At 42.2% G+C, this 144,179-nt stretch overlaps 1 protein-coding gene across 1 annotated transcript; it reads left to right on the forward strand.

Moving 5' to 3' along the window:
* Positions 1 to 20,816: 20,816 nt before the first annotated feature.
* Positions 20,817 to 94,780, forward strand: LOC141192604 (death-associated protein kinase 1-like). The gene is made up of 20 exons (XM_073662084.1): positions 20,817 to 20,944; positions 21,090 to 21,159; positions 21,400 to 21,489; positions 31,856 to 31,948; positions 41,201 to 41,317; positions 42,055 to 42,153; positions 42,283 to 42,381; positions 44,919 to 45,017; positions 46,777 to 46,974; positions 51,386 to 51,583; positions 55,121 to 55,219; positions 56,203 to 56,280; positions 65,849 to 65,911; positions 69,036 to 69,258; positions 70,842 to 71,030; positions 71,800 to 71,997; positions 79,009 to 79,144; positions 79,679 to 79,799; positions 89,902 to 90,090; positions 92,328 to 94,780. Exons 1-20 carry the CDS (start codon positions 20,817 to 20,819, stop codon positions 93,558 to 93,560), a joined length of 3,720 nt encoding a protein of 1,239 aa, XP_073518185.1. The 3' UTR covers positions 93,561 to 94,780.
* Positions 94,781 to 144,179: the final 49,399 nt, after the last annotated feature.

Consider the following 144,179-nt stretch of genomic DNA (forward strand, 5'->3'; position numbering starts at 1 on the left):
GCAAGGGCTACCAAAAATTAGGAAACATTCCAATACCACTTTGAACAGACGTAGTGGAGGGCTTCAGTAAAAAATAAAAATCCCACTAATAAGGAGTGGGTCTCTTAGTGTATGGGCATTACCAGTCTAAGTGCATGGGCTGAAAAACATTTACCCCTGGGGGGTATACATAATTTTTTTTTTTATAGAATGTTAGAGGTAGGCCTCTAAAAATAGTTCCTATGGGTAATTTAAAAAAATTAATGGAGGTGTTGCATGATGGTCACCCTGTTGATATGGTGGTGGAGGATGAGAAGGAGGACGACATAAAATAGACTAAATCCTGACGCGCATACCCATGCCTGGGTGTGAAGGGGTGCATGGGAATAGACCAAAAAAACCCCACTGGATTTGAATTTATGTTCCGCTGCTGTCATCCGGTGGTGTTGCGAAGTCTTGGCCAATCCAGCCCTTGTTCATTTTGATAAAAGTAAGCCTGTCCAGCATTTTCAGTAGACAGGCGGATGCACCTATCATATAGCACGAAAAAGCCTGTGCGCAACTTCCTTTAGGTGGTGCCTATATGATGCAAAACCACTATACGGAAAAAAAATTAGCACCAAGGCACACTATAAAGTTCGTGACGACAATTGAATATTTCAATAAATGTTTATTGCCAACAACGTAGGACAGATTTTCAACCAACGTCAACGTTTCGGCTCGCTGAGCCTTTCTCAAGGTTTATCTGTATATAATAAATCAACAAATAGAGTCATCATAGAGGCTACAAGCAAAATTGCTCATACATATAGAGTTTTTTTTATACAATTCTATATGTCCATGGCATGGAACAAACACCAACAGAAATAGAATAGAAGTGAACATAATTTACAGCAATAAAGATGATAATAGTGACATAATGAAGGCCATCAGCTCCACATAGACTTCATTCTGTGAGCACATCGGATGTGTAACTCTGTATACAGACATAAACGTACTATTAATGATAAAACGTATAGAAGAACATCAATTCAAAAAGCTCCTCATGCAGGCCAGATGAAAGGAAGAGGGGAAAAAAGGGAAAAGGAGGCATAGTAAAAGAAAAATTAGTAGAGAAAAAAAGAAGGGAAAAGCCGGAGAGGAAAGAAAAGGGAGGAAAGAAAGAGAAGAGAAACAAGGAAAAGAAAAGAAAAAATTAAAAAATAAGAAAAATTGGAAGAATACAAGAATCTATGGACAGAAAGCAATAGGAAATGGAAGGACAATAGAAATAAACCGTATAATTACCTATCCACTGGTGCTGGAGAAAATGAATTTCTATAGGAAGTGTAGAAATGATAAGTATATTAATTAAGAAAGGAGAAGAAATGGGTAAGAGATGATCCAAAAGGGCATAAGGAAATACCTGGCAAATCCTGCGTGATCCACGTGAGTTTGTAGCCTGGAATGGGCGATGTGTATGCGCTCTCAGTGAGCGCTCGGTTAAATGAGGCCGGGGCGGAAGTGCGTGCCCGGCAGAAATCAGCTGTGCGATGACGTGCGACGGACAGACTGTGCATGCGCAGAAGCGTCAGGGCCGGGGAAAACCGGAAAGAGCCGAAGGCAGAGAGCGAATAAGGCAGATAGGAGAACGGGAGAAAGTAAAGTGCGCGCATCGCAGGGCAGACCACAGAGAGAAAGATTAAGTACATAACAAATAGAGAAGATGCATAACAGATAAAAGAGAAGAGAATGTTAGCAAAGAGGAAGGAAAAATATGAGAAACACAGAGGGAAATAATAATATCTATAAGGGAAGCGATACCTGAGGAGCCCCTAATTGACCTATGAAACATAATAATCAAAAGAAAACCAAATAATTTGTTATGAGTATACAGACATATCAAACATGAACAAAAAAATAAAAATGCAAATAAAAATAATCATGCTACAAGGCATATATAACAGAAACAGATTAAAAATGAAAATAGATGGCTATATAGAAAGAATGGAATCTTAGTAAAATCTCAATAGATTTCAATAAATTTGCAATAAATTTCCATTAACAAGCCTATAGTCGGGGGAAACCTATAAAGCGGCATCCTCTTAAAGAGAGTTAAAGACAAAAGAAAAGTATATTCTGTCAATAAAAAACCTCATATTCCCTATTCAGTCCATATGGTTCCAATGTATTCAGCCTATAGATCCAATAAGCCTCTCTTTCTCTCAACCTAAGGATTCTATTGCCTCCACGTCTGAAGGAAGGGACGTGCTCCAATACCTGAAAGCGAAGCTGAGAGATGTCATGTCCCCTCAAGGCAAAGTGTGCCGGTATAGGTAGCAACGTTCTCTTACACCGTATTGTTGACTTATGTTGAGAGATGCGGTCTCGGATATGTTGGGTAGTCTCTCCAACATATCCGAGACCGCAAGGGCACTTGATGAGATATATGACAAATGACGAGTCACATGTAAAAAATCCACGGACCGGGAATTTCTTACCCGATCGGGGATGTGTGAATGAATCACCCTTAGATACATTCGAACATTGTGGACAATGAAGACAGGGGAATGTTCCCCTTTTAGGTGTAGATAGAAAAGTCTGTATATCTTTAACCGTTTTAGAGCCAAGATGGGCTCTAACGAGTATATCCCGAAGGTTCTGAGATTTCTTATGACAAACTAAAGGTGGATTTTGAAACTCGGATATGTTAGGGTAAGAGTTCCTTAAGAGGGCCCAGTGGGTATGAATAACTGTATGAATGGCATGCATAAAGGGATGGTAAGTATTCACAAATGCCACTCTAGGGCCTACTGTTCTTGGCCCGGGAGTCTTGGGTACAATAGAAAGAGAGGTGTCGGGATAACCCCGTTTGCGAAATTTGTTCTGCATTTCTTTTAGTCGGATATCACGGATGTGACTGTCAGAGACAATACGGTTGACCCTCTGAAACTGTGAGTATGGTAATGCCCTCTTCATGTGTTTAGGGTGACAACTCGAGAAATGCAAAAGACTGTTCTTGTCTGTAGGTTTAATGAAAAGATCTGTAGACAGTGTTCCCTCCTTGTTCAAGATAACATACGTATCTAGAAAACTAATCTTGTGAGGGTGGGAATGTAGAGTGAAAGTAAGCCGTGGGACTGCACGATTAATAGTTTCAAAAAACGTATTAAGAGAAATTTGATCCCCATGCCAAATAAGCAAAATATCATCAATGTACCTCTTCCAGATTAAGGCATGTTTCTGGAAGAGGACATTGGAGTAAATATGGGTGAGTTCAAATTGAGCCATATAAATATTGGCGTACGGAGGCGCCACATTTGAGCCCATCGCTGTACCAGTCATTTGCATAAAAAATTGGTCCTCAAACATGAAGAAATTTTTGGACAGAACCAGCCTAAGTGTTGAAATGCAAAATTCCTTTTGTAAAACGTCAAAATCGGTAAACTCGTCAAGGAATAACGCAACTGCCTGAATCCCTTTTCCATGCTCAATATTTGTATATAAACTGTTTACATCAAGTGTCACAAGTATGCTATCCAATGAGATGGAGGTCAAATCTTTGATGGACGACAAAAAGTGGGAAGTGTCCCTAAGGTATGAGGGTATGTGGCACAATAATGGTGTAAAGATCTTATCTAAGGTAATGGCAAGAAGTGAAAGCAGAGAACACGTAGATGCTACAATTGGTCGCCCTGGGGGGGGGAAGACAGGTTTTTATGAATTTTTGGAAGGGTATAGAAAACCGGAGTAACTGGGTGTTGGCTGATAAGAAAATCACTCAATTTATCATCAATGACCCCTTGGGATTTAAAACTATCGACCAATTGTCGTATGTCTCGGGCTATATCATAAGTTGGATCATGTGGCAATGGTAAGTACACATCCCTATCATTCAATTGCGAATAAATTTCAGAAGTGTAATATCTTCTATCCATAACCACAATGGAACCGCCTTTATCGGCAGGTTTAATCACAATTAGTTTATTGGTTTTAAGATCATTAAGTGCCCGCATTTCCAACTGTGAGAAATTGCGTTGGATCCGTAAATGTCCATGTTGAATGGATTGTAATTTAGCAGTGACATCTCTCTTGACCAAGGATATGTAGGTCTCAACCGGGTGGTAAGATCTAGGTGGACTAAAGTTACTAGCCGTATATAGTTTCAGGCTCTTAAGTGTGAAACGCTGATTAGGGGGAGGTGGATCCACCTCAGTCCGAAAGGAAGGACGTGTTTGACCAGCAATGATAGGATTTTCTTGAAAATGGACTTTTAAAAGTATTGTCCTAAAGAAGCGATGTAGCTCTTGGTCCAAACGAAATTCGTTGAAATTAGGAGTGGGGCAGAAAGAGATACCTTTCTGTAGGATAGAAAGTTCTGCAGGAGTTAAATTGTATGATGAAATGTTGTAAACTATCTGTTCCATAGTACCTGTGATCGAGTCTGCATTCGAGGTATAGTTGTCTGCTGGGTGTCTACTGCCCCTCCTGGTCGGTTTCTTGGACCTCTTCCCCGTCTGCGTTCTAAAAAATAAGGGGTACGTTTAGAACCATCACTGTCGGAACTGGAAGAAAAGGATGAAGCACCATATCTCGGTGTCCTAAAGCCTCTAAACGGGCTAGTATCCCGCCATCTGTAGACTTGGTTACGTTGATAATCCTCCGTATCTCTTAAAAACTTTTGTCTTTTACGTTCCTGTAGAAGGGTACGGAATTCACTAATATTCTTCTCTGTTTTATTCTTAATCTCATTAAATTCTTCTGATGTCAGTGTATTATTCATCTGCGTCTGAATACTGGAAATTTGGGTATCGACCTCCATCAATTCCTTCTGTAAAAATTCGATAGTTAACAACATTATATCCATGGAACACTTATTAAGGATACCCTCAAATTTAGAACAGAATTCTGGTTTCTCAGAAAACAAAGTTGGCCGTAAAGAAACCCTTAGACCCCGAGGGATCCTCTGTGCTCTGTAATATTCTGCCAGTGTAACATAATGAAGTTCATGTGCTGTTCTTTTGCGCAAAGTTTTTTCATAGTCCTTAAGACGTATCTCTTCAGCCGGGGTATGTAGAAATTGACCAGGAATATGAACCTAGCCAATGATGGCTTCAGCTTCTGCTTGATTATACGATAATAAATTAGATGCCATGATATCTGCAATAGGGTGCGCAATCCAAAAGTAGAAACATATAGCACGAAAAAGGCTGTGCGCAACTTCCTTTAGGTGGTGCCTATACGATGCAAAACCACTATACGAAAAAAATTAGCACCAAGGCACACTATAAAGTTCGTGACGACAATTGAATATTTCAATAAATGTTTATTGCCAACAACGTAGGACAGATTTTCAACCAACGTCAACGTTTCGGCTCGCTGAACCTTTCTCAAGGTTTATCTGTATATAATAAATGAACAAATAGAGTCACCATAGAGGCTACAAGCAAAATTGCTCATACATAATAGAGTTTTTTTTATACAATTCTATATGTCCATGGCATGGAACAAACACCAACACAAATAGAAAAGAAGTGACTACCCAACATATCCGAGACCGCATCTCTCAACATAAGTCAACAATACGGTGTAAGAGAACGTTGCTACCTATACCGGTACACTTTGCCTTGAGGGGACATGACATCTCTCAGCTTCGCTTTCAGGCATTGGAGCACGTCCCTTCCTTCAGACGTGGAGGCAATAGAATCCTTAGGTTGAGAGAAAGAGAGGCTTATTGGTTCTATAGGCTGAATACATTGGAACCATATGGACTGAATAGGGAATATGAGGTTTTTTATTGACAGAATATACTTTTCTTTTGTCTTTAACCCTCTTTAAGAGGATGCCGCTTTATAGGTTTCCCCCGACTATGGGCTTGTTATTGGAAATTTATTGCAAATTTATTGAAATCTATTGAGATTTCACTAAGATTCCATTCTTTCTATATAGCCATCTATTTTCATTTTTATTCTGTTTCTGTTATATATGCCTTGTAGCATGATTATTTTTATTTGTATTTTTATTTTTTTGTTCATGTTTGATATGTCTGTATACTCATAACAAATTATTTGGTTTTCTTTTGATTATTATGTTTCATAGGTCAATTAGGGGCTCCTCAGGTATGGCTTCCCTTATAGATATTATTATTTCCCTCTGTGTTTCTCATATTTTTCCTTCCTCTTTGCTAACATTCTCTTCCCTTTTATCTGTTATGCATCTCCTCTATTTGTTATGTACTTAATCTTTCTCTCTGTGGTCTGCCCTGCGATGCGCGCACTTTACTTTCTCCCGTTCCCCTATCTGCCTTATTCGCTCTCTGCCTTCGGCTCTTTCCGGCTTTCCCCGGCCCCGACGCTTCGGCGCATGCGCAGTCTGTCCGTCGCACGTCATCGCACAGCTGATTTCTGCCGGGCACGCACTTCCGCCCCGGCCTCATTTAAACGAGCGCTCACTGAGAGCGCATACACATCGCCCATTCCAGGCTACAAACTCGCGTGGATCACGCAGGATTTGCCAGGTATTTCCTTATGCCCTTTTGGATCATCTCTTACCCATTTCTACTCCTTTCTTCATTAATATACTTATCATTTCTACACTTCCTATAGAAATTCATTTTCTCCAGCACCAGTGGATAGGTAATTATACGGTTTATTTCTATTGTCCTTCCATTTCCTATTGCTTTCTGTCCATAGATTCTTGTATTCTTCCAATTTTTCTTATTTTTTCATTTTTTTTATTTTTTCTTTTCTTTTCCTTGTTTCTCTTCTCTTTCTTTCCTCCCTTTTCTTTCCTCTCCGGCTTTTCCCTTCTTTTTTTCTCTACTAATTTTTCTTTTCCTATGCCTCCTTTTCCCTTTTTTCCCCTCTTCCTTTCATCTGGCCTGCATGAGGAGCTTTTTGAATTGATGTTCTTCTATACGTTTTATCATTAATAGTACGTTTATGTCTGTATACAGAGTTACACATCCGATGTGCTCACAGAATGAAGTCTTTGTGGAGCTGATGGCCTTCATTATGTCACTATTATCATCTTTATTGCTGTAAATTATGTTCACTTCTATTCTCTTTGTGTTGGTGTTTGTTCCATGCCATGGACATATAGAAATGTATAAAAAAAACTCTATTATGTATGAGCAATTTTGCTTGTAGCCTCTATGATGACTCTATTTGTTGATTTATTATATACAGATAAACCTTGAGAAAGGCTCAGCGAGCCGAAACGTTGACGTTGGTTGAAAATCTGTCCTACGTTGTTGGCAATAAACATTTATTGAAATATTCAATTGTCGTCATGAACTTTATAGTGTGCCTTGGTGCTAATTTTTTTCGGATGCACCTATCAGTTATAATACCCCCGGCGGCACTAAAAACCTGCTCCGACAAAACGCTAGCGGCAGAGCAGGCCAGGTGAGACAGTTCATGCCTTGTGTCCAGCTTTGATACCCAATAGTTTTAAGGCACAGAGGAATTACGGAGGACGCTGGTACAGTCGCCAATGCACTCCTTCAGCATCTTCTAAAACGTTACCCTCCCTGTCAGAGTACCCCGTGCATCAGGGCCTGGGTGTTGGGAGGGTCTGAGAAAACTTCCCAGACCTTTGACAGCATTCCCCCTGCCTCTGCTGCATTTGGTGTGTGTCTCCCTTGCCTGTACTCCTTGTTTGTCCAAGAAACTGTTATCTCTGCCTCCATCATTGTCAGATGGGACATTTTTTTAATAATTCTTCAACAAGGGCCTTCTGGTACTGCAACATTTTATTAGACCTCTCCGACACGCGAAGGAGAGATAGAAAGTTCTCCTTGTAGCGTGGGTCTAGAAGTGTGACCAACCAGTAATTACTGTTGCCCAAAATGCATACAACCTTGGGTCACGGGAAAAGCAACGGAACATAAAGTCAGCCATGTGTGCCAGACTGCCAACAGCCAAAACTTTCCTGTCCCCACCAAGTGGACGACTGTCCATGTTCTGCTGCTCACTCTCCTCCTCCTCCTCCTCTCTCTCCTCCCCCTCTTCAGGCCGTCCACGCTGAACAGATGGGATGAATGTGGTGTGAGTAGTACCGTCTGTAAAGCAGGAAACCAGCTCCTGTTTCTCCTCCTCCTCCTCATTATCACCCAATCCGCGTTGAGATAAGATGAGGCTGGGCTGTGTAGCATCACCCTGTATAGTTCCTTGCTCCATCTCATCGTGCTCTGCCTGCACAGCCTCCTCTTTAATTGTGAGCAGCGAGCGTTTCAGTAGACAGAAGTAGGATGGTGACACTAATTATAGTGTCATCGCAGCTCCCCATTTTGGTGGAGTCCTCGAAGTTTTGGAGAACTGCACAGATGTTAGACATCCATGCCCACTCATCAGCTCTTATGTGCAGAAGCTGATCGGAATACCGATGGGCGTGTTGGAGCAAGTACTCAAAAACTGCCCTCTACTGCTCACAAATCCTTCCCAACATATGCAACATTGAGTTCCAATGTGTAGTGACATTGCACACCAGTCGGTGAGCTGGAAGCTAAAAACACTGCTGAAGCACTGCTAGGGCGGCGGAAGCTGTAGCTGACTTTTGGACAAGGGGAAAAAGCGGTGTACTTTCACAAGCAGCTCAGGCAGATCAGGGTGGGTTTTGAGAAACTGCTAAACATCTAAGTTGAGCATATGGGCCAGGCATGATTTGTGTGCTAGTTTGCCAAGCTTCAGAGACATCACCAGGTTCCGGCTATTGACACACACGAGTATGCCTGGTTGTAGGTTCAGGGGGTGAGAGCCACAGATCTGCCTGCTCTGTTACAGCTTTCAACAACTGCAGCGGTGTGCTGTTGTCACATAAGCAGATTAGCTTCAGCAGAGCCTGTTGCAGCTTGACCGAGCGAGGCACTGCTGCAGTGCTTCCAGCTTGCGACTAATGTCATTTCAGAGATGAAGGTTGAAGAGGAGGAGGAGAAGGTGCAGGAACTGCTGTAGAAGGTGTGGGCATCCCTGATTGAACCAGGGCCGCAATCCTCGGCATCGGGAGGACTTGTTCCGTCCCAGGGTCTGACTGGGTCCCAGCTTCCACAATATTCACCCAGTGTGCCGTCAGTGATATGTAGAGTCCCTGGCCACAAGCACTTGTCCACGTGTCTGTGGTTAGGTGGACCTTCCCAGTAACTGCTTTGGTGAGGGCACGGGTAATGTTCTGGGACATGTGCTTGTGTAAGGTGAGGGCGGCCAAGTCTGGATATGTTTTGAATGCACAACTTGCACACTTTAAAAGAAGTATAATGTTTGGCAGCATCCAAAAAATTTCAGGATTATTACCGCTGTAATATTTGACCACCTGAGATGATGGACAAGTTTCTCTGCTTGCACTATACAGCAATGCTATTGAAATCAACCAAGTCAGGCTGTATGTTGTTAACAAGCAAGTGGACCAGTATAAATGGTGTATATAGCTTTTCCCAAAAATTATGAGGATAAAGAGCAAAAAGAATATTATTAGCCCTGATATCTAAGGCTTATGATATGAGTTCCAGCAACAGAAACAAAAAACATGCAATGAACCCTATTCTGTACTATACTAGCTCTCCATAAACTCTGCTTAACCCCTTTACCCCCGAGGGTGGTTTGCACGGGCCAATTTTTACAATTCTGACCACTGTCACTTTATGTGGTAATTACTCTGGAACGCTTGAACGGATCCCCTTAATTCTGAGATAGTTTTTTTTGTGACATATTGCACTTCATGATACTGGTAAAATTTCTTCGATATCACTTGCGTTTATTTGTGAAAAAAACGGAAATTTGCCGAAAATTTTAATTTTTATGCCCTTAAATCAGAGAGATGTGTCACACAAAATAGTTAATAAATAACATTTCCCACGTGTCTACTTTACATCGGCACAATTTTGGAACCAAATTTTTTTTGTAAGGGAGCTATAAGGGTTAAAAGTTGACCAGCGGTTTCTAAATTTTCCAACAAAATTTACAAAACCATTTTTTTAGGGACCACATCACATTTGAAGTCACTTTGAGGGGCCTTTATGACAGAAAATACCCAAATATGACACCATTCTAAAAACTGCAACCCTCAAGGTGCTCAAAACCACATTCAAGAAGTTTATTAACCCTTCAGGTGCTTCACAGGATTTTTTGGAATGTGGAAGAAAAAAATGAACATTTAACTTTTTTCACAAAAATGTTAATTTAGATCCCAATTTTTTTATTTTTGCAAGGGTAACAGGAAAAAATGGACCCCAAAATGTGTTGTGCAATTTCTCCTGAGCATGCCAATACCCATATGTGGAGGCAAACCACTGTTTGGGCACACGGCAGGGCTTGGAAGGAAAGGAGTGCCATTAGACTTTTTGAATGTAAAATTTCCTTGAATAATTAGCGGACACCATGTTGCGTTTGGAGAGCCCCTGATGTGCCTAAACAGTGGAAACCCTCTACAAGTGACCCCATTTTGGAAACTAGCCCCCTCGAGGATTTTATCAAGGGATATGGTATGACACAGAATTTGATAATATTAGGTCATCATATTGAATAAGTTGTCATTAGTCTTGAGCACAAGTGCTCTCTACTTGAGGTTGCATCCTGTACTCAGGTATGCACCATGTATCGCAGGTGCTCAAGTGACATGTTCGAGTTCCCACCCGTATGTTTCACGGTTATTAGACACCCAAAAAAATAACAATATGCAAGGATCGCTCGTGCATGGCAGGCAATCCCCGCAAGGTTTTTCTGGCTGTATAACAGCTGCAAAACATATGTGAAGGAGACTCAAGCATGTCACTCCAGCTCCCGCGATACTCGGTGCATCCCCGAGCACCCGATGCAAACTCAAGTAGCGAGCACTTGGGCTCAACACTAGTCGCCATATCATCGTCATTTTTTTTCTTTACTTTTGAAAAAATCCCAACCCTAGCCCTAGCACAACCCTATCCCTAGTGTTTACTTTTTACGCCGTTCCTCATGCGGTATAAGTAATTAGGCTTTATTCTTCGGGTCGGTGCGATTACAGCGATGCTAGATTCATATCAGGTTTTTATGATTGACTGGTGTCACACACTAAAAGACGCTTTTTTTTGCAAAGACTAGTTTTTGCATCGCCATATTTTGAGAGCTTTCATTTTTCCGTATTTCGGCCAACAGAGTCATGTGACGGCTTGTTTTTGCGGGAAAAGTTGACAATTTTATTGGTACCATTTTTGGGCACGTGACTTTTTTTGATCGCTTTCTATTCCAATTTTTGGGAGGAAGAATAAACAAAAACCAACAATTCCGGAATTGTTTTTTTTTATACCGTTCCGCGTGTGGTAAAATTGATAAGGCAGCGTTATTCGGGTCAGTATGATTACAGCGGTACTACATTTATATTTTTTTTTATGTTTTGGCGCTTTTACACAATAAAAACTATTTTATAAAAAAAATATTTTTTTTGCATCGCTTTATTTTGAGACCTATAACTTTTATTTTTTGGCTGGTGGAGCTGTATTGCAGCTTGTTTTTTGCGGGACAAGATGACGTTTTCAGCGGTACCATTTTTATTTGCATTCGTCTTTTTGATCGCGTTTTATTGCATTTTTTGTTTGGCGGCATGATGATAAAGCATGGTTTTTTTCATTTTTTTTTGTTTTTTTTTTACCATGTTCACTAGTGGGACAGTTTTATAGGACAGTTCATTCCGGATGCGGAGGTACAATATATGGGTACTTTTATTGTTTTTTTGTTTTTTTTTCCACAATAATATTTATTTATGGGTACAATATATGTATTTTTTTGGGATTATTTTTTTCATTTTTTTTTATATTTTTACAAATCCACCCCCCACCCCCCTCATTTAGATTCTTTTTTTACTTTTACACCTTGTCCCACTATGGGACTTTCACATTTTATTTTCAGATCGCCTGTATAGCATAGAGAGCAGCAGCAGCTCCCTGTGCTATACAGGCTGTCACTGCTGCAGAGGGAGAGGATACTTTGGTGATGCACTGAGCAGGACCAAAGTATCTTCCTGCTGTCTGGTGACCCGGATGTTGTCATGACGACATCGGGTCATCATGGCAACATCCGGGAGCCACGGCAGACAGTGCTGGTCGCCGGCAGGAGAGATGAGTGTCGGCGATCACCTCCGCTTGCCCCCCGCAATGCTGCGATCGACTTTGATCACAGCATTGAGGTGGTTAATGTGGAGGGAGCAGTGCAGGACCGCTCCCTGCACATAGTACTGGGTGTCAGCTGTGACAATCAGCTGACACCCGGCGGCGATCGCCCCGCACCGCTTGTGTGTGGGCGTGATCGCCATATGACCTAATAGTACGTCATTGGTCCAATCGGCCCAGGTTACCATGACGTACTATTAGGTCAAACAGCAGAAAGTGGTTAAAGGGCTTTTCCCACGAACAAAAGTCATTTTAAAAATTATCTGTGTCTGACTGTGCAGGAACATGGTCTGATCATACCACAGCTCCTGGACAGGGGAGGAAGCAAAAGAGTATACAGACATTACAGCATGAGATCGCAGAGGATTCATTTTGTGAGGTAAAACATTTCACTGCCTGTTTTTAAACAATATTTTACCTCACAAAATGAATCCTCTGCGATCCCCTGCTGTAATGTCTGTATTGTCTTTTGCTTCCTCCCCTGCCCAGGAGATGTGGTATGTTCCGTACATGGTCAGACACAGACAATTTTTAAAATGGACTTTTGTTTGTGGGAAAACCCCTTTAACTACTACTATCAGCAGTATTAATATTCATCAGAATGAGCCCTTACAAGGACTGTTAGTGTAGATTAATAATAGTGATGTGGAATCCCTGCCTAAAATAAGCGTCAATTCTCCCCTCGCTCAGCAGCACCTCTCCCTACTCTGCCTGTTTGATTGGGTAGACTGTGACGAGCATAGGGGCACCAGGTCTTATATAGACCCAATGAGGCTATGTGGCCAGCCAATCACTGTAGTGCCACAACCAACATGGCTATGGCATTACAGTGAGTGGCAGGCAATCCCTGCATGTTCATTGGCTGCCTAAAGAGCACCAAAAATGTGGGGCTATAATTTTATCTTATTATCAAAAGTGACAATTGGATAATTTGGTCTTAAAGCCTAAATAATTAAAGTATCCAAGAGTAGTGTGTTTTCTGCCACCTTAGGCAAGAAAAAAAAGGTTAATCCATTTGCTTATAATTTAGGAAAGCTCATATTAATTTAATATTCACCTAATGTACTCATCAAGGCTTTGAACTGTTTCGTAATATGGGTATATGTTAAACCTATAATTTGTTCAAAATTTTTCAATACAGGCCACAAAGCAGGGAATGTGTCAAACTCACAAATAGGTAGAATTTACCTAAAATTTCCGTCCGCTAGCAGATTGTTGATATAATGGTCCCGCTGGTCTTTGAAAACTGTTTTGCATGACTTTTGAGCTGACCATACACAGGTTACAGCTACGGCCAATCCCTGGCATTACCAGTGATGATACTATGCTCCATAAATGCATTGGCCATTGACAAGTCATATCTGTCCCGATGGTACTGTTGGGATCTAATTGCCGCAGGCTACTCTAACAAGGACCAGCAGGACAAATGGGCCCGCGGCACTGGAAATTACGTGAAGATTTACAAGGCAAGCAATAATTTTGAGTATTCCCTCCTCTGTGTCCATTTCTTAAAAATCCTAAACAACTTAAAATGTACCTATAATTCATGCACAGAACATCATCACTGCAGGCCACTTAACAAAGGCTGATGGCATTACCGGAGTGGCGGGATTAGAAGCATGGATGATTTATAAGATGAGTAATAATTTTTGGTTCTTCAATACTCTTTGTACATTGATTTTTTTTACAAGTCCTGGAAAACTACTTAAAAATGTACCTAATAACTAGAGATGAGCGAATATGTTCGAAATCCGATTTCAAAAGTTAAATTCGGCACGAATGTGGCACATTCGGATTCGTGATCGGAAAGGCGAGCATTTTTATTTAAATTCGGGAAAAGAGGCACCGTTCGGCGAATAAGTGCGACAACATGATTGCGGGGCAACTACAGCATTTTTAACAGTTAGGCTAGCATAGTGCTTGTGTATGATGAGCGGGGGGACGTGTTAGATGAGTGGAGGGGCTGGTGAGAGCTCAGAAGAGGTCAGAGCAGCAGCGCGCTTATAATTTTTTTTTTACTGTAACTTTAAGTGAGGAAAGTGCAGCTAGCCAACCAGAGCGTATCCACACTGTCCAGACACAAGGGCTTCTGCCATTGGCTGCTGAAATCACATGTCCTCTCTATATAAAGAGCAGCCATGTTATCTCAGAGCCATTTTATGCACGTCACTACCGGTGATAGACGCTGCTGCTGAGTGTGCTCCTGTTTAATGAGAGATATTAGCTAGATAGATGGTTGATTGTTTGGTTGTTTGGAAGTCAGATAGTGTAGATAAGTCCTGTGCTCTGTACCTGTGAAATCAATCTTGCAGCACTTTTTTTTTTCTTATGCAATTACTGAGATTCAGACAGAAACAGCAGGGCCCATGGCATAGAACTGTGTTGTGCACCGGTTGTACTGTGTTGTATGCACCAGTTTCCCTTCAATCTATTTTTTCACTTGCTAACGTAATAAAGCAAGCAAGCCCTTGTAGCCCACCTTTTGATTTTGTGGGGTTGAAATTCAGCTGTATGCAGACTCTGTAGAGCTTCTGAGTGCACAGCACACAAACCTTTGTTTTTCATTTGCTAATGTGATAGTGCAAGCTATAGTAGCTCACTTTGTCATTTTTGTGGGTGAAATTCAGCTGTATGCACAGTAAAAAAAAAAATATTTTTTGTGTTGCTAGCCAGGGTCCACAAAAGATTTTTTTGTGTCGCAAACGTGATATACTCTGCTAAAAGCCACTTACTACTTTAGTGTGGTTGAACTTCAGCTGTTTTCAGAGCAAAAAAACAGATTTTTTCTGTTGCTAGCCAGAGTCCACAAAATATTTTTTTCTCTCACAAATGTGTTACACTCTGCTATAAGCCAGCTAGTACTTTAATGGCGTTGAACTTCAGCTGTTTTCAGAGTAAAAAAATATTTTTTTTCTGTTGCTAGCCAGAGGCCAAAAAATATTTTTTCTCTCACAAATGTGTTACACTCTGCTATAAGCCACCTAGTCCTTTAGTGGCGGTGAAATTCAGCTGTATGCAGTGCTTATGCAGAGTAACAAAATCTATTTCTTGCTGTTCCTAACGTGATACAGCAGGCTAGATCTGAGTTTGAAATATCTTGGAGCATATATTCTATATTATACAGGCCTCATCCACAGTAAAAAAAAATACTTTCTTCTATTCCTAACCTTATACAGCAGGGGATATCTCAGTTTGAAATTGTTCGTAGGATATCTCCTATGTTATACAGGCCTCATCAACATTAAAAAAATACTTTCTTCTGTTACTAATGTGATACAGTAGGGGGCATCTCAGTTTGAAATTGTTCATAGCATATCTCCTATGTCATAAAGGCCTCATCCACACTAAAAAAATACTTTCTTCGATTCCTAACGTTATACAGCTGGGGACATCTCAGTTTGGAGAATATCTCGTATGTTATACAGGCCACATCCACACTAAAAATATACTTTCTTCTGTTAGTAACGTTATACAGCAAGCCATATCTTACCTTGTCATTTAGTGCCTCTGAAATTCAGGTGTGTGCAGAGCTGTTGCAGAGGAAAAATCTAATTTTGTTTTGCTAATAGCGTGCTTTTTACACAGTATCTGAGCAACATGAGCAGGAAAAAGAGAGGTTGTGGTGGAAGGGGGAATAGGCTTGGTGTTCAAGTTATATGTGGGGTAGGTGCTAATGTTAGTGAAAGCACTAGTGAACCAACACCGTCATGTCCTATCCGAAGACAACTGACAACTTCTGTTACTGGACAGGCTACTCCACTCCCTTTCAGGTGCTCCAGTGGATGGCAAGCGCTGCTTCAAGTGGCCACTCATCTTCTTCCTCCACCTCAACATCACGCACAGTACAGTCCACAGAGGTGGCACCCCAATTACCCTTGCTTCTCCCCGCGTCACAACTGTCCAACTGCCCAACTGCCTGTAGCGACTCACAGATGGGCGAGTCTGTAGAGCTGTTCACCCATTCTATACCATGGGCATCTGAAGTGTAACATTCACAGAGTCAAGAAGAGGAGGAAAACATCTGCACCGATGCCCAAAATTTTTTTAGCTTGGATTTGGGGCAGGATGAGGTAGGGTCCAAGCAGGTTCCTGACTCTCGGCACCAGATGTTAACCACTGGGGAAGGAGGTGATCCTGGTGAGACTCCGATACCTTAGGCTCATGCGGACTGTACTGTGCTGTCAGGGCAACAAGAGGAGAAGGGTCACTCTGAGGGCGAGGAATGGAATAACACATTGGATGATGACAAGGTTGAAGATCCCACTTGGTGTGAACCCAGAGTCAAGGAGCCGAGTAGCTCATCTGAGGAGGTGGAGGAGGAAGACGAAGAGGTTACGTTTCGCCCTAGGGCGCAGACACAGAGTGATGCAAGCATGAGGAGCACTGCATTCTTAGCCAAAACTAATCACCTGTTATTGGTAATGGGGGCAGGGGAGCAAACAATATAGCAATTTTAATGTAAGACACTTTGTGGAAACTGACGCATATGAACATCAGGGCTGATAAATATATACATGATCTTGTATAGATAAAGCCCTACCTGCCACATGTTTTAACCTCTTATTTCATGTTCTTCTTTCAGTGGACAGTTTGCGGTGGTGAAGAAATGCCAGGAGAAAACCTCAGGTGTGCAGTATGCTGCAAAATTTATCAAGAAGAGGAGAACCAAATCGAGCCGTCGTGGGGTGACCCGGGAGGATATTGAAAGGGAGGTCAGCATACTGAAAGAAATCCAACATCCTAATGTGATCACGCTGCATGAGGTGTATGAGAACAAAACAGATGTCATTCTCATTCTCGAGCTGTAAGTGCCACAAAGCCCCCTCTACCCGTCACATGCTTGTTTGTGTTTCACTCGTTAAATGGATGATGTAATGAGCTTCCTGTGCACCCACAAGAAACACACAACACCAGCTGAAGCCTGTTATTTCAAGGGCCCTTCATTATTTCTGCTTCAGCATTTTGCTTAGCAAAATGAGTTTGTAGCCAATTTAGCCTGTCTGTGAAGTGCCCAATGAGGAACAGAAAGTGCTGGCAAACACCCATTCAATAAGACGCTGCGGGGTCTGTTCATGACTTGGTTTTAATACCGTCTAATTTGCTTAGATACCGCACATAATTGCTCTTATCCGTTCTTTTCTTTTTTTTTTTAACTAGGAAAGACTAATGAAAGGGCAAAAAAGTAGGAAATACCTGCAATGTAGCTGTTAGATCTGTAGGGGGCTCAACTGATATGCTGGCACCCTCTACAGATTTCGATTGTGACAAAAAGAAGTTGGCAGTCCAGCCTACACACTGCCGCTTCATTCAGTGTCTGAGACTGATGGAAACTGCCAAGTTAAAGGGTTACTCTCAAGTGCTTTCATGGGTAAAATTGCAAACGGCTTGTAAAAAACAAGCAACTTTGTAATTTACTTGTTAAAAATCCTCTCCTATCTCAAGAACAAATGCATCATTAATTCTATAGTTCCCTTCTCGTTTCTCAGCATAATGGCCATCGCTGTAGTCCATCCCATCAGAGGTGGCTGGTTTGATAGACAAGGGGCAGGCACACGCTTTCAAGCTCTCTTTAACAGAGCTTTTAAGCGCTGATCTGAAGCTTGCTGTACTGTTGGATCCAGCCAGCTTCAGTGCAACTGAGCTCCTCTGATGGTGCAGACGCAAGGCTACCTCTGCTTGCAGCATTGAAGAATGCACAGTGAAGCCAGCAGAGCGGCAGTGCATCTGGTCTGAACTGTCAATCATGTCAGGAGCTCACTGACCCCCAGCAGGCACGAAGCTGTGAGGGAAAGAAGAAGTGCGGTATCCACTGTCTTCTTGGCGCTAGTTTTTGCAGTGTTCCTGAAGCAATCTGTAGACAGATTAAGGTCAACATGTAGACAAAAACAACTTGTTTTATTTGAATTGCTATCACAAATAAAAATCATCCTTTTTGAGTCCCAAGCAAGTGCCAAGTCTGATTACTGATTAATGGGATAGGATCCTACTTGAGCGCCAACCCACCGGAAGTGCCGTGGTGTGTCATTCATCAAAAATTATGGAAAAATGCAAGAGCGCAATAGGGTCTTATCCAATAAATGTTACATAAAAGTATTAAAAACTGCTCACCTAGTAGGGTTGTGTGGGACACAACACCTATAAAGCCTGGACTCCAAATGCTGCAGCTTCCTATGGATATGTCAAAGATAGATGCTGAGAAAGGAAGTTGTTTCTGCGCTCTCTGGAGTCACGACAAACCATTAGTATGGATAAAAATGTAGGTTTATTGTCTACACGTTTCAGAGTCCACCGACTCCTTCCTCAGGACAGGGTATGTATGGTTGTCCTTCCTTTCCCAGCATCTATCTCTGATTCATCAAAAATTGTAATTATTGGCTTGCTATAAATTTAACAACAACATTGTCCACAAGCAATTCTCTGAACATTGTACTTTTCAGGCCGGGTTTTCCCGAAAACGAGATTCAAACGTAGTTGATAATATATCTATTTACTGTAATGAGACTGATTTAATGTAAGGGATGTACATTTGAACACTGTTTGAGCTCCTTTCCATCCGCATTTTTATTCTTTTTTTCTTTGGTTACACAAAAGTGCAGTCATAAATAGATATGTCATATTTATGGGAATAATCCCCCCTCATGTAGTGCTCAGCGCAGTGCCCTGTAGAAGTATGTTATAGTCCAACTCCTCCAGTGTAATTAAAAGGCTACTGTTGCTATAATGACCTCCTAAGCAGGCTGTGAACAAGCAGGGACTGACAGATTTGAGTAGAAATGTCTGCAGAATTATTTTGACTGTAGCTCTGAATGAGAATGGGCTTGAAGGTATTTCAAGACTTGGTTCCTTCGAGTGTAAGAAAATGAATCCAATGTGTGTTCAAAGTTGCACAACATTTTATATAAATTATGAATGGGAAATGTGAAAAATGTTACTATCCTTTCCTTCTGACACATTTCTGGGCTTCATGCAGATTTTTTTTTGTTTTTTAACCATCTTTATTCATTTAATAAAATACCTAAACCGTTGCTTAATTTTCCCTATTTAACTGTCCCCAATGCCATATAGGTCATGCAATGTGCATCCCTCACATGTGTCTATAAAGCTAAATGCCCCAGTATAGAAGTAAAAAAACACCATTATATTATATATTGCATAAATGACTGCTTCTATAAAACATCGGGACTTTTTCATAATACTGCTCCAGTGTGGGGCAGTTTCTGATAATAATGTCTATGGACCAGTTTGCCCGCTCACCTGGGAGCGCTCATCTGCTACCTGCCTGTAAGCCTACCTGGAGGCTCCGCCGTCACGTGCTGTGACCACCTGCCAGTCCAGAGACTCTTGCCCGCTCACCTGGGAGCGCTCATCTGCTACCTGCCTGTTAGCCCACCTGGAGGCTCCGCCGTCACGTGCTGTGACCACCTGCCAGTCCAGAGACTCTTGCCCGCTCACCTGGGAGCGCTCATCTGCTACCTGCCTGTTAGCCTACCTGGAGGCTCCGCCGTCACATGCTGTGACCACCTGCTTATCCTGAGACTCTCGCCTGCTCACCTGGGAGCACTCATCTGCCATCTGCCTGCTAGCCTACCTGGAGGCTCAGCCGTCACAGGTCATACCTGCCCGTTTACCCAGAGACTGTCCCAGTCACTTGCTGTGACCTCCTGCCCGTTTACCCAGAGACTGCCCCGGTCACTTGCCGTGACCTCCTGCCCGTTTACCCAGAGACTGTCCCGGTCACTTGCTGTGACCTCCTGCCCGTTTACCCAGAGACTGCCCCGGTCACTTGCCGTGACCTCCTGCCCGTTTACCCAGAGACTGTCCCGGTCACTTGCTGTGACCTCCTGCCCGTTTACCCAGAGACTGTCCCGGTCACTTGCCGTGACCTCCTGCCCGTTTGCCCAGAGACTGTCCCGGTCACCTGCTGTGACTGCCAGCCTGTCTTCCCTGGTCGCCACCCACTTCCTTACAAGGACTGCCCCCTTGTATAAGTTGCTCAGAGGTTCCGCCTCCCAGACCCGTTACAACAAGGTTTTATGAACAGATGGTCACTGACCTAGCATCTAAGGGATCTCAAACTCAAATATAGAGAGGGCCAAAATAAAAAACTTGGACAAAGTCGCAGGCAACCTTGATATCTATTAACAATTCTCCGCACAGTATAATGGGCCCCACATAGTCCTCCATACGGTATAATAGGCCCAACATAATGCTCCATATAGTATAATGGACCCCACATAGTGCTCCATACAGTATAATGGGCCCCACATAGTCCTCCATACAGAATAATGGGCCCCACATAGTCCCCCATAGAGTAAAATGTTCCCACATAGTCCGTCATAGAGTATAATGGGCCCACATAGTCCCCCATAGAGTATAATGGGCCCCACATAGTGCTCCATACAGTGTAATGGGCCACACATAGTCCTCTATATAGTATAATGGGCCCCACATAGTCCTCCATACAGTATAATGGGGGGTCAGTGCCAGCGTCGCGGGTCAAATATAATCACCCTGCGGGTTAGATTTGGCGCGTGGGCCGAGTTTGAGATGAGTGATCTAAGGTATCACACTAAATGGTACCAGTGGAATACAGGCAGTGATGAGCAGCATGGAAAGGTGGTGTGAACAGCCCGCCATGTGGACCATGTCACTTGTGCGCTCTTAGATTGGCCGGACAGCTGACAGGCATTATGTATTGATCTTCCGGAGCTTGTGTGCCATAATGCTTAATGGGAAAACATACTGTATTCCTCATGTATTTGGTGCACATCATCTTGCTGCATGTGGTATTGTGCTTGGCCGTCTCCAGAAGGAGCATTTTCTACTTCACAACAGAGTTAAATTCAATTAGTAGCTGCACATGTAAGTATAGGAAGCTGGAACGCTGTACTAATATTCATTGCACAGGGCACACAGGGAGGGTAAAGCTGGGTATTGTATGAATCCATCTTGTACTGTACGGTGCTGTGTTATTGATGGAGTTAATTTTCCAAAGTGGCAGTGTTCTTTTCACTTCGGTCCTGAGAGAAGCTGAACTCCATCTTACCTTGCAGCTTATTGCGGTGGTAATAACTGGCCTACATTCATGCCCCTGATGTCTCATTGCTGACACAGAGTAGAGAACATAAATCTCTCCTATTCCCGCTCTCAGTCATCTTTTTCAGTTCAGCGCTTTTATTACTTACAAAAACACTGCAGTGTGATTACATCTATTGTGAGGACTTTTATTCTCCAAATGCTTTAAATAAAACCCCCCAATGGGTGGAAAGTCGCAGCTGTTCTGACTCCTTGTTAACTTGTTACAGCCTAAAGATACACAACAAGCATTGAGCAGAAAAGCCTCTGCGGTGAACATGGAGAAATTCAAGAAGTTTGCAGCTCGAAGAAAATGGAAAGTATGTCTTTCTCGCTTTTTCTGTGGGTACATGCCACCAGGGTTTCATCTTTATATGGCATAATTTTATTGTTTCTTCGTGCCTATTTCTTATTTCCTGGAAAACATTATTTGGCTTGTTTCATGCGCACATCTAACAACTACACAGTACAGCTGGTGGGTTATGTCGATGGAGTATATTCACGAGAACATGGCCTATGACAAAGAGCCTGTCAGACTCTTTAGGATGTCACTGCTTATTATCTGGTTGGTAGGCCGCATGCACATTCAGTCCACAAAATCTATCTATCTATATCATAGTTATTTATCTCATAGTTGTCTACAGTACATATAAAAAGTCTACACACCCCTTTTGAAATGGCCATTTTTTTCTCATAAAAAAATCATACGAATATAAATAATTTCAGAACTTTTTCTACCTTTACTCTCACTCCTAATCTGTACAATTCAATTGAAAAATAAACAAATTTTTTTTGGGTGGAAAAATAAAAATAAAGAACTAACATGATGTGGTTGTATAAAAATGCACATGAAAGAGGAAAAGGAAGTCACAAGCTCACCTATGTTTCCCACTTGGGATTTTGGAGAGCCTGGAGCAGAAGCTGTTACAAGGTGTGATGGTTAGTTGGAAAAAAAGAGGTGAGGTTGTCCAGCTCGATACAAATGGGTTAAAGTTAGCACTTTATTTAAATCATTTAAAATTAATAGAAGGGTGGTGAAAGGATAGTGATATTGACGTGTTTCAAACGCTATATGCGTTTTTAATTACAATGAAATACCATGTATTTCATCATCATAAAGAATACATAGTGTTTGAAACGCGTTGATGATCAGTGTCCTTTCACCACTCCTCTATGACTTTTAAATGTTTCAAATCAAGTGCTAATTTTAACCTATTTGGATCAAACTGGACAACCTCACACCTTTTTCTTCAATAAATACGCACACCCTTAAACTCCTATGTTGTTGAAGTACTCTTTGAATTTATGACAGCCTTTGGTCTTTTTTGGTAGGAGTCTATCAACTTGGCACATCTACAAATTGCAATCTTTTCCCACTCTTCCTTGCAGTAGCGCTCCAAATCTATCAGATTGTGAGGGCATGTCCTGTGTACAGCCCTCTTCTGTTCAAACCACAGATTTTCAATTATATTTAGGTCTGGTCTCTGACTTGGCCATTTCAGAACCTTGATCTTCTCCTGTCGAAGCCATTCTCTTGTTGTTTTGGATGTATGCTTAGGGTCGTTGTTGTGCTGTATGGTGAAATTCATCTTCAGCTTTTTAGCAGCGGCCTGAAGTTTTTGATGCAAAATTGACTGATATTTGGAACTGTTCATTATTCCCTCCACTTTGAATAAAGCCCCAGTCCTAGCTATGGAAAAACAGCCCAAAAGCATAATGTCTCCACCATGCTTTACTGTGCTGTAGATATAGTGTTCTTTTGGTGATGCGCAGTGTTGACTTTTTGCCAAACATACCTTTTGGAATTATGGCCATAAAATTCAACCTTGCTCTCATCAGACCATAACACGTTTTCCCACATGCTTTTAGCAGACTTGATGTAGGTTTTGGCAGAACATAGGCGGGCTTGGATGTTTTTCTTTGTAAGAAAAGCCTTCTGTATTGCCACCCTACCCCACAGGCCAGACGTATGAAGAATGTGGGAGATTGTTGTCACATGCAATACACAATTAGTACTTTCTAGAAATTCCTGCAGCTCCTTTAATGTTGCTGTAGATCTCTTTGCTGCCTCCTGGACCAATTTTCTTCAGGTCTTTTCATTAGTTGTTGAAGGACCTCCAGTTTTAGGTAATTGTGGTGCCCCTTGGGGTTCGATCGCCACAGGGATACTGCACCTCTTTAATGGGGTGTGGTATCTCTCCTTCGAGGTAAGGATGGTGCAACTGTCAGGATCCCACCTCTACATCCAACACCACACTTCTCCCACCTGTAGTGGGGCTAATAGGCACCAATGTGCTGCCCCAGCCGGGATAATAGGAGATGGGGGAACCAAAAGATAGGGGGAACCATGTAGTGGGTCAGGGTGGAGGACATACATGTAGGTTACACTTAATAATTCATATTTAATAAACAGCCATCTTGGGCTTAATGTCTTTTGATTGTGATCTTCATCACTGAACGTGGCTTTCTGTGTGAACCTGCAGTTGATGGGGACACGGTCCTCGTACTCTGGCCTTGAGTCGAGGAGTGGGTTTGAGTTAACGGCTGTCTCAACCCGGTCAAGTTCCTTACCCAAGAAGGCCTGGAGCTTAGGAGTCTAGCTCCACAGCAAAAGGATCCCAGGGGGATGCAGACGGAGTGGTATACGCCACCTGTCCTCTCTATTCTAGCTTAGTCAGAGGGATTCCGGCTGCAAGAGGGGTACCAGCCCCTGACACCCGACTTTGCTACTTCACGTCCTAGTCGGGAAAGTCCGGAAGGCTCTGTGGATCCCACCGGGTAATAGACGGAGCGGAGTTGCCACCTGTACCCTTCTTCTGTGCATAGTCCAGAGGGAGACCTGGCCTTTCAACACACACACGGACAGGAGAGGACGCAGTTTGAAGTCTAGGAACACTCTGGTGTGGAGTCCTGACTAAAGCACCTGAACTGCTCGGAGGTTGTTGGACCCCCGGTGCTGGTGGCCACAGAGCCCCGTGAGGAGCAGGGAGAAGCCTTGCAGCTGCATGCTCTACCGTGAGTAAAAACCCTGGAAGTCAACCCCTATGGCCTCCGGTCTCTTTATTTCTGCACCGCACAGCACCAGAGCTCCTCCACTATGACTCCCTCCATCCGCATCTCTGTCCTGAGGCCTTGCTCCGCCTGTGTGGAGTAGTATCAACTCCGGCTGCCACAACATCCTTCCTCAGAGGACTGCAGCAGCGCTGGTGGCCATCACCAGGTTCCACAGGTGGCGTAGTCGATAGCAACCACTCAACCCTGATAGCCCATTAACTTTTATGTGACGGCCCTGGGCACGGAGCGGGTCCTGGCCACGACTGCCTCCCCAACATTTGACCCAGCTCCGAGTACCCCATTTCCCAGGGAGGGCTGTGAGCATCACAACATGTCAAATTTAACCACTTCGCACCAGAGCCTGTTTTTGCCTTCGTGACCAGGCCAATTTTTTCAATTCTGACCACTGTCACTTTATGAAGTAATTACTCTGGAACGCTTCAACGGATTCCCCTGATTCTGAGACTGTTTTCTCATGACATATTGTACTTCTTGACAGTGGTAAAATTTCTTCGATATCACTTGCGTTTATTTGTGAAAAAATCGGAAATTTGGCGAAAATTTTGAAAATTTTGCTATTTTCAAACTTTGAATTTTCATGCCCTTAAATCAGACAGATACAGTACAGACCAAAAGTTTGGACACACCTTCTCATTTAAAGATTTTTCTGTATTTTCATGACTATGAAAATTGTACATTCACACTGAAGGCATCAAAACTATGAATTAACACATGTAGAATTATATACTTAACAAAAAAGTGTGAAACAACTGAAAATATGTCTTATATTCTAGGTTCTTCAAAGTAGCCACGTTTTGCTTTGATGACTGCTTTGCACACTCTTGGCATTCTCTTGATGAGCTTCAAGAGGTAGTCACCGGAAATGGTCTTCCAACAATCTTGAAGGAGTTCCTAGAGATGCTTAGCACTTGTTGGCCCTTTTGACTTCACTCTGCGGTCCAGCTCACCCCAAACCATCTCGATTGGGTTCAGGTCTGGTGACTGTGGAGGCCAGGTCATCTGGCGTAGCACCCCATCACTCTCGTTCTTGGTCAAATAGCCCTTACACAGCCTGGAGGTGTGTTTGGGGTCATTGTCCTGTTGAAAAATAAATGATGGTCCAACTAAACGGAAACCGGATGGAATAGCATGCCGCTGCAAGATGCTCTGGTAGCCATGCTGGTTCAGTATGCCTTCAATTTTGAATAAATCCCCAACAGTGTCACCAGCAAAGCACCCCCACACCATCACACCTCCTCCTCCATGCTTCACGGTGGGAACCAGGTATGTAGAGTCCATCCGTTCACCTTTTCTGCGTCGCACAAAGACATGGTGGTTGGAACCAAAGATCTCAAATTTGGACTCATCAGACCAAAGCACAGATTTCCACTGGTCTAATGTCCATTCCTTGTGTTCTTTAGCCCAAACAAATCTCTTCTGCTTGTTGCCTGTCCTTACCAGTGGTTTCCTAGCAGCTATTTTACTATGAAGGCCTGCTACACAAAGTCTCCTCTTAACAGTTGTTGAAGAGTTGTGTCTGCTGCTAGAACTCTGTGTGGCATTGACCTGGTCTCTAATCTGAGCTGCTGTTAACCTGCGATTTCTGAGGCTGGTGACTCGGATAAACTTATCCTCAGAAGCAGAGGTGACTCTTGGTCTTCCTTTCCTGGGGCGGTCCTCAAGTGAGCCAGTTTCTTTGTAGTGCTTGATGGATTTTGCAACTGCACTTGGTGACACTTTCAAAGTTCTCCCAATTTTTCGGACTGACTGACCATCATTTCTTAAAGTAATGATGGCCACTCGTTTTTCTTTACTTAGCTGCTTTTTTCTTGCCATAATACAAATTCTAACAGTCTATTCAGTAGGACTATCAGCTGTGTATCCACCAGACTTCTGCACAACACAACTGATGGTCCCAACCCCATTTATAAGGCAAGAAATCCCACTTATTAAACCTGACAGGGCACACCTGTGAAGTAAAAACCATTTCCGGTGACTACCTCTTGAAGCTCATCAAGAGAATGCCAAGAGTGTGCAAAGCAGTCATCAAAACAAAAGGTGGCTACTTTGAAGAACCTAGAATATAAGACATATTTTCAGTTGTTTCACACTTTTTTTGTTAAGTATATAATTCTACATGTGTTAATTCATAGTTTTGATGCCTTCAGTGTGAATGTACAATTTTCATAGTCATGAAAATACAGAAATTTCTTTAAATGAGAAGGTGTGTCCAAACTTTTGGTCTGTACTGTATGTCACACAAAATAGTTAATAAATAACATTTCCCACATGTCTACTTTGCATCAGCTCAATTCTGGAACCAAAATGTTTTTTTGTTAGGAAGCTATAAGGGTTAAAAGTTGACCAGCGATTTCTCATTTTTCCAACAAAATTTACAAAATCATTTTTTTAGGGACCACATCACATTTAAAGTCACTTTGAGAGGTCTTTATGACAGAAAATACCCAAAAGTGACACTATTCTAAAAACTGCACCCCTCAAGGTGCTCAAAACCACATTCAAGAACTTTATTAACCCTTCAGGTGCTTCACAGGAATTTTGGGAATGTGGAAGGAAAAAATGAACATTTAACTTTTTTCACACAAATGTTAATTTAGACCCAATTTTTTTTAATTTCGCAGGGGTAACAAGAAAAAATGGACCCCAAAATTTGTTGTGCAATTTCCCCTGGGCACGCAGATACCCCATATGTGGGGATAAACCACTATTTGGGCGCACGGCAGGGCTCGGAAGGGAAGGAGCGCCATTTGACTTTTTGATTGTAAAATTTGCTTGAATAATTAGCGGACGCCATGTTGCGTTTGGAGAGCCCCTGTGTGCCTAAACATTGGAGCTCCCACACAAGTGACCTCATTTTAGAAACTAGACCCCCCAAGGCACCTATCTAGATGCATAGTGAGCACTTGGAACCCCCAGGTGCTTCACAAATTTATATGTAAAAATGAAAAAGTGGAAAAAAAAACACTTTTTTATTTTTACGGATTAATTTGTGAAGCACCTATGGGTTTCAAGTGCTCGCTATGCATCTATATAGGTGCCTTGGGGGGTCTAGTTTCCAAAATGGGGTCACTTGTGGGGGAGCTCCAATGTTTAGGCACACAGGGGCTCTCCAAACGCGACATGGTGTCCGCTAACAAATTGAATGGAAAATCGCTGTGAGGGATCTGTCCCCGGGAAATGCTGGCCCGGTACAATTCGAGGTTCTTCAGTTCCAGAAGTAGTGGGGCCCGCTCCGCCGCCACTGACAAATATCAGGGCCTTGATAACGGTCTCCTGGAAGTGAAGGTACGACGCAGAAGTCTGGCCTGCACATTTTGACAGAAGGAAAGCGTTGTGCATTGCCATCTGAACAATGTGCACGGCCAGCTTCTTATACCATACCTTGGCCTTTCTCAAAGCACTGTACGGCTGGAGGACTTGATCGGAGAGATCAACTCCCTCAATGTACTTGTTGTACCCCTCTACACAGTCTGGTTTGGCGACCTGTGTAGTGGAACCTCTTACAGTGCTGAGGGTGCTGCCATCACCATGTATGGTGGTCAAGAGAAGGACATCCCTCTTGTCCTTGTACTTGACCCCCAATAGGTGGTTGCTACATTGGGCTCTGCTCTCACCCCTTCTGAGCAGCTGCCCAATTAGCGTCTTTGGGAGGCCTTTCTGATTTTTGCGGACAGTACCGCAAGCTGCGGTATGTCGCGCAGAGAGGGACTTGAAGAGCGGGATACTTGTATAAAAGTTATCCACGTACAGGTGATAACCTTTATCCAGCAGTGGGTGCACTAAGTCCCACACAATTTTCCCACTCACTCCCAGAACAGGGGGGCATTCAGGTGGTTCAATCCGGGAGTCCTTCCCTTCATAAACTCTAAACTTGTGAGTGTACCCTGAGGTACTCTCACAAAGTTTATACAGCTTGATCCCGTACCTGGACCTTTTACTGGGCAGGTACTGCCGGAATCCAAGCCGCCCCTTAAAAGAAATTAAGGACTCATCCACGCAGATGTCCCTTTGGGGCATGTACACTTCACCAAACTTGTTGTTGAAGTGCTCGATGACCGGCCGAACTTTGAAAAGACAAATCAAAGTTCGGGTCATCGCGTGCAGGACACCTTGCATTATCTTGGTAATGCAAGAACTTGTGGATGGCCTCAAAACGTGTCCAGGTCATGACCATTCGGAACACTGGAGTGTTATACAAAACGTCAACACTCCAGTATTGCCGAACCTCTGTTTTTTTCAGGATCCCCATATAAAGGACCAGGCCCCAAAACTTCATCATTTCTTCTGCGTCCACAGGAGACCAGTTAGAAAATGATGAAGAGGGGTTTTGTTCCAAAAATTGATGAGCATACAAATTATTTTGGCCCACCATGAGGTTTATAAAATCCTCAGAGAAAAAGACTTTATTTAGAGTGTGTGTGTGTCAGTGTGCTTGGTGTGAACTTTTTTTTTATGAAATAAAAAAGAGAAAAAAAGGAACTACCGTAGGTGGTGCAAACAGCGAGCACGCGTGCGGATCGGTGAACTATGTCACCAATCAACTCTCGGCAGCTGCTGGGTGTGTGCGCGGATTTGGTGCAAAGGTGGGGGGGGGACTTGACAGGGACAAGAAAAAGTCCTGAAAAGCAGCGAGCACGGACGTTGATCAGTGACGTAGACACTGCTCAGCGCTCGGCCGCTGTAGGACGCACGAAAAAAAAAAAAAAAACTGGGGGGGAGGAGGATTGGGGGAAAAGGAGGGGGGGGAAGGAGGGGGAGAGAGGGGTGGATGAGGGGAGAACAGAGATGGACTTACCAAAGTCTTCTCTGTGCTTCTTTCAGCAGGATCAGCAGCAGGTTCTGGAAGAGGCTCTGGAGCAGGATCCGCAGCAGCAGGATAAGGAGCTGGAGACCCAGCAACCTGGAGACAGCAGCAGGATGCTGGAGCAGGAGATCCAGGACCCTGGAGACAACAGCAGGACGCCGGAGCAGGAGATCCAGGACCCTGGAGACAGCAGCAGGACACCGGAGCAGGAGATCCAGGACCCTGGAGACAGCAGCAGGACGCCGGAGCAGGAGATGCAGGACCCTGAAGACGGCAGCAGGACGCCGGAGCAGGAGATGCAGGACCCTGGAGACAGCAGCAGGACGCCGGAGCAGGAGATCCAGGACCCTGGAGACCGCAGCAGGATGCCGGAGCAGCAGCAGCGACAGGAGCAGGTAGGAGAAAGGTCTTGTAGTGTAACAGAAGATTCTGTGGCACTACAAGGCCCAGGACAGTGCAGATCAGAAGTGACCGCTCTGTAGAAATCCTCACCAAGTGTGAGGATCTGCAGGGCGGTCACTGGGGGGTGACAGGGTGGTGACAGGCAGGTCACAGGCCGGTCACCACCCGGTCACCTCCCGGTCATGTACTCTGATTGGTGCGATCGATGATGACATCAATCGCACCAATCAGAGATGGCTGGGGCCTGGGCAACATCACTGGGGGACACAGGGAGGTGACAGGCAGGTCACCTGTGTTCAGGTACTCTGATTGGAGTGATCGATGTCATCATCGATCGCTCCAATCAGAGCTGGCTGGGGTTTCTATTACATCACAGGGGGTCATGGGGAGGTGACAGGCAGGTCACAAGCCGGTCACCGCCCCGCGACCGCCCTGTTAGCACGCGGTCCCGCTGTGATCGGTGCGATCGATTCAATCGGCGATCGCACAGATCCTAGCAGTTTGAGGAGAGGGCTGGGGTTACTAGGCAACAGTCTAGGATCGGTGCTCTTAGGAGCACCGATCCTAGGCTGCACATCACTGTTTCAGGCAATCTGATTGCCGGAAACAGTGAGAAATGCTGTGATTGGCTGTTCAGAATTGAACAGCCAATCACAGCGATCGTGGGTGGGAAGGGGCGGCGACACCCCCCCGAGATGCCGGCGCCATCTACCCTAAGGTAAGATGGCACCGGAATTTTAATGCTGTCACCGCGACTTAGGTCACGGTGCCGCATTAAATATAGGGCGTATTAATACATATCTGGTCCATAAGGCCCAGGGCACAGATACGTACTAATACGTCCTATGTCGTAAAGGGGTTAATTTTTATTTTTCTAATCACTGATCTCATCCAATGTAATAGACATGTTTTTCATTGGATGAGATCTTTGCAGACCGTTTTACACTGTCTGTCTCCTGCTGAACTCAGCTGCAGCCTGAGCTCAGCAGGACACCATATATGGCAGATCTGGAGGCGGTCATGTGACCTCCAACTGCCATAAAAACGGCAGTTCCTGGAAGGCATCAGGGGGCCGTCGGAGAGGTAAGTGGACGACCCCCTCTATTTCTATAGATCGCGGCATATAGAAGATAGCAAAGGGTTAACATAATTGGGACCAATCAGGTCCTGATGATGTCCCCTGTCAGAGCTGTCGCTCTGAACAGCAACCGCAGCACTTGCAGGACACTGGGGGTCCTGAGGGCTGCGGGACCACTGACCGTTATTAAACGTCGGCGCTGCCTGGGCTCTGTTTATGTACAGTGGGCGGTCGGGAAGCGGTTAAGCCACTTCTGGATGTCCGTCTTCAGTGTTCAATGGTATATCTAATGACTTGGAAATGTTTTTGTACTCTTCTCCTGATTGATAACGTTCATCATTGAGATCCATTTGTTGTGTTAGCTGTTTATGGACCATGGTTTCTGTGTAAAATGCCACAAAGAAAATATCAGGAAAATCCTATTAAAACAGCAAAACTTTATATGGGGTTAATCAGAATCACTTTAAATTATGTCAGCTATGTACTGACTACTATTTAAGATGATTTATAAGAGGGTGTTCACACTGATGCAACCACATTATTTTAATTTGGTTATTTTTATTTCTCCCCTCAAAATGATTTGTTTCTCAATAGATTTGTACAGATTAAGGGAGGGCTTTACGGACATGTCCACAAGTATTTACTGCAGACTTTTCTGTAACAAAAACGTGTCTCTTTAAAGGAAAAACGCATAAAATACTCCTGTTTTTGAGTGTGTTTTGATGCATTTTTTACCATTATTTGGAAGGGGTGAGAAACACTGCAAAAACGATGAAAGAATTGACATGCTGCAGATTTTAGACTTCTTCAAATCTGCAGGAAAAAATAGGCAACATATTGATGAGATTTCAGAAATCTCATTCACTTTGCTGGGAAAGTAAAATGCTGCTTTTTTCACAGAATAAAAAAAAACGCAACGTGTGTATGAGATTTCAGAAATCATGTGAATATACCCTGAAGGTGGAAAAAGTTCTGAAATGATTTTTTGGTATGATTTTTTTGATCTACCAGACACCTGGCATTTTAACAGGGGTGTGCAGACTTTTAATATCCACTGTATCTATGCTTGTCATAGACATATATGTACAAACGCCATACAACAGTGCTCTACAAACCATTGTATACATGAATTGTACTATTGCAACACACATGAAAATGCGAGGATCTTTGCACACATTTTGTGATTTATCGGTTTCATGTCCATCTCAAGTCTGTATATCTATTTCATGTTTGTCTATCTTTTTATCTGTTACATTTGTATAAATTACTTGGCATTGAACACTGTTTCTCATGCATTCAGTCCATATCTTTTAATTTTCTTTTCAAGCAATCTGTCCGTTTGATATCCCTGTGCCAAAGACTGTCAAGATCATTCTTGTCAAGAAGCAACATGAGTATAGCTCGAAGCGATGACACTCTCGTAAGTAATCAATCTGTATGAGAAAATCGTTTTAGCCATGTAATATCTCAAAACTTAATAAAAAAAAAATATATACCCTAGCTCCAGCATACTACAGCGACCTCTGGATTCAGCCCTAAACAAGGTCCTGCACACCCAACATTGTAGAAGCAATACTCACATTGTTTTTAGAGCAATATATGGCCGCAAAGCGCCTTTACTAGTTCTAATGCATAAACGACATTATTAACCTTCAGTGAGGTTACAGCCTTCTAACATTTATGGAGACTCGCTGAACAAAACAAGACATTTGGCGCACACAGACTTGACTGTTTTTGACTGATATGCTTTAATATATGCTGAAACTTTTTTTTATTTTTTCTGAGACCTCATGCAAGGGCCAAATCACCTATTGGGGGCCCATTTATTTTCCTGCAAATTAGCAGGACCAAGCCCTTTTAGCTAATCCAAGACAGATCACGTAGCAATAACCTGTTAAATATCATTCTTAGCATTATTAAAAGGGATTTTTCCAATAAGTCATTATTCATATGTCACAAGGATATGCATTCAATTGTTTAGAGGTCATCTGACTACTAGGACCCTTACCAATTGTCAGGATTCAAGGATCCTTTACATTTTATATAGAGAAAGCAGATACAGATATGTATACTATAGGAGCCTATTCTGTTTGACAGATGTTATTTTAATGGGCGTCTGTAAGTAGGATAAAACCCCCACACGAAGCGCATATATTGGCATGAAGATCTCTGAAATGTAACTCTATCAACTCCTTTCTATGTTCTATCTGTTCTTACATTCCTGAATAATTAGTGTTTAATATGCAAATGAGGCATTAAGTGCTCTAGGCGTGACTGGGCACTTTAGGAGCCACCGCCTTCAGAGGTTGTTTCCCACCAAGTATCAGCTTCTTTAGCTTGCTTGATAGCTCATGGTCTGTGCGACATCAGGCACCAAGCAAGAAAGTGAGACACTGAGCTATCAATCAATCAAAAGAAGCTAAGGCTGGGTGAGAAACTGCCTCTGGAGTCAGTGGCTCCTTAAGTGCTCAGTCACGCTTGATAGCACTTAATACCATATTTGCATATTAATTAGGACACTAATTACTCAGGAATGCAGAAATAGATTGAAATGTAAATAGCCCCCGTCACACTACGCGAGATCGCTAGTTTTGTGACGCAACAGCAACCTCAGCAGCGATCTCGCTACGTTTGACACTTAGCAGTGACGTGTCAAAATGGCCTGGACCATTTTTTGATCGTTGAGGTCCCGCTGGGTAGCATGACACCTTACCAACAACCTCGTTGGCGACTCTGAACTGAGACACATAGGCGTGCATTTGCTTTGCATCGTTATACAGGTCGCTACGGGTCGCCGTATCGTTGCTGCATCGTTGGGAAGATCTGACTGTTTGACATCTCACCAGCGACCACATAGCGACGCAGCAACGATCTCTGCCAGGTCGTATCGTTGTGGGGATCGCTGTAGCGTCGCTAAGTGTGACGGTACCTTATCGCCTCCTTTACATCTTCTAAGACCTGTATGCCCATATATGTAGATTGGGAGATGGGTTCATCTTATGGACAGATTTTGTTTTTTAAAGCTATCTGCACACAGCATCTTTTTCTTAGGCAAAGCCGATTTAGGGAATCGCTGACTGTCATTTTCTTGAAGCGGCATTGCCAGTGTTTTTGCTGCACCTTTTACTCTATACTGTGAAGAATGACAATGTCACTTCTTTTAACGCCTTCTGGGTTTCCAAACTGTGAAGCGGTCAAAAGATATGATATAAGATGGGACACATACACTGCAATGTTGTCTTCACATTCTATGCATTATGATCATTTTATGGGGGCGCTTTTTCAGGTGGATTCCTAGTGGAATCTGCCTAAAAAAGATGTTGTGTGCACTTAGCTTAAGGAGTGCTATGCTTTGGACAGTCCCTGCTTGTCAGCATGGTCCTTGATCAGAAGCGGAGTATCAGCCTTCTGGAATCCCAATAGATGTCTGCTGGGAAATCTGGCAATAACTGTTCAGTTTCCTTGCAGTGCCCATTCAAATCAATGATCTATCTGTGTAATGCAGGACAGAGCAAGTCCTACAGATCTTAACATATGACCTTTGTAAAATCTCTTTTCTACCAGAAATCCCTAGTAGAGTACTTTAAAATTGCTCTTCTAAACCAGACAACCCCTTTAATACCAAAAGACGGTTATTTAAATGTAATGTTACTGTCCTTTTTTTTTTTCTTCTTAATTTAAAGTATTGTTCTCATCTTCTTTTCTTCACAAGCGCACTGCTACTTGTCCCCAGCTTTATGCTTAGCAGGTGGCGGTGTTCTCCTGAGGATTTTGGCCGATTGCCACGTCGCTGGCTCATACTGAGTGCCCTTCCATGCAGCTAGCTGAGGCTTCTTTGTATTTGCAGCATGGGAGAAGTGCAGGGAGACTGAGACAATCCAGCCAGCTTCAGAGTAGCACGAGCAGGCTGTAAAGCATAGCCTGCAAGCAGTGCTTGCTCCTTACCTAGGTAGCCGAACCTTCTGCGACTGCAGTGTGGTTAGTAATCTAGCCAATGAACTGTACACCATAGCATTATAAATCCCTCCATTCTTGAAAAAGGAGATGAAATACAGAAGAGACTTGTACATGCTGCGATTTATTTATTTATTTATTCCTATGGACATTCAGTGAAAAAAATAGACCAATTTAATAACATTGTCCGAGTGCTGTCAATTTTTTCCACGGACAACACTTGGACCAAAAGTACGGCTTAGCCTTATAGACAGAAAAAACCCTCTGAAAGCCCTTGATCATCATTGCATGCAATGTCCATGTGCTCAAATAAGAGCGGTTTTATCCCTGCTGTTAGTTGCCACCATGACAGCATTTTCTGAACTGGAGACAGTCTTGCTTTCTAAACCTCCGTATCCTCTAGTCTTGCCGATGTTTCTGGCCCTTCACACTGCAGGGAAGTGAAGAACCATTTGCAGGTGTTAATCCCTGTCCTTTGCTTTCTGCTGTCTTGCTTGGTTTTATCACTCATGCATGAGTTTAGGAAAGTTTTTAGAATTATGACTGGGTGGATTCTGCCAAAAGCGCAGCTTCATTGGACATCAATATATGTTGTAAAACCTATGAATCTAGATACCAAAAAAACAAAATACATAAAAAAATGATAATGAGCAGTTGGTGTATGTATATATGTAAATATATATATATACAGTACAGACCAAAAGTTTGGACACACCTTCTCATTTAAAGATTATTCTGTATTTTCATGACTATGAAAATTGTACATTCACACTGAAGGCATCAAAACTATGAATTAACACATGTGGAATTATATACTTAACAAAAAAGTGTGAAACAACTGAAAATATGTCTTATATTCTAGGTTCTTCAAAGTAGCCACCTTTTGCTTTGATGACTGCTTTGCACACTCTTGGCATTCTTTTGATGAGCTTCAAGAGGTAGTCACCGGAAATGGTCTTCCAACAATCTTGAAGGAGTTCCCAGAGATGCTTAGCACTTGTTGGTCCCTTTGCCTTCACTCTGCGGTCCAGCTCACCCCAAACCATCTCGATTGGGTTCAGGTCTGGTGACTGTGGAGGCCAGGTCATCTAGCGTAGCACCCCATCACTCTCCTTCTTGGTCAAATAGCCCTTACACAGCCCGGAGGTGTGTTTGGGGTCATTGTCCTGTTGAAAAATAAAGGATGGTCCAACTAAATGCAAACCGGATGGAATAGCATGCCACTGCAAGATGCTGTGGTAGACATGCTGGTTCAGTATGCCTTCAATTTTGAATAAATCCCCAACAGTGTCACCAGCAAAGCCCCCCACACCATCATACCTCCTCCTCCATACTTCACAGCGGGAACCAGGCATGTAGAGTCCATCCGTTCACCTTTTCTGCGTCGCACAAAGACATGGTGGTTGGAACCAAAGATCTCAAATTTGGACTCATCAGACCAAAGCACAGATTTCCACTGGTCTAATGTCCATTCTTTGTGTTCTTTAGCCCAAACAAGTCTCTTCTGCTTGTTGCCTGTCCTTAGCAGTGGTTTCCCAGCAGCTATTTTACGATGAAGGCCTGCTGCACAAAGTCTCCTCTTAACAGTTGTTGAAGAGATGTGTCTGCTGCTAGAACTCTGTGTGGCATTGACCTGGTCTCTAATCTGAGCTGCTGTTAACCTGCGATTTCTGAGGCTGGTGACTCTGATAAACTTATCCTCAGAAGCAGAGGTGAGTCTTGGTCTTCCTTTCCTGGGGTGGTCCTCATGTGAGCCAGTTTCTTTGTAGCGCTTGATGGTTTTTGCAACTGCACTTGGGGACACTTTCAAAGTTTGCCCAATTTTTCGCACTGACTGACCTTCATTTCTTAAAGTAATGATGGCCACTCATTTTTCTTTACTTAGAATTTGTATTATGGCAAGAAAAAAGCAGCTAACAGTCTATTCAGTAGGACTATCAGCTGTGCATCCACCAGACTTCTGCACAACACAACTGATGGTCCCAACCCCATTTATAAGGCAAGAAATCCCACTTATTAAACCTGACAGGGCACACCTGTGAAGTGAAAACCATTTCCGGTGACTACCTCTTGAATCTCATCAAGAGAATGCCATGCTAAAAGTGTGCAAAGCAGTCATCAAAGCAAAAGGTGGCTACTTTGAAGAACCTAGAATATAAGACATATTTTCAATTGTTTCACACTTTTTTGTTATGTATATAATTCCACATGTATTAATTCATAGTTTTGATGCCTTCAGTGTGAATGTACAATTTTCATAGTCAAGAAAATACAGAAAAATCTTTAAATGAGAAGGTGTGTCCAAACTTTTGGTCTGTACTGTATATATATATATATATATATATATATATATATATATATATATATATATATATATATGAGATACGATACTTGGAAAGAGGCGAAACAATGGAAGACTTTATCATGAATATTGTATACCTATTAGTAATATACATTTATTGGACAAGATCTGTTTGGAAACAATTGCCAAAACTACCAAGGAAGAAAACCCGAACAAAAAAGATCAATATACGCAAAGTAATAGAATTAAAAAACCTTTAATGAATCAATAGATGAGGGTCAGTGGGTGGCACTGAAGAGACAGGTGCTCACACATTATAAATATACAGCAATTAAAAAAGTATGAAACGGTACAATTCTCGTGGACATGAAATGCATAATAGTGAGAGATCAACACTTATACCATATGGCTATATGGAACATATGTACAGTGCTGGCCAAAAGTATTGGCACCCCTGCAATTCTGTCAGATAATACTCAGTTTCTTCCTGAAAATGATTGCAATCACAAATTCTTTGGTCTTATTATCTTCATTTAATTTGCTTGCAAGGAAAAAACACAAAAGAGAATGAAGCAAAAATCAAATCATTGATCATTTCACACAAAACTCCAAAAAAGGGCTGGACAAAAGTATTGGCACCCTCAGCCTAATACTTGGTTGCACAACCTTTAGCAAAAATTACTGCGAACAACCGCTTCCGGTAACCATCAATGAGTTTCTTACAATGCTCTGCTGGAATTGTAGACCATTCTTCTTTGGCAAACTGCTCCAGGTCCCTGATATTTGAAGGGTGCCTTCTCCAAACTGCCATTTTGAGATCTATCCACAGGTGTTCTATGGGATTCAGGTCTGGACTCATTGCTGGCCACCTTAGAAGTCTCCAGTGCTTTCTCGCAAACAATTTTATAGTGCTTTTGGAAGTGTGTTTTGGGTCAGTGTCCTGCTGGAAGACCCATGACCTCTGAGGGAGATGCAGCTTTCTCACACTGGGCCCTACATTATGCTGCTAAATTTGTTGGTAGTCTTCAGGCTTCATAATGTCATGCACACGGTCAATCAGTCCAGTGCCAGAGGCAGCAAAGCAACCCCAAAACATCAGGGAACCTCCGCCAGGTTTGACTGTAGGGACCGTGTTCTTTTCTTTGAATGCCTCTTTTTTTTCCTGTACACTCTATGTTGATGCTTTTTCCCAAAAAGCTCTACTTTTGTCTCATCTGATCAGAGAACATTCTTCCAAAACGTTTTAGGCTTTCTCAGGTAAGTTTTGGCAAACTCCAGCCTGGCTTTTTTATGTCTCGGGGTAAGAAGTGGGGTCTTCCTGGGTATCCTACCATACAGTCCCTTTTCATTCAGACTCCGACGGATAGTACGGGTTGACACTGTTGTACCCTCGGACTGCAGGGCAGCTTGAACTTGTTTGAATGTTAGTTGAGGTTCTTTATCCACCATCCGCACAATCTTGCGTTGAAATCTCTCGTCAATTTTTCTTTTCCGTCCACATCTAGGGAGGTTAGCCACAGTGACATGGGCTTTAACCCCTTTGCAACCCATGCCGTATTAGTAAGCATGAGTTGCAATCCCCCCGTTCAGTGAGGGCTGCAGCGCTGAGCCCTCACTGAACCGAGCACATGTCAGCTGATTCTTACAGCTGACATGTGCCCGCAACAGCCGCGGGTGGAATCGCGATCCACCCGCGGCTGTTAACATGTTAAATACTGCTGTCAATCTCCGACAGCGGCATTTAACGCGCGCTTCCTGGAAGCGTATCCTGAGCCCCGCCCATCGGCGACCCCCGTCACGTGATCGCGGGTCGCCGATGGGCGGGCATGACAACCCAGGGTCTGCAGCAGACGCCTGTGGTTGTCATGATCTGGTCGCTATGAGCGCCACCTAGTGGTCGGCGCTCATAGCACAGGACCATTTCTGCTGCATGCAGGGGATCTGCTCGTCCCCTGTATGTATCAGAGCCTATCAGACAACTGCTGCTTCTAGTCTCCTATGGAGACTATTGAAGCATGCAGTAAGTGAAAAAAAAGTTTTGAAAAATCTAAAAAAAATTAAAAAAATATAAAAGTTTAAATAACCCCCCTTTCGCCCCATTCAAAATAAAATATATATATATATAAAAAAAAAACCTACATAGAAATATTTGGTATTGCCGCGTTCAGAATTGCCCGATCTATCAATATAAAAAAAGAATTAATCCGATCGGTAAACGGCGTAACGAGAAAAAAATTCTAAACGCCAGAATTACGTTTTTTGGTCGCCGCAAAATTGCAATAAAATTCAATAACGGGCGATCAAAACATTGCATCTACCCCAAAATGTTATCAATAAAAACATCAGCCCGGCGCGCAAAAAATAAGCCCTCACCCAGCCCCAGATCACGAAAAATGGAGACGCTACAGGTCTCGGAAAATGGCGATATTTATTTATTTTTTTTTATACCAAATTTTGGAATTTTTTTTTCACCACTTAAATATAAAAGAACCTATACATGTTTGGTGTCTATGAACTCGTAATGACCTGGAGAATAAAAATGGCAGGTCAGATTTAGCATTCAGTGAACGTGGTTAAAAAAATAAATAAAAAACATCTGTGGTATTGCACTTTTTTTGCAATTTTACCGCACTTGGAATTTTTTTCCCGTTTTCCCGTACATGATATGGTAAGACTAGTAATGGCGTTGAAAAGTACAACTTGTCCCGCAAAAAATAAGCCCTCACATGGCCATATTGACCAAAAATAAAAATGCTATGGCTCTGGGAACAAGGGGAGCAAAAAACGAAAAAGCAAAAATGGAAAAAGCTCCGGTCCTTAAGAGGTTAAACTTCTTGATGACACTGTGCACGGAAGACACAGGAACATTCAGGTCTTTGGAGATGGACTTGTAGCCTTGAGATTGCTCATGCTTCCTCACAATTTGGTTTCTGAAGTCCTCAGACAGTTCTTTGGTCTTCTTTCTTTTCTCCATGCTCAATGTGGTACACACAAGGACACAGGACAGAGGTTGAGTCAACTTTAATCCATGTTAACTGGCTGCAAGTGTGATTTAGTTATTGCCAACACCTGTTAGGTGCCACAGGTAAGTTACAGGTGCTGTTAATTACACGAATTAGAGAAGCATCACATGATTTTTCAAAGGGTGCCAATACTTTTGTCCACCCCCTTTCTTAGGTTTGGTGTGGAATTATATCCAATTTGGCTTTAGGACAATTCTTTTTGTGTTTTTTTTCATTGAAGACAAATTAAATGAAGAGAATAATACCAAAGAATTTGTGATTGCAATCATTTTCAGGAAGAAACTGAGTATTATCTGACAGAATTGCAGAGAATGCCAAGACTGCCCTTTTCCTGCAGAATCCTCTTGAATTGATCAAATTGTATGACGGACCATAGTTTCTGTTCTTCTGTTTCTTTGCTTATATTCATAGAGGATTCTGGTATATATCTTTATAGTTTCCATCAACTGAAATGTAACCACATTAAAGGGTTTGTCCAGGGTTTGGAAAAAATGGCTGCTTTCTTTCAGAAACATGGTTTTGTCTGGTATTTTAATTCGTCCCTTTTTGAAGTGAATGGAACTGAGCTGTAATACCACACACAACCCACGTTCATGGGTGATGGCCTGACTGAAAGACAGCAGCACTGCTTTTCTAATCCTGGACAGTCCCTCTAAATGTCTGCCACACCTGATTAGGGGCAAGCTATTGTATTGTATTCCTTAATCTTTAAACACATTTAATGAAAAAAAAAAGTGTGAAAGTAGCCTCATCTTTAGATGACTTTTATGGGATATAAATGTGTATGTCACTTTGAATTATTGGGCTGAGTGAGTAAGGAAGAAATAACGGACAGATGGAAGGCAGCATGATGTAAGGATCAGACTACGCTGGGTTTGTTTGTAGTCTGTTACCATGGAGACAGATAGTTCTGCATAATAGGGGACGAGACAAAACTATAGGATAGTTGTAACTAACAATATTTTCAATGATTCTTTACTTTAGTAATTCATTGTAGAATAATAATGGTTTGCTAACCCACGATCCAGAGCATATGAAACATTTAATACATGGTATAGCATTAGACTGGTTCACAGGTCATTCAAGGAATGTGCATACATTGATCAAACAAAGCTTCAGGTTTTTGTTATTCCAAGGGACACATCCTTTCATGTACGTGCATAGCCAGAACCGTCAACTTTAACCCTCCCCACTCTGTCTGATAGGTCTCTGCCTATGGTCAAACATGTGAGCGACCTGTCAGTCAACTGGAGGGAGCAGAGAGAAGTCACCTGGGGGCCGCATCAAACTAGTCTGGACTCTCTAGTTCCCGGCCAGCTTTTCAAACTATGTCTTTTCTGAAACAGCACGGCTATGGGTAATACTCAATCTAACCTTGTTACTATCATTGCAGGATGAAGAGGATTCCTTTGTGATGAAAGCCATCATCCATGCCATAAACGATGACAATGTTCCAGGTTTACAGCATCTTGGTTCTTTGGCAAACTATGATTTAAACCAGCCAAACAAGGTACTGTGTTCACCTTTAGTGATGAACGAGCGTGCTCGTTTAACCGAGCATGCTTGGGTGTTATCTGAGTATCTTCGGTGTGCTCGTATATTATGTTCGAGTTCCTGCTTTTGCATGATTTACGGCTGTTAGACAGCCTCACCACATGCAGGGATTGCCTGTTTGTTAGGGAATCCTCACATGTGTTGAGGCTGGCTTACAGCTGTAAATCATGCAGACGCAGGGATTTGAATATAATACACGAGCACGCCGAAGATACTGGGTAAGCATCCGAGCATGCTCGGTTAAAGGGTTAAACGAGCATGCTCGCCCATCACTATTCACCTCCCATAGATTACTATAATGCCCAAATAATGTAAATGTAATGCTAAACCGCTTCAAAGCAATCAATAGGAAAAGGGCTGCCACCTATATTGCCGCGTACTTATTATTTAACAAAACATAGCTACTTTTTACCAGTTTTTGATAGGAACTTCAATTGCAGTATTGTTTGGGCTCGTTTTACATCACATTTTAGTATATTTTGAAAGCTACACATTTTATATTTTAAACAAAGAAACTGATCAAACCTATGTTTTTTTATATTACAAATGGATATGCCAAGTACATCTCAAAAATGTGCTGTGAAGCATGCCTTCATAATGCTGAGGCAGTTTTCAGAAAATAGCAGGATTTTGCAATAGTTAAATGCAACACTTTATTTCTTTTTGTGACCATTCTGCATCCCTATGTTTCAGCATGGTACCCCTCCACTATTAATAGCCGCTGGCTGTGGAAACATTCAGATGCTGGAATTGCTAATTAAGCGTGGAGCACATGTTGATGTGCAGGATAAGGTCTGTGTGTTTTAATTTTCTTATTTATTACACATATTATATATGTATTTTTAGCAGATCTGAAAGGTATATGTAGATTCCTGCATCACTAAAGCTAGTGCTTATGTTAATGTTTTCTAATTCATTTACGCTGGATCCAATGCACTTTACTGGGCCTCCCGGCATGGCCATGTAGAGACATTAAAATTCCTTCATCAGAACAAATGTCCACTGGATATTAAGGATAAGGTGAGGTTTTTGCTTAAAATTGTACAACAAATTTCCAAATCTGCAGCTGCCCATACTGTTGTGGAATTGTCACATATTACCCCAGCGGATTCTTTCCTTTGCACAGGTGAAATCTGTTGCAAACCCACATGCAGGGCCGGCTCCAGGTTTTTCTGGACCCCGGGCGAAAGAGTCTCAGTGGGCCCCTTTAATACATACCACGATTCATGATGCACAGATACCGCAGAGAAATATATATATATATAGTACAATGCAAAGATTTCACTTCTTACATTACATGAGTGATATCTATTGTTAATTCCACAATAGCTCAGAAACCGGCGAATCGCTCCACACAGAATACTGGCCCCCATATAAGGCCCCATACGGAATACTGGCCCCCATATAAGACCCCATACGGAATACTGGCCCCCATATAAGGCCCCATACGGAATACTGGTCCCCATATAAGGCTCCATACGGAATACTGGCCCCCATATAAGGCTCCAGACGGAATTCTGGCCCCCATATAAGGCTCCATACAGGATACTGGTCCCCTTATAAAGCTCCATACAGGATACTGGTCCCCTTATAAAGCTCCATACAGGATACTGGCCCCCATATAACGCTCCATACAGGATACTGGTCCCTTTATAAAGCTCCATACAGGATACTGGCCCCCATATAACGCTCCTTACAGGATACTGGTCCCCTTATAACGCTCCATACAGGATACTGGCCCCCATATAATGCTGCATGCAGGCTGTTACCCCCCACATAATGCCCCATACAGGCTGTCCCCCCCCTTATAATGCTTCATGCTGGCTGTTCCCCCCACATAATGCACTATGCAGGCTGTCCCCCCCCTTATAATGCCCCGTGCAGGCTGTTCCCCCCTTTATAATGCCCCATGCAGGCTGTCACCCCCTCTCTCTATAATGCCCCATGCAGGATGTCACCCCCTCTCTCTATAATGCCCCATGCAGGATGTCACCCCCCCCCCCCATATTATACCCCATGCCTCCATACATTAAAAAAAAAAAATCAAATACTCACCTCCCTCCTCCTCACCTGCTGCAGCTGCTCGGGTCCAGACTCCAGCGCTGTCGGCGTCTTCCCGCTCTGCGCTGCCTGTGACGGCTTAGGGGAGCGCGCGGTGGAAAGACGTCACCGCGCCCTCTGACCTGAGACGTCACAGGGAGCGCAGAGCAGGAAGACAGCTGATCTGCGGAGGCACGGGGAGAGGTAAGTATCCGGCTGCCGGGGCCCTGAGCAAGCGCGAGAGAAGGGCGGGCGCTGACACCGCTCTCCTCCGCACATAGCCCGGCGGGGTGCGCGACCGCCAGTGGGCCCCTCTGCCTGCTCAGGGCCCCGGCACTTGCCCGGGTGCGCCGGGTGCTGACGCCGGCCCTACCCACATGCACCATCTCAACTATCTTATTTGTTTACACAGAGGTTAAAATCTTATGGGTAAAATTGCAAAGAACTTCTAAAATCATATTTGTAATTAACTTGTTCTTAAAACTCCTCTCTGTGCTCAAGATTGAAGCAATTTTTAATGTTATTGTTAATGGCTCATTGGCTTGGTTGGCCAGTCTGAACATGCTCTTTCCAATAAGCACTGCTCTAAAGCACTGCTGCATCGCTGAAATGCATTAACTCCTGATCCCGGCCAGCATCAGTGCAACTGTGCTCCGTCAGTGCTGCAGAGGTAACATTGCCTCATATAGCAGAATGGCAGGTACAAACCTTCAAGCAGGAAGCTAGGAGGCTGGAGAGTGGAGCGCTCCTGTCAGAGATCATGGGAATAACCCTTTAAGAAAAATATCTACCAGTGTAAGCATTTACTTTGTGTGTATTAATGCAGAATGAGTTGTATAGGTCAGTCTATGTTTACTTATATAAAGCGCTATTGCCATATTAATAGATATATTGTCTGATAGTAATTGTAAAAAGAAGTATGAACACTTTTGTTTACAGCTTGTTGCCTAGGAGACCGACCACTGTTGCAGTTTAGTTTGTAAACACTGTGCTGAAGCAGGTCAGGATTAGGAGGTAACTGCAGGGATTCTGACCAGTTTTAAAACATTGCTTATAAGCTCAGAAGAAAAAGAGCTTGTAAGCACTGTGCATGTTCTACTGTCCTGCACCAGGGGTTGGTCTCCAAAGTAGTGAGCTGTAAACCAAAGAAAACTGTTACTATCTCAAGAATGACTGAAAATTGTAATAAGTTGTAAATGGCAAAATTGCTTGTATTTAAAAGTACTATCTGACAATACCCATTTATGAAAATGGGAATAACACTTTAGCCATTTCTTATTGACCGATTAAATCCTATGTTTGGAAATGATTGAAGGTCCTACCAAATATTTATTGTGCGTGTTAGTGTTAAAAAGCACTACCTTTTCTTCTTCTACATAGTTTACATGATATAAAAGGTGCCTCATAAGTGGCTATTACAGTAGCTTGAATGGATCGTTGGTCTTGGCAGTCCTACACTGCACCTGCATCCTTTCTTCCCCACCTCCACTTATTTAGACTTTTTGTCTCCTTATAAGTCAGGAGAAACAGCCCTTCATGTGGCAGCTCGATATGGACATGTAGAAGTTATACAGTACCTGTGCAGCGTTGGATCAAATCCAGATATTCAGGATAAGGTAAATATGTCTAGAAGGCATCTAAGATGCATTCATTTATTCCACTGATCCCACTGCTCTGCTACAATGATCAGCTCATTGACTATGCCTACTAGTAAGACAGGTCTGGCATTTTATATTTCGACAACTTTTTTTCTGAAGACTTGTACCCAATAGATCAATAGGTAGGATAGGTCTACTGAACAAACCGATAAAATGATTGAGACCTCCCAACTCCCACCAACTGTTAATGGCGTGAGAAAGAAGGATCGAGCATGTTAAATTTCAACATTGAATCTAAGTCATAGCCAGAAGGGACTTTCATGTGTTTGGAGAGATAGCTGTGGGCCGAACAAGTGTTATTATTAAATGTTTATAGCCATGTCAAAATGTCCCTGTTCTTTGTGAATCATTTTTGGCTTTATGTTTTTTTTTGTGGTTCCTGCAACTCGCAAATCCAGAAATATAGCTCCGTCTTCCTTTTTGGAGAGTTGGTAAATCTAGTTTTAATGGTTATGGTGACATGTCCCCCAAGAATAATGCCCATGGTGAAGAGCTGAGGACCATGTCTCTTTGGCTAACAAGTCTAGATTTACATACGAGGAAAAAGGGGCCATATCTCAGGGGATGAGATGTCCAGGAACAACAAAAAAGCCAGATTCAAGGGAACAGCAGCATTAAAACCAGGTGTAAGATATTTTTTAAAAGTTCTTTTATATAAAAGAGAATCTGGTTGGATCCTATACTAGGGATCATCCTGTATCTGCTGCTGTGTCAGCTCCATTTTGTGTCTATTCAACAGAGATATTCTCACCTAGAAGCAGTGTCTTTAGAGAAGAATTTCTTTGTAAATACGACATCTGAGAGAACATGCCACAAAAATTATGGAATCTAATGGAAGAACACCTCTGTATGCCTTCTTATTAAATTAAAGGCGTAACAGAGGTACAATTAGGGACTATACACCCCAACTCGGAGGTTGTACATCGCTTTAGTAGACCACAAGGCTGGAGCAATGTAATAGAAGTTTTTTCTTTTGCCTTGCTTTCTAGCTAATAAATCATGACCATATAATATAAAGGGGGTCCTGAAGAGTGCTGGTACTGATATTTATGTGCCTGGAACAACAGCAATAGTGTACCACGTTAGTATACATCCTGCCAGAAGAAGAGTTAATGTTAATGTATGTGAGCAATTTTCCTCCCACACCTCCTTGCCTTTTTACAGTGAAGCTGTCACTGATTATTTAATTTAATGTCTACAAGATCAAATTGCCCCTTGGATGTTGGGAAGAGAATATGCGCTTTCCGGATCAGAGATGTGTGTTGCAAGAGATATCACTTGTCAATTTCTGCTTAAATCCGGGCCCTAGAACACTTTGAGTGGGAGACGCAGGCCATTTCCACCACAAATTGCTCCACACAGAGACGCTATGAATCAAGCTTGATGCTATTATATGCTGCTGAAAGAAGCACGGGAGAGCTTTTTACAAAACATTTTCCACGCAAATGTCTTAGCCTCCTCGCAGTGCTTTAAACAATCCAGTTGTGTCATAGAGAGCTTTTATGTGAGGAACATAATGTGCGGCACGATTTCTGGAGTAATTGTGTAACGGCGTGTATAATGCGTGCCTACATATAGCAGCAGCTCCTTTTTTTTGCCACGTGAATACCTATACACCTATACAGGCACCACACTGCTGTCAGGTGGTAAAACAGCGCCGGGAGTTATGGGAATCAATAACTAATATCACTTCTTTTCCGTGGTGTGCCACTTGCAGGAAGAAGAGACCCCTCTGCATTGTGCTGCCTGGCATGGTTACTACCCTGTGGCGAGAGCCCTGTGCCAGGCCGGCTGCAGTGTTAACATTCGCAACCGGGAAGGAGAAACTCCCCTCCTGACAGCCTCGGCAAGAGGATACCATGATATTGTGGAATGCTTGACTGAACATGGAGCTGACCTTGATGCAACAGACAAGGTGAATGGTTCCCGTTGTCACAAATTACACTGAGGCTCAAGGGCCATTTATGTCTGTGAAATCCATCTCCGATGCCTAATCGACACTAGAAACCTGCAATTCCTCATAATTAAGTCCTGGTAGTAAAATATCGAAATATACAAGCGAACACTCGGTGCTTTGCCCGCAGTTTATACCTATTCAGTACAGTGCAGAGTATGCTTTCATATTATGCCACTGAGCGAATAATTAGGTACAATTACAATCTTTTCAGAACTCTGTAGGATTTCATATAAAATGGGAATACAGGCTCTGATTTATGTTTGTAACCTTCTAAATCACCAAGTTCTCAACATAAGGGCTTGTTCAGATGACTGTATTAAATGTCTCTATGCAAGATGGGTAGCACAAGGACCAATGCAGGTCAATAGGGTAGGACACGTGAATTGTTTTACACATGGACCAGTGGTCTGCGTGTAAAAATCGCAGCATGCACTACCATAATCTGTAGATCAGACTCACCCATTATAAGTCAATGAGTGTGCAAAACACTGCGCATATACCGGTTACCATTTATAAGCCATGTGTTTTTTCACGGATCTGTTAGAATTATTAAGATAGGAAATTGTATTTCCCCTTAATTATTAAATTATGCCTGTAAAAACTGTGTGCCATACAGATGTATAAAATGGACATATAGATAGGCACACAAATGTAAAAATGATACAGAATGGAAACACTGATGGCACATGGATGTAAAAAATGGTACATAATGGACATATAGCACATGGATGTAAATATGGTACAGAATGGACATATAGATGGCACATGGATTTAAAAATGGTACAGAATGGACATATAGATGGCACATGGATGTAAATATCGTACAGAATGGACATATAGATGGCACATGGATGTAAATATCGTACAGAATGGACATATAGATGGTACATGGATGTAAATATGGTACAGAATGGACATATAGATGGCACATGGATGTAAATATCGTACAGAATGGACATATAGATGGCACATGGATGTAAATATGGTACAGAATGGACATATAGATGGCACATGGATGTAAATATCGTACAGAATGGACATATAGATGGTACATGGATGTAAATATGGTACAGAATGGACATATAGATGGCACATGGATGTAAATGTGGTACAGAATGGACATATATATGGCACATGGATGTAAATGTGGTACAGAATGGACATATAGATGGCACATGGATGTAAATGTGGTACAGAATGGACATATAGCTGGCACATGGATGTAAATGTGGTACAGAATGGACATATAGATGGCACGTGGATGTAAATGTGGTACAGAATGGACATATAGATGGCACGTGAATGTAAATGTGGTACAGAATGGACATATTGATGGCACATGGATGTAAATGTGGTACAGAATGGACATATAGATGGCACGTGAATGTAAATGTGGTACAGAATGGACATATAGATGGTACATGGATGTAAGTGTGGTACAGAATGGACATATAGATGGCACGTGGATGTAAATGTGGTACAGAATGGACATATAGATGGCACGTGAATGTAAATGTGGTACAGAATGGACATATTGATGGCACATGGATGTAAATGTGGTACAGAATGGACATATAGATGGCACATGGATGTAAATGTGGTACAGAATGGACATATAGATGGTACATGGATGTAAATGTGGTACAGAATGAACATATAGATGGTACATGGATGTAAATGTGGTACAGAATGGACATATAGATGGTACATGGATGTAAATGTGGTACAGAATGGACATATAGATGGTACATGGATGTAAATATGGTACAGAATGGACATATACATGGTACATGGATGTAAATGTGGTACAGAATGGACATATAGATGGCACATGGATGTAAATGTGGTACAGAATGGACATATAGATGGCACATGGATGTAAATGTGGTACAGAATGGACATATAGATTGCACAGGGATGTAAATGTGGTACAGAATGGACATATAGATGGCACATGGATGTAAATGTGGTACAGAATGGACATATAGATGGCACATGGATGTAAATGTGGTACAGAATGGACATATAGATGGCACATGGATGTAAATGTGGTACAGAATGGACATATAGATGGTACATGGATGTGAATATGGTACAGAATGGACATATAGATGGTACATGGATGTGAATGTGGTACAGAATGGACATATAGATGGTACATGGATCTAAATGTGGTACAGAATGGACATATAGATGGCACATGGATGTAAATGTGGTACAGAATGGACATATAGATGGTACATGGATGTGAATGTGGTACAGAATGGACATATAGATGGCACATGGATGTAAATGTGGTACAGAATGGACATATAGATGGCACATGGATGTAAATGTGGTACAGAATGGACATATAGATGGCACATGGATGTAAATGTGGTACAGAATGGACATATAGATGGTACATGGATGTAAATGTGGTACAGAATGGACATATAGATGGCACATGGATGTAAATGTGGTACAGAATGGACATATAGATGGCACATGGATGTAAATGTGGTACAGAATGGACATATAGATGGCACATGGATGTAAATGTGGTACAGAATGGACATATAGATGGTACATGGATGTAAATGTGGTACAGAATGGACATATAGATGGTACATGGATGTAAATGTGGTACAGAATGGACATATAGATGGTACATGGATGTAAATGTGGTACAGAATGGACATATAGATGGTACATGGATGTAAATGTGGTACAGTATGGACATATAGATGGCACATGGATGTAAATGTGGTACAGAATGGACATATAGATGGCACATGGATGTAAATGTGGTACAGAATGGACATATAGATGGCACATGGATGTAAATGTGGTACAGAATGGACATATAGATGGCACATGGATGCAAATGTGGTACAGAATGGACATATAGATGGCACATGGATGTAAATGTGGTACAGAATGGACATATAGATGGTACATGGATGTAAATATGGTACAGAATGGACATATAGATGGCACGTGGATGTAAATGTGGTACAGAATGGACATATAGATGGCACATGGATGTAAATGTGGTACAGAATGGACATATAGATGGCACATGGATGCAAATGTGGTACAGAATGGACATATAGATGGCACATGGATGTAAATGTGGTACAGAATGGACATATAGATGGTACATGGATGTAAATATGGTACAGAATGGACATATAGATGGCACGTGGATGTAAATGTGGTACAGAATGGACATATAGATGGCACATGGATGTAAATGTGGTACAGAATGGACATATAGATGGCACATGGATGTAAATGTGGTACAGAATGGACATATAGATGGTGCATGGATGTAAATGTGGTACAGAATGGACATATAGATGGCACAGGGATGTAATTAGGCAATAGGGAGATGAAAAATTCACATATAGAACACGGTACATATGCAAAAACCTCTTTTTTTTTTTTTTTGATGAAAACTGCTGGGCCATAAATGTATTGATGGTTTTTTTTAGAACATTTTAGCAGTGATTGATAATTGGATGATATGCAGATGATGTCCATGTATCTCCTCTGCTGGACGTACGAGACCGATATTATCAAAGCACTTGACCATTGGGAGTGGGGGAGAAGTCTAACAAATTTCCAGTACTATTTAAAGAGGATAAGATTGATTGCAAAAAATTTTACAAATATCACAAATTGATTGATTATTGCTGTTATATGGAAGTAGTAATTGCAGAGACTCTTGAAAAATCACTGGATAAATGAGATGCTCATAACAGCTAGAATGGCAAAACATGTGCCAAGCGTCTCCTGCCTGAGCAGTATCCGCAGTGACACAGCCAGGTTATGATGAAAGCTTTGCATTAGATCTGCAGCCATGCTGTCATTTCTTCTACATTCCTGCACTGTGTGTCATGTGTTATCGGTCTCATGATAGGTACTTACACCGTGCTTGCGTTGTCATTTCGATGAATCACAAGTGACCTCTTCGTAGGCTTTTAACTACTTGTTTGTTTACATTTAAGAAGTTCTATGAGATTAGAAAAACAGAGCTGCTTTCATCCAGAAACAGCGCCACTCTCGACCTTGGGCCTTGTTTGGTATTGCAGAGTGGCCCCATTCTAGTAAGTCGTATTGGACTGCAATACCAGACACATCCCACAGACAGTTGTGTTGCTGTTAAGCGGCCATGTTCTTCTTTAAAGGTTTCGACTTGCCTCCTTTCTTCCAGAGCACAGTCCTCCCCAGCCTCCTGCTCACCAGGGGAATAATGCGCTTCTGAAGATTGACAGATTGGCCAGCAGCATGGCTGTGCCGCTGGTGCAAACTATGTATACTTACATACATATTATGTTCTAACTGCATTCTGAGGCTGACCAATGTTTCTGTCCCCCTCTTTCAGGATGGCCACATAGCTTTGCACCTTGCAGTAAGAAGATGTCAGATGGAAGTAGTGAAAACCTTGATCCATCAGGGGTGCTATGTAGACTTCCAGGATCGTCATGGTAACACGCCGTTGCATGTCGCCTGCAAAGATGGCAATATTCCTATTGTAATGGCACTGTGTGAAGCTAACTGTAATTTGGATATTACTAACAAGGTGAGCTGAACCACCACTGACTTTAGTGTTCTATCTAATGTACGTCAACAGCAGTATCACGTATGTGCTCAAATAAAATATGACTACTGTCTACAAGGCCTTTGTTCTTCACTTGTGCTCTTAGTTAACTTAACACTAGGCCATTATTGGGGGTCCTGGGATCTGCAGAAGGCCCCTTCACTGCAGTGCCTGACAGCGACATCCATGTGTGTGGTTGTGTCTGGTATTGCAGCCTCGTGTTCATTTGAATATGCAGAACTGTAGTGCCAGATGGAGGGATGGGCATATAATGTAGTGAAGGGGGCACTAGTGTAAAATCCCAGAGAACCTCTTTTACTTGTTGTATTAGAAGTTATGGCCCTGATTCACTAAACAATTTTCTCCAGCGTAATAGTGTAAAACAATATGAAATGCTGCAAAATGTAATTACTTTTTGTTTTATACACCGCCTCGAGTTAATTCCACCAAGTGGGCGCAGCTTAGCCAAGAGATGGGATATGGCTAAGAGATTCATGGCAATTTGTGCCATAAAGGTGGTATGAATCGTGACGGGATTGTACTCCATATGATATGAAGTTCTACGTCACAGACGAATTGCAAATGAAAATGCATTTTTAATGCAGCAAAAGTGCATTCAGGCCTTGCTCACGGCCGAGGCAGGAGGCAGACATGTGCGCTGCTGGAGGTGAAAGCCGCTGACTGGATTACGTTTCTTGCAGTGGCACTTGACAGGTGGAAGATGCGACAAAATCAGTAAGATGCACGTGCCCTTTAATGACTTGGGGACATCTTTCTCCCGCACACTCTTCATCAAGGCAGGTGTGCAGAACACAAGTCTGAATGAATCGGGGGTCTGTGCATTTAGCCCCTGACATTCTGCACTCCAGTCTTAATGAAGAAAGGTGCGATAAAGTAAGAAGTGCCAAATTCATGAAAAGATGCACACCTCCTAATGAATTAGGCACATCTTACAATTTGAGAGCGCCTCCACCCAAAATGTTACTCCAACTAGGGACTGGCATACAGTAGAAACCCATATTGTGGTGTTTCTTGTTTAATTGTACCTGTTTTTACACTGTTGGTTAATGATTAAATGCAGGCTTAGGTAGGAAGCATAGTTACTGCTTCACTGTGGTATCAAGGGTCATCAGCATATTTACCTGTAACGTGACAAAATGGCTCACGCAGCTACAAAGGGTTATGTTTTTCCGCGACTTAACTATCGGAACTGATCTTGAATGTTCTTGTATTTTTAATACAGTCACTGAATGGGAGTGACCACCTTGGTTATGGTGGGCATATTCTGCTTAAAGAATAAGGAGGGCAGCTGAGCAAATGTACACCCTCATTGCTATCCTACTGAATTATATTAGTCACTCCCATTTGTAAAACGAGACATTCCTTTATATTAAGAAATTCCTGCTAATGTCATTCTCTAGCCTATAGTTTAATGTGACTTCAAATGTCGAGTTCCAAAGTGTAACTTTTCCTTTGCATACAATGTAAATGAGGAATGCTCAGTCCTTCTGTACCTGCTTTTTTTAAGGGATAAATATACATACATACATACAGACAGATTTGGCTATACATATTGGCTTTTATATATGAACAAATCAACGATATGCATATTTCATTGCAGTTTCCAGTTTATGTCAATATCAGTATCTATTTTTATAGCCCGGTCTAGCTCTAACTGGTGTCTTCCCCTCATGCTTCAAACATGCCTCAATCACACCCATCCTCAAAAAGCCCTCCCTTGACCCATCCTCTCTGACTAGCTATTGCCCCATATCACTTCTCCCCTATGCCTCAAAACTACTGGAACAACACGTCCATTCTGAACTGTCCTCCCACCTCTCCTCCTGCTCCCTCGTCGACCGCCTACAATCTGGTTTCCGACCGCACCATTCTACTGAAACTGCACTGACTAAAGTCACCAACGACCTACTAACCGCCAAATCTAAGCGACACTACTCCGTCCTCCTCCTCCAAGACCTGTCATCTGCCTTCGACACAGTGGACCATTCCCTCTTACTACAAACTCTCTCATCTCTCGGCATCACAGACTTGGCCTTATCCTGGATCTCCTCATACCTAACAGACAGGACATTCAGCGTCTCCCACTCATGCACCACCTCCTCATCTCACCCCCTATCTGTCGGTGTCCCTCAAGGTTCAGTTCTAGGACTCCTGCTCTTCTCCAGCTACACCTTAGGCCATCTATGCTGATGACACACAGATCTACCTCTCTGGACCAGATATCTCCTCCCTACTAACCAAAATCCCACAATGTCTGTCTTCTATTTCATCCTTCTCTGCTAGATTTCTAAAACTTAACATGGACAAAACAGAATTCATCATCTTTCCGCCATCCCATTCACCCCCCCCCAACTGACCTATCTATTAATGTCAATGGCTGTCCACTCTCCCAGTCCCTCAAGCTCGCTGCCTTGGAGTAACCCTGGACTCTGATCTCTCCTTCAAACCACATATCCAAGCCCTTTCCACGTCCTGTCGACTCAAACTCAAAAATATCTCCCGGATCCGCACATTCCTCAACCATGAATCTGCAAAAACACTAGTGCACGCCCTCATCATCTCCCGCCTCGACTACTGCAACCTCCTGCTCTGTGGCCTCCCTTCTACCACTCTTGCACCCCTCCAATCTATCCTAAACTCTGCTGCCCGACTAATCCACCTATCCCCCGCTATTCCCCGGCCTCTCCTATCTGTCAATCTCTTCACTGGCTCCCCATTGCTCAGAGACTCCAGTTCAAAACCCTAACCATGGCATACAAAGCCATTCACAACCTGTCTCCTCCATATATCTCTGACCTAGTCTCGCGTTACATACCCGCACGCAACCTCCGATCCTCACAAGATCTCCTTCTCTACTCCCCTCTTATCTCCTCCTCCCACAATCGCATACAAGATTTCTCCCGTGCTTCCCCCCTACTCTGGAACTCTCTACCCCAACACATCAGACTCTCGTCGACCGTGGAAACCTTCAAAAGGAGCCTGAAGACCCACCTCTTCCGACAAGCCTACAACCTGCAGTAACCACCGCTGCATGACCAGCTCTACCCTCACCTAATGTATCCTCACCCATCCCTTGTAGATTGTGAGCCCTCGCGGGCTGGGTCCTCACTCCTCCTGTACCAGTCGCTGTCACATTGTGTTCAAGATTATTGTACTTGTTTTTGCTATGTATACCCCTTTTCACATGTAAAGCGCCATGGAATAAATGGCGCTATAATAATAAATAATAATAATAATAATGAAGCATTTTGTGAAATAAAGTATTTACGTAATGTCAGAGATTCCAAAAATTTAATCTTTCCAAAGCTATCTGTACTCCCTCGTGGGTGAAGTTGAAATTAATAAGATATTATTATTTACCCCTACTCATTCATCCATCTGTGAATTGAAAGTATGTGAGATAAAATCAAAAGGACTTGAGGCTACTGGGTTTTATTGGCTGTGTGTGATGGTATATAATAATGGAAATCATTATATTGTGTCTTTACTTTCTCACAGTATGGCCGTACCCCACTGCACCTTGCAGCAAACAATGGCATTCTTGAAGTGGTTCGATATCTCTGCCTTTCTGGTGCCAATGTGGAGGCACTGACTATGGTAAGTGAATAGATTTGTTTCTAATCTGTGAAAACAAACAGTAATAAGATCAACTAAAACTAGATTGGTTATTGTAGGGACATGATCACTAAAAGCTTGAAAAACAATATTCATCATAGCAATGTAAAAGATGGATATAGTAATTGGATTCATTTTTGTTTTTCTCCTTTTGAAGCGCCACATCAGATTAAAAAAAATTAATAAAAGCGGCTGGCTTTTTCCAGAAACTGTGCCACCTTTGTTTATGGGGTGGGCTTGGGATGTTGCAGTTCAGACACTTTTTAAATGAATTGGGCCAAAGTGAAATATCATAATTAGTGATGAGTGCAAGTGCTCGTTACTCGAGTTTGCCAGGGGTGTTCGGGTATGCACCGAGTAACGCGGTGCTCGAGTGATATGTTCGAGTCGCTGCGGTCGCATGTTTCGCGGCTGTTAAACAGCCACAAGACATGCAGGGATTGCCCTTGTTTGTCAGGCAATCGCCGCATGTTTTGTGGCTGTTTAACAGGTGTGAAGCATGCAGCCGTGGGGACTTGAATATCTCTCTCGAGCACCCGCTATGTTCTGTGCATACCCGAGCACTTGCGCTCATTATTAATCATAAACCCTCAGCCCCAGGGTGGCACATTAGTTTTTAAAGTAATCAGTCTTTTTATTGTTAAAAAATCAAAACTCGCACTGTTTTTTCAGTGTTTTACCAGGTGTTTTTTTCAGCATTTTTCGTACTGTTAAGTTATTTGTAAGAATGGAGACTCCTTTATAATTATATATTCACTGCGGAGCTCACCCTTTGGTGATGCAGTAATCTACTAAAACTGAAGTGTTATCAAAAGTAGGCCCCAATTGTCATATCTGAGGAAATAAAGCACACCACCCTGTAGCTAATAGACCTTGTCTCACTATCATAATACCAGTTATCATGCCTAACATGAAGAATCATAAGACGCTGCTTTCATTTTTACGCTGATGATTTCATTTGATAGGATGGCAAAACTGCAGAAGATCTTGGCAAGGCTGAACAGCATGAACCTGTTGTCAGTTTGCTAGCAAGGCTTCGAAAGGTAATCATGTTTTCCTGTTTCTATTTCTTGTCTAATTATATAATAATTACAATTAAATAAATAATCACAATACAGCAACATGAGGTATTCTCCATAATTAAATTGTGAGCTGTAGCATTTCATCTGTAGTGTTATAGCACATATATTGTTTCCATCCGTTAGCATTACCAACATTTCTACTGGCACAACCACTTGTCCGCACATTAGTATATGCATGTCCGCCGCTCTCAGACATGAAGTTTTCCTGCACCTAGTATGCTCCTCCTTCTATATAGACAAAAAATATTCAGGAATCAACAAGCAGCAGGTTATTGTTCTGTGTGAAGTTAAAAGCAATTCTGTATTATGTATGTATGGCATCTGGCAGCAGAAAGAACTAGCAACTGAAAGGCAGACTTACTAATCCTGTGTAAAAATTAGACAGCATATATTTAGACTAGACAGTCATAAAATGCACCAAATGTATCACAGTGAATCTGGTGCAGTTTTTAGACGGTCTGGTCTAACATAACAAACACCTATTATTTGCTAAAAATTTCTAAAACCTCTAAAAAGGTTGATCTTTTTCAGCTATTTTAGTCCATAGGCTCATTAATGTATTTTGGAGGATTCATGCTCTTTAGTAGTCGCCAAATCCACACAGGCACAACGTTTTTTGGTGCAAACAGGTTTATTTAAGTTCATAAATCTCTAGCATAAAGGAAAACAAAAAGCCTTTGCTCCATCATAAAGGTAAGCTAAAATAAACAAACAGTCCATATTGCAATACGGGATCACAGAACAGGCTCACCCGTTTAAAATTAAGTCCAGTCTTAGTCAGCCTCTGACAGAGCCCCCAATAAGGTAGCCCAGCTGCCTTAAATGGGCCCTTCAAATTTCAAAGTGGAGATATGGGAGTGGCCAGTCCCACCCAGCTCTTCTATCCGCTCCTAAAACCCGAACCCAAAAATCTGCACCCATTAAAAAACCCTATCAGCAACTTATCGTTGCTGGAGCCTTCTCTTCTGGGACTCGCATCACCGAGGCTAGCCACCTCGGCGGCACATACCTCCCATCCAGGACCTTGCCAGCTGCTTTCATACAGCATACAATAGCAAACGGAGTTTTACTTACTTCACTTGAATCCAATTAAATATTCTGTGGAAAAAAGTATTTGTGTAATGTAGGCGATTATAAAAAAGTAAAATCCTTAAATCAGAATGTCCCCAGAATCATTTTATATATATATATATAAAAACTCAAAAACTATCTCTACTTTATTCGGTCGTCCATGACAGCACCACGTGAGAGAGAGGATCCGCCCATCAAGGACAGGAAACCTACAGGTTAAAAAGGGCGGCCCTCTTTTTCCGCCTCAGTTTAGGTTTCCTGTCCATGATGGGGGACCTTGCAGGCTTACCTGCAGAAGATGGACTCCTGTCCCAGAGAGGGCCACAGCAGGTGGTTGGAGCCGGTCCGTCCCGGTCCTCTGGAGACGCTACGGCAGGGCTCATGGGGGCGCCTCCGTGAGCGTTGCGGCAGGCGCGACATCGCCTCACGGGAGGTAGATGTCCGCTAGGTGTGGGGCCGCTAGCGGGCTTCCCCCCCCCCCCTCGCTACCGCTTGCAGGAGATCCAGGTCGCACCAGCAGCGCACGTGACGGGCGCGACCTTCTGACGCGACTTCCGGAAGCCCTGTGACGTCACCGGAAGGGGCGGGGCTCGTTTGAATTTTTTGGCGCGAGCAGCTGAACGCCGGGGGATTGAGGATCTGGCGGCGAGTAGCCCACCTGGATCCCACCTGGACCTGGGGAGGAAGACCAAGGAGCAGGTAACGCCCTCCTGGGTAAAAAAAAAAAAAAAGGAAACACACACCCACACATGGTACCGGTATGGCCAGTATATAAAGGGTCTGGTAACATACAGAAGTGCTTCCCAGCCCATTCTTACATTGTAAGCTATGGAAGATTCACAGGAGCTGTCACCTAGGCAACAACATCTGCTGCAGGAGCAGCCCTCTGGGGAGCCCTCACAACTAGTGGCGCAGCGTCATTCCCGGCTAGGGTCTGGTCGTACAACTAGAAGAGCTACCACTAAGAGCAGGAAGGACGATCCGGTGCGGCGTGATTCCTCGCCATGCATGCTGGATTCTTCTGCTTCTACGGTACCGAAGGTTCTGTGAGGTGAGTGGAATCTTCGTGAAAGTTCTACTAATGTTTCCTCCTTCTTTCTATCTATGACTTTCTTTTAGAGCAAGAAATGTTCTTCGAAGTCCAAGCACAGAGAGTGTGCCTTATGCAGCTGTCCACTCCCTGATTCTTATAGCAAAAGGTTGTGTCAGCTTTGTATCAGCAAAATGATATCGGAGGAGACCTCAGATTTTTCCCTAGGCCTAAGAACTTTAATAAGGGAAGAAATAGGCAAAGCATTGCAAGGTTCAGAGTCTGGGCATATTCCTCAAGAAACCCAGCCGGGTTCAGACTCTGAGCTATCGGTCGCTTCCTCCTCCGCCTTCTCTTCCTCTGATAGTGAGCCAGACAGACAGTGCTTCCCCCTGAAGGAGGTCGATGCCCTAGTAAAAGCCGTCCGATCTACAATGGGGATAGTGGACTCGAGGGTAGAGAAGTCAGCTGAGGATGTTATGTTTGGTGGTCTGGGGCTAAAGAAGAGAAGGGTCTTTCCAGTAAATTCAAGGGTGAAAGACCTCATTGATAAGGAGTGGAGAAAGCCTGACAAGAAGGGTAGTGTTCCTCCATCCTTTAAAAGGAAATATCCGTTTGAGGATGCTATGTGTTCCTCCTGGTTAAAAGCACCCAAGCTGGATGTTGCTGTTACTAAAGCAGCGAAAAGAACTTCCCTCCCGTTCGATGATATGGGTGCATTGAGGGACCCCATAGACAGACGGGCTGATACTTTCCTGAAAGGCAAAAGGTTCATGGTTGTTCCCTCCAGTTCTTCCCCAGAACGCCAGGCTGCCCTCGTTTCGGAAGTACAAACCCTAATAAGAAAGCACGTCCTGATTGAGGTTCCGGAAGCTGAAAAGGGTCTTGGTTTCTACTCCCCGCTCTTCTTGATTCCGAAACCGGATGGAAGTTTCAGGACAATTATAAATCTGAAATCCCTGAATAATTTCCTTAAAATACACACCTTTAAAATGGAGTCTTTAAAATCCGTAATAAAGTTACTTTTTCCCCAATGCTATATGGTAGTGCTCGATCTCAAAGATGCTTATTACCATATCCCAATTCATAGTGATTACCAGAAATACTTGAGGCTGGCCATTGAAATAGACGGGGTGGTTAAACACTTCCAATACACTGCACTCCCCTTCGGTTTAGCTATAGCCCCACAGGTTTTTACTAAAGTAATGGCGGAAGTTATGGCCCATATAAGAGAAAGGGACATTCTAATTATCCCTTACCTGGATGATCTCCTGATAGTGGGGAATTCGTTGGTTCAATGCGAGACCCACCTGCAGGAGACCATGTCGGTCTTAAAGAGTTTGGGGTGGTTTCTAAATTTAGAAAAATCTACACTATCTCCACTCAAGGTACAACAATATCTGGGGGTCATATTAGATTCCAGGAAACAGCTATGTTGTCTTCCAGAAGAGAAAATTGATAGAATCCGGGAGTTGGTAGAACAATGTATACGTAAACCTTCTATGTCACTCCATAAGGCCATGTCACTATTGGGAACCTTCACCTCCACTTTTCCTGCGGTTCGTTGGTCACAATTGCATTCAAGAGCCTTTCAGTGGGATGTGTTGTACAATAACGCAGCTTTAGAGGGGCATCTAGACCGTAAGTTTACGCTAGGTCCTCGTGCCATATGGTCCCTTCGTTGGTGGTTACGACAAGACAATCTTGCTAAAGGGTTTCCCTGGGAATGTAGTCCAACTGCAGTCTTGTCCACTGATGCAAGTGCTACAGGTTGGGGAGCTCACTTTGAAGGGAAATTAGTGCAGGGAACCTGGTCAAGCAGTGAGCAACAGTTGTCATCAAATGTTAAGGAGCTTCTGGCGGTGCAGCATGCGTTCAACGAGTTCCTTATATATTTTCAGGACCAGCATGTCCGTGTACTCTCGGACAATCAAGTCACGGTAGCTTACATAAACCACCAAGGGGGAACCCGCTCAAGAAACTTGATGAGGGTAGCGAACGCACTTCTGCTGAAAGCCGAAGATCACTGTCTCTCTCTTTCGGCTACTCATCTAAAAGGCAAGGAAAACATCACAGCGGATTTCCTCAGCCGTACTTCTGTAAAAGAAGGAGAGTGGTCCCTAAATACACACATATTCTCCAGAATCGTAGAAATGTGGGGCCTTCCGACTGTGGACTTATTCGCAACAAGAGCCAATCGGAAAGTGGAAATTTTTTGTTCCTTAGACCCCAGAGAAGTACCCCTGGCAGTGGACGCCTTTATGGTTCCCTGGAGGTTTCCTCTGGCATATGCCTTCCCTCCCATGATCCTGCTCCCAGCGGTGATAAAAAAGATCAGGGCAGACCGGGCCAGAGTGATACTCGTATGTCCCTTTTGGCCCAAAAGACCGTGGTTCCCTTGTCTCCGGAAGATGTCCATATCAGATCCCTGGGTTCTTCTGGAGATTCCGGACCTCCTCACTCAAGGGCCACTTTCCCATCCTCCAACCCCGAGTCTACATTTGACGGCGTGGAATTTGAGAGGGTGTTATTGACCAACAAAGGATTCCCCGCAAATGTAGTGAATACTCTCCTGGCTAGCAGAAAACCTGTTACCACCCGTATTTATGCCAGGACTTGGAGGAAGTTTCTGTCCTTTGCCGAAGTTAAGGTGGAGGAGGGGCCCCCTATTGGGAAAATTCTGGAATTTCTGCAGCGAGGCTTAGAATTAGGTCTCACTACCAGTACCTTGAAAGTACAGGTGTCGGCTTTGGGAGCTTTATTTTCTTCCAATATTGCAGATAACTATTGGATAGGCCGTTTTATAAAAGCTTCCTTTAGGTGTAGACCCATTACCAAAGCAAAGATGTCTCCCTGGGATTTGAATTATGTCTTAGATGCCTTGACCAGTCCTCCTTTTGAGCCACTAGATTTAGTCTCCACCAAAATTATTTTCCTAAAGACGGTCCTGTTAGTAGCCCTAACTTCAGCCAGGAGAGTCAGTGACCTACAGGCCCTTTCAATATGCCCTCCATTCACGCAAATTCTGGACGATAGGATTATATTAAAACCTGATCCAGCCTTTCTTCCTAAAGTGGCCACTCAATTCCATAGAACCCAGGAAATAGTTCTCCCAACTTTTTGCTTTCCACCCAAAAATCAAAAAGAGGAGAGACTTCACACTTTAGACGTTAGGAGGTGCGTACTAAGGTACTTAGAAGTATCACATGGCTTTAGAAAGGATAAGTCCCTATTTATTTGCTATCAGGGGGCTAGGAAGGGTTGTAAGGCCTCAAAGGCTACAATCGCTAGATGGATCAAGGAGGCCATTTCCCTCACATACTCCTCAGGGGATAAAGAGATACCGGAGGGATTGAGGGCGCATTCTACCAGAGCGGTGTCAACCTCCTGGGCGGAGAAGACAGGGCTTTCCATTGAGGAGATTTGTAAGGCTGCCACTTGGTCTTCTCCCTCTACTTTCTATAGGCACTATAGATTGGATCTGGGTGGCTCTGCAGATCTCACTTTCGGGAGAAGGGTGCTTCAAGCTGTGGTCCCTCCCTAATTTCCTTCGTCTCTGTAATTCTCTCACGTGGTGCTGTCATGGACGACCGAATAAAGCCTTAGTTACTTACCGGTAACGGGATTTTTCGGAGCCCATGACAGCACCCGTATATTCCCTCCCTTCAATGGTGTTGTGCACTCCTGTAGATTTGATTTCTTTTTGTGCACCCTTGCGGGAAATTGATGAAAAGTAATGTACTTAATGTGATTATGTTTTGTTATAACTAACCTTGGCGGTACTCTCATGCTCTGTTAACTAAACTGAGGCGGGAAGAGAGGGCCGCCCTTTTTAACCTGTAGGTTTCCTGTCCTTGATGGGCGGATCCTCTCTCACGTGGTGCTGTCATGGGCTCCGAAAAATCCCGTTACCGGTAAGTAACTAAGGCTTTCTGAAGCTGAAGTGAAAACCTCTAATAAAATATTGCGTATTACACCCACTCATTCTTCCAATTGCTTTTGTGAATTCAACCTTGAAAGTATGTGAGAGAAAACCCAAAAGACTTGACTCTCCAGTGCTACTCTGGTCATTGCTGCTCTGCTGCAGCTTTGACATTCCTGCAGCGATCACTGAGTTCGGTTGGTCGTGCTGATGTAGAAGGCGCAAGAAGCCCTTGATCCTATTGATTGGTAGCAGCGCTGTTGATACTATGTCACCTCTGCAACTGATCAATGACCCCTTTAATAAATGTAGCACATGGCATGTTTAATTAATAAATCTCCCCCAAAGTATTTTCTTTGTGTATAGGGAGAAATGTGTCAATCAACCCAGGCCTGGTGGGGGTGAAGCTGGAAGTGAGCTGTTCAGCAGACCCTTCTACCTGTGCCTGGGTTCTTTTAAAATTAATTTTCAGAGGGATGAGGGAGCCTTCTTCTATTTTTACTGCTGCCGCGTGTTAGAGCAGCATGATTCTGCTGACATGTTTCCTGGAAAACATTTGAGGGGGTGCTATTTGCAATAGCTCCTGACATTACCAGATGTTTAGACTTCCTAAAATGTAATATTCTGGAGTTGTCCTAATTTTCAGAAGGAGTACCTTGGTGATATTGGATATTATCGCTGCCAATATATAGATGCTTTTGTTTGATTCCAGCAGACATACTCTGTAGGAGAGCCCTGATTTGTGTGCTCAGCAGAGAAGAGAGTATTCTTCACATGTCATCAGTGCAGCACTATAGTGCAGTGATTTCTCCTGCAGGAAATGTCTACCTCCGCTGAGCCGATGTCAAGATATGCTTATCCCATTTATCCTCCCAGCCCATATTTACGGCATAACGCTAATAGGATTGAACAGCCTATATTACTGTCGGTCGTGTGATTTAGGCTTTTCTCTACATCGGCGCTGACATGAAGTAAACACAGCAACAGTGTCATCACTTTTTTTTTTTTTTTTTTTAAATGATTACAATAGTAAGCATATTGCCTTCAGGTATTTACTGATGGACAAAGGACAATGAAAGACGAGGCGAAATTCCAGTAATTCCTCACCTTTCTGCTACAATACCGCAGCATAAATGTATTTTATTATAGTTGTTGCACAATTTCGAATCCTTTTGCAATATGTACTTGTCCATACCCTAAGCAATATAATGATGTAGTATTTAAGACATCAGCTATATAATGGGCACACTGTGCGTCGCATGGGACCATTTAACTTCATGACCTTCCCGGTGAGGAGGGGTAATTGCCCAGCTTATCCACGACAATACACAGATCTGCTGCTCAGCTGCTTGACAGGTTGGATGAGACGTAGTGTTTCGGGGTCATCGGCTGTGGACATGTAATATGTAATATAGATGTGCATTATACATATTCATATGTACTAACAATGGTTTTGTTCTAGCTCTGTTGTGGTTAGGTACTAGTAAAATATTCTGCTTCTCATATTCTTGTCTCTTGATAAAGACCACTGAGGTTTTCTTGCTCAGTCAGGTGTCTTGAGTCGAGTCATAACATCAAGTTCAATCAATGTGGATGTTAAACTCTCAGCAATAATACATTGTGACAGCTGCAGAATAGAGGGAAGGTATCTATTACCTGGCCAGTATTTTCTGTGCACTATATTAGGTTTTAAAATGTAATACTTGCTATAATAACAATATATATCCATGTAAAATAACAGTGCATATGTATAGTTTGACGAGTGCTATAGATTAATAGTGATGAGCGCAAGTGCTCATTACTGGAGTTTGCCTGGAGTGCTCAGGTATGCTCCAAGTATTGCAGGTGCTTGAGTGACATGTTCTTAAGGTGTTCACTGTGCTTCAAAAATGAACTGCCAATATATTTTAGGTCAGTACTGTTACAGCAATAACTTGTATAGTTTTTTGTCATTTAAGTGGTGAAAAAAAAATTGGAAATTACCCATAGTAAAAATAAATAAAAAAAAACTAGATATCTATCTATCTATCTATATCGATCTATCTATAGAGCTGTGTGAAGGATTTTTATTGTTTCCTTTACTTTATTTTTTAGTCCCCTTAGAGCAGTGGTCCCCAACCTTTCTGACCTTGAGAGCCACATTCAGCTCTGAGAGAGGGTCGCGAGCCACATCCAGCTCCCCCCCACCCCCCTCACAGTAGTGGCAACCAAAGCCCCATTGTGGGTATAATGATAACCAAACCTTTTCCACAGAAATCACTCTGAAGCAGTATACTGAGATCCAGAGGTTCCCACAATACCCCCATTCAGTATTCTCCCATCAAGCTCTCCCAACACACTGTTGCATCCAGCCATGAGTAAGACCTCTATATGTGCATCCAGATCTGCTCTTCTGTTCAGGGCTACTCACAAAATTCACCATTTTGAGATGTCCTCTTCATACCTGGAGCTAATGCACCAAGCTGGCTGACAGCCACGAGCCACAATCCATGGGACTGCGAGCCACATGTGGCTCCCAAGCTACAGGTTGGGGACCCCTGCCTTACAGTGCTGTGGAGTCTGTGTCCATTTTGGTGGAGTTGGCATAAAATGAAACGACTCAGACTCCTAAAATATATAATAAATTGGTACAGTAGTAAACTACAATATGTGCTGTAATTTTTTTTTTTTTATAAGAATTTGGGAAAGTTATGAAATGTCCTATAAATGTCTGTTCTGTTCCTGATCTAAGGATCTCGGCTTTTAGTTGAGATGAATCTGTGCTGCGCTTTATGTACACGCTCAGTAGTGAGGCCGGCTGTGGAGTTGGAATTAGGGAAATTGAGGAGTCTTGAGTCGGTGGTTTGGCTTCCTGCTCCACAGCCCTGCTGCATTAGGGGATTTGAACCTGTGATCATTTATACTATATGCTGTAACACCACAGTATAGCTGTAAATAATGAAAAAGATGTTCTCCTATGAAGTACATCCTCAAGCTGGGCTTTATAAGAGGACCAAGATGAAGGTGACAACTCATCGGCACCAGCACTGATGCCATTTAAATGGTTAGATTACAATGGTCGGAGCAAAGTCTACTTGCTGTAAATACAAGCTGCTATGTTTAACATGCCTGGCATGGTGTAGACTCCGCTCCTGAGCCTGCTCCATACATGGGGCTCGACATAAGATGTACTATTATGTCTTATGTTAAGAAGGGGTTGCAAAGTGTCCAGACACCTTATATAGTTGGCAGATTCAATGCTCATTCAGCCAACAGCTGTCTCACCCTTTTTTTTATGCACCTCATCATGAATCGCGAATGAGCATTAATTTGCTTACGAGGAGTGGAGAGCGCGTATCCACATTGGACACTAGTCAGTGAATGAAGAAACAATTATTTTGCTTAACTGGGGTTCCAGATGCAAAACAAGTGGAAACAATCTCTTCCTTCGGATTCATATCAGCCAATTCTAGTATTAAGCACCGCACCTCCGCAGGAAATTTAACAAACCATCTCTTTCTATTTAGGAAAAAGACGAGCAAGTGGATGTAGTGGAACCGACTCCCAACTGGTTAAATGTCTCTGTAAAGGTGTTTGTTCATTCTCACAAAAGGCAATAAAACTGATGCATGTAACAATCAAATACTCTCTGAATCGTCCTTCTATCACCTCTCTAAAGTTTCGCCTTAAAGCAGTGTTTCTCAACTCCAGTCCTCAGGACCCCCCAACAAGCCATGTTTTCAGGATTTTCTTAGTATTGCACAGGTGATGGAATTATTATCAAGGCATCAAAAAATGCCCCAGGTTCTCTCACCTGTTCAATACTAAGGAGATTCTGAAAACCTGATCTGTTGTGGGGTCCTGAGGACTGGAGTTGAGAAACACTGCCTTAAAGGGTTATTCCATCTTTAAAGATCAGTGGTGTTGGCTAGTGCTGTTTATTAAAATTTGCAACTGTTCTGGAGATTGCAACACTTTACATTTCTCTTGTTTTCAGCTCGTTACCTGGGAAACCAACCACTGCTGCTGTGTAACTTGTAAGCACTGCGTTAAAACCTGGCTTAGGAGATAAGGCTCTCCAGCGATCCAGCTAGTTTCAAAGCAGTGCATGCAAGCTCAATAGAAAAGTGCTTGTAAGCACTGTCCTAGTTCTGTCTAGCAGTGGTGGTCAGTCACCTAGGCAACGAGCTACAGTACAGACCAAAAGTTTGGACACACCTTCTCATATAAAGATTTTTCTGTATTTTCATGACTATGAAAATTGTACAATCACACTGAAGGCATCAAAACTATGAATTAACACAAGTGGAATTATATACTTAATAAAAAAAGTGTGAAACAACTGAAAATATGTCTTATATTCTAGGTTCTTCAAAGTAGCCACCTTTTGCTTTGATGACTGCTTTGCACACTCTTGGCATTCTCTTGATGAGCTTCAAGAGGTAGTTACCGGAAATAATTTTCACTTCATAGGTGTGCCCTGTCAGGTTTAATAAGTGGGATTTCTTGCCTTATAAATGGGGTTGGGACCATCAGTTGTGTTGTGCAGAAGTCTGGTGGATACACAGCTGATAGTCCTACTGAATAGACTGTTAGCTGCTTTTTTCTTGCCATAATACAAATTCTAAGTAAAGAAAAATGAGTGGCCATCATTACTTTAAGAAATGAAGGTCAGTCAGTGCGAAAAATTGGGAAAACTTTGAAAGTGTCCCCAAGTGCAGTTGCAAAAACCATCAAGCGCTACAAAGAAACTGTCTCACATGAGGACCACCCCAGGAAAGGAAGACCAAGAGTCACCTCTGCTTCTGAGGATAAGTTTATCCGAGTCACCAGCCTCAGAAATCGCAGGTTAACAGCAGCTCAGATTAGAGACCAGGTCAATGCCACACAGAGTTCTAGCAGCAGACACATCTCTACAACAACTGTTAAGAGGAGACTTTGTGCAGCAGGCCTTCATGGTAAAATAGCTGCTAGGAAACCACAGCTAAAGACAGGCAACAAGCCGAAGAGACTTGTTTGGGCTAAAGAACACAAGGGATGGACATTAGACCAGTGGAAATCTGTGCTTTGGTCTAATAAGTCCAAATTTGAGATCTTTGGTTCCAACCACCATGTCTTTGAGCGACGCAGAAAAGGTGAACGGATGGACTCTACATGCCTGGTTCCCACTGTGAAGCATGGAGGAGGAGGTGTGATGGTGTGCGGGTGCTTTGCTGGTGACACTGTTGGGGATTTATTCAAAATTGAAGGCATACTGAACCAACATGGCTACCACAGCCTCTTGCAGCGGCATGCTATTCCATCCGGTTTGCGTTTAGTTGGACCATCATTTATTTTTCAACAGGACAATGACCCCAAACACACCTCCAGACTGTGTAAGGGCTATTTGACCAAGAAGGAGAGTGATGGGGTGCTACGCCAGATGACCTGGCCTCCACGGTCACCAGACCTGAACCCAATCGAGATGGTTTGGGGTGAACTGGACCGCAGAGTGAAGTCAAAAGGGCCAACAAGTGCTAAGCATCTCTGAGAACTCCTTCAAGATTGTTGGAAGACCATTTCCAGTGACTACCTCTTGAAGCTCATCAAGAGAATGCCAAGAGTGTGCAAAGCAGTCATCAAAGCAAAAGGTGGCTACTTTGAAGAACCTAGAATATAAGACATATTTTCAGTTGTTTCACACTTTTTTATTAAGTATATAATTCCACATGTGTTAATTCATAGTTTTGATGCCTTCAGTGTGAATGTACAATTTTCATAGTCATGAAAATACAGAAAAATCTTTATATGAGGTGTGTCCAAACTTTTGGTCTGTACTGTATACACAAAAGAAAAGTGCTAATATCTCATCAATGACTGGAAATTTTAATGAACAGTAAATTGCGGAAGTTATCCAACATTACCCATCTATAATAATATGAATAACCTGTTAAGGCTGGCTTCTCTGGGACACAACATCTGGCCCCACAAAAGCCAATGTATAAGGCTGAGTAAATCATCTAATTACATAATTAATTTAATCAAAAAATGTAATTAAAAATCAAATACTTAAATAAAATTCTATAAGGACAACATAAAATATGAACAAATCAACAACAAAAATGAATACGTGTTGAATTACAAAAAGACTTGTGTAACAAAATAAACTGTCTTGGAGATCACATATTAATACCATGATGTAACAATATGAAAGCCATACATACTCTACAACAGTATATCAGACGTTGGACCCTTTGGCGGCACAGAGCAGGGCACTGGCTGTAAATGAGCAAGATGCTCAAGAGGTCACTGGTTCTCCCTGAATAGTCTTCTCCTCCCCCAATACTCTAAAAAAGAATATATACAGACTTAGCTTCCGGCAATGCACCATGGGAAAAAATGCCAAACTGTTCATTAAAGGGACTACGTGATATAGGGAGAATTAACTGCTGCATGGGGGGGGAACATGAATGCTTATGGTCAAAATGGACGAATGAGCCTTTTCCTTTAGGAGAATCAACCTTTTTTGCTATGGATTATTGACTAAGGCTAAGTCTTTTTAATGTGAACCAGTACCCTCCTGAGTAGCATCCAATAATTCCTCTTCAACCTATGTAGTAATATTTTGTATTTGTCAAAATGAACATAAATTCTATTTTTAATTGACCAAATAATACACTGTGTTGTGAGTATTATCTAATTATAATTATGAAACATGATTTCCATTATCCTTAGGACACCCATCGAAGTCTGTTCATTCAGCAATTAAGACCCATCCAAACCCCGCAGCCAAGAATAAAGCTGAAATTATTTGGGCACATTGGTTCTGGAAAGACTACACTTGTGGAGTCATTGAAATGTGGACTCATTCGAAGCTTCTTCAGAAGGCGCAGACCCCGACTTGCATCCACTAATTCAGTGCGCTTCCCCACCTCTCCATTGGCTTCCAAAACCTCAGGCAAGATGAAGCAATCTAAAATCTGGTTTCTTTTTAAATTTGCTTTCAATGAGTGACTTCCTGCATTGCTAGTAGTCCAAAAGGTTCTAAGACATTCTGTAGGTGTCCATTTTCTCCCCACTGATAAGTGGCACAAGTTTTGTGGAGTCATTTGTATTCTGCGCTGCTAGGTAATAATATCAGTGCATGATATAATGACACGGACACTTAAGTCTAGCGAGGTAAAATGCTCAGGTTCCAAATGAAATTGCTTATAATCCAGTGATTTTTTTTTTTCACTGTGGAAAACAAGTCTGTTCTAAAAAGATCTATTCATCACACTGAACAAGCTGACACTGGTGAAATGAATAGAGATCACTTCAAGAGGAAGAAGCCTTATGTTGAATCCAAAATTACTACGATGACATAATTTACTTTAATTGTTCATTACTTTTACAACAGAGGCATTCACTCATTTGTTATGCTTTAGAAGCACTCTAGAGGCATATATTAAGGTAAAGATGTAGAACCCAGCGCTTTTCTGTGAAATCTCTTTTAGGCTATGTGCCCACGATGCAGAAATGCTCAGGTTTTTTTTTGGTTAAGAGATAAAAATAGATATTTATAAAGGGAATTTCAGATATTACTCAACCCTTTTAAGAGCAGAGTTTATAAAAACAGGTCTTATAAGATTCTTAACATTCACAAATAGAAAAGAGGTATGAACAAGATAGAATAACACAGACCTCATCAATGCACAGAAGGTGGGAAAAAGTCCAGGTTGGCTTCCTTTTAAATGTAAATAAAATAAGGGTATTTTCATGATCCTGAATATTGACAGCATATCCTTAGGATGTGGCCTAAATTTCTGATTGTTGCTTGTGCAGCACATGTTTCATGAGCTGCTTGGAGGAGCCATGGCAATCTAAGAGCGCTGCACTCACTTCTGCACACTGTCTACATAGTAGTGATGGTGCAGGGTATTGAGGCATTGGTCCATTGAAGTGATCAGGACTGCCGCGACACTTAGCACATACTCTGCTGTGTAGATGACATGCAGATAAAATACCCAAAAGAGGCTTCGACATGTGTCATATACGACGGCCTCCTCAAACAACCAATTATATTCAGCGGTGCTGAATCAGCCCCCGTACCGATTTGTCTGTCTTTTACTACAAACCGCAAGCTCTAGAGAAAATACCTTATAGCAAAGAGTCTAGATGGAGAAAAAAGAACCCTAGCTAGTAAGTAGAACTCTTCAATAAACTAATGCATTTACTCTGCCACTTCCACACCAGCATTTTTCAGTACAATAAAGGTAGGTGGTGTTTAAAAAAAATTCAATCGACAAGTAGGAAAAAAAAATGCACGTAAATTGGGTGGTTCTGCAAATTCTTGAAGCTGCAGCTTATTTCATTCTTTTCATGTGTATTTCACTCTTTATAATCCAAAAAATGAAGTGTGCAGCAAATACCACATGTAACACACTTTAAATACTACTCCCTCTATGTACATGAGCTGCAGAATAAGAGTTAGTGTTGACTAGTATGGACATCGGTGTATGACTGTAACCTGTTCTTACTTGGCTCTTCTTCACTGTTCAGTTTCAGTTAGCATCTGTGATTTATACCCAGGCTGTGAAAATGTCAGCGTAAGAAGTCGAAGTATGATGTTCGAGCCTGGCCTCACCAAAGGCGTCCTGGAGGTGTTTGTGTCTCCATCACATCATCCCCACTGCTCTGCTGACGACCAGTCCACAAAAGCTATTGACATCCAGAATGCCAATCTGAACGGTGCGTTACGTTGCGTATTGTTTACATTGATGTATCTTAGAATTAAAGGGAATCTGTCAACACGTTTTACTATGTAATCTGAGAGCAGCATGATGTAGTGGCAGAGACCCTGTTTCCAGTAAGTGTGTCACTTACTGGGCTGTGTATTGCGGTTTCAATACAATCAGAATTTTATCAGCAGGAGATTATCACAAGAGGACAACTGGCCTCTTGCATCCTAGTCCAACCACGCTCCTAGCACTGATTAGCAATTCTCCATCACTATAGAATGTACACAGAAATACTGTGACACTCTCACAACTGTATAACTCAGTAAACTAAATGATACACCGCTGGAATCAGGGTTTCTGCCCCTACTTCATGCTGCTGTCAGATTACATAGCAAAACCTGATTCCCTTTAAGAGTTATCTGAAAAAGTATATACTGTATTTTCTGAAAATTATTACTTGATGGTTCCATCCCATCACAATTCCAGTCCACAGTAAAAATAAAGGATGGTAGCCTGCTATGAAGTGTCTTAATCCTATTTTATATAGTAAGACATTGGCATAATGTGTTCAAGGGTATTGTGATCTTTCGTGTCCTGTTATTACTAATCTCTTCCATAGTTCACATGTTCTGTACCTATGGCTCATATTTAGTACATCCACAATTATGACTAATCTTTTATCTTAATAGATCACCCTGTAAATATTTTGCTTTGTCACCCGATATTGCAAAATTATAACTGTATAACTATATCTATATTTTCCTCTGTTTTTTCTGTAGGTGTTGGAGATTTCAGCGTCTGGGAATTTTCAGGAAACCCTACATATTTTTGCAGCTATGACTATTTTGCTGCAAATGATCCCTCCTCGGTGCACATAGTTGTCTTCAGCCTTGAAGAACCATATGAAATTCAGCTGAATCAAGTCATATTCTGGCTCAATTTTCTGAAATCACTTGTGCCTGTTGAAGAACCAATAGGCAAGTTATGAAGTGCTAACATAAGAAAAATCCATCATATTATATTTAGGGTCTCTCCAACATATAAGAGCCATGAACATTAACCCCTTTAAACCAGTGGCAATTTTGTTTTTGCATTTTTCATTTTTTACGCCCCTTACTCCAAGAGTCCAATTTTTTTAATTTTTTATGTTGTCATAGCCATAGGAAGGCCTTTATGGATGTGACAATACCAAGTATGTTTCTTTTTTTTTCTATTTTAGCTTATTTTTTTAATTTCTTTAATTTTAATGGGGAAAATGAGGGGGTTGTGATTATAATTGTTTTGGGATTTTTAAAACTGTTTTTTTATTTATTATTTTTTTGGTCTCCTATGGGGACCTGAACCTGTGATTATCCTATGTACCACAGTATTTTTACAAATACAAAACCGCCACAGTGGATTTATGCAAATATCATAATTCCTAAAGGAAAAGAGAGGTTTAACTCCTTAGATATATATAACCAATGAAAATGTGGAGCACTAAACCCCAATAAGAGATCGTACTAGCAAAATACTCATAATGATGTAAAAAGTATAAATGTTATTAATTATTAAAAAGAGAAGTAATAAACAGGTACAGATGGGTATATGGTGACGATACAAAAGACAAACGAATTAAACCAGCAATCGTAGCATATATAATTGTCCAGTTACAAAAAAGAGAGGAGAGGTGAGCAATCACAGAGTGGTCTACACCCAGCCAAACAAGCTGCACTGCAGTAACCTAGCTCAAAGAGGGATATGGTATATAAATACTAAATCAATGTGATCAAGAAATAGCATTTCCACTCTCCAGTAAAGAGGTTAGAGGCTAATAATACATTTTTATTTATATAGCGCCAACATATTCCACAGCACTTCACAATTAAGTAGGGACATATACAGACAATATAAACAGTACAATGAATCACAAATCAACAGTTGCAGTAGTATTGAGGGCCCTGCTCGCAAGCTTACAATCTATATGGAAATAGGGGGACGCAATAGGTGGAACATGGTCATCAGCCAGTATCAGTAGATAAGAGCAGTTACTGTGTGCTATTGGGTGCATGGAGGATGTGGAGACAGATGAATATGCAGGGGCAGATTAAGATTAACATTTAGGAGGGAACAGGGGAGAGTTAGGTTGGTGAGTTGAGGTGATAGGCTTGTCTAAACAGATGTGTTTTTAAAGCACGTTTAAAAACATGGGGGCTAGATATCAGTGCATTCCAGAAAACTGCCGCATCACAAGAGAAGTCTTGGAGACGGAGGTGTGAGGTTCGGATTAAGGAGGATGTTAGTCTTAGATCAGTTGCAGAATGGAGGGCACAGGAGGGGCTATAGACAGAAATGAGGGATGAGATGTAGGGCGGTGCAGAACTGTGGAGAGCTTTGTGGGTGAGCGAGATGAGTTTGTATTGTATTCTGTAGTGGATGGGTAACCAGTGCAATGACTGTCACAGGGTAGAGGCGTAGATGAAGTGGGCTGATAGAAATACGACCCTGGCTGCTGCATTCAGAATGGATTGGAGAGGAGAGTTTGTTTAGAGGGAGACCGATTAGAAGAGAGTTGCAGCAGTCCAGATGAGAGTAAATAAGAGCGACCGTAAGAGTTTTTGTAGTACCAAAGGAGAGAAAAGGTCGGATTCTGGAGAAGTTTTTAAGGTTCAGGTGACATGAGCGAGTGAGTGTATATGGGGAATAAAGGAAAGCTGTGTGTCAAATATGACTCCAAAATAGCGAGCTTGCTGCTTGGGATTTATGGTGGCACCACACAAGGAAATTGAAAAGTCAGGTATAGGTAGGTTAGTAGTAGAGGGAGGAAACACAAGGAGTTCAGTTTTGGAGAGATTCAGTTTCAGATAGAGGGAGGACATGATGTTAGAGACAGCAGAAAGACCAGCACTGGTATTTTGTATTAGAGTGGGGGTGATGTCAGGTTAAGAGATGTATAGTTGGGTGTCCTCAGCATAGAGATGATACTGGAAACCAAATCTGCTGATGGTTTCTGCAATAGGGGCAGTATACAAAGAGAAGAGGAGGGGGCCTAGGACTGAGTCTTGTGGAACCCTGATAGTAAGGGGAAGATTAGAGGAAGAAGAGCCGGTGAAAGATACCCATGAAGGAGCTTTCAGAGAGATAGGAGGAGAACCAGGATAGAAAGGTGTCCTTGAGGCCTATAGAGTGGAGCATAGTGAGGAGGAGCTGGTGATCCACAGTGTCAAAAGCGTCATAGAGATCCAGGAGAAACAGCAGGGAGTAGTGACCATTAGATTTAGCTGTTAGTAGCTGTTAGATCCATAGGCTGACTGAAAAAATGTAGGGATAACGCTCAATCCATAGCTCCTTACTTAAAGTGCAATATAGTGCTTACCCATGTTGCAGAGTGTCGGGTGTACGTTCATGGTGTCGCCCCGATGCACGTTTCGCGTGTTGGGCTTCCTCTGGGGATTTTTTTTGGTCTATGGGGACTTGAAAATGTGAGTATCCTATGTTCTACAGTACCACAGTATTACAGAATTATAATGAAAGTATATATAATGAAGGTATACCAAGTTGGTGCACACATCAACAATCATTCCATATAAATACTGCTGCAAGAGATTGACAGTAAATGGTTAATAGCAGCGAATGGAGCTTACCTCTGGCCGCTGCTGCTAGATGGCAGCAATATAACATAGCCGGCATCTAGTGCATGTGGACGGAGCTCATGTCCTTAACCCTCCCCATATATGTAATTTTGTGCTAAGTGGTTAATGACCAGGCCTAATGGCCCCCACTTCTTTTTATGCTTCATAGATACATTCCATTCACCAGAGTTTTTTCGTTTTTCGTGAATGAAAACGTGTATTTGACAGTGCTACCATTTTGGGATACATACAAACTAGTATCTAACTTTCATTAACTATATGGCAAGAGATAGGAAAAAAAATGCAGCAATTCTACTGTTGTGTTTTTACATTTTAAATGTTATGCTTTTCATTTGCTGCATAAATAAAGTGTTAACTTTATTCTGTGGGTCAGCATGAGTATGGCAACACACAATTTGTTTTATCCACAACTTTTCGCTATGTAACTGTAAATGTATGTAGTTTATTTATGTTTTATTACTCTTGTACAAAAAGCATTATAAAAAAAATAACTTTTTTTTTACCGTAACATTCTAAGAGCCATAAGTAAAACATTTTTCCATCAACAGACCCATATGAGGGCTTATTTTATGCATGACAAGATGTTATTTTCTTGGTCCAATTTTTGGGGGTTCATATGGCTTTTTTTTTTTATTCACTTTTTAGTACACTTTTTGGGAAGTGAAATTAATGTAACCATTTCCAGACCGCCCATACACTTTAAATGTCCATTCGGTCCTGCTCTTACTCTACGGTGACGTTCTAAATCGTCACGGCGAGCTCCCCATAGAGAAGGCACAGATGATTTACTATAGTCTCTGCTTTATCGATCACTGTGTACACAGCGCTGAACAAATGCTGTGTACACAGTAATAGTAAGTGCTAAGGCCACTTCTTCCCTGACCTAACAGTCATGTGATCGCTAGGTGTAGAGATGGAGCTGGACCTGCCTGGTCCTAGGAGCCCCAGATAGCTCTGCTATGCTGCCAGGAAGATTGCATTTCCACTGTAACTGGGCCTAATATACCTACCCCAGTTACAGAGCTAACAAGGTAAAAAAAAATGCCCCCTAAAGGTCTTTTATGAACTTATGGGAGGCACAATACGTGAAATAAATTAAAAATGAAAAAATGAAATTATAAAAAGCTGGTTAAATAAAGCCACTGTCAATTCAAATTGATCACTAGCATAGAACATAAAAATAGTTAGAGAGGAACACATTTTTAAATATATGTTAGTGGTTCTTTGTAATTATTAAAAAAATTAAATATGTGCAAAAGAGACACTTATCTCCCCACAATTATCAGCAAATAAAAAAGAGAGTGTGACAATGACCTAAAGATTCAAAAATTATTTGAATATCCGAACGAGAATATAATATGAAGTGAAATTATGTCCAGCCGTGGACAATCCCTTAAAAACACAAATTTAATGAAATCAATGTTACAGAGGGGTAAAACAAACATCAAAGGGTAAAATAATATTATTTAGGATGAAAAGTGCAAATACAAATATCAAACTTGTCTGTATTGAAGGGGTAGTTATGAAAATATATGTAGAGAGGAATCAGGAGATCATATTATGGAGTCTGTTAACTTGTACCATTGCTGGTGTCTGAAACTAGACCAGTGGAACCCCTATGGTGCCATCAATGACATTTTCACCCAGTGCATTTTGAACAACTTAAAGATAAAAAATACTTACATGACATAACTTAAAAAACTTTAAAGCTTACATCTATACTAGTGTTTTTAATTGTCACAGTACTCCTTTAAGTGTAATGCATATGGCCATCTTTACAAGGATTTAACTTTTTGCTGGTTTACTCGTATTTTTGAGTTTCCGCTGTACAGAAACTCCCATTGATGAGTTCACTGTGACACATGCACTGGTTCATTTAGGAGCCATGTAAATGAAGGCATAATTAAGTCCTGTTATTTCTCTTCATTAAACAAAATATTAATGAGGTGTACTTTTCTCTTGTTGTTACTACTACAAGTTGCCATGAGGTCCCTGGGTGCTGGACTGCTGCTCCCAACACTAATCCTGATTTTCTACGCCATAAGATCACTTTCTCTGCTTATGTTTTAGAAGTGTAATCAAATTCTGTGAGCCGCTTAGCTGTGTATATCCAATAAATCCCCGTTCGAGAAGTTGTTTTCCCACTCTTAGCTCGAGAAACTCTTTATCCTAATCCAACAAGACAAAATAGCACATAGGATATAGTCATGTTCATAGTATTGTAGTATACTATATCAAACATGACAGTGCCAGTGCTCAGATCAGGTCAGATGGCCTTTGTGTGCACATCTGTCTTATTTAAACTGTAGACAAATTAGTTTTTTTTCTTTGTCAAATATTTAACGTAAGAAATATTAAAAATTATTCATATAGACCGCTGAACAGGGTCTGCAAAAAATTTTGATCCAAAAACATTGGGTCATGTATTTATACTGAAGGGCTGTACCAGGGTAACTCTACTGTTGGAGTTAGTGCGAATCCTGATCCGTCGGCCACGTCTGAAATCTGTGATCGCTGTACAAGAACCCTGAAAATCACATCCTGACATCTATGACTCTTTTTTTGATTAGCCAGGGTGGCGTGATGTCCCATGTACATCACTCTACAACAATGACATTGCACCAGACTAGCTAATCAAAATAACATCCATGTATGCTGAGAATGAGGAGACTGTTTTCAGGTGTCTTGTCCAGCGACCACTGAATAGTGACAGTGGCTACTGAATTGATTTGCACCAACTCTATTTATTGTAGTGTGCCATATTCCTCAACATGATTCATGCTGTTTGACAAATATATTATAACTACTGAGTTACACCAGGTTTTACCTGGCATCACTTGCTGACACTTTTCCATTTTTTGGTACATAAGTTGCAGAATGTTTGACAAAAAACATAATCGATGATGAAGAAGGTATCTCTAAGTAGCCAGCTCTGTGCCTGTTGATTTATATAATCACTGAATAAAGGTACAGTATTATTAAAACTTAAAGGGGTTGTCCACTACTCTAATAACCCCTTCTTAATGCCTATGTTTCCCCCTTCTAAAATAATAACACTCAAACTCACCTGCGTTGTCGGTACTGGCTCTCTCGGGGATCGCATGACAGTATGTCACACGATCCCTGGGGCCAACAGTGCTGGGTTCACTTTCCGTGCCTTCAGATGAATCTTAACGTATATGTAGGAAGTAAGAAACACCCATCCCTGGGAGAACCAGTGCCGACACTATTGGAATGGTTCGGAGGGGGAGTATAAAAGTTAATATTTTACAAGGGGGTGACATAGGTATTGGGAAGGGGTTGTCCAATTAGTGGACAACCCTTTTAATTGTCATTAATTGTAAACATGTAACAAATCATTTTCAGACGGCGTGGTTTTGTATGCCTGTGGTAGGTAGCAAAAAAAAAGTAGTATAGGACTCGATATGTTCAGCCTGAGCACCATTCTTTTCATTGATAAATGTCATATTGTGACTAATGCAATCAAGGCGGTCACCAAGCATTTGTGATGTTCCCTATCTGATGATCAGAAGCAACATGGGCATATAACAATGTCCATTACTGGAATGAGTAGATAACTACGAGAAAAACATAGCAGAGTCATGTGGACAATAACCATATCAATTTATATGTTTATGCTACTATATGGACAAATATATAGACCAATCGCTCTAAACACTATCAGAGAGGAAGGTGGCCTGAAGGTCAGAAATGAGCGACACGAGGTCATCAATAAATAAATGTAGTAACTTTATTAATTGCATAGATACAGGTAGGTAGAAAAAAGTGCATCAGACAAATACATAATACATAGTGGCAGGTACTAGACTTTTATATAGTTATACATGAATACAATGGATGTAATCGGTATATAATGTACATATGATGAATCATGTACTAACCTACAGACTCTAATCAATTAAGGTAATACAATACAATGGCAATATTGAAGTATTTTGATAAATGTTCATATGGAGTAATATAATCTATTTAGATGAAGGTAACAAAGAATATTTAGCCGTATGATCTGTAGGTTAGTACACGATTCATCACATGTACATTATATACCCGATTACATCCATTGTATTCATGTGTAACTATATACAAGTCTGGTACCTGCCTCTATGTGCACTTTAGTCTTTTTTATTATGTATTTGTCTGATGCACTTTTTTCTACCTACCTTTATCTATTCAATTAATAAAGTTACTCCATTTATTTATTGATGACCTCGTGTCGCTCATTTCTGACCTTCGGGCCACCTTCCTCTCCATTACTGGAATGAGAATATTAAATGATAAAATACTGTTGTAAAATAAGGCGAGTTTTTAATTCTTGTCCTGTTTTTTATGCTATAGCCTATGGAGGCAAGCTGAAGAATCTTCTGAAGGTAGTCTTGGTTGCCACCCATGCAGACATCGTGAATCTCCCACATCCTGCAGGAGAGTTTGGATATGACAAGGATATGTCACTGCTGAAAGAAATAAGAAACCGGTAATGATTTGGGCGCTATTGCTACATTTAGCAGTAGTTCTCGGTGTTTTAACACTTTGTTTTTAAACAATCACTTGTAGATGGATTGTAATCTATGGGCAGATTCTGGCAGGAGATGTTCTGTTCCCCTGCAGTGCCACCAGTGGAGGAAGAAAGATTATTACACAGTGCCATTTCATATCAAAGGGCTGACGCTATAATACATGGACATAGATTCTATCGTTTGCTTCAAAATTTGTGTAGCAGGAACAATTATTTTCCTGTAACATGATGGACCTCATAAGGCAATAGCTTCCATTAGGCACTGTTGGTATACATTATTTTCCATTTTTCTGCTCCTATGATGGATCTGTCATCTCGGTCTTATGTGGTAGTATACAGCTACAGTACACTCTGCAAGATCATACATAATGTAATTTACAGATTTTATCCTGGTTTTCTTTACACTCACTGAGCACTGTCTGTGTAACAAGTTTATTTTGAAGTCTTTCCTTGGCCTTGTGTGTGATAATTGTATTTTCTCTACATTGTCAGGTTCGGTAATGACCTCCAGATCTCTGACAAGCTGTTTGTGCTGGATGCTGGTGCATCTGGTTCTAAGGATATGAAGCTTCTGCGCAATCATCTCCAGGAATTGAGAAGCCAGCTAGTTTCTGTAAGTCATTGGCTATTGCCGGAAATGTTATTTACAAGGAGTTTGTAGTTATAAAAATTCCTAAAAATATAACTAGAGATGGGAGAATAGGTTCGCAGGACTCCTGTCCATCTGCCAGGGTAGTGATTTGTGACCACTATATGAGACACCTACGAATCCCCTTATCTACCGGCTCTTCTTTAGATTTGCCAGCCTGGCTAATTAAAAGTATCCAGGAATGCCAGGTGGTAAAGAGATTCCCGTATAGAGGCCACAGATTACTGACATGGCCGATGGACCGGAGTCCTGCAAATGGATTCTTCCATTCCTAAATATTACCTGTATTCAGTAAGGCGTTTTTATATAAGAGCACAAAGTTGTGGAACTGCAGAATATTAGGTTTGTAGAAGAATTACAGTAAAGCATTTATAGACTGTAATAAATTGAAAGCAAACCAGGAATTCTGGGCATTCACAGCTGGACCACAAGCACGTATAAGTAATATATCATGTGCTATTTTTTAAAAGGAATCTGTCAGCAGGTTTTGCTTCTTCATCTGAGAGCAGCCTGATGTAGGAAAAGAGACCCTGAATCCATTGATGTATCACTTACCCACGTGGTCAAAATTGTTGGTACCCCTCGTTTAATTAAACAAAAACCCACAATGGTCCCAGAAATAACTTCAATCTGACAAAAGTAACAATAAAAGACTCTCCAAAAAACATATACTCCTTGAGAAAGCCATCCGGCGAAACGGCGTTGGAGGTGGTGGGGCCTAGCCATATGGTATTTATATTGAAGTCATTCCCTTCTATGTATACATTTATTAAATGAATAATTTTAAAATGATTGAGTGTTTTTTCATTGTTTTTTGAGAAAGTCTTATATTGAAGATTAATGAATTACCTGGTGTAATATACTGTGCTATTTCTGGTTAGTTGTGTTGTGAAAAGTAATACATTAAAAATCTATGAAAATGAACATATGAAAGTCAGTCATTGCTTTTCAACCCTGCTTCCACAGAATTTAAAAAGAAATTAAACTCCTGAAATAGGCCTGGACAGAAATGATGGTACCCCTGAAAATAATGTGACAAAAGGGACATGTTAAATCAAGTTGTGTCCACTAATTAGCATCACAGGTGACTACAATCTTGTGATCAGTCAGTGGGCCTGTATATAGAGCTACAGATACTCGCTGTGCTGTTTGGTGACATGATGTGTACCACACTCAACATGGACCAGAGGAAGCAAAGGAAAGAGTTGTCTCAGGAGGTTAGAAAGAAAATTATAGACAAGCATGTTAAAGGTAAAGGTTATAAGACCATCTCCAAGCAGCTTGATGTTCTTGTGACTACAGTTGCACACATTATTCAGAAATTTAATATCCATGGGACTGTAGCCAACCTCCCTGGACGTGGCCGCAGGAGGAAAATGGATGACAAATCAAAGAGACGGATAATACGAATGGTAACAAAAGAGCCCAGGATAACTTCTAAACTGATTAAAGGTGAACTTCAAGCTCAAGGAACATCAGTGTCAGATCGCACCATCCGTTGTTGTTGTTTGATTCAAAGTGGACTTCATGGGAGACGACCAAGGAGAACACCATTGTTGAAAAAAAATCATAAAAAAGCCAGACTGGAATTTGCCAAACTACATGTTGACAAGCCACAAAGCTTCTGGGAGAATGTCCTATGGACAGATGAGGCAAAAATGGAAGTTTTTGGCAAGGCACATCAGCTCTATGTTCACAGACAGAAAAATGAAGCATATCAAGAAAAGAACACTGTCCCTACTGTGAAACATGGAGGAGGCTCTGTTATGTTCTGGGGATGGTCTGCTACATCTGGCACAGGGTGTCTTGAATCTGTGCAGGGTACAATGAAATCTCAAGACCATCAAGGAATTCTAGAGAGAAATGTGCTGCCCAGTGTCAGAAAGCTTGGTCTCAGTCGCAGGTCATCTAGCAGCAGGATAATGACCCAAAACACACAGCTAAAAAAACACTCAAGAATGGCTAAGAGGAAAACATTGGACTATTCTGAAGTGGCCTTCTATGAGCCCTGACCTAAATCCTGTTGTGCATCTTTGGAAAGAGCTGAAACATGTCGACTGGAAAAGGCAACCTTCAAACACGAGACAACTGGAGCAGTTTGCTCATGAGGAGTGGGCCAAAATACCTGTCTAGAGGTGCCGAAGTCTCATAGACAGTTACAGGAATCGTTTGATTGCAGTCATTGCCTAAAAAGGTTGTTCAACAAAATATTAAGTTAAGAGTACCATCATTTCTGTCCCGGCCTATTTCATGAGTTTAATTTTTTTTTAAATTCTGTGGAAGCAGGGTTGAAAAGCAATGACTGACTTTCATTTGTTCATTTTCATAGATTTTTAATTTATTATTACTTTTGTCAGATTCAAGTTATTTCTGTGACCATTGTGGGTTCTTCTTTCATTAAATGAGGGGTACCAACAATTTTGACCATGTGTGCAGATTACTAGCTGCAGCTGTTCTGACTCATTCAGTGTTTTTAGATTTAGCAATACAGCAGAGCTGAGGAAGCTGCCCCCGCCCACAACAGGCTCTGTGTATAGAAAGTCCATAGACAGTGAGGTGCCAATCACAGGAGGGGGGCGTGTCGGACTAGCATGCACAAGCTGCTGTGTCCCAGCAGTGATAAGCTACTGGTACTAAAACAATCATTGCAAGCAAACAAAACCACAGAGCTTGAGAAGAGGCATCCCTGAAATCTGTGTATTAGCCCCTACCTCATGCTGTTTTAAGATTACTTAGCAAAAACCTACTGACAGATTCCCTTCAAAGGCAACCTGTCACCTGAACCATGGGCAGCATGAATCCGTAAACAGCTCCTGGTTTATAAACATATACTGTCTTTGGGCATGTTCACACATTGCACTTTTGCAACTCTTTTTCTTGCGTTTTTCTCCTATTCATTTGACTGGCTGAAAAGTGTTGCAAAAAATGCTGACAGAATCGACATGCTGCATCTTGGCAAAAAAGCAGCAGGGCTCGAAATATGTGATGGAAATAAACCCTTTGTGTGCATGGTATGTCAGAAAACTCCTTGCTTATGCTGGTCCTGTAAAACGCTGTGTATTTCGCGTACCACGCTGCATAAAAATTGCCCAGATTTGATGACATTTTAGTGAAACATGCAACTTTTTGCCCTTTAAAGTCGCAATAAAGGTTAAAGACAAAAAACAAGAACATTTTTGGTTTTATGCAAAATTCCTGATCCACATGCTCAAGTTTTAAGAATTGGGTGCCCAAAACGTCAACTAATATCACAAGACAAAAAAAAAGAAACCAGAATCATTATACCAAGTCCCGAATCAGAAAGGTGTACAGCAAATATAATCCTACAAAGGAGCATTTTTACCAAATAGAAACAAGCTACAAATACATAAGTATATACAAATCCAACCAAAAGTATATGACAATATTAATTTATTCAATAATAAGACATGCAGGACAATTAAAATCAAATAAAAAATGAAGAAGAATGAGTCTGAAATGAAAGAATAACAACATGATATAAAAATAGACTTCAAAAATGTTCTCCATGAGTGGTCAGTATTACTTGCTCTATTTTGCATTTTTGTAAACCTTGGCCTAATAATGAAATAATAATATAAAACTATATTAATTTATGACCCGATACCTGAAATATAACTTTTACCGGTCCCATCATGCCACCTTGTGGCAATCCCTCAAATCTATTTTCATATCTTGTTGCAATCACATACTGCTGCCTCCATCCTCTTCATTTCGAATTTGATTTTAATTGTCCTGCATGTCTCATTATTGAGTGCATTGAATATTGTCATATACTTATGGTTGTATTTGTATATTATTTATATTTGGGAAAACCGCTTCTTTGTAGAATTATAAAAAAGAAAAGTGACTTAAAAATGCAAATGACGAATCAGGCTTTTTGTTCTTGTTTGATCTTGTGTTTGTTCTTGTTTTAAGGTAGAAATGTACCATGAATTAAGCAACCTAAATTTCCTTACCATCAAGGACTTGTTCACACAGTGTTTTTGCCTTGAAGAAACTCCACGTTTTAGAGTTATCAGTAAAGTAAATGAGACTTCTAAAATCTCATGCACACACTGTTTATTTTTTCCTTTCAGATTTTAAGCAATTTCATATCTGCAGCATGTCAATTCTTTCAGTGTTTTTGCAGCGTTTTTCATCCTTTATAATAAATAAGAAAAAAACGCATCTTTAGGCTGCGTTCACACATTGTGTATTTGCTGCTTTTTTTTTTTACGCGTGCTTATTTTCCTGTAGTTTTTACCTGCTTTTTTTACGCAGGTAAAAAAGCACCTCCATTCACACTCTGCGTTTTTTGCTGCGTTTTTTTACGCATGCGTTTTTTCTGCAGTGTACACTCATACTGTATTATGTAGTTTCTCCTGCACCTCCGTAAAAAAGCGCTGGAATTACGCAGTGTGTGAACACCGCTGCGTAATTCCATCGCTTATAATGGGCACAATATGTGAGAAAGCGCAGGCCGCGGTGCGTAAAGAATTGACATATCAATTCTTTACGCAGCTGCGTCCTGCGCTTTCTCCTATTGTGCCCATTATAAGCGATGGAATTACGCAGCGGTGTTAACACACTGCGTAATTCCAGCGCTTTTCTATTGAGGCGCAGGAGAAACTATGGATACTCACCTATCTGATGGATGGCAGAGGCGTCCGGTCCGGTCCCGCGCTTCCAGCATCTGCCGGTGAAACGATCAGGTAACTGTAGCTTACCGGCTTTCGTTCAGCTGATTTACAAGCCGGTCACCTGACAGTCAGCTGATCGCTTCACGGCAGAAGCATGTTTAATTTGTTAGTCGGTGCTGTGTCTTGAGAAGGGTTAGTATCTGTCGCTGAGGCCAGGTCCTGGTGCCGTGTATGGACATTGGAGATCAGTTGCCACATGTGATTGTGATGTCTTGCCACCCTGCTGGATTTGAGGAATTCATCTAAAGACTGTTGTTGCATTTTCCTTGGCGTCGGATTACCAGGTGGCGCCCCCGGATTTGTTCCTTTTGTTGTAGGCCACATTGCAGCCTCTAAAGAATCGTATCTACGTTTGGTGGAATATTCTCCCAGTCCCAATAAAGGTCTTTTCAATTGTTCATTGGTCTGCTGTCCCTGTCTGCTTTGTCTCGCACCCTGTCACAAACTGGTTGGCAGCAGTGGGATCAGAGCAGAGGGAATGGAGAACAGCGGCCCAGCAATGACTGGAGAGCCAGAACCTCAGGATACAGGAATTGGACTGTGGGCAACCTACAAACAAAGACCCGTGAATTAGGGGTCCGTTTCAAAGGACTGTCCAAAGATTAACTAATTGAGGTTTTGGAAGGAACTAGCCTTCAAGATTGCACAAGAGAGGAATTCCTAGAGCAATTGGAGCAAAGACGAGACCTGGAGGTAACTTCCCGAAAAAAGTTAGTGGGTTGTGTGGTATGAAGAGGAGGTGGCATTGGTGGGGGTGAAGCCACCATAGAAGATAAATGGAGACCATTCGGAGAGCTCATGAAAGGTAGTTCACTATGGAAGCAGCTAGAAGCCCAAGGCAGACATTACTCACAACACCCACCATGATGGAAGCCCCAAGAGTGTCCCGCAGGAACTTTAAGCCTTTTAATGAGGCTTCAAGGGACATTGAGGGATTCTTCCAAGACTTTGTACATCAATGTCAGTTAATGAAAGTTCCAGAAATGGAGCGGGTTAGACATCTGGTGGAGCTCTTAGAGGGTGGAGCTGCAGAAGTCTATCGAGCTATGGACCCTCGGTGGAACCGCGAGTATGAGGACATTAAGGAAACCATCCTGGAACATTATGCTGTTACTCCAGACACTTACAGGACTCAGTTTCTCACATTAGCCTGTAATAGGGAAGGCTTTTTTAAAATGTATGCCCATATGATCAAACAGGCATGTCATCGCTGGCTGGAGGGAGATAGAACCTTAACTTGGGAGACCATCATCCAGGTCATCTTAAAAGAACAGTTCTTTACCAAATGCCCTGCTGAGATCAGGGAATTGGTTTATGAGAGAAAACCAGTGACAGAACGAACTGCTATTTTAGCTGATAAGGTTCTTACCATCAAGCCTCAGTGGAAAAAGCTACAGGTGGCTGAATAAAAAACTGCCAACACCCCACCATCAGTGGTTCCTTGTCTTTCAGTCCCCAAGATTTTCTGTCCCACTAAACCACTAACTCATGTTGATACCCATGTGAGTTACCTTTCAGCTAGTCCTACGTCATCCTCTGGAATGCGACAAGGAGAGAAAGTAGTAGAGCACAGGTGTTATGGTTTTGGGCATCTGCAGGTCACATGCCCAGCTATCCAGTGGAGGAATCGTCCTCAACCCCAACAACCACCTCATGCTCCTTCACATGGATATGAGCCTGCAGGTTTCCTTACCTCCTTCCCCAGAATGCAAATGGGAAGGAGTGCGACACAGCACAGATGCTACTGATGCGGGCAGCCTGGCCTTCTGCAAGACAACTGCCCTCGTGATCAATTGAGGAATGACCCTGCACCAAATTGGCCTATCCATTATTTACAGCCAAATACAAGGGAGGAAGAGGTGCCACCCCTCCAAGTTGACTTGCCTAATGACTCAGACACCCATGTTCAACCATTAGGGGTTTGTAGGGCTTGGGCCACAGCCACGAGTTCCTCTAATAATCAAAGAAAACACTTACAGGAGATTGTGCTGGACTGTCAGAGGGTTCTTGGTTTTTGTGACTGGGGCATTTCTCACCATAGCTGATCCCAGAGTGGTTCGGCCAGAGGCAATACAGCAAGGACCTGCGATTAACATTGAGTTAGCTGGAGGCCAATGGAAGAATTTCCCAAGAGCAAGTGTAAAACTGGACTTTGGGCTCAAGCAATGCTTGGTTTGGGTGATGAGTCGTCTGCCTGCAGATATTGTCCTAGGAAATGATGTGGGAAATCTATAGTGCCAATTTGTGGGTGCCGGAAGCAGAGTTTAAGTCAAAGAGGATGCAAAATGGAGCCCGGACCTTCAACCCTATAACTTTATCGTATAATATCCAAAAGAGAACCAACACCAAAATGCAGATGGATTGTACAGACACAAGGAGCCATGAGTCTTGTCAGCCCATGTCTGTGTACTGACCTGCTGAGGTCACTAGTCTGTACACAAGTTGAGGGGAGAAAGATTTGTCACAGTGTCCCCCCTCCCCCCTGTTTTCATGGACCATTACTGTAATCAGGCCTACATTAGCATTTTCTGTCCTGCATCTGGTGGGGGCACATATGTCTTTTGTTACTGGGGGCTTCCCTAATATACAACTCTTTACTTCTGGAACATTCTTCATCTTTTGAGCTATGGTTAAGGAGGTGCGTGTGAGTATCTCTGCCCAACAAGGAGGCTGATCCCAAGAGAAGGAGAATAATAAGCCACATGTTTGGTTTGTTTCTTGGTGCTGTGTCTTGAGGAGGGCTAGGATCTGTTGCTGAGGTCAGGTCCTGGTGCTGTGTATGAAGACTGGAGATCAGTTGCCATGTGGGATTGTGATGTCTTGCCACCCTGTCGGATTTGAGGAACTAGTCTAAAGACTGTTGTTGCATTTTCCTTGGCGTCTGATTACCGGGTGGCGCCCCCTGGATTTGTTCCTTTTGTTGCAGGCCACATTGCAGACTCTAAGGAATCGTATGTACATTTGGTGGAATATTCTCCCAGTTCCAATAAAGGTAATTTCAGTTGTTCACCGGTCTGCTGTCCCTGTCTGCTCTCATGCACCCAGTCACATCAACCTCCTAAGCCGTCTATATGGGCATGTAGGTCATAAGAAACTTAATAAAATGATACCTTGAGATCTGTGATCCAATTTCTTATTCCAGAGAAATCCATGTTTTATATGTAAATGAGCTCTTCAGGTCTATGGGCCGGACATGTGCCTCCCCAGCAATCTGCCTCTTGAGCTTATTTTAAATGAAAGGGACATTACCAGTGTGAGACATTTGGATCAGGAGAGCAGAGAGCAGTCATTACATATCACACGCTGCAGGCAGAGTCTCATGCAGATCATTGTCCACCCCATAGCCCTGTACAGCTCATTTATATATTCATTTACATATTCATCTTTCTATGACCTGCATACCCATATATATATAGACTGCTTAGAAAGACTGAGCATAACAAAGAGATTCCGTTTAACGTGTGCACACACCCTAAGGCATACGTGTCAAACTCTGGCCCGTGGGCCAAATCCTCAGGGTGGTTTTATTTGGCCCGCGACACCAGAACCACCATCACTATGTGGGCCCATTATTCTGTATGGAGGACTATGTGGGGCCTATAATACTGTATGGAGGACTATGTGGGGCCCAGTATTCTATATGGAGGACTATATGGGTCCCATTATTCTATATGGAGGACTTTTTTGGACCCTTAATACTGTATACTGGTTGGTCCGCGACTTTGTGCAAGTTTTTCATTTTGGCCCTCTGTGTGTTTGAGTTTGACATCCCTGCCCTAAGGGTATGTGCCCACGATCAGGAAATGCTGCGGGTTTGATGGTGCGTGTTTATGCCAGAAATCCCATGTCCACTATGCGTGCATCTGAGCATGTCAATTTGTTTTGCGAGTCCGCATGTGGACTTTCCCCTTAGACTTGTATCAATGAGGAAATTCCGCATGTGAAAAAATAAAAAATAAATTGCGGCTGCTCATTTGCATAATGAGGGCCGAAGCGGTTCGGATATTCTACAGCATCGGGGCCGCAGCAGCTCATGATCGTGGGCACATACTCTAAGGCTACGTTCCCATGATAAGTATTTGGTGAGTTTTTGATGTTGCAGATAATCTGCAGCATTTCTTCACCAATTAGCCAAATTAGGGTACATTTTAAGTGGTGCCGTTTTTGTATCTTTTTAGTGTGTCATGTTTGAAATAAAGCTGCTTTATTTTTTATGCGTCCTGGTATTTGGCTTTGACAAAACTTTATTGATAGTCTTGTGCGGATTAGATGTGTATTTATTGGATCTCCGCTGCAGAAATGCACTAAAAACACATGTTTTCTACCCGTGGAATTTCCGTAAGAGAAATGCCATGTTGCTGTTGTAAAGAAAAAATGCACCGCAGGTCAGTTTACACGGCGTATAAAAGCCCACTGGGCATGAGATTTCTATAAATCCCATCCACTCTGCTGGAACTGTAAGATGCTGGGTTCTTCCTGCAGTGAAAATACTTGGCATCAAAAACTCATCCTGGGGAGCTGAACAATTTCTTAGAACAAGTTAACTCTACACTTTGTTTGTTACATGTTTTAAAGCACCATTCCAGTGTTTTGTTTTTTTCAGCGCTGGAGTGGTGCTGCTAATATAAGGTCCCTGACCCTAGTCTTATACTTACCCACCACCATCTTCACCTTTTATCGGCGCTGTCTGGTGGGAGATTGGCAGTGCGATTCTAGATCCATCTTTCTATTCATCTACAATGCACCTTAGAGAGCAGCCGGCTAAAGCTCGTTTGGCCAACAGCTATTCATCCAACCCTCCTTTCCTGATCTGCTATTAGAGGAGAGTTGCAAGGCCCCCATAATCGTTAGATGGTTAGCCAGTATTCCGTTTCTGTGAGTGGCCAAAACTTAAGCATTAATAGTTCATATGACTTATGCCCTTGTATAATTGTATTATTTTTTTAATCCTTTATTTGGGCGCTTTACCTGCTCCCTTTAGTAGCAAAATAATTACATTTCATATGTGGACCAAATTTGTTATCCTTTTATCTACGCAAATGGGATATTTCATTATTGTTTGTGTCTTGAGATATCCACTTAAAAATGTTTGCTTTGGGTTCTTTTTGACACATTCCATCTTTAACCAGTTGTCACAATGTCTCAGCTGCTTTATGTAATGCCTTATCATATGCTTTATTGAGGACTTTTGTATCCATAACAGATTGTGACTTTCTGGTATATATTTATATTCCTGTTACGGTACTATAAAATGCAAATAATATATGAAAAATGGTTATTGCAGTCTGTTAGCAGTACATCTGTATAGAGTTAATATTCGACTGTAATGAATGTGTGATTTATTTTATTATAATTTGTTTATGCAGAACTGCTCAACGATGACTCCGTTATGCGAGAAAGTTATTTCAATTTTGCCATCATGGAGAAAACAAAACGGCCCCAACCAGTTGCTTTCCTTTCGGGACTTTGTCTATGACGTTCAAGAGCAGCTCAACCCGTTGGCCACCGAGGAAGATGTCCGTAATCTAACACACCAACTTCACAGCATGGGAGAGGCAAGTAACTCTCCTTCTTCATTAATGACTGTACATATAGAGCAAAATCTTAAAGGGAATCGGTCAGTAGGATTAACCCTCCTAAGCCATCTACATGGGCATGTAGGTCGTAGGAAGCTGAATAAAATTATACCTTGATATCTGCGATCCAAGGTCTTATTCCAGAGAAATCCACATTTTTCTTAATGTTAAGATCTATTGGCCGGACACTGATCTCACTGGCAATTTGCCTCCAGAGCTTATTAAAAATGAAAGGGGGTGTTACCAGTATGAGACATGTAATGACTGAAAGTCTGCTCTCATGATCTCACTGCAGAGATCTTAACAGCTCATTTACATGTTAACTGGATATCTCTGGAATAAGACATCGGATCACAGATATAATGGTATCACTTTATTCAGCTTTCTATGACCTACATACCCATATAGACGGCTTAGAAGGGGTGATCCTACTGACAGATTCACTTTAATCTTTTTTTCATCCAAAAAGAGTATACAGTGGTGGCCAAAAGTATTGGCACCCCTGCAATTCTGTCAGATAATACTCAGTTTCTTCCTGAAAATGATTGCAATCACAAATTCTTTGGTATTACTATCTTCATTTAATTTGCTTGCAAGGAAAAAACACAAAAGAGAATGAAGCAAAAATCAAATCATTGATCATTTCACACAAAACTCCAAAAATGGGCCGGACAAAAGTATTGGCACCCTCAGCCTAATACTTGATTGCACAACCTTTAGCCAAAATAACTGCGAACAACTTCTTCCGGTAACCATCAATGAGTTTCTTACAATGCTCTGCTGGAATTGTAGACCATTCTTCTTTGGCAAACTGCTCCAGGTCCCTGATATTTGAAGGGTGCCTTCTCCAAACTGCCATTTTGAGATCTCTCCACAGGTGTTCTATGGGATTCAGGTCTGGACTCATTGCCGGCCACCTTAGATGTCTCCAGTGCTTTCTCTCAAACCATTTTATAGTGCTTTTGGAAGTGTGTTTTGGGTCATTGTCCTGCTGGAAGACCCATGACCTCTGAGGGAGACCCAGCTTTCTCACACTGGGCCCTACATTATGCTGCAAAATTTGTTGGTAGTCTTCAGACTTCATAATGCCATGCACACGGTCAAGCAGTCCAGTGCCAGAGGCAGCAAAGCAACCCCAAAACATCAGTGAACCTCCGGCATGTTTGACTGTAGGGACCGTGTTCTTTTCTTTGAATGCCTCTTTTTTTTTCCTGTACACTCTATGTTGATGCTTTTTGCCAAAAAGCGGCTTTCTCAGGTAAGTTTTGGCAAACTCCAGCCTGACTTTTTTATGTCTCTGGGTAAGAAATTGGGTCTTCCTGGGTATCCTACCATACAGTCCCTTTTCATTCAGACGCCGACGGATAGTACGGGTTGACACTGTTGTACCCTCGGACTGCAGGGCAGCTTGTACTTGTTTGGATGTTAGTCTAGGTTCTTTATCCACCATCCGCACAATCTTGCGTTGAAATCTCTCGTCAATTTTTCTTTTCCGTCCACATCTAGGGAGGTTAGCCACAGTGCCATGGGCTTTAAACTTCTTGATGACACTGCGCACGGAAGACACAGGAACATTCAGGTCTTTGGAGATGGACTTGTAGCCTTGAGATTGCTCATGCTTCCTCACAATTTGGTTTCTCAAGTCTTCAGACAGTTCTTTGGTCTTCTTTCTTTTCTCCATGCTCAATGTGGTGGACACAGGACAGAGGTTGAGTCAACTTTAATCCATGTTAACTGGCTGCAAGTGTGATTTAGTTATTGCCAACACCTGTTATGTGCCACAGGTAAGTTACAGGTGCTGTTAATTACACGAATTAGAGAAGCATCACATGATTTTTCAAACAGTGCCAATACTTTTGTCCACCCCCTTTTTTAGGTTTGGTGTGGAATTGTATCCAATTTGGCTTTAGGACATTTCTTTTTGTGTTTTTTCATTGAAGACAAATTAAATGAAGATAATAATACCAAAGAATTTGTGATTGCAATCATTTTCAGGAAGAAACTGAGTATTATCTGACAGAATTGCAGGGGTGCCAATACTTTTGGCCACCACTGTAAGTACTTTTTTGCTTTGTGTTTCTACCTGCGACATGATGTTATTTTTCTAATGGGCAGTTAATATGTCATTTTAGTCCTCCATATTGCCCTTTTGCCAGGGCTGCTGAGTGAAAGCATAAACTGGAAAGACTTAATTTTATTTCTTGTTCTTTTTACAGATTAACATCATGCAGAGTGAAACTGTCCAAGATGTGGTGCTCTTAGACCCTCGATGGTTATGTTCCAATGTCCTGGGGAAGCTGCTGTCTGTTGAGAACCCAAAAGCTCTTCATCATTATAGAGGAAGATACACAATGGAGGATATCCAGCGTTTGGTCTCGGACTGTGATGTGGATGAACTTGTACAAATTTTAGATGCAATGGACATATGCGCCCGAGATCTAAGCAGTGGTACAATGGTGGATATCCCTGCTCTTATTAAGACTGATAGCCTCCACAGGTCATGGACTGATGAAGAGGAGGATATTTTGATTTATGGAGGTGTTAGAATTGTTCCTGTGGAACATCTTACTCCTTTCCCATGTGGAATATTTCATAAAGTTCAAGTTAACCTGTGTTGGTGGATACACCAACAGAGTGCTGAAGGAGATGCCGATATACGTTTGTGGGTAAATGGATGTAAGCTGGCAAATAGAGGTGCTGAAGTGCTGGTGTTGCTGGTCAACAATGGTCAGGGAATTGAAGTGCATGTTCGAGGACTGGAAACTGAGAAGATAAAGTGTTGTTTACTTCAAGAATCCATCTGCAGTATCATTGATAACTTATTAACCACTTCATTGCCTGGGCTTTTAACTGTTAAACATTACTTAAGCCCACAACAGCTAAGGGAACATCATGAACCAGTGATGCTTTACCAACCAAGAGACTTTTTTCGTGCCCAGGCTCAAAAGGAGACTTCGCTGGCGAACACTATGGCCGGGTATAAGGAAAGTTTTAGCAGCATATTATGCTTTGGAAGTCTGGAAATTTACTCCCAAGGAAGCTTAGGAATGGATCACCACATCTCAGATCTGAATATTCTTGTAAGGAGGAAGCTCAGTAGGCTTCTCGATGCCCCAGATCCTATGGGCAAAGACTGGTGTCTTCTAGCTATGAACCTGGGCCTTCCAGAATTAGTTGCCAAATACAATGCTGGCAGTGCTGCTCAAAAAGATTTCCTCCAGAGCCCTGTCTGTGCTCTTCTTCGGGAATGGGGAAATGCTCCCGACAGCACTGTAGCAATTTTAATGTCAAAACTAAGGGAACTTGGCCGTCGAGATGCAGCAGATTTTTTACTGAAATCCTCTTCAGTGTTTCGAGTGAATTTAGATGTCCATGGACAAGAGGCTTACGCCGCAAGCTGCAACAGTGGCGCATCTTATAATTCAATCAGTTCAGTGGTGTCTCGATAACTGCTTTTATTATTCAAGATGGACTATACAGCGACCAGTGTAAAGAATTTAGTCCCTATATAATTGTATTTCTAGGGTATGAGTTTAATGTCATTAATTTATAGGCATTCCATCTATGAAAGTTACATGCCCTATAAACCTTGTTCTTTGTGATCTTTCTACTTTTAATAAGAATTGTTGCCTTTTGTCATAGATTTTTAAAGGTTCATACTTAAGAATTTTCAACCCAGTCTTCTATATGAATGTGCTGCTAATTACTGCCAACTAAATGGATATAAGCCGTCCCTTTCAAGTAAAAGAGAGTTATTTTCTACATTTTAGGAATCTGCTCATATCATCTCTAGAAACAAATTGCTCTTTCCATTAGTGTTATCTTAATATTCTAATAGAAAGATACTTCAGTAGAAATTGAAGGTGTACTATGAATTCTCCTTTAAGTGGGACCATTGTGGTGTGAGTGCCTTGGAGGAGAGCTATAGCTCTGGCGTTAGTCTCATCATGCGCTCTACCTCTTCATCACTTCTTGCATGATAATCATGACAAGAGTGTCCGTTCTACTTCAAAGCGCTCTGTATATACAAAACACACCTAGACCACAAAATACGTACTGTACGTGTATTTTTTCCAGTGCAGTCCTCAATGGTACTGTATGGCTCAGGTACATAGTTGAGGAGTCTAAAGCATATCTGACATTTACATGTCTAAGTATTAAAGGCTTTGTCCAGTTGGTTCCTTCAGTGATTGAAAGGGTTATTTCTCTTTTTTTTTTAAACACAGAAAAAGCTTTATTTTACAGTTTGTTGTGAGACCTTGTGAACGGCAAGTTGATGGACAACATGACGTTTCATTCAGTTACATCATCTCAGGTATAGGATCTTACAAACCTCCGTCTGCAGTGTAAGACTTGTATCGAAAGAAATCCTGCAACAAACACCCATTGCAATATTTCTAGTTTAGACATAACAGGCATCTTTTTATTGTTATATTCAAGTGCATTTTCATAATTTTCCTGTACTTGAAACAAGCAAATCTGTAGGAGTTTTGCTTGCTGCCAATACTGAATGAGTACTTGTTTCCTTAGTGTGCTTTCTTTCTGAAGATGCATGCGATGGATGAAATCTTTTATGTGAATGTACAGGATTGACATTCCCATTTTTAACTTTTCATTTGTAGAACAATTTTATATGTGTATATATCTATGAATAAACATGTTGCCTGTTGCACAGTTTTGATTTCTGATTCTTTGTACATATCAGATTAAAAATGATATATGGAAGGGGAACAGCAGGCAAAATCTAAGTTGATCAGCCCCATTCACCGGTCATACTGCAGATGGGGTTGGCCATCCTTAAATACATTGCTAAAATGTAGTCTTTTGGAAACACCTTTCCTATATTTCCTGGAGCACCCCAGTGAATTTTTTAATTTCTCTCTTTGGTGGCAATCGTGTGTATGTGTAATGAGTGCAGTAACATGCTCACCAGTCGCCGTCTTCCACCGTTTTTAGCGGCACTCCAGTCCATTACAACCTTGTGTGACCGCATTTATAACCTGCCTGATCACAGGCACTTTTTAATGCAAGTCTATGAGACTCAGAAAAGAGGCTCTGTTGCTTCGTTCTGAGTCTCTCAAATTTGCATTGAGAAAATGTAAAACCTTTGTGACACTGTGTGATTTGGCAGGTCACAAATGTCACATGATGCCGGAGCGCCGCTGAAAACTGCAGAAGACAGCGAATGGTGAGTAAGTTACTGCACCCAAGTTACACACAACTTTGCTTCCAAATGGATAAATAAAAAAAATCACTTTAGAGCGATCCCTTAAAACATTCAGCTGAATACAAAAGTCTTTCTAAATCTGAACAGCTTTAGCACAATGCAGTAATACGGTTGCATTTTTAACTTCTATATTACAACCACAGAAACTAGAGATTTTATTTCTTTTACTCGTTTATATAGCACATTAATTTCACAGCGCTTTACAGACATCAGCATGACTGTCCTTAATGGGGCTCACGATCTAAACTAAATTCCCTATCAGTATGTCTTTGGAGTGTATTTTACTGAACGTAATTCACAAAAGGACCCTATGACAACCTAAGTTTCTCTTGCAAAACTGTATTGACTCCAGGTCATATGGCTTTAGTATAGATTTTACATTTATATTACATTGCGTTGCAGACTTTAAAGGGGTTCTCCGAGAAATACAATTAAATAATAAACATTTAAATATTAAACATTTTTCTAAATACCTTTATTTAACAAAAAGGTATTTTGAAAATGGCAACTGCCACCTATATCATTGTGCTGCCCGTCCTAGATTTCAGAAGTCTCGCAGTAGGACAGGCTGTGTAGGACATGCACTGAAACGGTCATGCCAACTGAGATGAATGCTCATTCTCGGTAAGCTAAAGAAAAGGTGCTTTTCATCTTCATTAGCCCAGCTCCACTCTGTGTCCTTTCAGGTTGACTGAACAGAGGAATGTGCATTCACAATGCCTGATAGGACGCTGCTCTGATATGAACTCTCTCTTGAGCAGATGTTCCTCATGCAGCCCGTCCTGATATAGGACAATCATATAGGTGGCAGTTGCCATATTTAAAATACGTTTTTGCTACATAAAGGTATTTAGAAAAATGTTTAATAGTTAAATGTATATTATTTATTTTATTTAGTTTTACATTTCTCAGAGAACCTCTTTAAATCTAAAGTGAATAAAGCGAGCCAGCCAGATCTTTTGTGGCACAAAGTTTCCCTTTAGATGTAGATGTAAGTAATTAAATATTTTTTCAAAATTCAATTTTTATTGAAAGGTTAAATAATTTTCAATTACAAAAAAAAAAAAGAATAAACAGGACAATATCAGCATCAATATATCATAGAATATAAGTATAAAGTCCAATAAAACATCAAGTTATAGGAAGAAAAAGGAGGGAAGGGAACATTTTAAGCCATCAGTATTACAATTATGAAGTTACTAAAATCCAATGGAAGCCATACATAATGCAGCCAAGCGCGAACCGCACAGAACATAATCTGTATAGAGAAGAAACCCATCGGAGAAAAAGAGTGCGTCACATCAGTCTGATGTAAGACGGTAGGCATCGGATTCCTAGAATTCAATCCAGTCTCTCCAAGTCTCGCAGTATCTATCACAGTTAGTGGGGGATTGGGCAATCAAATGTTCCATCCTATTTACAAGGGTTATTTCACAGAATCACCTCCAGAGTAGGTGAAGTACTTTTCCAGTGACGAGGAATGATATTCTTAGCAGCATGTATAAGGTAGCGTAGTAAAGATCTTTTGTATCTGGTGAAACTAGTTGGGATCATACAGTGGTGGCCCAAAATATTGGCACCCCTGCAATTCTGTCAGATAATACTCAGTTTCTTCCTGAAAATGATTGCAATCACAAATTCTTTGGTATTATCTTCATTTAATTTGCTTGCAAGGAAAAAACACAAGAGAATGAAGCAAAAATCAAATCATTGATCATTTCACACACAACTCCAAAAATGGGCCGGACAAAAGTATTGGCACCCTCAGCCTAATACTTGGTTGCAAAACCTTTAGCCAAAATAACTGTGAACAACCGCTTCCGGTAACCATCAATGAGTTACTTATAATGCTCTGCTGGAATTGTAGACCATTCTTTGGCAAACTGCTCCAGGTCCCTGATATTTGAAGGGTGCCTTCTCCAAACTGCCATTTTGAGATCTCTCCACAGGTGTTCTATGGCATTCAGGTCTGGACTCATTGCTGGCCACCTTAGAAGTCTCCAGTGCTTTCTCTCAAACCATTTTATAGTGCTTTTGGAAGTGTGTTTTGGGTCATTGTCTTGCTTGCTGGAAGACCCATGACCTCTGAGGGAGACCCAGCTTTCTCACACTGGGCCCTACATTATGCTGCAAAATTTGTTGGTAGTCTTCAGACTTCATAATGCCATGCACACGGTCAAGCAGTCCAGTGCCAGAGGCAGCAAAGCAACCCCAAAACATCAGGGAACCTCCGCCATGTTTGACTGTAGGGACCGTGTTCTTTTCTTTGAATGCCTTTTTTTTTCCTGTACACTCTATTTGGATGCTTTTTGCCAAAAAGCTCTACTTTTGTCTCATCTGACCAGAGAACATTCTTCCAAAACGTTTTAGGCTTTCTCGGGTAAGTTTTGGCAAACTCCAGCCTGACTTTTTTATGTTTCGGGGTAATAAGTGGGGTCTTCCTAGGTATCCTACCATACAGTCCCTTTTCATTCAGACGCCGACGGATAGTACGGGTTGACACTGTTGTACCCTCGGACTGCAGGGCAGCTTGAACTTGTTTGGATGTTAGTCGAGGTTCTTTATCCACCATCCGCACAATCTTGCGTTGAAATCTCTCGTCAATTTTTCTTTTCCGTCCACATCTAGGGAGGTTAGCCACAGTGCTATGGGCTTTAAACTTCTTGATGACACTGCGCACGGAAGACACAGGAACATTCAGGTCTTTGGAGATGGACTTGTAGCCTTGAGATTGCTCATGCTTCCTCACAATTTGGTTTCTCAAGTCCTCAGACAGTTCTTTGGTCTTCTTTCTTTTCTCCATACTCAATGTGGTACACACAAGGACACAGGACAGAGGTTGAGTCAACCTTAATCCATGTTAACTGGCTGCAAGGGTGATTTAGTTATTGTCAACACCTGTTAGGTGCCACAGGTAAGTTACAGGTGCTGTTAATTACATGAATTAGAAAAGCATCACATGATTTTTCAAACAGTGCCAATACTTTTGTCCACCCCCTTTTTTAGGTTTGGTGTGGAATTATATCCAATTTGGCTTTAGGACAATTCTTTTTGTGTTTTTTCTTTGAAGACAAATTAAATGAAGATAATAATACCAAAGAATTTGTGATTGCAATCATTTTCAGGAAGAAACTGAGTATTATCTGACAAAATTGCAGGGGTGCCAATACTTTTGGCCACCACTGTAAAGAGCAAAAAAGATTCAGGAGAGTCGGGCACAGAGAGACTAGTCATTTTTTTAATAGTCTGAATTACCTGAGTCCAGAAACCTCTTGTTATGGGACATCTCTTTTTGAGTCTCTTTTTAAATGATTAAAAATAGTCCTTGGCATGAGTCCTATCTCCATTTTTGAAGGGTTTTAAACCATAGGGACTAGTTGCCCACCACATTACGACATGACCGTTGACACTTCAAATCAAATCAAATCAAATGGGCTTTATTGGCAGGACTAAGTACATGTTAGCATTGCCAAAGTGGTAAAATAATGGGGGGATAGGGATAGGGACACATCCAGGGTCCATGACATATCAGGCTCCTCTTAGTCTGTTGCAGGCACTGGCATATTGTGCTGCTATGGCCGCTGCACTTTCCTCTTCCCCCAGTAGTATAGGTAGTCTGTCTTCCTCTTCCATGGAGGTGAAGTCTGGGAGGAGAACGGACAGTCTCATGAAGTGAGTGTCCCTCACTGTGGAGTATTTGGGACACCTCAGCACTTTATTAAATAGTCATGCATTGTATTGAATGGCACTTTTCTATCATTTGTAGCCTAGAAAGGCTGTTGCTCCCTATTAGATCTGCCAGATGATTATACAATTCTTGATTCATCAAATCTTTTATGGCAGAATTATGAAATAAAAAGCTTTGAAAAGTTTCCAAACGGTGGCGCAATGCGAGGCTGCGCTACAATTTTGCCCAGCTACAATAATGTTGGCAGAGCTGTAGTATGACAGGGCGTGGTGACCACCTGCTTGTCAAATTAATCACGGGCAGTGGTGTACTTTGAGCTACATATCTTAACCCAGTCTTTGACTATAGGAAGACTTCTGCCGAGACACTAAGCCGCATGCCATTCGTCAGATGCACTGGACTCATTAAGAAGTGTGCACCTCTTAATGAATAACGAGCGTCTGACTCCTGCACCACCACCTCATCAAGACTGGCATGAAAAACGCCGGTCTTGATGAATCTGAGGCAAAGTGTTTTCAGCCAGATGAAGTCTGTGTGCCAAACAGATCAGTGGAAGTAAATCTGCTAGATCACATGAACTTTTTTTTTTTTCTTAATTTGACAGTTTTAAGAAAGGAAAAATACAAAGAACTGCATTGTTGCAGTTTTCCCACATTATAATTTGTGGTAAGTAGTGATGAGCAAGCACTAAAATGATCTATCCCAATAAGAAGTATAATGGAAGTCAATGGGAAACTCGAGTATTTCTCCGGCATTCCCCACCACCCCCCTTCCCCGGAGGTCTGGAAGGGGTCTAAAAATTGGTCAAATCAATGGAAACAGCACTGAAATGGCATGGGAACAGCATGGGGAAGACCCCTGGAAGCATCTCTGAATCCCAGGTCACTGCTGTGAACAATGTTGTCAGAGTATTACGCCACTTTTACTGACTGACAATAAAACATACAAAAATGACAATAAAATGGATTTTCCTTGAAAAAATGTTAAGAAACATTCTTTCCAGGATAATGACTTATATACAGTTATATGAAAAAGTTTGGGCGCCCCTATTAATCTTAAGCTTAATGTTTTATAAAAATTGGTGTTTTTGCAACAGCTATTTCAGTTTGATATATGTAATAACTGTTGAACACAGTAATGTTTCTGCCTTGAAATGAGGTTTATTGTACTAACAGAAAATGTGCAATCTGCATTCAAACAAAATTTGACAGGTGCATAAGTATGGGCACCTTATCATTTTCTTGTTTTAAATACTCCTACCTACTTTTTACTGACTTACTAAAGCACTTTTTTTGGTTTTGTAACCTCATTGAGCTTTGAACTTCATAGCCAGGTGTATGCAATCATGAGAAAAGCTACTTAAAGTGGCCACTTGCAAGTTGTTCTCCTGTTTGAATCTCCTCTGAAGAGTGGCATCATGGGCTCCTCAAAACAACTGTCAAATGATCTGAAAACAAAGATTATTCAACATAGTTGTTCAGGGGAAGGATACAAAAAGCTGTCTCAGAGATTTAACCTGTCAGTTTCCACTGTGAGGAGCATAGTAAGGAAATGGAAGAACACAGGGACAGTTCCTGTTAAGGCCAGAAGTGGCAGGCCAAGAAAAACATCAGAAAGGCAGAGAAGAAGAATGGTGAGATCAGTCAAGGACAATCCTCAGACCACCTCCAGAGAGCTGCAGCATCAACTTGCTGCAGATGGTGTCACTGTGCATCAGTCAACTATACAACGTACTTTGCACAAGGAGAAGCTGTATGGGAGAGTGATGCGAAAGAAGTCGTTTCTGAAAGCACGCCACAAACAGAGTCGGCTGAGGTATGCAAAAGCACATTTGGAGAAGCCAATTTCCTTTTGGAAGAAGGTCCTGTGGACTGATGAAGCCAAGATTGAGTTGTTTGGTCATACAGAAAGGCATTATGCATGGCGGCAAAAAAACACAGCATTCCAAGAAAAACACTTGCTACCCACAGTAAAATTTGGTGGAGGTTCCATCATGCTTTGGGGCTGTGTGGCCAATGCCGGCACCGGGAATCTTGTTAAAGTTGAGGGACGCATGGATTCCACTCAGTATCAGCAGATTCTTGACAATAATGTTCAAGAATCAGTGACAAAGTTGAAGTTACGCAGGTGATGGCTCTTTCAGCAAGACAATGATCCAAAACTCCGCTCCAAATCTACTCAGGCATTCATGCAGAGGAACAATTACAATGTTCTGGAATGGCCATCCCAGTCCCCAGACCTGAATATCATTGAACATCTGTGGGATCATTTGAAGAGGGCTGTCCATGCTCGGCGACCATCAAACTTAACTGAACTGGAATTGTTTTGTAAAGAGGAATGGTCAAAAATACCTTCATCCAGGATCCAGGAAATCATTAAAAGCTACAGGAAGCGACTAGAGGCTGTTATTTTTGCAAAAGGAGGATCTACTAAATATTAATGTCACTTTTCTGGTGAGGTGCCCATACTTATCCACCTGTCAAATTTTGTTTGAATGCAGATTGCACATTTTCTGTTAGTACAATAAACCTCATTTCAAGGCAGAAACATTACTGTGTCCAACAGTTATTACATATATCAAACTGAAATAGCTGTTGCAAAAACACCAATTTTTATAAAACATTAAGCTTAAGATTAATAGGGGTGCTCAAACTTTTTCATATAACTGTATGAAGCAAAATAAATAACAGAAAAAAATGCTCCTCCACACCTTGGGCTATCTATGTTCATACGTAGTGTTTTTGCATGTTTGCATTGCTTTCAACGGTGAAAAATACATTCACTAGTAAATGTAATATTTACATTTTACTACCTTATCTGGGCATGTGGTGTGTGAGACATGATCAGACACATCTGGTTTCATTTACTGTATAAAGCAGGGACTCTGAAAGTCACAGCCTATTTTTACAGGGCCATCAGCGGCCCTTACTATTTGTAAAGGGCCATCAATAGGCCCTTACTATTGTTAGAGGGCCAGAAGCTGTCTAGGGGACAGATGAGACCAACCGAATATATAGTCAGGCTTACCCTGTATTGCCCTTAAGGGATAGAATAGCCTACCTGACAGCGGAGTGTTTCACCCTAACGATACGGATTGGTGTCCTCGCTCCACGGAGGCTGTCCTTAACCTATCCCTAAATCTCCCTAAACAAACATACAGATAACATCATACGTATTGACCAAGGTCAGATACACTCATGTCATAAATGACATGCAGAACAACACACCACAATTATGTTAGTAAGGGAAGAAATTCCAAAACAAATCCCGTGAATAATTCCTCAAAATAGAGGTTTGTCAGCGGGACAAGATAGGTTATGGACAGCCTCCGTGGAGCGGGGACACCAATCCATATCGTTGGTGTGCAAACACTCCGCTGTCAGGTAGGGTATTCTATCCCTTAAGGGCAATACAGGGTAAGCCTGACTGTATATGAGGCGTAAAAATAAAAGAACACAGTACTTGGTCAAATATGGCAGAGGTTCAAAGATATTTAGGGGTTGTTTTGCTGCCTCTAGCACAGGGTGCCTTGACTGTGTGCAAGGCATCATAAAATGTGAAGATTACCAAAGGATTTTGGTTCGCAATGTAGTGCCCAGTGTCATGAAGCTGGCTTTGCATCCTAGGTCATGGGTCTTCCAGCAGCACAATGACCTCAAACATAATCAAACATAATTCAAGAAGCAAAAAAGACATTTGCACCAGCGCTATTTATCCCCTTAAAAGTAGCAAACTCAAAAACACCTTTTGCCTTGGTGCATACTAGACAAAATCCAGTGAAAGGTATGTGTTGTACAAAAGCTGAGATGCGCTAAGAGGGTGAGACAATTATTCAAAATAATCAAGTTCCAAAAGACTATTAAAATAAAGATACAAGATGGAAAAAATAGCTTATTGAATATGCTCTTTTTACCTTCTTTGTGGTGTATGATAATTTCACTATAATGCCAATGTTGCAGTTTGTGTGAATACACAGATGCATCAAGTTCTGTGTTGCCAAACGATCCTGTGTCTTTGTTAGAACCCTCCTGTTTATTTTTTCTATCTTGTGGTTTGTGGTCACGTGACCATCTGCCTTTATGTTCCAGCTCCGCCCTTCTGGCTGTGCTGGACTTCAGTGTTTGACTGTTTCTCTAGCCTGGTGCTTCTGTGCCTTTCTCTGTCAAGTTCGCTTGGTCCTCTGGGACCTCTAGTACTTTTTGTCAGTTTGTCTTTTTGTGTTCTGCAACAACTTCTGTGTAGGAGGTGTCCCATTTTTTGTTCCAGTCCTTAGTTCTTTTAGGGACCCCTCCCTTAATTCTATAGGTCTTCATTCAGACTAGCCAAGGACTAAGGCGAGTCTGTTCACTAGGAACAGGCAGCCCGCTACATCGTAGGGATTCAGCTTAGTCTTCCTGTAGGGACAGCTTTCCCCTATCTTTCCTTAGTACATGTTGCAGATCAGAACAGTAAGTCCAGCCCAAAAAACTAAAAAGGAATGAAATTCGGGGATCAGTATGGTTTCCGTCCAGGATTTGGCTCAATGCCTGCAGGCATTGTCTCTGGAGGTGGCTGAGCTTCAGCAGCAACACGAGAGTAGTTTTCCTGGAGCGCATTTTGTCGAACCCAAGGTAGGACTGCCTGATGTTTTTTATGGTAAACAGCAAGATTTTTTTTCCTTTAAAAATGCTTGTTTGTTATATTTTCGTTTGAGACCAAGGTCCTCTGGGAATGAATCACAGCGCATTGGTTTTATTATGTCACTTTTGAGCAATGAACCACAGGGGTGGGCCTTTTCTCTCCAGCCTAGTGATCCATGTTTAAGGTCTGTTGAAGAATTATTTTCTGCTATGGGGCTATTATATGATAATCCTGATCGAATCTCATCTGCTGAATCAGAGCTCAGGCGTTTGAATCAGGGGTCAGATGATGTTGAAAATTACTGCACACACTTCAGGAGATGGGCTTCAGAAGTTAAGTGGAATGATCCGGCGCTGAGATGTTTATTTCTTGCTGGTCTGACTGAAAGGGTTAAGGATTTGCTAATTGCATTCCCTGCACCTGAGACTCTGCAGGAAGCTATGCAGTTAGCTGTTCGTATAGACAGGAGACTGAGGTGCAGGCTCAATGAGGTGTAAAGACTCCTGTAATGTCAGGTCCTAGTCCCCAGAAAATCTGCTCTGATGGCGGGGAACCGATGGAGGTTGGGGCGATGTCACTCCGCTCTCAGGAAAGAGACTGGAGATTCGCCGAGGGATTATGTCTTTATTGTGGTAAAGCTGACCATTTGATTAAGTATTGTGAGCGTCGTTTAATTAAAGTAAAAAAAGGTCAGTTACGCCCGTATAGCTTGTTCACGCTCTGCAGGAGTGTTTATTTCTGGGAGTACTACTCTGCAGGGAGATTTGATTGAATTTCAGGTATTTGTGGATTGTGGTTCAACACTTAATGTGATTGATAAAGGGTTTTTGGAAAACCTTAAATTGAAATCCAAACCTTTGTCATCACCTATTTCTGTGGTTGCAATTGATAACACTCCTTTGAAATGTATTACTCACAAGACTGCTTCATTTCCCCTCACTATCAGTGGAGTTCACCAATAAATTTTGGACTTGGTTGTTTTGGATAATTTGCCCTCTCCAGTTGTTCTAGGATTGCCTTGGTTAAAACTGCACAATCCTTTATTGCACTGATCTACTAATGTGATTAAGTCTTGGAGTCCGAAGTGCTATGATAAATGTTGTAATGGTCGCATTGCGGCTGTGGAAAAAGGGGAATTACTGGTACCTATTCAAGATTTTTGGAGGGTTTTTTCGGAGGAGTCGCCGCAAGTTTTACCTCCTCATAGGGATTATGATTGCGCCATTGAGTTTGTTCCGTGTGCTACTCTTCCCAAAAGTCGCTTGTTTAATCTGACTATCCCTGAAAGAAAGGCCTTGGAGGAATACATACAGACTAGCCTGGCTGCTGGTCACATTAGACCTTCTAAGTCACCTGTGGCAGTTGGATTCTTCTTTGTTAAAAAAAAGGACGGCGATTTACGTCCATGTCTGGATTTTCGTGAAATTAATAAGATTACCGTACGCAATTCCTACCCATTGCCGTTAATTCCTGACTTGTTTAACCAGTTAGTGGGAGCCAAGTGGTTCTCCAAAATTGATCTCCGGGGGGCATACAATTGGTTACGTGGGAAGGAGGGTGATGAATGGAAAACTGCTTTTAACACTCCGGTAGGTCATTTTGAGAATCTGGTGATGCCTTTTGGTCTTACCAATGCACCTGCATTTTTTCAGAACCTTATTAATGACAAACTGAGACCTTTGATTGGTAAGAATGTGGTTGTGTATTTGGATGACATTTTGATTTATTCACCAGATCTAGAGTCCCATTGGCAGAGTGTGCGTGAAGTTTTGCAGTTATTGAGTGATAATTCACTCTTTGCTAAGCTGGAGAAATGTGAGTTCGCTGTGCAGAAAATTAGTTTTTTGGGCTACATTGTCTCCAGCGAGGGCTTTGAGATGGACCCTGTGAAGGTTCAGGCTATGCAGGAATGGCCTAGGCCTATTGGTTTGAAATCTATACAGAGATTTTGGGGTTTTGACAATTATTACAGGAAATTCATTAAGAATTTTTCTGTAATTGTTAAACCTCTAACTGATCTCGCCAGGAAAGGTGCGAATACGGCCCAGTGGACTACTGAGGCCATTGAAGCGTTTGAGTATCTCAAAGAGAGGTTCAGTTCTGCCCCTATCCTTATGCAGCCTGATGAGACCAAGCCTTTTTTGGTCGAGGTCGATGCTTCATCGGTGGGGGTCGGAGCAGTTTTGTCTCAGGAGAACAAGGGTGGAGTACATCCTTGTGCCTTCTTTTCGAAAAAATTTTCGGAAACCGAACTGAATTATGATGTTGGAAATCAGGAGTTGCTGGCTATTAAACTTGTGTTTGAACATTGGCGTCATTTTTTGGAAGGCGCTATATTTCCTATTCAGGTTTTCACAGATCATAAGAATTTGATCTATCTGGATGCTGCCAAGCGCTTGAATGCCCGTCAAGCTAGGTGGGCACTTTTTTTTTCTCAGTTTCATTTTTCTGTTACCTATATCCCTGGTACTAAGAATGTTAAAGCCGATGAGTTATCTCGCAGCTTCTCTCCTACGGTCGGTGCCCAGGAGGAGAGCATTTTACAGAAAGGAGTTGTGGTGGCGGCTTTGGACTCCGTTTTGGAGAATGGGATTCTGAATGCTCAAGATGATGCTCCATCTAACACTCCGCATGGGAGGTTGTTTGTGCCTAGAGCCTTTAGGAGAGATTTGTTTGTGGAGTGTCATGAGTCTCGGTTGGCAGGTCATCCAGGAGTTTCGGAGACTAAGAGACTGATCAGTTGCAGTTTTTGGTGGCCTAGATGGCAGAAGGAAGTCATCAAGTGGGTGCTTCAGTGTACTGTGTGTGCTAGGTCAAAGGCTTCACATACTCCTGCTGCGGGGTTGCTTTGCCCTCTGGAGGTTCCTAGTGCGCCTTGGACGCATCTCACTATGGATTTTATTACTGATCTTACTGTGTCCGAGGGTTTTACTGTCATCTGGGTGGTCGTGGACCGTTTTAGTAAGATGTGTCATTTGGTTCCATTCATTAAGTTGCCATGCGCCAAGACCCTCGCTAAGGCGTTTGTTAAGGAGATTGTCAAGCACCATAGCGTTCCCACGGATATTGCTTCTGATAGAGGACCTCAGTTTGTGGCTCGCTTTTGGCGTGCTTTTTGTGACAGGTTGGGAGTCCATTTGTCATTTACGTCTGGTTATCATCCTGAGTCGAATGGACAGACTGAAAGAAGGAACCAGGATGTTGAACAGTTTTTGCGTTGTTTTGTGGCTGACAATCAAGAGGTGTGGTCTGAGTTTCTGCCTCTCGCAGAATTTGCTCTTAACAATCATACATCCTCCTCTGCTGGGTATTCTCCTATTTTTTGTTATACTGAGAGACATCCGTCTTTTGGTTCGTTCTCCAAATTGAGGAGAATTTTTCCGATGATTTGGAGAGAGTTTGGACTAATGTACGTTGTAACCTTCAAGAGGCTAACAAGAAGTTCAAGAAGTGTTTTGACAGGAAACGTAAAGAGGTTTTGTTTACTGTGGGTGACATGGTTTGGTTGTCCTCGAAGAACCTGTGGTTGAGGATTCCCTCTAAAAAACTGGGTCCTAAGTTTGTGGGTCCATTTAAAGTGCTTCAGGTTGTTAATCCATCTGCTGTTAGGTTGGATGTCCCTACTTCCTGGAAGATTAATACTGTGTTTCATGTTTCCTTGTTGAAAAAGGCTGACGTATCCAATAGGGACGCCACTGTCACAGTTCCTCCTGTGGTGGAAGACGGCGAATATGAAATTTCTCGTATCTTGAATTCTAGATGGCATAGAGGGAGATTACAGTATCTTGTCTCCTGGAATTGTTTCGGTCCCGAAGACAACTCCTGGGTAAGGATGGATGATGTCTCTGCTCCTAGGCTTGTTAAAGCTTTCCACAGGAGGTTTCCGGATAGGCCTGGGCCTGGAGGATCCGGAGGATCCTCATAAAAGAGGGGGTACTGTTAGAACCCTCCTGTTTGTTTTTTCTATCTTGTGGTTTGCGGTCACGTGACCATTTGCCTTTATATTCCAGCTCCGCCCTTCTGGCTGTGCTGGACTTCCGTGTTTGACTGTTTCTCTAGCCTGGTGCTTCTGTGCCTTTCTCTGTCAAGTTCGCTTGGTCCTCTGGGACCTCTAGTCCTTTTTGTCAGTTTGTCTTTTTGTGTTCTGCAACAACTTCTGTGTAGGAGGTGTCCCATTTTTTGTTCCAGTCCTTGGTTCTTTTAGGGACCCCTCCCTTAATTCTATAGGTCTTTGTTCAGACTAGCCGAGGACTAAGGCGGGTCTGTTCACTAGGAACAGGCAGCCCGCTACATCGTAGGGATTCAGCTTAGTCTTACTGTAGGGACAGCTTTCCCCTATCTTTCCTTAGTACATGTTGCAGATCATAACAGTCTTGGATTTCCATTGCTAAGTTGCTCTGAATGAGAGCGCAGAGATCCTTTTGTTGCACTGTGTTAGTGAAGGATCCTGTTGGAAGTCCTTAGTGCCTCATTACACCACGCTAGCACTGCTCACCCCTTTGTTTTGTAGCGCGGACTCTAGACAGAGGCACCTCCCTAAGTGCAACCCAGCACTAAGGACTTTTTAATAGATTTTCTCCTCATACAAAGTGCATGCATCTAAACTTTCCATTGACTCTGGACATTGGCTCTGTGCATTGACTTTGTGCATTGACTCTGGACATAGACACTCCCAGAGTCAATGTGTCTGTGACACTCCCGTAATCATACACCACAAAGAAGGTAAAAAGAGCATATTCAATCAGCTATTTTTTTCATCTTATATCTTTATTTTAATAGTCTTTTGGAACTAGATTATTTTGAATAATTGTCTCACTCTCTTCTTAGCGCATCTCGGCTTTTGTACAACATAATTCAAGGAAGGATGGGAAAATTTTAAAAATGAGATTCTCAAAGCACAATCGTTAACAATCCCGAAAAGTAGGAAGAATGGGAAGCATTTAAGGAAACCAGGATGGATGAACACAGAACTTAAACACATGCTAAAAAGAAAGAAAGAAATGTTTATTAAATGGAAAGAGGGAGGCATATCTAAAGAAGATTATAATGCAGTCTGCAGATCCTGTAGGGCACGTATCAGGTTAGCTAAAGCTGACAATGAATTAAGGCTTGCAAGAGATGTCAAAAGCAATAAAAAAGGATTTTGGGGGTATGTCAAAAGTAAAAGAAAAGTCAAAGATGCTATAGGATTTTTACAGGATGAAAATGGAGAAATGGTAAGAGAGGATGTTGAGAAGGCCGAACTTTTTAATTCTATTTTGCATCTGTTTTCTCTCAGAAAGAAAATGTAACATCAACTGATCTTCACTGTCCTTTTAAAGGAATAGAGGAATCCAAGTTATCAGTAAACAGAAAGATTGTGAGGGAATATTTAGCTAACATAAATGAGTTCAAGTCTCCAGATCCAGATGAATTACACCCCAGAGTACTGAAGGAGATTGTAGAAGAAATTTTAGAACCACTCTCCATAATCTTTGAAAATTCTTGGAGAACATGAGAAGTCCCAGAAGACTGGAGAAGAGCAAATGTTGTTCCTATCTTCAAAAAGGGGAAGAAGGTGGACCCAGGGAACTATAGGCCGGTGAGTCTGACTTCTATACCAGGAAAGATCTTTGAACAAATTATTAAACAACATGTATGTAAGTACATGGATAAGAATGAAGTGATTAACCAGAGTCAGCATGGGTTTGTAACTAACAAGTCATGTCAGACTAACTTAATTTCCTTCTATGACAGAATCACTGACTGGGTGGATCAGGGAAATGCTGTAGATATAGTATATCTTGACTTTAGCAAAGCATTTGACAAAGTATCTCACATCATCCTTATTGAAAAAATGACCAAGTAAGCAATGGACCAGGCAACTGTTAGGTGGATTCATAACTGGCTTAGTGATCGGACTCAAAGGGTGGTTGTAAATGGCTTCACATCCAGCTGGATGAATGTCTCAAATGGGGTACCACAGGGCTCCGTCCTGGGACCTGTATTGTTCAACATCTTTATCAATGATTTAGATGAAGGAATTGAGGGTAAACTGATTAAATTTGCTGATGACACAAAGCTAGGAGGGATAGCTAATACTAGAGAAGAGAGAGAGAGGATTCAAAAAGACCTAAATAAACTGGAGCAGTGGGCAGCAACCAACAGAATGGTTTTTAACAGGGAAAAATGCAAAGTACTACATCTGGGCAATAAAAATGAAAAAAGCATATACAGAATGGGAGGAATAGAGCTAAGCAACAGTACAAGTGAAAAAGACTTAGGTATACTAATAGATCATAGACTGAACATGAGTCAACAGTGTGATGCAGCAGCAAAAAAGGCAAATACAATTCTGGGATGTATTAACAGAAGCATACAGTCTAGATCACGTGAAGTCATTATCGGTCTTTACTCCTCTTTGGTGAGACCTCATCTGGAATACTGTGTACAGTTTTGGGCACCACATTTTAAAAAAGACATCGACAAACTGGAGCAAGTTCAGAGAAGAGTGACCAGAATGGTGACTGGTCTGCAAACCATGTCCTATGAGGAACGGTTGCAGGATTTGGGAAAGTTTAACTTGCAAAAAAGAAGACTGAGAGGAGACTTAATAGCTGTCTACAAATATGTCAAGGGCTGTCACATTGTAGAAGGATCATCTTTATTCTCATTTGCACAAGGAAAGACTAGAAGCAATGGGATGAAACTAAATGGGAGGAGACACAGATTAGATATTAGAAAAAACTTTTTGACAGTTAGGGTGATTAATGAGTGGAACAGGCTGCCACGAGAGGTGGTGAGTTCCCCTTCAATGGACGTCTTCAAACAGAGGCTGGACAGACATCTGTCTGAGATGATCTAGTGAATCCTGCTTTGAGCAGGGGGTTGGACCAGATGACCCAGGAGGTCCCTTCCAACTCTACCATTCTATGATTCTATGATTCTATGATTCTAAGCACCCAGAAATGGATGGAAACACCGCACTGGAGAGTTCTGAACTGGTAATTCCAGTTCCAGTAGCGTCAAGTCTCCCACCACTACATCTTACATACAGAAGCTGTAGTGAAACTGCGAATGACACATCAAATCATTAAATTTTGTTAACTTTGATTAATTAATGACAACTTCCATGAATTTCTGTCAAGTATAATAAATTTGTCAACTTTGATGAATTTCTGACTACAGATTACCATAAAAATTATGAATCGGTCATTGAGTGTATGAAGTAAATGAATCTAGTTATGGGCTGTGGAAGAGTTGTATGCGACGACAATGAACACTCTTTTCCAGCAGATGTTACCACCTAGCACCTGTCTCTATGCTAAATGCAGCTAACAGTGGTATGAATAGGGAGTGGAATGGACGTTTTTTTTTCTTTCTTTTTTTTTGGTTACCCATACACGAATTGCTGATAAGAGGGGTAATTTTGTAGAATATAGAATAAATTTGAATTGGCCTTCCCATTATTAAGGAGTGGGTCTCCTATACTGTTATTGCGTATGCAGTAAGTGCAAGGGCTACCAAAAATTAGGAAACATTCCAATACCACTTTGAACAGACGTAGTGGAGGGCTTCAGTAAAAAAAAAAAATCCCACTAATAAGGAGTGGGTCTCTTAGTGTATGGGCATTAGCAGTCTAAGTGCATGGGCTGAAAAACATTTACCCCTGGGGGGTATACATAATTTTTTTTTTTATAGAATGTTAGAGGTAGGCCTCTAAAAATAGTTCCTATGGGTAATTTAAAAAAATTAATGGAGGTGTTGCATGATGGTCACCCTGTTGATATGGGGGTGGAGGATGAGAAGGAGGACGACATAAAATAGACTAAATCCTGACGCGCATACCCATGCCTGGGTGTGAAGGGGTGCATGGGAATAGACCAAAAAAACCCCACTGGATTTGAATTTATGTTCCGCTGCTGTCATCCGGTGGTGTTGCGAAGTCTTGGCCAATCCAGCCCTTGTTCATTTTGATAAAAGTAAGCCTGTCCAGCATTTTCAGTAGACAGGCGGATGCACCTATCATATAGCACGAAAAAGCCTGTGCGCAACTTCCTTTAGGTGGTGCCTATATGATGCAAAACCACTATACGGAAAAAAAATTAGCACCAAGGCACACTATAAAGTTCGTGACGACAATTGAATATTTCAATAAATGTTTATTGCCAACAACGTAGGACAGATTTTCAACCAACGTCAACGTTTCGGCTCGCTGAGCCTTTCTCAAGGTTTATCTGTATATAATAAATCAACAAATAGAGTCATCATAGAGGCTACAAGCAAAATTGCTCATACATATAGAGTTTTTTTTATACAATTCTATATGTCCATGGCATGGAACAAACACCAACAGAAATAGAATAGAAGTGAACATAATTTACAGTAATAAAGATGATAATAGTGACATAATGAAGGCCATCAGCTCCACATAGACTTCATTCTGTGAGCACATCGGATGTGTAACTCTGTATACAGACATAAACGTACTATTAATGATAAAACGTATAGAAGAACATCAATTCAAAAAGCTCCTCATGCAGGCCAGATGAAAGGAAGAGGGGAAAAAAGGGAAAAGGAGGCATAGTAAAAGAAAAATTAGTAGAGAAAAAAAGAAGGGAAAAGCCGGAGAGGAAAGAAAAGGGAGGAAAGAAAGAGAAGAGAAACAAGGAAAAGAAAAGAAAAAATTAAAAAATAAGAAAAATTGGAAGAATACAAGAATCTATGGACAGAAAGCAATAGGAAATGGAAGGACAATAGAAATAAACCGTATAATTACCTATCCACTGGTGCTGGAGAAAATGAATTTCTATAGGAAGTGTAGAAATGATAAGTATATTAATTAAGAAAGGAGAAGAAATGGGTAAGAGATGATCCAAAAGGGCATAAGGAAATACCTGGCAAATCCTGCGTGATCCACGTGAGTTTGTAGCCTGGAATGGGCGATGTGTATGCGCTCTCAGTGAGCGCTCGGTTAAATGAGGCCGGGGCGGAAGTGCGTGCCCGGCATAAATCAGCTGTGCGATGACGTGCGACGGACAGACTGCGCATGCGCAGAAGCGTCAGGGCCGGGGAAAACCGGAAAGAGCCGAAGGCAGAGAGCGAATAAGGCAGATAGGAGAACGGGAGAAAGTAAAGTGCGCGCATCGCAGGGCAGACCACAGAGAGAAAGATTAAGTACATAACAAATAGAGAAGATGCATAACAGATAAAAGAGAAGAGAATGTTAGCAAAGAGGAAGGAAAAATATGAGAAACACAGAGGGAAATAATAATATCTATAAGGGAAGCGATACCTGAGGAGCCCCTAATTAACCTATGAAACATAATAATCAAAAGAAAACCAAATAATTTGTTATGAGTATACAGACATATCAAACATGAACAAAAAAATAAAAATGCAAATAAAAATAATCATGCTACAAGGCATATATAACAGAAACAGATTAAAAATGAAAATAGATGGCTATATAGAAAGAATGGAATCTTAGTAAAATCTCAATAGATTTCAATAAATTTGCAATAAATTTCCATTAACAAGCCCATAGTCGGGGGAAACCTATAAAGCGGCATCCTCTTAAAGAGAGTTAAAGACAAAAGAAAAGTATATTCTGTCAATAAAAAACCTCATATTCCCTATTCAGTCCATATGGTTCCAATGTATTCAGCCTATAGATCCAATAAGCCTCTCTTTCTCTCAACCTAAGGATTCTATTGCCTCCACGTCTGAAGGAAGGGACGTGCTCCAATACCTGAAAGCGAAGCTGAGAGATGTCATGTCCCCTCAAGGCAAAGTGTGCCGGTATAGGTAGCAACGTTCTCTTACACCGTATTGTTGACTTATGTTGAGAGATGCGGTCTCGGATATGTTGGGTAGTCTCTCCAACATATCCGAGACCGCAAGGGCACTTGATGAGATATATGACAAATGACGAGTCACATGTAAAAAATCCACGGACCGGGAATTTCTTACCCGATCGGGGATGTGTGAATGAATCACCCTTAGATACATTCGAACATTGTGGACAATGAAGACAGGGGAATGTTCCCCTTTTAGGTGTAGATAGAAAAGTCTGTATATCTTTAACCGTTTTAGAGCCAAGATGGGCTCTAACGAGTATATCCCGAAGGTTCTGAGATTTCTTATGACAAACTAAAGGTGGATTTTGAAACTCGGATATGTTAGGGTAAGAGTTCCTTAAGAGGGCCCAGTGGGTATGAATAACTGTATGAATGGCATGCATAAAGGGATGGTAAGTATTCACAAATGCCACTCTAGGGCCTACTGTTCTTGGCCCGGGAGTTTTGGGTGCAATAGAAAGAGAGGTGTCGGGATAACCCCGTTTGCGAAATTTGTTCTGCATTTCTTTTAGTCGGATATCACGGATGTGACTGTCAGAGACAATACGGTTGACCCTCTGAAACTGTGAGTATGGTAATGCCCTCTTCATGTGTTTAGGGTGACAACTCGAGAAATGCAAAAGACTGTTCTTGTCTGTAGGTTTAATGAAAAGATCTGTAGACAGTGTTCCCTCCTTGTTCAAGATAACATACGTATCTAGAAAACTAATCTTGTGAGGGTGGGAATGTAGAGTGAAAGTAAGCCGTGGGACTGCACGATTAATAGTTTCAAAAAACGTATTAAGAGAAATTTGATCCCCATGCCAAATAAGCAAAATATCATCAATGTACCTCTTCCAGATTAAGGCATGTTTCTGGAAGAGGACATTGGAGTAAATATGGGTGAGTTCAAATTGAGCCATATAAATATTGGCGTACGGAGGCGCCACATTTGAGCCCATCGCTGTACCAGTCATTTGCATAAAAAATTGGTCCTCAAACATGAAGAAATTTTTGGACAGAACCAGCCTAAGTGTTGAAATGCAAAATTCCTTTTGTAAAACGTCAAAATCGGTAAACTCGTCAAGGAATAACGCAACTGCCTGAATCCCTTTTCCATGCTCAATATTTGTATATAAACTGTTTACATCAAGTGTCACAAGTATGCTATCCAATGAGATGGAGGTCAAATCTTTGATGGACGACAAAAAGTGGGAAGTGTCCCTAAGGTATGAGGGTATGTGGCACAATAATGGTGTAAAGATCTTATCTAAGGTAATGGCAAGAAGTGAAAGCAGAGAACACGTAGATGCTACAATTGGTCGCCCTGGGGGGGAAGACAGGTTTTTATGAATTTTTGGAAGGGTATAGAAAACCGGAGTAACTGGGTGTTGGCTGATAAGAAAATCACTCAATTTATCATCAATGACCCCTTGGGATTTAAAACTATCGACCAATTGTCGTATGTCTCGGGCTATATCATAAGTTGGATCATGTGGCAATGGTAAGTACACATCCCTATCATTCAATTGCGAATAAATTTCAGAAGTGTAATATCTTCTATCCATAACCACAATGGAACCGCCTTTATCGGCAGGTTTAATCACAATTAGTTTATTGGTTTTAAGATCATTAAGTGCCCGCATTTCCAACTGTGAGAAATTGCGTTGGATCCGTAAATGTCCATGTTGAATGGATTGTAATTTAGCAGTGACATCTCTCTTGACCAAGGATATGTAGGTCTCAACCGGGTGGTAAGATCTAGGTGGACTAAAGTTACTAGCCGTATATAGTTTCAGGCTCTTAAGTGTGAAACGCTGATTAGGGGGAGGTGGATCCACCTCAGTCCGAAAGGAAGGACGTGTTTGACCAGCAATGATAGGATTTTCTTGAAAATGGACTTTTAAAAGTATTGTCCTAAAGAAGCGATGTAGCTCTTGGTCCAAACGAAATTCGTTGAAATTAGGAGTGGGGCAGAAAGAGATACCTTTCTGTAGGATAGAAAGTTCTGCAGGAGTTAAATTGTATGATGAAATGTTGTAAACTATCTGTTCCATAGTACCTGTGATCGAGTCTGCATTCGAGGTATAGTTGTCTGCTGGGTGTCTACTGCCCCTCCTGGTCGGTTTCTTGGACCTCTTCCCCGTCTGCGTTCTAAAAAATAAGGGGTACGTTTAGAACCATCACTGTCGGAACTGGAAGAAAAGGATGAAGCACCATATCTCGGTGTCCTAAAGCCTCTAAACGGGCTAGTATCCCGCCATCTGTAGACTTGGTTACGTTGATAATCCTCCGTATCTCTTAAAAACTTTTGTCTTTTACGTTCCTGTAGAAGGGTACGGAATTCACTAATATTCTTCTCTGTTTTATTCTTAATCTCATTAAATTCTTCTGATGTCAGTGTATTATTCATCTGCGTCTGAATACTGGAAATTTGGGTATCGACCTCCATCAATTCCTTCTGTAAAAATTCGATAGTTAACAACATTATATCCATGGAACACTTATTAAGGATACCCTCAAATTTAGAACAGAATTCTGGTTTCTCAGAAAACAAAGTTGGCCGTAAAGAAACCCTTAGACCCCGAGGGATCCTCTGTGCTCTGTAATATTCTGCCAGTGTAACATAATGAAGTTCATGTGCTGTTCTTTTGCGCAAAGTTTTTTCATAGTCCTTAAGACGTATCTCTTCAGCCGGGGTATGTAGAAATTGACCAGGAATATGAACCTAGCCAATGATGGCTTCAGCTTCTGCTTGATTATACGATAATAAATTAGATGCCATGATATCTGCAATAGGGTGCGCAATCCAAAAGTAGAAACATATAGCACGAAAAAGGCTGTGCGCAACTTCCTTTAGGTGGTGCCTATACGATGCAAAACCACTATACGAAAAAAATTAGCACCAAGGCACACTATAAAGTTCGTGACGACAATTGAATATTTCAATAAATGTTTATTGCCAACAACGTAGGACAGATTTTCAACCAACGTCAACGTTTCGGCTCGCTGAACCTTTCTCAAGGTTTATCTGTATATAATAAATGAACAAATAGAGTCATCATAGAGGCTACAAGCAAAATTGCTCATACATAATAGAGTTTTTTTTATACAATTCTATATGTCCATGGCATGAAAATCTGTCCTACGTTGTTGGCAATAAACATTTATTGAAATATTCAATTGTCGTCACGAACTTTATAGTGTGCCTTGGTGCTAATTTTTTTCGGATGCACCTATCAGTTATAATACCCCCGGCGGCACTAAAAACCTGCTCCGACAAAACGCTAGCGGCAGAGCAGGCCAGGTGAGACAGTTCATGCCTTGTGTCCAGCTTTGATACCCAATAGTTTTAAGGCACAGAGGAATTACGGAGGACGCTGGTACAGTCGCCAATGCACTCCTTCAGCATCTTCTAAAACGTTACCCTCCCTGTCAGAGTACCCCGTGCATCAGGGCCTGGGTGTTGGGAGGGTCTGAGAAAACTTCCCAGACCTTTGACAGCATTCCCCCTGCCTCTGCTGCATTTGGTGTGTGTCTCCCTTGCCTGTACTCCTTGTTTGTCCAAGAAACTGTTATCTCTGCCTCCATCATTGTCAGATGGGACATTTTTTTAATAATTCTTCAACAAGGGCCTTCTGGTACTGCAACATTTTATTGGACCTCTCCGACACGCGAAGGAGAGATAGAAAGTTCTCCTTGTAGCGTGGGTCCAGAAGTGTGACCAACCAGTAATTACTGTTGCCCAAAATGCATACAACCTTGGGTCACGGGAAAAGCAACGGAACATAAAGTCAGCCATGTGTGCCAGACTGCCAACAGCCAAAACTTTCCTGTCCCCACCAAGTGGACGACTGTCCATGTTCTGCTGCTCACTCTCCTCCTCCTCCTCCTCTCTCTCCTCCCCCTCTTCAGGCCGTCCACGCTGAACAGATGGGATGAATGTGGTGTGAGTAGTACCGTCTGTAAAGCAGGAAACCAGCTCCTGTTTCTCCTCCTCCTCCTCATTATCACCCAATCCGCGTTGAGATAAGATGAGGCTGGGCTGTGTAGCATCACCCTGTATAGTTCCTTGCTCCATCTCATCGTGCTCTGCCTGCACAGCCTCCTCTTTAATTGTGAGCAGCGAGCGTTTCAGTAGACAGAAGTAGGATGGTGACACTAATTATAGTGTCATCGCAGCTCCCCATTTTGGTGGAGTCCTCGAAGTTTTGGAGAACTGCACAGATGTTAGACATCCATGCCCACTCATCAGCTCTTATGTGCAGAAGCTGATCGGAATACCGATGGGCGTGTTGGAGCAAGTACTCAAAAACTGCCCTCTACTGCTCACAAATCCTTCCCAACATATGCAACATTGAGTTCCAATGCGTAGTGACATTGCACACCAGTCGGTGAGCTGGAAGCTAAAAACACTGCTGAAGCACTGCTAGGGCGGCGGAAGCTGTAGCTGACTTTTGGACAAGGGGAAAAAGCGGTGTACTTTCACAAGCAGCTCAGGCAGATCAGGGTGGGTTTTGAGAAACTGCTAAACATCTAAGTTGAGCATATGGGCCAGGCATGATTTGTGTGCTAGTTTGCCAAGCTTCAGAGACATCACCAGGTTCCGGCTATTGACACACACGAGTATGCCTGGTTGTAGGTTCAGGGGGTGAGAGCCACAGATCTGCCTGCTCTGTTACAGCTTTCAACAACTGCAGCGGTGTGCTGTTGTCACATAAGCAGATTAGCTTCAGCAGAGCCTGTTGCAGCTTGACCGAGCGAGGCACTGCTGCAGTGCTTCCAGCTTGCGACTAATGTCATTTCAGAGATGAAGGTTGAAGAGGAGGAGGAGAAGGTGCAGGAACTGCTGTAGAAGGTGTGGGCATCCCTGATTGAACCAGGGCCGCAATCCTCGGCATCGGGAGGACTTGTTCCGTCCCAGGGTCTGACTGGGTCCCAGCTTCCACAATATTCACCCAGTGTGCCGTCAGTGATATGTAGAGTCCCTGGCCACAAGCACTTGTCCACGTGTCTGTGGTTAGGTGGACCTTCCCAGTAACTGCTTTGGTGAGGGCACGGGTAATGTTCTGGGACATGTGCTTGTGTAAGTCTGGATATGTTTTGAATGCACAACTTGCACACTTTAAAAGAAGTATAATGTTTGGCAGCATCCAAAAAATTTCAGGATTATTACCGCTGTAATATTTGACCACCTGAGATGATGGACAAGTTTCTCTGCTTGCACTATACAGCAATGCTATTGAAATCAACCAAGTCAGGCTGTATGTTGTTAACAAGCAAGTGGACCAGTATAAATGGTGTATATAGCTTTTCCCAAAAATTATGAGGATAAAGAGCAAAAAGAATATTATTAGCCCTGATATCTAAGGCTTATGATATGAGTTCCAGCAGCAGAAACAAAAAACATGCAATGAACCCTATTCTGTACTATACTAGCTCTCCATAAACTCTGCTTAACCCCTTTACCCCCGAGGGTGGTTTGCACGGGCCAATTTTTACAATTCTGACCACTGTCACTTTATGTGGTAATTACTCTGGAACGCTTGAACGGATCCCCTTAATTCTGAGATAGTTTTTTTTGTGACATATTGCACTTCATGATACTGGTAAAATTTCTTCGATATCACTTGCGTTTATTTGTGAAAAAAAGGAAATTTGCCGAAAATTTTAATTTTTATGCCCTTAAATCAGAGAGATGTGTCACACAAAATAGTTAATAAATAACATTTCCCACATGTCTACTTTACATCGGCACAATTTTGGAACCAAATTTTTTTGTAAGGGAGCTATAAGGGTTAAAAGTTGACCAGCGGTTTCTAAATTTTCCAACAAAATTTACAAAACCATTTTTTTAGGGACCACATCACATTTCAAGTCACTTTGAGGGGCCTTTATGACAGAAAATACCCAAATATGACACCATTCTAAAAACTGCAACCCTCAAGGTGCTCAAAACCACATTCAAGAAGTTTATTAACCCTTCAGGTGCTTCACAGGATTTTTTGGAATGTGGAAGAAAAAAATGAACATTTAACTTTTTTCACAAAAATGTTAATTTAGATCCCAATTTTTTTATTTTTGCAAGGGTAACAGGAAAAAATGGACCCCAAAATTTGTTGTGCAATTTCTCCTGAGCATGCCAATACCCATATGTGGAGGCAAACCACTGTTTGGGCACACGGCAGGGCTTGGAAGGAAAGGAGTGCCATTAGACTTTTTGAATGTAAAATTTCCTTGAATAATTAGCGGACACCATGTTGCGTTTGGAGAGCCCCTGATGTGCCTAAACAGTGGAAACCCTCTACAAGTGACCCCATTTTGGAAACTAGCCCCCTCGAGGATTTTATCAAGGGATATGGTATGACACAGAATTTGATAATATTAGGTCATCATATTGAATATGTTGTCATTAGTCTTGAGCACAAGTGCTCTCTACTTGAGGTTGCATCCTGTACTCAGGTATGCACCATGTATCGCAGGTGCTCAAGTGACATGTTCGAGTTCCCACCCGTATGTTTCACGGTTATTAGACACCCAAAAAAATAACAATATGCAAGGATCGCTCGTGCATGGCAGGCAATCCCCGCAAGGTTTTGCTGGCTGTATAACAGCTGCAAAACATATGGGAAGGAGACTCAAGCATGTCACTCCAGCTCCCGCGATACTCGGTGCATACCCGAGCACCCGATGCAAACTCAAGTAGCGAGCACTTGGGCTCAACACTAGTCGCCATATCATCGTCATTTTTTTTCTTTACTTTTGAAAAAATCCCAACCCTAGCCCTAGCACAACCCTATCCCTAGTGTTTACTTTTTACGCCGTTCCTCATGCGGTATAAGTAATTAGGCTTTATTCTTCGGGTCGGTGCGATTACAGCGATGCTAGATTCATATCAGGTTTTTATGATTGACTGGTGTCACACACTAAAAGACGCTTTTTTTTGCAAAGACTAGTTTTTGCATCGCCATATTTTGAGAGCTTTCATTTTTCCGTATTTCGGCCAACAGAGTCATGTGACGGCTTGTTTTTGCGGGAAAAGTTGACAATTTTATTGGTACCATTTTTGGGCACGTGACTTTTTTTGATCGCTTTCTATTCCAATTTTTGGGAGGAAGAATAAACAAAAACCAACAATTCCGGAATTGTTTTTTTTTATACCGTTCCGCGTGTGGTAAAATTGATAAGGCAGCGTTATTCGGGTCAGTATGATTACAGCGGTACTACATTTATATTTTTTTTTATGTTTTGGCGCTTTTACACAATAAAAACTATTTTATAAAAAAAATATTTTTTTTGCATCGCTTTATTCTGAGACCTATAACTTTTATTTTTTGGCTGGTGGAGCTGTATTGCAGCTTGTTTTTTGCGGGACAAGATGACGTTTTCAGCGGTACCATTTTTATTTGCATTCGTCTTTTTGATCGCGTTTTATTGCATTTTTTGTTTGGCGGCATGATGATAAAGCATGTTTTTTTTCATTTTTTTTTTTTTTTTTTTTACCATGTTCACTAGTGGGACAGTTTTATAGGACAGTTCATTCCGGATGCGGAGGTACAATATATGGGTACTTTTATTGTTTTTTTGTTTTTTTTTCCACAATAATATTTATTTATGGGTACAATATATGTATTTTTTGGGGATTATTTTTTTCATTTTTTTTTATATTTTTACAAATCCACCCCCCACCCCCCTCATTTAGATTCTTTTTTTACTTTTACACCTTGTCCCACTATGGGACTTTCACATTTTATTTTCAGATCGCCTGTATAGCATAGAGAGCAGCAGCAGCTCCCTGTGCTATACAGGCTGTCACTGCTGCAGAGGGAGAGGATACTTTGGTGATGCACTGAGCAGGACCAAAGTATCTTCCTGCTATCTGGTGACCCGGATGTTGTCATGACGACATCGGGTCATCATGGCAACATCCGGGAGCCACGGCAGACAGTGCTGGTCGCCGGCAGGAGAGATGAGTGTCGGCGATCACCTCCCCTTGCCCCCCGCAATGCTGCGATCGACTTTGATCACAGCATTGAGGGGGTTAATGTGGAGGGAGCAGTGCAGGACAGCTTCCTGCACATAGTACTGTGTGTCAGCTGTGACAATCAGCTGACAACTGGCGGCGATCGCCCCGCACCGCTTGTATGTGGGTGTGATCGCCATATGACCTAATAGTACGTCATTGGTCCAATCGGCCCAGGTTACCATGACGTACTATTAGGTCAAACAGCAGAAAGTGGTTAAAGGGCTTTTCCCACGAACAAAAGTCATTTTAAAAATTATCTGTGTCTGACTGTGCAGGAACATGGTCTGATCATACCACAGCTCCTGGACAGGGGAGGAAGCAAAAGAGTATACAGACATTACAGCATGAGATCGCAGAGGATTCATTTTGTGAGGTAAAACATTTCACTGCCTGTTTTTAAACAATATTTTACCTCACAAAATGAATCCTCTGCGATCCCCTGCTGTAATGTCTGTATTGTCTTTTGCTTCCTCCCCTGCCCAGGAGATGTGGTATGTTCCGTACATGGTCAGACACAGACAATTTTTAAAATGGACTTTTGTTTGTGGGAAAACCCCTTTAACTACTACTATCAGCAGTATTAATATTCATCAGAATGAGCCCTTACAAGGACTGTTAGTGTAGATTAATAATAGTGATGTGGAATCCCTGCCTAAAATAAGCGTCAATTCTCCCCTCGCTCAGCAGCACCTCTCCCTACTCTGCCTGTTTGATTGGGTAGACTGTGACGAGCATAGGGGCACCAGGTCTTATATAGACCCGATGAGGCTATGTGGCCAGCCAATCACTGTAGTGCCACAACCAACATGGCTATGGCATAACAGTGAGTGGCAGGCAATCCCTGCATGTTCATTGGCTGCCTAAAGAGCACCAAAAATGTGGGGCTATAATTTTATCTTATTATCAAAAGTGACAATTGGATAATTTGGTCTTAAAGCCTAAATAATTAAAGTATCCAAGAGTAGTGTGTTTTCTGCCACCTTAGGCAAGAAAAAAAAGGTTAATCCATTTGCTTATAATTTAGGAAAGCTCATATTAATTTAATATTCACCTAATGTACTCATCAAGGCTTTGAACTGTTTCGTAATATGGGTATATGTTAAACCTATCATTTGTTCAAAATTTTTCAATACTGGCCACAAAGCAGGGAATGTGTCAAACTCACAAATAGGTAGAATTTACCTAAAATTTCCGTCCGCTAGCAGATTGTTGATATAATGGTCCCGCTGGTCTTTGAAAACTGTTTTGCGCGACTTTTGAGCTGACCATACACAGGTTACAGCTACCGCCAATCCCTGGCATTACCAGTGATGATACTATGCTCCATAAATGCATTGGCCATTGACAAGTCATATCTGTCCCGATGGTACTGTTGGGATCTAATTGCCGCAGGCTACTCTAACAAGGACCAGCAGGACAAATGGGCCCGCGGCACTGGAAATTACGTGAAGATTTACAAGGCAAGCAATAATTTTGAGTATTCCCTCCTCTGTGTCCATTTCTTAAAAATCCTAAACAACTTAAAATGTACCTATAATTCATGCACAGAACATCATCACTGCAGGCCACTTAACAAAGGCTGATGGCATTACCGGAGTGGCGGGATTAGAAGCATGGATGATTTATAAGATGAGTAATAATTTTTGGTTCTTCAATACTCTTTGTACATTGATTTTTTTTACAAGTCCTGGAAAACTACTTAAAAATGTACCTAATAACTAGAGATGAGCGAATATGTTCGAAATCCGATTTCAAAAGTTAAATTCGGCACGAATGTGGCACATTCGGATTCGTGATCGGAAAGGCGAGCATTTTTATTTAAATTCGGGAAAAGAGGCACCGTTCGGCGAATAAGTGCGACAACATGATTGCGGGGCAACTACAGCATTTTTAACAGTTAGGCTAGCATAGTGCTTGTGTATGATGAGCGGGGGGACGTGTTAGATGAGTGGAGGGGCTGGTGAGAGCTCAGAAGAGGTCAGAGCAGCAGCGCGCTTATAATTTTTTTTTTACTGTAACTTTAAGTGAGGAAAGTGCAGCTAGCCAACCAGAGCGTATCCACACTGTCCAGACACAAGGGCTTCTGCCATTGGCTGCTGAAATCACATGTCCTCTCTATATAAAGAGCAGCCATGTTATCTCAGAGCCATTTTATGCACGTCACTACCGGTGATAGACGCTGCTGCTGAGTGTGCTCCTGTTTAATGAGAGATATTAGCTAGATAGATGGTTGATTGTTTGGTTGTTTGGAAGTCAGATAGTATAGATAAGTCCTGTGCTCTGTACCTGTGAAATCAATCTTGCAGCACTTTTTTTTTTCTTATGCAATTACTGAGATTCAGACAGAAACAGCAGGGCCCATGGCATAGAACTGTGTTGTGCACCGGTTGTACTGTGTTGTATGCACCAGTTTCCCTTCAATCTATTTTTTCACTTGCTAACGTAATAAAGCAAGCAAGCCCTTGTAGCCCACCTTTTGATTTTGTGGGGTTGAAATTCAGCTGTATGCAGACTCTGTAGAGCTTCTGAGTGCACAGCACACAAACCTTTGTTTTTCATTTGCTAATGTGATAGTGCAAGCTATAGTAGCTCACTTTGTCATTTTTGTGGGTGAAATTCAGCTGTATGCACAGTAAAAAAAAAATTATTTTTTGTGTTGCTAGCCAGGGTCCACAAAAGATTTTTTTGTGTCGCAAACGTGATATACTCTGCTAAAAGCCACTTACTACTTTAGTGTGGTTGAACTTCAGCTGTTTTCAGAGTAAAAAAACAGATTTTTTCTGTTGCTAGCCAGAGTCCACAAAATATTTTTTTCTCTCACAAATGTGTTACACTCTGCTATAAGCCAGCTAGTACTTTAATGGCGTTGAACTTCAGCTGTTTTCAGAGTAAAAAAAACAGATTTTTTCTGTTGCTAGCCATTCCACAAAATATTTTTTTCTCTCCCAAATGTGTTACACTCTGCTATAAGCCAGCTAGTACTTTAATGGCGTTGAACTTCAGCTGTTTTCAGAGTAAAAAAATATTTTTTTTTCTGTTGCTAGCCAGAGGCCAAAAAATATTTTTTCTCTCACAAATGTGTTACACTCTGCTATAAGCCACCTAGTCCTTTAGTGGCGGTGAAATTCAGCTGTATGCAGTGCTTATGCAGAGTAACAAAATCTATTTCTTGCTGTTCCTAACGTGATACAGCAGGCTAGATCTGAGTTTGAAATATCTTGGAGCATATATTCTATATTATACAGGCCTCATCCACAGTAAAAAAAAATACTTTCTTCTATTCCTAACCTTATACAGCAGGGGATATCTCAGTTTGAAATTGTTCGTAGGATATCTCCTATGTTATACAGGCCTCATCAACATTAAAAAAATACTTTCTTCTGTTACTAATGTGATACAGTAGGGGGCATCTCAGTTTGAAATTGTTCATAGCATATCTCCTATGTCATAAAGGCCTCATCCACACTAAAAAAATACTTTCTTCGATTCCTAACGTTATACAGCTGGGGACATCTCAGTTTGGAGAATATCTCGTATGTTATACAGGCCACATCCACACTAAAAATATACTTTCTTCTGTTAGTAACGTTATACAGCAAGCCATATCTTACCTTGTCATTTAGTGCCTCTGAAATTCAGGTGTGTGCAGAGCTGTTGCAGAGGAAAAATCTAATTTTGTTTTGCTAATAGCGTGCTTTTTACACAGTATCTGAGCAACATGAGCAGGAAAAAGAGAGGTTGTGGTGGAAGGGGGAATAGGCTTGGTGTTCAAGTTATACGTGGGGTAGGTGCTAATGTTAGTGAAAGCACTAGTGAACCAACACCGTCATGTCCTATCCGAAGACAACTGACAACTTCTGTTACTGGACAGGCTACTCCACTCCCTTTCAGGTGCTCCAGTGGATGGCAAGCGCTGCTTCAAGTGGCCACTCATCTTCTTCCTCCACCTCAACATCACGCACAGTACAGTCCACAGAGGTGGCACCCCAATTACCCTTGCTTCTCCCCGCGTCACAACTGTCCAACTGCCCAACTGCCTGTAGCGACTCACAGATGGGCGAGTCTATAGAGCTGTTCACCCATTCTATACCATGGGCATCTGAAGTGTAACATTCACAGAGTCAAGAAGAGGAGGAAAACATCTGCACCGATGCCCAAAATTTTTTTAGCTTGGATTTGGGGCAGGATGAGGTAGGGTCCAAGCAGGTTCCTGACTCTCAGCACCAGATGTTAACCACTGGGGAAGGAGGTGATCCTGGTGAGACTCCGATACCTTAGGCTCATGCGGACTGTACTGTGCTGTCAGGGCAACAAGAGGAGAAGGGTCACTCTGAGGGCGAGGAATGGAATAACACATTGGATGATGACAAGGTTGAAGATCCCACTTGGTGTGAACCCAGAGTCAAGGAGCCGAGTAGCTCATCTGAGGAGGTGGAGGAGGAAGACGAAGAGGTTACGTTTCGCCCTAGGGCGCAGACACAGAGTGATGCAAGCATGAGGAGCACTGCATTCTTAGCCAAAACTAATCACCTGTTATTGGTAATGGGGGCAGGGGAGCAAACAATATAGCAATTTTAATGTAAGACACTTTGTGGAAACTGACGCATATGAACATCAGGGCTGATAAATATATACATGATCTTGTATAGATAAAGCCCTACCTGCCACATGTTTTAACCTCTTATTTCATGTTCTTCTTTCAGTGGACAGTTTGCGGTGGTGAAGAAATGCCAGGAGAAAACCTCAGGTGTGCAGTATGCTGCAAAATTTATCAAGAAGAGGAGAACCAAATCGAGCTGTCGTGGCGTGACCCGGGAGGATATTGAAAGGGAGGTCAGCATACTGAAAGAAATCCAACATCCTAATGTGATCACGCTGCATGAGGTGTATGAGAACAAAACAGATGTCATTCTCATTCTCGAGCTGTAAGTGCCACAAAGCCCCCTCTACCCGTCACATGCTTGTTTGTGTTTCACTCGTTAAATGGATGATGTAATGAGCTTCCTGTGCACCCACAAGAAACACACAACGCCAGCTGAAGCCTGTTATTTCAAGGGCCCTTCATTATTTCTGCTTCAGCATTTTGCTTAGCAAAATGAGTTTGTAGCCAATTTAGCCTGTCTGTGAAGTGCCCAATGAGGAACAGAAAGTGCTGGCAAACACCCATTCAATAAGACGCTGCCACCCTGCGGGGTCTGTTCATGACTTGGTTTTAATACCATCTAATTTGCTTAGATACCGCACATAATTGCTCTTATCCGTTCTTTTCTTTTTTTTTTTAACTAGGAAAGACTAATGAAAGGGCAAAAAAGTAGGAAATACCTGCAATGTAGCTGTTAGATCTGTAGGGGGCTCAACTGATATGCTGGCACCCTCTACAGATTTCGATTGTGACAAAAAGAAGTTGGCAGTCCAGCCTACACACTGCCGCTTCATTCAGTGTCTGAGACTGATGGAAACTGCCAAGTTAAAGGGTTACTCTCAAGTGCTTTCATGGGTAAAATTGCAAACGGCTTGTAAAAAACAAGCAACTTTGTAATTTACTTGTTAAAAATCCTCTCCTATCTCAAGAACAAATGCATCATTAATTCTATAGTTCCCTTCTCGTTTCTCAGCATAATGGCCATCGCTGTAGTCCATCCCATCAGAGGTGGCTGGTTTGATAGACAAGGGGCAGGCACACGCTTTCAAGCTCTCTTTAACAGAGCTTTTAAGCGCTGATCTGAAGCTTGCTGTACTGTTGGATCCAGCCAGCTTCAGTGCAACTGAGCTCCTCTGATGGTGCAGACGCAAGGCTACCTCTGCTTGCAGCATTGAAGAATGCACAGTGAAGCCAGCAGAGCGGCAGTGCATCTGGTCTGAACTGTCAATCATGTCAGGAGCTCACTGACCCCCAGCAGGCACGAAGCTGTGAGGGAAAGAAGAAGTGCGGTATCCACTGTCTTCTTGGCGCTAGTTTTTGCAGTGTTCCTGAAGCAATCTGTAGACAGATTAAGGTCAACATGTAGACAAAAACAACTTGTTTTATTTGAATTGCTATCACAAATAAAAATCATCCTTTTTGAGTCCCAAGCGAGTGCCAAGTCTGATTACTGATTAATGGGATAGGATCCTACTTGAGCGCCAACCCACCGGAAGTGCCGTGGTGTGTCATTCATCAAAAATTATGGAAAAATGCAAGAGCGCAATAGGGTCTTATCCAATAAATGTTGCATAAAAGTATTAAAAACTGCTCACCTAGTAGGGTTGTGTGGGACACAACACCTATAAAGCCTGGACTCCAAATGCTGCAGCTTCCTATGGATATGTCAAAGATAGATGCTGAGAAAGGAAGTTGTTTCTGCGCTCTCTGGAGTCACGACAAACCATTAGTATGGATAAAAATGTAGGTTTATTGTCTACACGTTTCAGAGTCCACCGACTCCTTCCTCAGGACAGGGTATGTATGGTTGTCCTTCCTTTCCCAGCATCTATCTCTGATTCATCAAAAATTGTAATTATTGGCTTGCTATAAATTTAACAACAACATTGTCCACAAGCAATTCTCTGAACATTGTACTTTTCAGGCCGGGTACAGTACCCCCAACTGAGCCCCAACTCAGTGGTGTGGTCTCTACCCCCGAAAACGAGATTCAAACGTAGTTGATAATATATCTATTTACTGTAATGAGACTGATTTAATGTAAGGGATGTACATTTGAACACTGTTTGAGCTCCTTTCCATCCGCATTTTTATTCTTTTTTTCTTTGGTTACACAAAAGTGCAGTCATAAATAGATATGTCATATTTATGGGAATAATCCCCCCTCATGTAGTGCTCAGCGCAGTGCCCTGTAGAAGTATGTTATAGTCCAACTCCTCCAGTGTAATTAAAAGGCTACTGTTGCTATAATGACCTCCTAAGCAGGCTGTGAACAAGCAGGGACTGACAGATTTGAGTAGAAATGTCTGCAGAATTATTTTGACTGTAGCTCTGAATGAGAATGGGCTTGAAGGTATTTCAAGACTTGGTTCCTTCGAGTGTAAGAAAATGAATCCAATGTGTGTTCAAAGTTGCACAACATTTTATATAAATTATGAATGGGAAATTTGAAAAATGTTACTATCCTTTCCTTCTGACACATTTCTGGGCTTCATGCAGATTTTTTTTTGTTTTTTAACCATCTTTATTCATTTAATAAAATACCTAAACCGTTGCTTAATTTTCCCTATTTAACTGTCCCCAATGCCATATAGGTCATGCAATGTGCATCCCTCACATGCGTCTATAAAGCTAAATGCCCCAGTATAGAAGTAAAAAAACACCATTATATTATATATTGCATAAATGACTGCTTCTATAAAACATCGGGACTTTTTCATAATACTGCTCCAGTGTGGGGCAGTTTCTGATAATAATGTCTATGGACCAGCTTGCCCGCTCACCTGGGAGCGCTCATCTGCTACCTGCCTGTAAGCCTACCTGGAGGCTCCGCCGTCACGTGCTGTGACCACCTGCCAGTCCAGAGACTCTTGCCCGCTCACCTGGGAGCGCTCATCTGCTACCTGCCTGTTAGCCCACCTGGAGGCTCCGCCGTCACGTGCTGTGACCACCTGCCAGTCCAGAGACTCTTGCCCGCTCACCTGGGAGCGCTCATCTGCTACCTGCCTGTTAGCCTACCTGGAGGCTCCGCCGTCACATGCTGTGACCACCTGCTTATCCTGAGACTCTCGCCTGCTCACCTGGGAGCACTCATCTGCCATCTGCCTGCTAGCCTACCTGGAGGCTCAGCCGTCACAGGTCATACCTGCCCGTTTACCCAGAGACTGTCCCAGTCACTTGCTGTGACCTCCTGCCCGTTTACCCAGAGACTGCCCCGGTCACTTGCCGTGACCTCCTGCCCGTTTACCCAGAGACTGTCCCGGTCACTTGCTGTGACCTCCTGCCCGTTTACCCAGAGACTGCCCCGGTCACTTGCCGTGACCTCCTGCCCGTTTACGCAGAGACTGTCCCGGTCACTTGCTGTGACCTCCTGCCCGTTTACCCAGAGACTGTCCCGGTCACTTGCCGTGACCTCCTGCCCGTTTGCCCAGAGACTGTCCCGGTCACCTGCTGTGACTGCCAGCCTGTCTTCCCTGGTCGCCACCCGCTTCCTTACAAGGACTGCCCCCTTGTATAAGTTGCTCAGAGGTTCCGCCTCCCAGACCCGTTACAACAAGGTTTTATGAACAGATGGTCACTGACCTAGCATCTAAGGGATCTCAAACTCAAATATAGAGAGGGCCAAAATAAAAAACTTGGACAAAGTCGCAGGCAACCTTGATATCTATTAACAATTCTCCGCACAGTATAATGGGCCCCACATAGTCCTCCATACGGTATAATAGGCCCAACATAATGCTCCATATAGTATAATGGACCCCACATAGTGCTCCATACAGTATAATGGGCCCCACATAGTCCTCCATACAGAATAATGGGCCCCACATAGTCCCCCATAGAGTAAAATGTTCCCACATAGTCCGCCATAGAGTATAATGGGCCCACATAGTCCCCCATAGAGTATAATGGGCCCCACATAGTGCTCCATACAGTGTAATGGGCCACACATAGTCCTCTATATAGTATAATGGGCCCCACATAGTCCTCCATACAGTATAATGGGGGGTCAGTGCCAGCGTCGCGGGTCAAATATAATCGCCCTGCGGGTTAGATTTGGCCCGTGGGCCGAGTTTGAGATGAGTGATCTAAGGTATCACACTAAATGGTACCAGTGGAATACAGGCAGTGATGAGCAACATGGAAAGGAGGTGTGAACAGCCCGCCATGTGGACCATGTCACTTGTGCGCTCTTAGATTGGCCGGACAGCTGACAGGCATTATGTATTGATCTTCCGGAGCTTGTGTGCCATAATGCTTAATGGGAAAACATACTGTATTCCTCATGTATTTGGTGCACATCATCTTGCTGCATGTGGTATTGTGCTTGGCCGTCTCCAGAAGGAGCATTTTCTACTTCACAACAGAGTTAAATTCAATTAGTAGCTGCACATGTAAGTATAGGAAGCTGGAACGCTGTACTAATATTCATTGCACAGGGCACACAGGGAGGGTAAAGCTGGGTATTGTATGAATCCATCTTGTACTGTACGGTGCTGTGTTATTGATGGAGTTAATTTTCCAAAGTGGCAGTGTTCTTTTCACTTCGGTCCTGAGAGAAGCTGAACTCCATCTTACCTTGCAGCTTATTGCGGTGGTAATAACTGGCCTACATTCATGCCCCTGATGTCTCATTGCTGACACAGAGTAGAGAACATAAATCTCTCCTATTCCCGCTCTCAGTCATCTTTTTCAGTTCAGCGCTTTTATTACTTACAAAAACACTGCAGTGTGATTACATCTATTGTGAGGACTTTTATTCTCCAAATGCTTTAAATAAAACCCCCCAATGGGTGGAAAGTCGCAGCTGTTCTGACTCCTTGTAAACTTGTTACAGCCTAAAGATACACAACAAGCATTGAGCAGAAAAGCCTCTGCGGTGAACATGGAGAAATTCAAGAAGTTTGCAGCTCGAAGAAAATGGAAAGTATGTCTTTCTCGCTTTTTCTGTGGGTACATGCCACCAGGGTTTCATCTTTATATGGCATAATTTTATTGTTTCTTCGTGCCTATTTCTTATTTCCTGGAAAACATTATTTGGCTTGTTTCATGCGCACATCTAACAACTACACAGTACAGCTGGTGGGTTATGTCGATGGAGTATATTCACGAGAACATGGCCTATGACAAAGAGCCTGTCAGACTCTTTAGGATGTCACTGCTTATTATCTGGTTGGTAGGCCGCATGCACATTCAGTCCACAAAATCTATCTATCTATATCATAGTTATTTATCTCATAGTTGTCTACAGTACATATAAAAAGTCTACACACCCCTTTTGAAATGGCCATTTTTTTCTCATAAAAAAATCATACGAATATAAATAATTTCAGAACTTTTTCTACCTTTACTCTCACTCCTAATCTGTACAATTCAATTGAAAAATAAACAAATTTTTTTTGGGTGGAAAAATAAAAATAAAGAACTAACATGATGTGGTTGCATAAAAATGCACATGAAAGAGGAAAAGGAAGTCACAAGCTCACCTATGTTTCCCACTTGGGATTTTGGAGAGCCTGGAGCAGAAGCTGTTACAAGGTGTGATGGTTAATTGGAAAAAAAGAGGTGAGGTTGTCCAGCTCGATACAAATGGGTTAAAGTTAGCACTTTATTTAAATCATTTAAAATTAATAGAAGGGTGGTGAAAGGATAGTGATATTGACGTGTTTCAAACGCTATATGCGTTTTTAATTACAATGAAATACCATGTATTTCATCATCATAAAGAATACATAGTGTTTGAAACGCGTTGATGATCAGTGTCCTTTCACCATTCCTCTATGACTTTTAAATGTTTCAAATCAAGTGCTAATTTTAACCTATTTGGATCAAACTGGACAACCTCACACCTTTTTCTTCAATAAATACGCACACCCTTAAACTCCTATGTTGTTGAAGTACTCTTTGAATTTATGACAGCCTTTGGTCTTTTTTGGTAGGAGTCTATCAACTTGGCACATCTACAAATTGCAATCTTTTCCCACTCTTCCTTGCAGTAGCGCTCCAAATCTATCAGATTGTGAGGGCATGTCCTGTGTACAGCCCTCTTCTGTTCAAACCACAGATTTTCAATTATATTTAGGTCTGGTCTCTGACTTGGCCATTTCAGAACCTTGATCTTCTCCTGTCGAAGCCATTCTCTTGTTGTTTTGGATGTATGCTTAGGGTCGTTGTTGTGCTGTATGGTGAAATTCATCTTCAGCTTTTTAGCAGCGGCCTGAAGTTTTTGATGCAAAATTGACTGATATTTGGAACTGTTCATTATTCCCTCCACTTTGAATAAAGCCCCAGTCCTAGCTATGGAAAAACAGCCCAAAAGCATAATGTCTCCACCATGCTTTACTGTGCTGTAGATATAGTGTTCTTTTGGTGATGCGCAGTGTTGACTTTTTGCCAAACATACCTTTTGGAATTATGGCCATAAAATTCAACCTTGCTCTCATCAGACCATAACACGTTTTCCCACATGCTTTTAGCAGACTTGATGTAGGTTTTGGCAGAACATAGGCGGGCTTGGATGTTTTTCTTTGTAAGAAAAGCCTTCTGTATTGCCACCCTACCCCACAGGCCAGACGTATGAAGAATGTGGGAGATTGTTGTCACATGCAATACACAATTAGTACTTTCTAGAAATTCCTGCAGCTCCTTTAATGTTGCTGTAGATCTCTTTGCTGCCTCCTGGACCAATTTTCTTCTGGTCTTTTCATTAGTTGTTGAAGGACCTCCAGTTTTAGGTAATTGTGGTGCCCCTTGGGGTTCGATCGCCACAGGGATACTGCACCTCTTTAATGGGGTGTGGTATCTCTCCTTCGAGGTAAGGATGGTGCAACTGTCAGGATCCCACCTCTACATCCAACATCACACTTCTCCCACCTGTAGTGGGGCTAATAGGCACCAGTGTGCTGCCCCAGCCGGGATAATAGGAGATGGGGGAACCAAAAGATAGGGGGAACCATGTAGTGGGTCAGGGTGGAGGACATACATGTAGGTTACACTTAATAATTCATATTTAATAAACAGCCATCTTGGGCTTAATGTCTTTTGATTGTGATCTTCATCACTGAACGTGGCTTTCTGTGTGAACCTGCAGTTGATGGGGACACGGTCCTCGTACTCTGGCCTTGAGTCGAGGAGTGGGTTTGAGTTAACGGCTGTCTCAACCCGGTCAAGTTCCTTACCCAAGAAGGCCTGGAGCTTAGGAGTCTAGCTCCACAGCAAAAGGATCCCAGGGGGATGCAGACGGAGTGGTATACGCCACCTGTCCTCTCTATTCTAGCTTAGTCAGAGGGATTCCGGCTGCAAGAGGGGTACCAGCCCCTGACACCCGACTTTGCTACTTCACGTCCTAGTCGGGAAAGTCCGGAAGGCTCTGTGGATCCCACCGGGTAATAGACGGAGCGGAGTTGCCACCTGTACCCTTCTTCTGTGCATAGTCCAGAGGGAGACCTGGCCTTTCAACACACACACGGACAGGAGAGGACGCAGTTTGAAGTCTAGGAACACTCTGGTGTGGAGTCCTGACTAAAGCACCTGAACTGCTCGGAGGTTGTTGGACCCCCGGTGCTGGTGGCCACAGAGCCCCGTGAGGAGCAGGGAGAAGCCTTGCAGCTGCATGCTCTACCGTGAGTAAAAACCCTGGAAGTCAACCCCTATGGCCTCCGGTCTCTTTATTTCTGCACCGCACAGCACCAGAGCTCCTCCACTATGACTCCCTCCATCCGCATCTCTGTCCTGAGGCCCTGCTCCGCCTGTGTGGAGTAGTATCAACTCCGGCTGCCACAACATCCTTCCTCAGAGGACTGCAGCAGCGCTGGTGGCCATCACCAGGTTCCACAGGTGGCGTAGTCGATAGCAACCACTCAACCCTGATAGCCCATTAACTTTTATGTGACGGCCCTGGGCACGGAGCGGGTCCTGGCCACGACTGCCTCCCCAACATTTGACCCAACTCCGAGTACCCCATTTCCCAGGGAGGGCTGTGAGCATCACAACATGTCAAATTTAACCACTTCGCACCAGAGCCTGTTTTTGCCTTCGTGACCAGGCCAATTTTTTCAATTCTGACCACTGTCACTTTATGAAGTAATTACTCTGGAACGCTTCAACGGATTCCCCTGATTCTGAGACTGTTTTCTCATGACCTATTGTACTTCTTGACAGTGGTAAAATTTCTTCGATATCACTTGCGTTTATTTGTGAAAAAATCGGAAATTTGGCGAAAATTTTGAAAATTTTGCTATTTTCAAACTTTGAATTTTCATGCCCTTAAATCAGACAGATACAGTACAGACCAAAAGTTTGGACACACCTTCTCATTTAAAGATTTTTCTGTATTTTCATGACTATGAAAATTGTACATTCACACTGAAGGCATCAAAACTATGAATTAACACATGTAGAATTATATACTTAACAAAAAAGTGTGAAACAACTGAAAATATGTCTTATATTCTAGGTTCTTCAAAGTAGCCACCTTTTGCTTTGATGACTGCTTTGAACACTCTTGGCATTCTCTTGATGAGCTTCAAGAGGTAGTCACCGGAAATGGTCTTCCAACAATCTTGAAGGAGTTCCTAGAGATTCTTAGCACTTGTTGGCCCTTTTGACTTCACTCTGCGGTCCAGCTCACCCCAAACCATCTCGATTGGGTTCAGGTCTGGTGACTGTGGAGGCCAGGTCATCTGGCGTAGCACCCCATCACTCTCGTTCTTGGTCAAATAGCCCTTACACAGCCTGGAGGTGTGTTTGGGGTCATTGTCCTGTTGAAAAATAAATGATGGTCCAACTAAACGCAAACCGGATGGAATAGCATGCCGCTGCAAGATGCTCTGGTAGCCATGCTGGTTCAGTATGCCTTCAATTTTGAATAAATCCCCAACAGTGTCACCAGCAAAGCACCCCCACACCATCACACCTCCTCCTCCATGCTTCACGGTGGGAACCAGGTATGTAGAGTCCATCCGTTCACCTTTTCTGCGTCGCACAAAGACACGGTGGTTGGAACCAAAGATCTCAAATTTGGACTCATCAGACCAAAGCACAGATTTCCACTGGTCTAATGTCCATTCCTTGTGTTCTTTAGCCCAAACAAGTCTCTTCTGCTTGTTGCCTGTCCTTACCAGTGGTTTCCTAGCAGCTATTTTACTATGAAGGCCTGCTACACAAAGTCTCCTCTTAACAGTTGTTGAAGAGTTGTGTCTGCTGCTAGAACTCTGTGTGGCATTGACCTGGTCTCTAATCTGAGCTGCTGTTAACCTGCGATTTCTGAGGCTGGTGACTCGGATAAACTTATCCTCAGAAGCAGAGGTGACTCTTGGTCTTCCTTTCCTGGGGCGGTCCTCAAGTGAGCCAGTTTCTTTGTAGTGCTTGATGGATTTTGCAACTGCACTTGGTGACACTTTCAAAGTTCTCCCAATTTTTCGGACTGACTGACCATCATTTCTTAAAGTAATGATGGCCACTCGTTTTTCTTTACTTAGCTGCTTTTTTCTTGCCATAATACAAATTCTAACAGTCTATTCAGTAGGACTATCAGCTGTGTATCCACCAGACTTCAGCACAACACAACTGATGGTCCCAACCCCATTTATAAGGCAAGAAATCCCACTTATTAAACCTGACAGGGCACACCTGTGAAGTAAAAACCATTTCCGGTGACTACCTCTTGAAGCTCATCAAGAGAATGCCAAGAGTGTGCAAAGCAGTCATCAAAACAAAAGGTGGCTACTTTGAAGAACCTAGAATATAAGACATATTTTCAGTTGTTTCACACTTTTTTTGTTAAGTATATAATTCTACATGTGTTAATTCATAGTTTTGATGCCTTCAGTGTGAATGTACAATTTTCATAGTCATGAAAATACAGAAATTTCTTTAAATGAGAAGGTGTGTCCAAACTTTTGGTCTGTACTGTATGTCACACAAAATAGTTAATAAATAACATTTCCCACATGTCTACTTTGCATCAGCTCAATTCTGGAACCAAAATGTTTTTTTGTTAGGAAGCTATAAGGGTTAAAAGTTGACCAGCGATTTCTCATTTTTCCAACAAAATTTACAAAATCATTTTTTTAGGGACCACATCACATTTAAAGTCACTTTGAGAGGTCTTTATGACAGAAAATACCCAAAAGTGACACCATTCTAAAAACTGCACCCCTCAAGGTGCTCAAAACCACATTCAAGAACTTTATTAACCCTTCAGGTGCTTCACAGGAATTTTGGGAATGTGGAAGAAAAAAATGAACATTTAACTTTTTTCACACAAATGTTAATTTAGACCCAATTTTTTTTAATTTCGCAGGGGTAACAAGAAAAAATGGACCCCAAAATTTGTTGTGCAATTTCCCCTGGGCACGCAGATACCCCATATGTGGGGATAAACCACTATTTGGGCGCACGGCAGGGCTCGGAAGGGAAGGAGCGCCATTTGACTTTTTGATTGTAAAATTTGCTTGAATAATTAGCGGACGCCATGTTGCGTTTGGAGAGCCCCTGTGTGCCTAAACATTGGAGCTCCCACACAAGTGACCTCATTTTAGAAACTAGACCCCCCAAGGCACCTATCTAGATGCATAGTGAGCACTTGGAGCCCCCAGGTGCTTCACAAATTTATATGTAAAAATGAAAAAGTGGAAAAAAAAACACTTTTTTATTTTTACGGATTAATTTGTGAAGCACCTATGGGTTTCAAGTGCTCGCTATGCATCTATGTAGGTGCCTTGGGGGGTCTAGTTTCCAAAATGGGGTCACTTGTGGGGGAGCTCCAATGTTTAGGCACACAGGGGCTCTCCAAACGCGACATGGTGTCCGCTAACAAATTGAATGGAAAATCGCTGTGAGGGATCTGTCCCCGGGAAATGCTGGCCCGGTACAATTCGAGGTTCTTCAGTTCCAGAAGTAGTGGGGCCCGCTCCGCCGCCACTGACAAATATCAGGGCCTTGATAACGGTCTCCTGGAAGTGAAGGTACGACGCAGAAGTCTGGCCTGCACATTTTGACAGAAGGAAAGCGTTGTGCATTGCCATCTGAACAATGTGCACGGCCAGCTTCTTATACCATACCTTGGCCTTTCTCAAAGCACTGTACGGCTGGAGGACTTGATCGGAGAGATCAACTCCCTCAATGTACTTGTTGTACCCCTCTACACAGTCTGGTTTGGCGACCTGTGTAGTGGAACCTCTTACAGTGCTGAGGGTGCTGCCATCACCATGTATGGTGGTCAAGAGAAGGACATCCCTCTTGTCCTTGTACTTGACCCCCAATAGGTGGTTGCTACATTGGGCTCTGCTCTCACCCCTTCTGAGCAGCTGCCCAATTAGCGTCTTTGGGAGGCCTTTCTGATTTTTGCGGACAGTACCGCAAGCTGCGGTATGTCGCGCAGAGAGGGACTTGAAGAGCGGGATACTTGTATAAAAGTTATCCACGTACAGGTGATAACCTTTATCCAGCAGTGGGTGCACCAAGTCCCACACAATTTTCCCACTCACTCCCAGAACAGGGGGGCATTCAGGTGGTTCAATCCGGGAGTCCTTCCCTTCATAAACTCTAAACTTGTGAGTGTACCCTGAGGTACTCTCACAAAGTTTATACAGCTTGATCCCGTACCTGGACCTTTTACTGGGCAGGTACTGCCGGAATCCAAGCCGCCCCTTAAAAGAAATTAAGGACTCATCCACGCAGATGTCCCTTTGGGGCATGTACACTTCACCAAACTTGTTGTTGAAGTGCTCGATGACCGGCCGAACTTTGAAAAGACAAATCAAAGTTCGGGTCATCGCGTGCAGGACACCTTGCATTATCTTGGTAATGCAAGAACTTGTGGATGGCCTCAAAACGTGTCCAGGTCATGACCATTCGGAACACTGGAGTGTTATACAAAACGTCAACACTCCAGTATTGCCGAACCTCTGTTTTTTTCAGGATCCCCATATAAAGGACCAGGCCCCAAAACTTCATCATTTCTTCTGCGTCCACAGGAGACCAGTTAGAAAATGATGAAGAGGGGTTTTGTTCCAAAAATTGATGAGCATACAAATTATTTTGGCCCACCATGAGGTTTATAAAATCCTCAGAGAAAAAGACTTTGAAAAAGTCTATTTCTGTGAGGCCGGTGGTGTCCAACTTGATTCCTGATTCCGCCACAAAATCAGGAATCAGTCGCTCAGGGGGCGAGGTCCTTATGGGGTCAGTAGTGGGGGGCGCTGGAACATCTTCTCTCTTGCGACGACTGTGGGGCAGTCCAGCAGCACCTGAGGAGGAAGAGGAGGACGATGAGGCATCGGAAATGTAAAGAAATGTGTGATCCTTGCCCTCGCTGTCAGTCTGTGTCGGAGGCAACAATAGCGTATGCCTCCTCCGCTGAATAGCGAGTTCGGGATGAGCCGGACATTTTTTTTTTTCTCGTGTATGTGGTGCGTGCGTGTCAGTACTTTATTTAGAGTGTGTGTGTGTCAGTGTGCTTGGTGTGAACTTTTTTTTTATGAAATAAAAAAGAGAAAAAAAGGAACTACCGTAGGTGGTGCAAACAGCGAGCACGCGTGCGGATCGGTGAACTATGTCACCAATCAACTCTCGGCAGCTGCTGGGTGTGTGCGCGGATTTGGTGCAAAGGTGGGGGGGGGGACTTGACAGGGACAAGAAAAAGTCCTGAAAAGCAGCGAGCACGGACGTTGATCAGTGACGTAGACACTGCTCAGCGCTCGGCCGCTGTAGGACGCACGAAAAAAAAAAAAAAAAACTGGGGGGGAGGAGGATTGGGGGAAAAGGAGGGGGGGGGGAGGAGGGGGAGAGAGGGGTGGATGAGGGGAGAACAAAGATGGACTTACCAAAGTCTTCTCTGTGCTTCTTTCAGCAGGATCAGCAGCAGGTTCTGGAAGAGGCTCTGGAGCAGGATCCGCAGCAGCAGGATAAGGAGCTGGAGACCCAGCAACCTGAAGACAGCAGCAGGACGCTGGAGCAGGAGATCCAGGACCCTGGAGACAACAGCAGGACGCCGGAGCAGGAGATCCAGGACCCTGGAGACAGCAGCAGGACGCCGGAGCAGGAGATCCAGGACCCTGGAGACAGCAGCAGGACGCCGGAGCAGGAGATGCAGGACCCTGAAGACGGCAGCAGGACGCCGGAGCAGGAGATGCAGGACCCTGGAGACAGCAGCAGGACGCCGGAGCAGGAGATCCAGGACGCTGGAGACCGCAGCAGGATGCCGGAGCAGCAGCAGCGACAGGAGCAGGTAGGAGAAAGGTCTTGTAGTGTAACAGAAGATTCTGTGGCACTACAAGGCCCAGCACAGTGCAGATCAGAAGTGACCGCTCTGTAGAAATCCTCACCAAGTGTGAGGATCTGCAGGGCGGTCACTGGGGGGTGACAGGGTGGTGACAGGCAGGTCACAGGCCGGTCACCACCCGGTCACCTCCCGGTCATGTACTCTGATTGGTGCGATCGATGATGACATCAATCGCACCAATCAGAGATGGCTGGGGCCTGGGCAACATCACTGGGGGACACAGGGAGGTGACAGGCAGGTCACAAGCCGGTCACCGCCCTGTGACCGCCCTGTCACCTGTGTTCAGGTACTCTGATTGGAGTGATCGATGTCATCATCGATCGCTCCAATCAGAGCTGGCTGGGGTTTCTATTACATCACAGGGGGTCATGGGGAGGTGACAGGCAGGTCACAAGCCGGTCACCGCCCCGCGACCGCCCTGTTAGCACGCGGTCCCGCTGTGATCGGTGCGATCGATTCAATCGGCGATCGCACAGATCCTAGCAGTTTGAGGAGAGGGCTGGGGTTACTAGGCAACAGTCTAGGATCGGTGCTCTTAGGAGCACCGATCCTAGGCTGCACATCACTGTTTCAGGCAATCTGATTGCCGGAAACAGTGAGAAATGCTGTGATTGGCTGTTCAGAATTGAACAGCCAATCACAGCGATCGTGGGTGGGAAGGGGCGGCGACACCCCCCGAGATGCCGGCGCCATCTACCCTAAGGTAAGATGGCACCGGAATTTTAATGCTGTCACCGCGACTTAGGTCACGGTGCCGCATTAAATATAGGGCGTATTAATACATATCTGGTCCATAAGGCCCAGGGCACAGATACGTACTAATACGTCCTATGTCATAAAGGGGTTAATTTTTATTTTTCTAATCACTGATCTCATCCAATGTAATAGACATGTTTTTCATTGGATGAGATCTTTGCTGACCGTTTTACACTGTCTGTCTCCTGCTGAACTCAGCTGCAGCCTGAGCTCAGCAGGACACCATATATGGCAGATCTGGAGGTGGTCATGTGACCTCCAACTGCCATAAAAACGGCAGTTCCTGGAAGGCATCAGGGGGCCGTCGGAGAAGTAAGTGGACGACCCCCTCTATTTCTATAGATTGCGGCATATAGAAGATAGCAAAGGGTTAACATAATTGGGACCAATCAGGTCCTGATGATGTCCCCTGTCAGAGCTGTCGCTCTGAACAGCAACCGCAGCACTTGCAGGACACTGGGGGTCCTGAGGGCTGCGGGACCACTGACCGTTATTAAACGTCGGCGCTGCCTGGGCTCTGTTTATGTACAGTGGGCGGTCGGGAAGCGGTTAAGCCACTTCTGGATGTCCGTCTTCAGTGTTCAATGGTATATCTAATGACTTGGAAATGTTTTTGTACTCTTCTCCTGATTGATAACGTTCATCATTGAGATCCATTTGTTGTGTTAGCTGTTTATGGACCATGGTTTCTGTGTAAAATGCCACAAAGAAAATATCAGGAAAATCCTATTAAAACAGCAAAACTTTATATGGGGTTAATCAGAATCACTTTAAATTATGTCAGCTATGTACTGACTACTATTTAAGATGATTTATAAGAGGGTGTTCACACTGATGCAACCACATTATTTTAATTTGGTTATTTTTATTTCTCCCCTCAAAATGATTTGTTTCTCAATAGATTTGTACAGATTAAGGGAGGGCTTTACGGACATGTCCACAAGTATTTACTGCAGACTTTTCTGTAACAAAAACGTGTCTCTTTAAAGGAAAAACGCATAAAATACTCCTGTTTTTGAGTGTGTTTTGATGCATTTTTTACCATTATTTGGAAGGGGTGAGAAACACTGCAAAAACGATGAAAGAATTGACATGCTGCAGATTTTAGACTTCTTCAAATCTGCAGGAAAAAATAGGCAACATATTGATGAGATTTCAGAAATCTCATTCACTTTGCTGGGAAAGTAAAATGCTGCTTTTTTCACAGAATAAAAAAAAAAACGCAACGTGTGTATGAGATTTCAGAAATCATGTGAATATACCCTGAAGGTGGAAAAAGTTCTGAAATGATTTTTTGGTATGATTTTTTTGATCTACCAGACACCTGGCATTTTAACAGGGGTGTGCAGACTTTTAATATCCACTGTATCTATGCTTGTCATAGACATATATGTACAAACGCCATACAACAGTGCTCTACAAACCACTGTATACATGAATTGTACTATTGCAACACACATGAAAATGCGAGGATCTTTGCACACATTTTGTGATTTATCGGTTTCATGTCCATCTCAAGTCTGTATATCTATTTCATGTTTGTCTATCTTTTTATCTGTTACATTTGTATAAATTACTTGGCATTGAATACTGTTTCTCATGCATTCAGTCCATATCTTTTAATTTTCTTTTCAAGCAATCTGTCCGTTTGATATCCCTGTGCCAAAGACTGTCAAGATCATTCTTGTCAAGAAGCAACATGAGTATAGCTCGAAGCGATGACACTCTCGTAAGTAATCAATCTGTATGAGAAAATCGTTTTAGCCATGTAATATCTCAAAACTTAATAAAAAAAAAATATATACCCTAGCTTCAGCATACTACAGCGACCTCTGGATTCAGCCCTAAACAAGGTCCTGCACACCCAACATTGTAGAAGCAATACTCACATTGTTTTTAGAGCAATATATGGCCGCAAAGCGCCTTTACTAGTTCTAATGCATAAACGACATTATTAACCTTCAGTGAGGTTACAGCCTTCTAACATTTATGGAGACTCGCTGAACAAAACAAGACATTTGGCGCACACAGACTTGACTGTTGGTGACTGATATGCTTTAATATATGCTGAAACTTTTTTTTTATTTTTTCTGAGACCTCATGCAAGGGCCAAATCACCTATTGGGGGCCCATTTATTTTCCTGCAAATTAGCAGGACCAAGCCCTTTTAGCCAATCCAAGACAGATCACGTAGCAATAACCTGTTAAATATCATTCTTAGCATTATTAAAAGGGATTTTTCCAATAAGTCATTATTCATATGTCACAAGGATATGCATTCAATTGTTTAGAGGTCATCTGACTACTAGGACCCTTACCAATTGTCAGGATTCAAGGATCCTTTACATTTTATATAGAGAAAGCAGATACAGATATGTATACTATAGGAGCCTATTCTGTTTGACAGATGTTATTTTAATGGGCGTCTGTAAGTAAGATAAAACCCCCACACGAAGCGCATATATTGGCATGAAGATCTCTGAAATGTAACTCTATCAACTCCTTTCTATGTTCTATCTGTTCTTACATTCCTGAATAATTAGTGTTTAATATGCAAATGAGGCATTAAGTGCTCTAGGCGTGACTGGGCACTTTAGGAGCCACCGCCTTCAGAGGTTGTTTCCCACCAAGTATCAGCTTCTTTAGCTTGCTTGATAGCTCATGATCTGTGCGACATCAGGCACCAAGCAAGAAAGTCAGACACTGAGCTATCAATCAATCAAAAGAAGCTAAGGCTGGGTGAGAAACTGCCTCTGGAGTCAGTGGCTCCTTAAGTGCTCAGTCACGCTTGATAGCACTTAATACCATATTTGCATATTAATTAGGACACTAATTACTCAGGAATGCAGAAATAGATTGAAATGTAAATAGCCCCCGTCACACTACGCGAGATCGCTAGTTTTGTGACGCAACAGCAACCTCAGCAGCGATCTCGCTACGTTTGACACTTAGCAGTGACGTGTCAAAATGGCCTGGACCATTTTTTGATCGTTGAGGTCCCGCTGGGTAGCATGACACCTTACCAACAACCTCGTTGGCGACTCCGAACTGAGACACATAGGCGTGCATTTGCTTTGCATCGTTATACAGGTCGCTACGGGTCGCCGTATCGTTGCTGCATCGTTGGGAAGATCTGACTGTTTGACATCTCACCAGCGACCACATAGCGACGCAGCAACGATCTCTGCCAGGTCGTATCGTTGTGGGGATCGCTGTAGCGTCGCTAAGTGTGACGGTACCTTATCGCCTCCTTTACATCTTCTAAGACCTGTATGCCCATATATGTAGATTGGGAGATGGGTTCATCTTATGGACAGATTTTGTTTTTTAAAGCTATCTGCACACAGCATCTTTTTCTCAGGCAAAGCCGATTTAGGGAATCGCTGACTGTCATTGTCTTGAAGCAGCATTGCCAGTGTTTTTGCGGCACCTTTTACTCTATACTGTGAAGAATGACAATGTCACTTCTTTTAACGCCTTCTGGGTTTCCAAACTGTGAAGCGGTCAAAAGATATGACATAAGATGGGACACATACACTGCAATGTTGTCTTCACATTCTATGCATTATGATCATTTTATGGGGGTGCTTTTTCAGGTGGATTCCTAGTGGAATCTGCCTAAAAAAGATGTTGTGTGCACTTAGCTTAAGGAGTGCTATGCTTTGGACAGTCCCTGCTTGTCAGCATGGTCCTTGATCAGAAGCGGAGTATCAGCCTTCTGGAATCCCAATAGATGTCTGCTGGGAAATCTGGCAATAACTGTTCAGTTTCCTTGCAGTGCCCATTCAAATCAATGATCTATCTGTGTAATGCAGGACAGAGCAAGTCCTACAGATCTTAACATATGACCTTTGTAAAATCTCTTTTCTACCAGAAATCCCTAGTAGAGTACTTTAAAATTGCTCTTCTAAACCAGACAACCCCTTTAATACCAAAAGACGGTTATTTAAATGTAATGTTACTGTCCTTTTTTTTTTTCTTCTTAATTTAAAGTATTGTTCTCATCTTC

The sequence above is a fragment of the Phyllobates terribilis genome, unplaced genomic scaffold, assembly GCF_046119375.1.
Source record: "Phyllobates terribilis strain yellow unplaced genomic scaffold, ASM4611937v1 Scaffold_1__5_contigs__length_1240528914, whole genome shotgun sequence".
Taxonomy (NCBI): domain Eukaryota; kingdom Metazoa; phylum Chordata; class Amphibia; order Anura; family Dendrobatidae; genus Phyllobates; species Phyllobates terribilis.

Bases quoted from the DNA above. Each gene is read 5' to 3' on its own strand.
- LOC141192604 (XM_073662084.1), top strand. From the start codon at position 20,817: ATGCTTAATGGGAAAACATACTGTATTCCTCATGTATTTGGTGCACAT. The intron at 41,318-42,054 runs GTACTGTGTTCA...CCTATGTTTCAG, and splicing joins ATTTAAACCAGCCAAACAAG to CATGGTACCCCTCCACTATT. The intron at 55,220-56,202 runs GTAAGTGAATAG...TTCATTTGATAG, and splicing joins ATGTGGAGGCACTGACTATG to GATGGCAAAACTGCAGAAGA.